Raw genomic sequence first — 144,179 nt, 5'->3', positions numbered from 1 at the left:
GTCAGGGCGGTTCTCCCACCCCACACCTAGGAAACCGACTCTTTTGCTCCTTATTAGGCACCACCGAGTCTCCTAGGCCGGGAGAGACCTGGCGAGGAGAGGGGAATGGGCTGTGGAACGGAGAGAAACAAAGGGTTCTCAGAGAGCACACAGACAGAGACCCGCATCCGGGAGGAAGCATTTCGGGCCCCTGGAGTTGTAGAGGACAACTCGACTGGCCCGAAATGAGGCCTCCACCCAGATGTGGGGTCCCGCGTTCCCCTGGTCGGGCCGCCCTGACAGTTGTCACAGTGGGCGGGTTCCCTCTTACATTGCAGGGGTGGGATGGGGAAGACGGTGCCCCATTGCAGGGGGCCGGGAGTGGGGGGAGCAGGTGGTCAGGTTTGTCTGGCTCTTGGATAGTTCAGTGCTTGGAAAGGATTTGTGCCTGGACAAAATCTGCTAAAAACAAACAAAGTCTCCTGAAAACCTATTCCCTCCCACCTCCCCCAGAACTCCAATCCTTTCTCAATAATGGAAAGGAAGCAAAGGTGATAATAACAAGACAGCTCCCTGGACTCTGGGTCCCCTTTATCCCAAAAGAAGGCCAGCTCAAACCGAGTCCTGCCTTTTATAGGAGAAACCCCAGGGGGGTCATTCTCTCCCCTGATGCAGGTCCAGAGACTAGGGATTTGGATGGAGGCACATGCAGAACATAGAGGATGTCCCCAGCCAGGTTGTGGATATGGGCAAGCCTGGCCAGACCCTTGGGTTTTGCCCCTTGGACCGATCAATCCTGGAGGTTAGTTTGAAGGAGGTAGCTGCCATGGAAGGGAAACTATCCTGGTAAAGCTACACTCCCTGTGAAATGGCTCAGGGAATTGTGCCTGGAGTATGGTGGCTCCAAGGGGATAGGGAATCTGGAAACTGAAGGCCAACTTCTCTGCCTCTGTATTTTCCTGGGAAGATGGATGGTGGCTATGTGAAGGGGCCATAACTGGCTGGGTGACCTTGGTGAGTCCTGCTCCTTTCCAGAAAGGATTTCAATGGCCAGAGAGGGACTGGGCTTTGTCTCTTAGGGTCTTCAGGATCAGTGGCTGCAGTGATATTCCTGACATTTCTGGCCTCAGACCCTGAGACCCTTCCCACATGCTTAGGCAGAGCAGTTCTCCTACCTCACATCCCTGAGGGTGGCTCCCCCAACTCCCTCTGTGAGTTAATCTGGAAATGAGGTAGAGAAGAGGCCTTGGCCACGAAATATCACACGTTGAATTTTTGGAAGGGAAGTCTCAGAAGGCAATGCCTGGCACCTTCCTAATGCTCAAATTGTGAGTGGCCTTTGAGCCAGAGAGAGGGGTTGAATCCTGATGCTCATTTACACATGAGGTGTCTGTGCTTTGGGTTTCTCAGCTACAAAATAAGGATGATTCATGATGTCTTCCTCAGATCCTGTTGTGAGGCTGGAGAGGTAATACATATGAAACACTTAGAGCAGTGACTGCTCTTATCATGTGAGAACCCCGGACTTCCAAGAAGGATTTCTCTTTACTGTCCTGGAAAAGCATATGTATGGTGGGGGTAAGGGATGGGGGTGGCAGGGTGAAGACTAGTCCAGCTGTGTGGGCCCTGAGCCTTCCAGCCATACAGATGCTTCTGAGGGCAGGGGGACACTCTCTGAGAGGCCCATGGACCCACCTAACCCCTAGCAAAGGCTGAGACTTTGTAGAGGGTTGTGTTATGGAGAGTTAAAGCATTACTGGGGGTTGCCAGGCACAGAAGCTCATGCCTGTAATCCCAGCATTTTGGGAGGTCGAGGCGGGCAGATCACGAGGTCGAGATTGAGACCAGCCTGGCCAACATGATAAAACCCCATCTCTACTAAAATAAGAAAAATTAGCCAGGTATGGTGGTGGACACCTGTAGTCCCAGCTACTCAGGATGCTAAGGCAGGAGAATCGCTTTAACCTGGGAGGTGGAGGTTGCAGTGAGCTGAGACCGTATCACTGCACTCCAGCCTGGTGACAAAGGAAGACTCCATCTCAAAAATAAAAAAATTAAAATAAAGAAAAGAAAAAGCATTACTGGGTGTTGGGGCATCCCTGCAGGCCAGGGAGGGACATGGCTTTGGAAGGAAGACTGAGCCTGGCTTGACACTCAGCCATGACCTGGCAATCTAAGTCAAGACCACTGGTCATCCTACAACTGTGGGAGAAAAGGCACTGTGGACTCTTGAGGCCTTTTAAAGGACTGTTAAATTAAATGAGAGTGTTAGATTAAATGAGAAGTGGGTATCAATGTGCTTTGTAATAAAAGCAAACTTCAGGACAATAATGATGAAAAAAGAACCCATAGCATCTCTGCTAGGGTAGGGGAGGGAGATGTCTGGGCCTTTGGGTCCTTGGGTGTTGGAGAATTGCTTTTGGACACAAACAAACTGCATTGGGCCCTTCCAGTCAGTGGCTGAGGTGGGACAAGCCTTGAGCTTGGGGAGGTCCTCAGCCTGCCAGTCCCACCCTGGGTCCTCCAACCCCAGGATGGGCCAGTGGTGGGCATGGGGATATGGGCCAGACATCCTTAGCACAGGGACAGGAAGCCACTAGGCTGGCCTTAAGGAGCCCAGGCAGACAGGTGTGCAGGCAGGAGTGCAGCAGGGCCAGCTGCTCCCAGGACCTGAGAAACATCCAGCTTCCTGTTCCAGGAGGGTGGAGAAGAGGGGGCATTCTTCGAAATCAGAGTTCCAGAAGCCGCGGGTTCCCCTTGTCTGAAGGAGAAACTGTTCCATGGTGCCCGCCACAGTTGCCCGGCTGCCACGGACTTTCTCAGCAGATTCCACTGTAGTGCAAGGAGGTGAGGGGAGTGACCAACCCTGATCTACCTGCAGGTGTGTGAGAGCCACTGGACCTTGTTCCCTAGGGGTGGACCCAGCAGTGGCACAGGGTTCCCAGAGGGCATCAGCAGCTGCCGCGGCAGAAGGGGGAACCAGTTCCCAGAACCACCCACCTCCGGCGGTCCCCACCGCGAGGACCCAGCAGTCCGAGAACTTCGACGGCTGGCTCCCCCACCACGACCTGGAAGATGACGAGGGCCTAAGATTAATATTCACAACAGCCAGACCACGCTTATTATTTAGAAGGAAGCTTCCTTTGTTCTTACTTTTTAACCAAAGAGAAGCAAGAACATTTTTTTTTCTGCTCCTATTTTCACCGACATCTGAGCCTACAAGCCAGCTCCAGGACCCCGTTGCCGGACTCCTCGCCCTCTTCCTTCTCGGGGGCCCTGTCGCCGCTGGGAGGCCCGCTGCAGGCTGGGGAGGGTGATTGGGGCCCCTGGCCATCTCCCCCGACCAAGGCGGGCAGACAGCGGAGGCAGCCCCTACACGCGCCGCTTTCCCGAGCCGGGTTTTCTTGGGAAGAGAAGCCTTTCCAGCTGACCAGCGTGTCTGGGGGCCCAGGCCCGGCTTCCGATTCCTTTTAAAACGACCGGCGCATCTTATCTCCGTCGCCTCCCCGGGATTCCCACACACCCCCCACCGCCCCACCCCCCGGCCAGGCCGCCCCAGGCCAGGCCAGCCCAGCCTCGGCGGAAGCCAAGCTGGGAGCTTTTGAAGTCCCGAGAATTTCAATCCGAGAGGAGCGGGCTGGACCGGAGCCCGTCGCCCCAGCGGGGGAAGGGACGGGGATCTGCCGGGTGGTAGGTGGGGGATGGGTGTCTCCCGCCGAGGGAAATGTGAAGCCGCCGGGCCTGGAGCGGCCTCCACCTCAGCTGCTATCACCCCCTCTCCTCTGTTTTGGGATTGTCCAGGCTTAATGGGGTTGTGCAGGGCTTCATTTGCTCTCCGGATTTACCTTCCTTCTCGAGCCGTGACGCGAATAACCTTCACGATACAGGGATAATGACGTTATTAAACACTCCCCCCACATTCACCACCCAAAAAACCAAAACAGAGCTCTTATCCAGTCCCCTCTTCTTTTTGTCTTCTTTCCTTTAAAAACCCAACCACTCTTAATGTGACGTTGATGAAAGGATGTTTTTGGAAGAAGTGACATTTGGTTAAAAGGTTTTTCCCCTAATACACCTGGGGAAAGTGGCAGGGGGTGGGAGTGGTTTTTAGGCCCCTAAGACTGGAGAAACAGTCTGTTTTAAAGGGCGGGCAGAAGTCAGGAGAGGGCTGGGGAAGGCACTGGGCTGAGGGATGTGTCCCTAAAGCTTCAGCTCTGGAGCCCAAAGGAGGCAGCCTCCCTCTGAAAAGCCTCCTCAACTGCATCCAGCCCTCTCCACAGGATGTAAGGGGAAGCCCGGCTTTGTTCAGCGACCCAGGAAGGAGACTAAGTGCCACTCCTTGATCTCTCACTCCTACTCTGCTTTCATCTCACCCAGAGGAAAAGAGGATCAAACAGAGCATTCCCATTGAATGCAGAGCTGGGGGCAGGGTGGGAGTTGCAGCGTGCAGTTGCTCTGAGGACTCACCCCCAGGAGATGGGAGTCTCAGGCTATGAGAAGGGGGAAAAAAGGGTAAGCGCTGCCAAGGCCCAGTGCTGGAGGGCCCTGCAGAGAGTAGGCAACCTTGGCAGCTCTAAGACAGATGCTCAGGGGGCTCACCATTGACAGGAAAGAGAGCAAGCCAGGTTCTCCCTCAGGCTGTGGCTGCTGGTAGGGAGGACAGAGCATGATAGAGTCCCTGGACAGCTCACCAAGGCAGCAAAAGGTTCTGGGATTTGACTCCCCCACTCTCAATCATTCCTTTTAACCCCTAAAACATTTCCCCCGGATTTTTGGGCTAGCAGTGCTCAGCACATAGTGGCTTCAGGAGTCCCTGGGAGTGGAGATATCTAGGTGGACTCTACCCTCCGGATCCTGCTACCTCTGCCCCCAGGCAAGGTTAATGAGCATCTTCTTAGACTGGGGGATAAGTGGAAAGCCAGAATGGGGAGGGAACTTTGGTCTTTCTTTGGACCTCTTACTTCCTCTACCCAGTCCATAACCCCATGGATAGGAAGATGCAGGAGAGAAGCAAAGAGGGAGGAGAAAGAGGAGGAGGGAAAAGTGGAAGATAACAGACTAAAAGGTCATGGAAGAAGACTTATCTATAAAAGCTGGGACTTTGCTAGGGGCATGGAAAGGAGGGAAGTACCAGGGCTGCCCTTTGCAGCTCGCTGCCTAGGGCTAGAAGCTCTTGGGGAGGAGGTGGAGAAAGCGGGGTTGAGCACAGAAGGTGCCCACCTCCTGCCCTCAGCAATGTGGGAATAGACCCAGCCCATCTACCTGGCCGCAGCACACTTGCTTGGAGCTCAAAAAGGGTCAGTTTGAAGGAGTTCTATTCCAGCTGCTTCCTGGAAGAGGAGCCAAGAGAGGCCTATGGCAGCCCAGAAATAGCAAGTTTCGCAGCCTCTGCCTCCCACCTCCAGCCCTTCATCAGCTCCCCTAGTTACTTGCTGTTTTAAGGCATTTTTCAGTGACTTCACTCTCTTCTACCTCAAACACCATCCACTTTTGGAGACAAGGACCACTGCCCCTGGGCAGGGATGTGGGAGAGGACCTTATGAATCAAACCTCTATGACCCCCAACCTTTCTGTGCTCCGGGAGGCTCAACCCCTACCCAAAATACCGAGGCGAAAGCTACCGCCATCTCCCAGCTAGGGGCCTTCAGCACTGCCACAGCAGGGGCTGCATTTCCTGGCGCCTCTTCATTTGAAAAACATCTTTCCAGGAGAATTCGTTGATTCTGAATGAAAAACTTAAAATATGGGCAAGAAAAAAAAAAAGACAACTCTTAGAACCTCTCCCCGCCCAACATACCTGGAGTGCAGGCGAGGCCCAGACAAACGGGAAAGCGACTTCTTCCATGAACAGCCATCTCCAGCTGAAGCCAGGCTGTGGAAAACATAAGGTCATCTAGATGGGAAGGAGGCATTTAATAAAACTCAGCACACGCTCTGACAGCAGCCCAGGCGGGTCTTTAAAGAAAAAAAAAATGTTATTTATTTCTTGCCCCTTGGGGAAGAAAAATAACAAAGTTTGTTCCCAGTAGTAAAGAGACCGAGGGGGTAGGGAGAGGGAGGAGAAGAGAGGAAAAGATGGCCCAGCCTCAGCTCTCCAGTCAACTTGGGGCAGGGGTATACGTTTTTCCGTAGCTTGTAAAAAGACTTTTCAGCCGGTTTGAGGTTAGCTGCCAGGGGCCGACAGTTGTAATAATGCCGACAGAATTGAGGCTTGTAAGCCGGGCTTCACACTTCTAAAATGCAGTTATGGATTCTTTCATCGGTGTTAGATCAAGGCACCAAGTTAAGAAAACAAAAGTCAAAACAACAATAAAAGAAAAAAATCAAAAGCGTATTTAATTACCAAGTCCCGCGGCCCCTGCGGAACTCGCCGCTCGCGTTAAGCTCTCTTTTCTTTCTGCGGAATTCCATTTGCATCCCTCTGCCTGGGTGTCTCCCTCTCTCAGTGTGTGTGTCTCTCTATCTGTTTTCACACTCTCCTCCCCATTCGAGAGAGGCCCACACCTGGCGCATCACTGCCGAGCCATTAGCTGCGGGTCTCCTTTCATCTTCGCTGTGGCAGACGTTTCTATTTATCCACTTGCGCTCGCCGAGTGGCGTCACCAGCGGTACTGTAATGACGATTGCAGCAGGAGGATGACAGCTTAGAAAGAAGAGGGCAATGGGGCTTCCTCCCAGAGGCGGTGCGGCGCAGAGGAGCGCTCGCATCACAAGGTGACCCTAGCTCCCCACCGCCACCGCCGCCGTCGCCGTCCACACTTCGCTCCAGCCGCTCCGCGCCCGCCCAGTAGCCCGGCCTCTCTCTCCCTCTTGCAGTTGAGATCCGTCCGGCCGCTGGAGACCCAGGGAGCCGGGGTTAAGAACTCACTTGGGGCTTTCCCCTCCCCCACCGGAGAGCCCCGGGATGGAGAGCCGAAAGGACATGGTTATGTTTCTGGATGGGGGTCAGCTTGGCACTCTGGTTGGCAAGAGGGTCTCCAATTTGTCCGAAGCCGTGGGCAGCCCGCTGCCGGAGCCGCCCGAGAAGATGGTGCCCCGTGGTTGCCTGAGCCCTCGGGCCGTCCCTCCGGCCAACCGGGAGCGCAGCGGGGGAGGCCCGGAGGAGGAGCCGATCGATGGACTAGCAGGCAGCGCGGCGGGGCCGGGCGCCGAGCCCCGGGTAGCCGGGGCGGCCATGCTCGGCCCAGGACCCCCGGCCCCCTCCGCCGACGGCCAGGGGCAACCCAGTAGCTCGGACACCGAGTCGGATTTCTATGAAGAAATCGAGGTGAGCTGCACCCCGGACTGCGCCACCGGGAACGCCGAGTACCAGCACAGCAAAGGTAGCCACCGCGCCCCTCCGCTTCCCCGGGCCTCCCACTGCGCCCACCCTTCACTTTGGCGCAGACCAGGAGGAAGACATTTCCTTCTCCTAGGGCAGGATGGCTGGGGGGACCCACTTGAGCAACTCTCCCTGCTATTTGCCTTCTGGGGGGTCTCCTACTGTGTTCTGGCATTGGCGGGACTGAGGGTGACAGCAGTGCCTTGAGTGCGGGGGGTGGAGGGACGAATGCAAGTCCTGGGCTTGGGGGATTCAAAGCTCACCCCAAACCTCCTGTGTTTCAACTGCTCGGGGAACGCTTCAACTGCTCGGGGAAGACACTTTTCCCAGGTGAGGGCAAGATCAAACGCCAGTCCCGGCAGTTTGTGGCTGTCGGGATGTAAGAGGTATGGAGGCGCGGAAGCCAGGAGTCCATAAAGAACCGTAAAATCGCGGCCCACTCGGGCAGCCCGGGTGCTGCAGTCCTCCGACCAGTTTGCACGTCGGTCAGAGGTCCAAATTACCTTGTCACTTCCCGGGCTTGGCGGCGCCAGGTCGGAAATGGTCCCAATGGTCTAATTGCCTTTGGTCTCCGGTTGCATTTGAAAAGGCAGAGATCGGGTCCTCCCCCCTTCCCCTTTCCTTCCTAGTCCCACTTCTCCACCCAAAGGAAAAGGAGCTGCAGGGGGCTGGAGCCCCACCCTTCTCAGAGGTAGGCCCAAAGGGAGGCTGGTTTAACTGGAGAATCCCTCCCTACCAAAGGCTAATGGGAAGGGGGTGGATAGCCCGGAAGGGAGTTCCCTCTGTGCCAACAATCACCTCCCCAGAAGGAGGTGGAAAACTGGGGTGTGGGGGGGAGCTCACCAGCGGCCACTCCTCCACAGAACTGCAGGGTGGGTGGAAAGAGCCTGGGAGGGAAGAAAGACCACCCCCTGGCCTTGGCAGCCAACACCTTGTTGAATTCCTGCACCTACCCCTTACCATCTTATCACCCGCTTCACTCAGCCTCCTTCCCATAACCTGCCCTCAGGACAACCTGCACTCCACTCACATATACTAAGGTAATGAATACAATACTCATCATGCGTTCTCACTCCACTTCTGCAGTACACGGAACCTAGTACACATTCCCGCACCTGTTCTGGCAGCCTGGCATACGTAAGAGCAAGGAAATTCTTTGAACGCCCAGCATCCTACAATGTACTCGAACCCAGAGTTTACAACGCTCTAGCACAAAGGTGCATCTCAACTCATATGCCTGTCAGAAGTGCACACCCTTATCCACCCTTGCCAACCGGAGTCAGAGAGCTCACCTATGCCCCAGGGCAGGTGGGAAGGATGGCTGCGAACCCCTGTACCCTGGATGTCTTAGAGGAAGGCCTCCCCAAAGACCTCCACCTACGGAATCAAGGACAGGCCCTTATCTCCCGTCCTGGGTTCCCAAGAGGCCGCAGAGCTCTAGCAGAAACATTTACTGAGGTGGCTGAGGGGGTGTCCCTTCCCAAATCCCCCTCCCACCGTAGGCTTACAGCCCCGCTTCAGTGGCGTTTGTGTGTCTGTGTCTGTACACGCCTGTGCTCTGGACTCGCTGTGCAGGGTCCGGCTCCGAGGCGCTGGTCGGCAGTCCGAACCAAGGGAGCGAGACCCCCAAGAGCAACAGCGGCGGTGGCGGTGGCGGCTCGCAAGGCACCCTGGCGTGCAGCGCCAGTGACCAGATGCGTCGTTACCGTACCGCCTTCACCCGTGAGCAGATTGCGCGACTGGAGAAGGAATTCTACCGGGAGAACTACGTATCCAGGCCGCGGAGATGCGAGCTGGCGGCCGCCCTAAACCTGCCGGAAACCACCATCAAGGTATGCGGGGGTCTGGGCTGGGGAGGCGTATGTGCGCCTATTTAGCGGGAAGTAAATACCAACTGCCCACTCGCTAAATCACACGCCTGGAATCTGGGCCTGGGGTCTCCCTACCCGGCGCGGGCGCGTGCAGATTTACCTTCGCGACAGCTCCTAGGCAGGTATTGCTGCCATGTGGTTGTCTCTGTCCCTTTCCTGGCTAGACAAGGGGTGGGAATGCGGGAAGGGAATAGAGTGCCTCTGCGGGTGACAAGGAAGTTTCTGGGGACACGCTGTCTGTCTGGGGACGCGCTGTCAGCGCAGGTCGATTGACTCCACGTCTTCTCACTGCCCCTCTACACCGGGCTGTGGCACCCAGAGGGGCCTAGTCACCTGGGCAGAGGGAAGGAGGGAGCGGGCTGGAGTCACTCCTCCAGCCTCTCTCGGAGGGATTCCAGCTTCAGGTGGTGGTGGTAGGGTCGATCTCTACCCAGCTGGTGTCCGCTTTGGCTCTTCCTGCCCTGCAAACATTGTCCCCGGAGCGGGACCGGACTTCTGGCCTCTGGGCACCGGGCCGAGTCCAGCTGCCGAACCTGCTCCGCTCCTCTCCCCAGGTGTGGTTCCAGAACCGGCGCATGAAGGACAAGAGGCAGCGTCTGGCCATGACGTGGCCGCACCCGGCGGACCCCGCCTTCTACACGTACATGATGAGCCATGCGGCGGCCGCGGGCGGCCTGCCCTACCCCTTCCCGTCGCACTTGCCCCTGCCCTACTACTCGCCGGTGGGCCTGAGCGCCGCGTCCGCCGCCTCGGCCGCGTCGCCCTTCAGCGGCCCGCTGCGGCCCCTCGACACGTTCCGCGTGCTGTCGCAGCCCTACCCGCGGCCCGAACTGCTGTGCGCCTTCCGCCACCCGCCGCTCTACCCCGGGCCCGCGCACGGACTGGGCGCCTCGGCCGGCGGCCCCTGCTCCTGCATTGCCTGTCACAGCGGCCCGGCCAACGGGCTGGCGCCCCGGGCCGCCGCCGCCTCGGACTTCACCTGTGCCTCCACCTCCCGCTCGGACTCCTTCCTCACCTTCGCGCCCTCGGTTCTCAGCAAGACCTCCTCCGTCGCGCTGGACCAGAGGGAGGAGGTGCCCCTCACCAGATAAGGGGCCGCCGGCTGGCTGCCTGCCGGCTCCAGGACTCCCGTGGGGTCACCCCCGCCCCCGGGACTCAGCCAGCCTCGTTCCTCGCCCCCAGGACGCCAACGGGGAAAGGATAAGGCGGAAAAGGACTAGCGGGATCCGGTCGCAAGAATCGGGAAGCCTAGGAAGTGGCGGTGGGTGGCACGTTTGGGGAGCAGGAGTGGGGATGGGGAAGCAGAGGTTGAGAGTCCTTCCTCTGGGGCGGCCTCCGGATCCACCGCCCCCACCAGAGTCGAGGCTGTAGCTCCAAAGCTAAACAAAACAGCAGCAACAACCAACGTCCAGCCCCTCGTCCCAGCTCACACGCCCTCTCACCTGGCCCCCTCTCCCCAGCCAAGGCCCAAGCACTGGAAAGGGAAATTGCTATCTCTCTGAACAAAATGCTGTGTATGCAGAGCAGGTAGAGATTAATCTTTGCCAGCTTTTCCAAGGCATGGCAAGGGGCTGGTGGATGGCAACATACCAGTCATTTGGAGGAGAGAGTGAGAGATGATTTACTACCAGGGAGGATCCAGCCCCTTGGCATGGAACCTGGAGCCTCAACTACACAGCATCTTCTGGGTCTGGCGTCTTCCAACACCTGATCTTCTTCATCATTCCCAGCTTTATGACACCTCTCAATGTGCAGCTCCATCTCTCCCTGCCCCCACTTTTTTGTTGGCAGGGAGGCTGCAGATGCCCCAGGAGCCCTTGGCAGCTTCTATGAGGCCAAGCCTCTTTTCCCTGGGCCCAGCACACACCCTGATTAGCAAGTGATGTGTGCAAGGAGGGTTTGTAAATGTTGAATGTATAATGATGATCATCACGGAGCTGGCCACTGAGCCCAGAGCTGAGCTGTTAACAAGGCGCCCAGGGAAGAGCTTAGAGAGTGGGAACTTCATCTCCCTCTCTGAGTATCTGGCGGCAAATTAGAGGCAATTTTCATCCTTTGCCTGTTCACCTTCACTTCACCAGGAGTTTTCTGGCCCTGCCCTTTGCACTGGGCATTTTACATCTTTCTCTCATTTTCTTCCCCAGCTACCACTGGTGCTTGACTTTCAGATACCAGTAGGAGCCTTCTGCCCCTTCTGGGGACCCTGTCTCTGCCCTCCACCAAGGTTTGTTTAGAGCCACTCCGAAATCCTCACTCCCATATGCATTCTTGCAGCCAGTTTTTGAGGAAGAGAACGTGTACCCCCCAGTGCAAGCTTCGCCCTGACTGAGAGGGAGTGGCTCTTCCTGTAGGGAATAAATTTGCTTTGCTTTGGGGTTTTCCTTTGAAGCCCAAAGAATTTGCTGTTATGATTTGTTAACCATATTGCAATAAAAGCTGGACATAATTCTCACTTTAGCATTTTAGTTTTTGTGGCAGCAAGTGGCATGATGACTCCTAAAATTGCTAGTTCAGCCACCTTGGGTTTGAGTAGGGAAGGAACGAAAAGATGGACCCACAGACAGTCTTCTAAGCCTCTGTTTGTCATTGGTAGGCTCCAAACAGCCATTGCATGGAGGTGGAGAAGGCAGACTCCAAGCTGCCCTGGGGTGCATGTTTCCTTAATTTTGGGTATGTTGCTGGGTAAAGTGGCAGCAGAGTTCTGCCAGGGACCCACCTCTGTGATGATTTCTTCCCCAGTTGTTCCAATTCTTTGAGCAACTGAAAGGGGACCCAGGTTGTGGTCTCTGAGCAACCTGTCTTCCAAAGGGAAGGTGAGAGAGGCAGTGGCAGTGGAGCCTGGGCACTGCAGACAGCTGAGTTTGCTGGTCAACCTGGGTCTGCACTTGAGGATGAGGGACAGCAGGGAGGAGGCCTCCTTAGTTGGGACCATCTTGGTCTGAATTGTCCACAGACTGGAATTCATCTTGAGGGTGGGATTCTGGGGGGTTAGGGCAAGGGGACACGCAGTGCTCGGCAGCCACCTTCCAAATCCTATACCCCCCACAGGAGAGCCAAATGTGGATGGGTCTGGAGTTCCGCTCAAGCAGGGGAGAGATGGGTGCCTTCTGGGAGTCCAAGATGCTCTGGATTGTATAGACAGGAGGGGTCCTCTGCCAGTGTCTCTACCAGCAGATACAGATTCCTTAAATGCCCTCCTTCCTCCTTGGGTTCCACAGCAAATCTTCCTGCACACATTACCCAGTGCCCTCCCAAGAAAAGTGTGCCCTGAGGTTTCCAGCAACCCCTCCCCTGAAGCCAGGAGCTCCTGAGTGCCAAATCCCGGTAAATTTTGTGGTTGCTCCGTGTCTGGCAGAGATTGCTTGCGACAGGTAAATGGGCTTCGGGTTGCCTTAATGCCAGGCGTATTTTCAGTTAATAGGGAGGGAAAATGAGGTGTCTGCAGCAATATTGGAAAGTACAAGATCGATGATCCGGCTTCGTGTCCAATCAGCAGCCTTTAATTGACTGTATTTTCTGGGTAATTGAGCCTCTCTTCCTCCAAATTGAAGTGGAAGATATAACAATACATCTTGCCAGGAGGAATTACTCATTACTTCATAATGAAATTTCCCTTTTGCCAAGGTTTGCGGTTTGGCATGAGGCACCACTTCTCACTCTCCCTCTCCCCCTAAACATTCTTAGTCCACTTGCACCAGGCAACCCCATCTGGCATGACCTGCCCTATTTGGGTGGTGGCAGGGAGGAAGTGAGTTGACTTTGAAGAAGGTACTGCCCCTTCACAATCACAACTTCCTTATCTGTAAAACAAGAAGGCTAGACCAGGGCCTGGCATGATATCGTTTTCATTTTTGAACTTTCTGAGACCTCTACTTAGCTTTGTCTCATCTTGCTTCCATTTTGCAGGTGGGAAAATGGAGGCTCCAGGTCTACACAGCTATTAGCGGCCAATGTAGCTTTGATCTCCTGGCTCCCACTTCCTCTTCTCTCACCCTGTTTTGGGGCACAGATTCTGAGGTAACCCCCAGTGAAGCCTGACACTGGGCTCCCAACTCACTCTTTCTGGGAGCGTGGTCCAGCGCCTAGCCCAGTTTCGCCCAGCTGGGCAAGGCTGGCCGCCCCGCAGCCCGAGTGTGCGCCAGCCCCCGGCCATCGCTGGCTTGTTAGTGTGTGATTGATTGCCTTATTAAAGCGTGTTCTTGTAAGTGTGACCAAACTGATTGCATTGCATATGTTTGGGATAATGCTCATTTTAAACAACAGGATAAAGAGGATGAGCTCGGTAGAGCCACGAAGACAAAATGATTCCGGCCGGCAGCTCCCTAACTCTGGCATTCAATTGCTCAGTTACATAGCAAATTGCTATTTGGTTTCTGCATCCTTGTTCCTTTTTTTTTTTTTTTTTTCTGTCCTATAGTTTGATCCTATCGCCCAATGTGGCATGCCCCAATAATGGTTTCTTTAGTGTTTATGTTGACTCCACCTTCCTAGTTTCAAACCCTGCACCCGCACTCTCCAGGCACGAAGTTTCTCTCCCTCAGTCCCGGCTTGAGGGAGAAAAGGTTCAGAATGCACCTCCTTGCCCTAGGCCTTCCAGGGCACACGGCCTTGGACAGCCATCCCCCAAATGGGACTCAGGTCCCAACAGTAAGTTGAGTGTCCCCCCACCATCCCTAACCTCAGCCCTTTCACTAAAGTTTAAAAGATTCTTTTGTTCTTCAGGCTTCTGCCGCTCGGCTGCTTCCATTATTCCCCAAATGAGGAAACACCAGCCGTCATATGTCCACCGGAGAGTGAGTGTGAGGGTCATGGTAGACAGTTGCCGCCAAAGATGTCCAGACGAATGGCATTCTCAAAGTAGGGATCTTAGCATGCTCTCCATACACCATCAACCCAGAACGGTAGAGGAAGGAGTAGGAGTGGGGCACAAGTAGGAGAGACAGGAGGCTGAGGTCACAAAACTGGCATTTCTCTAATTAGCAACCCCCTCCCCCTCACCCACCACTATTTGTTATGGTAAGGGTCTCTTTCTGTGCCCCTTCTCTAACAAAGAGATCCTCAGTCAGCCTCCACCTACTCCTTTTGATTTGCAGGAAGACAAACTGCTCGCAGATTGAACTTCCTAAGGGACACCTTTGGGATACGCTGGAATTCAGATTTGTTCAAGATGATGATGGTCATCAGGACAAATCAGAAATGATGCCACTCTTCAGGGTGTCATTTGTAAGTGCAGTCACACGGATTCGTTTGCAAAACCCAGCTAAACTGCGTCTGGATAAGTGACTAGATCCAAACGACAAATTTTTTCCATCACTCAGCTCCTCCCAAGCTCTGCGGGAGTGAGGAAGGCACAGAAGACTGCTTTCGGGTGAAACTAAGGCTCAGCTCACCATTTGTGCCAGCTTGAGGGACCCTGGAAATGTGACTCTGAGAAAAAGACAAAACAAAACAAAACCCAATCACAAAAGACATCCTACTGTCTACAAAGCAAACAGAAACACAAAGTCGTTTTCAAAATCACCTTCTCAGCAAACAAATATGTGATATTCTGAGCAGGAGCAGGAGAGAGAGAAAGATTGCCACTTAAAAATAACATGAAAGCATTAAGTAATTATTTAAAACAAGGCTGTTTAGAAAAATATTTGTATTTATTGCAGCTGCTCAATTGGCCTCGTTAAAGTCGGCAGGCATTTAAATTGTGTTACAATCTCATTTAAATCCCGCTCCGTTCCAGCAGGCTGAAGAGCTTGAATAGACCAATCACTTCATAATGATGATGAATGAGAAATTAATTCAGATACAAGCAAGACAATTTAGGCCTTCATCTGTTTAAATAGCCTTCCAATATTATTCGCCATCGCGGGTCACAGATTGAATCAATTGTCCAATCTTGTGAAAGTCATATCCTTGCATCTTCATCGAGATTATTTATAGCGCAGTGAGCGCTGCTGAAAGGTATACGCTGTTAACAGGGACAATTACTTAAAGGGAAGCGTTTATAAAATGGAAAACAAATGCTGGGGTTGGTAACAAATGGGATCAAAAGCAGTCATTCCAATCTGGCTTCCCGAGGGAAGGGAGCGGGCGCGGCCCTGTAGGATGAGGGGCACTTCTGGCCTCCCCAGGGCCCAGGTGAGGCCGAGTGTCCCCGGCTGTGGCTGTGATGGCGACCCGGGCCGGGCCGCTGTCTCGCCGGCTTCAGGTTCCCGCCCCCGCCCCGCGCAGGTGGCAGCCGCGAGTGGCCCGGGCTGGGCAAGCCAAGGAACAGTGACCCCCGGACGCTGACCGCAGGACGTCCCAGTCGGTGCCCAGGTCTCCGTCCCTCCCCGTACGGGACTCTGGCCCCTGGGCCTGGGTCTGACCCGCAGGGCGCTGGGGCCTTTGTAGCTGAAGTCGGGAGGCCTCGTTGCACAAGCGGGGCACAGGTTGCTGGTGGCTTGTGGACTCTGGAGGCTCCGGCTTCCTTCTAAAGCCGATGGCAGGGAAAGACCCCGTTCCACAGCTCCCCTCGACCCCTGCCCCTTGCCATTTGGAGCGGGAAGCGTGCCCGGGGTAGCTTCACGTCCTTCTGGGCCGGAGCCTCTTCCATGGCCGGCTCCTCTGGGGGCCCTTGGGCCTGTAAGCAGCGTCTAGTTCTCCCAGAGAAGAACCCTTCCCTTCTCCCACCGAAGTGTCCCCTTCCGTATCCTGAAATCACCCCTCCTGGGTGAGGCCCGTTCCCCTCGGTCGCCCTCCTCCCGCAGGCGTCCGGGAGCCTCGCAGTCGAGTCCAAGCGACAGGTGCTTCCGCAGGTGTCGGCTTGCCCTCCCTCAACCTGTTTAGGGAAAGACCAAAACGAAGCGCGCGGGGAGGTGGGTTTGTTTCTCCCGAAACTGGTGCTCTGGGGTACAAACGTGTGCCGCGTCTACGCGGGCTGTTAGTAAGCGTGTCTCAGAAGAGCGGGCCTTCTAGGCGGCGCTCTTTGGAAAAGTAAGTTAGGTGAACTCAGAACAGAAGAGGGAACGAACGTCTGCTGTGCTGAGCCGGAAAAAGAGAGGGTAGGGAGAGGCTCTCAGCGAGCGCGGAGACCGAGGAGCCCACGCGGCACAGCACGCGCCCTACTCCTGCCCGCGTCGAGGTGCGTGCGTGTTTTTTTTTCTTCCTATTTCTGTGTTTGAAACAAAAGCCCAACTAACGGATTCCTGGCGCTCTGAGGACCCACTCCTGGGAGCGACTTTGATGTATTGCTGTCCAATTAGTGCCTTTAATTGGCGTCCTCAGGGACGGGCAGGCCCGGAGCTGGGACAGAGCCTCCTCTCGCCTCTCCTACACACTGGAAAGGTAAAATTTATAATGCACTGTAGCTACCCCTTGGGAGAGCGAGTGAGAGTGGGAGGCAGGGAAGAAACGGAGAGATGCAGCTCTGTTTGGACAGCACGGAGCCTCCAGCCCCCGGAGGTGGTGAAGTAGGGCCCAGACCACCGGGTTCTACTCAGGTTTCTGTGCAGGAGGGTTCGGAGCGGCTGAGTCGCTGAGGATTATGAATTTGCTCGCAGAAAGGCCAAGGGAGCTCTCATTGTCTGTAAAAACCCACCCCATGTGGTCTACCATCTCGTTAATAATGGCTGTTTGTTAACAAGGATGCGGAGGTTAAATAATCCGGGTGGAAGATTAAACACGTCTCATCAAGGCGCTGGAAGCCGCGCAGTGCAGAGACCTGCGCTGGAGCCACCTGGCTCGCTGGAGCCTGGAGGAAGGTGGGAGCACAGCCTGCCAGGAGCCCTGGGGTAGAGGAGAAAGGAAGGTCTAGGCCCCCTCTTTAGGGCGTCCTGCTATGCCAGGTCAAGTCTAACTCCTCCACAAGTCAAACGGAAAATCCACAAAGGAACCAGCCCCAGTGAGGTGTGGAGGTCAAACCCTCGCAGTGGTCGGCTGGAGGGCAGACTTGGAGCATCTGGGGTCTGAACCAAAGGCCCCCTTTTGAGGAGGAGTGGCCACCCTCTGCCTCCCAGGCCTTACATGTCATGCATCTGGGAATCTGTCCCCACATGGGATCAGCATTGGATTGGAAGACAGAAGATGTGACTTCTAGCTTGGCTTCTGCCCCTAAATGGCTGTGAAATTTTTATTACATTATTCTCCTAGCTTTCTACTATGTGAGAGACAGGAGATGGTGCGGGATGTAGATGATGTAGAGCATTTCTTCTTTCTTTCCTCCAGCTTCCTGCCAGAGTTAGGGAACTGAACACCTTATTAGATGCTCTGTCTGCCCCAAACCTTGCAGCATTCAATCAAGGAGAATTTTATTTGGCAATTTTTTTTTTTTTTTTTTTTTTTTTTTTTTTTTTTTTTTGAGATGCAGTCTCACTCTGTTGCCCAGGCTGAAGTGCAGTGGTTCAGTCAGGGCTCACTGCAGCTTTGAACTCCCAGGCTCAAGTGATCCTCTCATCTTAGTCTCTTGAGTAGCTAGGGCCACAAGCACCCACACCATGCCTGGCTAATTTTTTTATGAGGGGAGGTAGAGATGGGGTCTTGCTGTGTTACCCAGGCTGGTCTCAAACTTCTGGGCTCAATGAATCCTTGCACCTTGGTTTCCCAAAGTGTTAAGATTACAGGAATGATCCACCATGCCTGGCCTAGGAATTTTACTCTTTAGCTAATTTCGAAACATTGCTTTCTGAATCCACCAATCAGGAAGCTCAACTGCTAGGCTCGGACTCTTCAATCTTCTGGGTGACGGGCATCTAGCCTCAAGGAAGGCAGTGCTGCTTAAATCAGTAAACAATGTCTCAGTTTCTGTGGGTCAGGAATCTGGTGAGCTTAGTTGCGTGTCTCTGGCTCCAAGCTGTTCCACCGTGGCTGTGGTCTTATCTAAAGACTCAACTAGGAAAGGATATGTTCCAGGCTCACTCACGTGGTTTTTGGCAGGATTCACTTCCTTGCTGGTGGGCTATTCGACTGAAGGGCTCGGTTCCTTGGTGGTGGTTGGCCAGAGGCTTCTCTCTGTTCCTTACATATGAGCCTCTCCATAGGGTAGCTTATAAAGTGGCAGCTGTCTTTCCTTAGACTAAGCAAGAGAGAGTGATGGGGGGAGAAAGTGCCCAAGACAGAAGCTACAGTCTTTTGGTTACGTAATCTTGGAAGTGACATTCCATCACTGTGCCATATTATATTTGTTAGAAGTGAGTCACTAGATCCAGCCCACACTCAACGAAAGGGGATTACAGAAGGCATCAAATCCAGGAGGCAGGGATCACTAGGGGCTGTCTTAGAGGCTGCTGCCCACAGACCTCTCTTTTATATAATTGCTCTGAGGCTTATATGGCTTTATATCTATGAAGAGCTTAGGAGAGCACCTGTTTGCTCTGATTATCAGTGTGATCCTTCTGATCCAATGGAGCACTCATTTCTTCATCTAGACCCTCCTATGTCAACAGTTCTCTTTTCTTTTCCTGCAAAGCTCTGTAAAAGAGTATGGGAAGGGCAGGACAGTAACCACTGCAAGGAAACCACTAAGGAAGCAGAATAGAAAGGGGAAAGGATGGGAGGTCCTGAAAAACTCTGGGGGTGGGGGTGGGTGCCTAGAGACAGAAGGGAAAGTAAGAGACCCTTGTCTCCTATCATGGGCTTTACGCTTTTTTTTTTTTTGAGACGACAACTTGCTCTGTCACTCAGCACCCTGGCAAGAGCGCAGTGGCGTGATCTCCAATCACTGCAACCTTCACTTTCAGAGCTTAAGCCTCCTAAGCCTCCTCCTGCCTCAGCCTCCTAAGTAGCTGGGACTACAGGCATGTGCCACCACACCTGACTAGTTTACATACATATATATAGATAGATAGATAGATAGAGAGAGAGAGAGAGAGAGAGAGAGACCAGGTTTTGCCTTTGCCCAGGCTGGTCTTGAACTCCTCAGCTCAAGTGATTCTCCCAAAGTGCTGGGACTATCGGTGTAAGCCACCATGCCCGGCCAACTTTACATTGTTTAGAGTATTTCCACATACATGATCATATTGATTCTCACCACAGCTATGTGAAATAAAAATTGTTATTTCTATTTTTGAGATGAAGGGAAAAGCCCACAAAGGTCACACAGCTAGTAAATGGGGAATCGAGGATTCCAGCCCAGGCCGTCTTATCCTATGCCCTTGATTCTTTCCGTCGCAGTCTGACTTAGCTGCCCAACTTCTTTCCCATGAAGTTATAGCTTCAGCTAGAGTCATGGAAAGCCATATGGCATGAATATAATGCTGTGGGGGTGATGTGTCAGATACTGGGTTAGGGCTTCCACCCTGTCTGACCTAGCAAGTGAAATCAGCTTGGCTGAAAGCTGACTCAAAAATGGGAAACCAGGGCCAGACATGATGGCTCATGCCTGTGATCCCAGCACTTTGTGAGGTCGAGGTGAGTGGATTCCTTAAGCTCAGGAGATCGATACTAGCCTGGGCAACATCATCAGACCTCATTTCTACTGAAAATAAAAATAAAAAAGTAAGTCAAGCATGGTAGCATGTGCCTGTAGTTAAAGCTACTCAGGAAGCTGAGGTGGGAGGATTGCTTGAACCTAGGATGTCAAGGCTGCATTCCAGTATGGGTAACAGAGTGATACCCTGTCTCAAAAAAAAAAAGGAAAAGAAAAGAAAAAAGCAACAGGGGGACCAGGAGGTCAGGAGGTCAAGGCATAGCATCTAAAGGGATTCAGTCCTGACTTCATAGCTTTAGGTACTGGGTTTCTCAATTAGAAAGGTGGAGCCGTGGAGCCCAGCAGCAAAAGGCAGAGAAGCTGATGGTACGTTAAGAAGGCTGAGGTGAAGGGAAAAGCTGTGGGACTGGCAGGAGAAGCTGGTGCAAGAGGAGTGAGTAAATCAGACTCCTGGACTGGCTAGGCTGATAGTGTCCAGGTTAGGGCTGCAGTCCTAGAGGGGAAGACTGGGGTGCCAGGCAGCAAACCATGGCTGAGACTTAACTGTTCCTGTCCTGTCACTGTTTTCTTTAGTAAAAGAGCCCCCTTTTTTGGCTGGGTAAATGGCTGCCTATAGTAAAGGCCTTGTTCCCCAGCTGGCTAACTGTGGCCATGTGGCTAAGTTATGGCCACCGGAATGTAAGTGAAACTGTTGAGTGTGTGTGGCTTACAGAAGCATCTTTTTTGTGGTTGTTTCTGTTTTGTTTGTTCTTGAGACTGAGTTTTACTCTGTGGCCCAGGCTGGAGTACAGTGGTGTGATCATAGCTCACTGCAGCCTCACTCTCTCAGGCTCAACCAATCCTCTTGTCTCAGCCTCCTGAGTAGTTGGGACTATAGGTGTGCATCACCAAACCTAGGTAATTTAAAAAATTTTTAGTAGAATCAAGGTCTCACTATGTTGCCCAGGCTGGTCTCCAGCTCCTGGCCTCAAGTGATCCTGCTGCTTTGGCCTCCCAAAGTGCTGGGATTATAGCATAAGCCACCACTGCCAGCCAGAATGGGTGGAACTGAAGAAGCTATCCTGGACCGTGAGGAGGAAGCCATGATTGAGCAAAGCAGAACGACAAAATGGAAGCAGCACAGGTCCCTGATGCCGTGGAATCCCCTGGACCCACCTACCCCTGGGCTTCCTCTACATGGGAAAGAACGATCTTAATTAAGCCACTCTCATTTTGTGTTTTCTGTCCCATGGAGTAGAACCTAATCCTAACTAACACAGTATTTAAGACTAAGTAGGCCAAATGTGAGCAGGAGACATTTTTGCATTCTGATTGCATAAAAAGACAGGACTTTGGGGGATGTGACCACTGGCACCCACATTCACATCCGGTTGATAAGATAGGAGGTGTGCTGATGGTACGGGAGCTTGAAGTTAGACCTGCAGGATGTGGAGGGTAGCATGAGTAGAACCTAGGTTTTGGGGTAAGAGACTGGTTTAAATTCTTGTTTTGTTGTTTACTGGCTGAGTGATCTGGTGAGTTGTTGAATCTCTTGAGCTTCTGCTTGCTTATCCTAGGGGTGGTAGCTATGATTAAGTGAGATAATAAGCACAAAGCATTTAAATTCCCTTCTGTCTTCTTTGTTCTTTTTCTTACGCTTTACACCTAGTCCTAACTTCCATTTACCCCTTGGACTGAGAGTATGACTTAATTCCAAGTCTCACCTTCTCTGGTATGAAGGGAAGTAGAGGCCACTTATGTAAATTCTGCCTGTTGGAATTTGCCACAAAACGTGGTGGTGGTGATGGACTTAGCCATGGAAGGCTCAACGTTGGCTGCACGTTAGAATCACTTGGGCTGATTCTTACAACAGACCCTACCCTAAATCAAATGAATTGAAATCTTGGCATGTGCAGTCTGGACGTCAGTTGTTTGCCAAGCTCCCCCAGGAGATCCTGATGCACAGTGAAAATTGAGAACCGCTGGAGAAGGGAAAGCAGACACATGCTCTAGCACCTGGTGGGTACTCAGTAATGCAATGAATTGTAATTGACCTGAGATTGAGATTCGTAGGGAAAGGATCTGGGTCTCCTTATTTTCTTTAAATACACACAGTCCACTCAGATTATTTATTGACTAACTCAAGTTTTAGTAGTTTAGAGATATTGCATAATTGGAGGCACTCTGACATCTTAGAGCCAGGAACAACATTTAAGATTATTTGGCCAATCTACTTCACTTTATTGGTCTTTCAGTTTTCTGTGGGTAAAATAGAACTTTTGTGGGTACTGTGGATTTAGAGAAGACGCAGGATGCTCCACAGGAAATATGCAACTTCTATTCATCTTATTTTGATAGTGAGGAGAGGCTGGGTGCCCTACATGCCTTTTGTATTGCACTTGGGCTGTGATAATGTGTCCAGATCCTAAAGCCAAAGCTGCCTTTTTTTTTTTTTTTTTTTTTTTTTTTGAGACTGGGTCTTGCCCTGTCCCCTGGGTTACAGTGCAGTGGCATGATCATGGCTCACTGCAGCATTGGCACCCTGGACTCAAGTTATCCTACCTCAGCCTCCCACCTCAGCCTCCCAAGTAGCTGGGACTACAGGTGCATGCCACCATGTCCAGTTAATTTTTTTGTTTGGTAGAGATGGGGTCTTGCTGTGCTCCCCAGGCTGGTTGGTCTTAAACTCCTGGGCTCAGGTGATCCTCCTGCCTCATCCTCCCTGTGTGCTGGCCCCAAAGCTGTATTTCTTAAAGGTCAGTCTAGGAACTTCAGTGGAAGTGGATATTTCAGTTGTACATCTCTGGGGTTAGCAATTCAAGTTAGTGAAATGCAAATATTGAGAAAAACAGGGCAATCAGGCATACTTTTACCTAGCTGTTACCCCTCTAAACTACCAGGAGGGAAATGGCAAAGGAGGTGGTGCAAGCTCAGGTTGCAGACTCCCGAAGATAAATTTGCATGTTGACTTAAGTGTGCCTTAGGGGAAAAAACATTTAGAGAGCCCCACCAGTTTTTGTTATCTAAATGGCCAGAACTGGCCAGGTGCCTTTGGGAGTTAGGATTAAGATCAGAGATAGTCTTTGGGGATAATGGTGACTGTGGAAGAAATATATATAAAAATAGTCCTGCACTTCCAAAGAGAATTTCTAAAATTCCAGGAAAGTGCTCCTAGCCCTGCCTGAATAGATCTGTTGCTATCATGATATCTCTGAAAAAGAGCCAAATAATTCTACTTCCTGCAGGGAAAAAAGGTCATTTTTTGAAGAAATAGATTTAGTTCAATGCATACATTGTAATTCCTGAACTAACAGAACCCTCTTGATAAGGATGTCTTCTCCCTGATGCCATAGCCAGAGGCTTGTATTATTTGAGAGGTCTGTATTAGATCAAAGGAGATAAAGAGGGAAGAGAAGAAAGAAACAAAGAAAGAAAGAAAGAAAGAAAGGGAGAATTGAGTTTAACAACAGATCTTGACAAATCACTCAAGTTGTAAAGCCAACAATTGGAAACAGGAAACATTGCTTGGGTCATGGAGACCCACACTTGGATTTGAGTTCATGCTGTTAGGTATACAAAGTCCAAATCATTTGGAGGTGACCTACAGGAAAGTCACTGATCATACTCCTACACTGGAGACTGTATCCCAGATCTGATACTCTTTTAATAAATAAGTTAGGCTAGGAGCGATGGCTCATCCTATAATCTCAGCACTTTGGGAGGCTGAGGTGGGTGGATCATCCGAGGTCAGGAGTTCAAGACCAGCCTGACCAACATGAAGAAACCCCATCTCTACTAAAAATACAAAATTAGCAAGAAGAGCAAATCTCCATCTCAAAAATAAATAAAAAGATAAGTTAAAAATAAACAAATACGTTAGTTAATTAGAATTATTATTTTGATCTGGCGAAAATTTTACTCATCATTTTACGTCACATTTTAGCAAGATGTGACAAGGGGTACTCAACTAATTTCACTGTACTTTCCCAATCAGGCTTGGATACAGGCATGTGGGTAAACACAAGGGGGAATGCAGAAGTGTAGACGACTTCACGTGACTGTCTGAGGGTGGACATTTAATGGAATACTCTGTGCCTGTATGTTACAAGATGGCCTGTCTTTGGTCGGAGGGGATGAAATGGGAGGTTTACACAGATCTGGCAAGCCACAGAGGGAAGTTCTGGTTTTGTCTGTGGCTTGGGCTGGTTTCCTGGACTATTTGTGAGCAAGCATGTGTCACCCACAACTCAGACTTTTAATTTCTACAACTTTACATTCCAAATAAACTTCCTACTGTTAACTGGGATTCAAGTTCCCTTTCCACAGCTTCTCTCTCCAAAATTCTGCTGAGGAACACTCTTCAAATTGGAGTCTCCACCTGATTAGAGGAGTTTCATAAAACATTTTTTTCTTTTTTTGACCAGCTCTGTCACCCAGGCTGGAGTGCAGTGGCGTGATCATACCTCACTGTAGCCTCAACCTCCTGGGCTCAAGTGATCTTCCTGCCTCAGCCTCCTGAGTGTGTGGGACTACAGGTGCTTGCCACCATGCCCAACATTATAAAACTTTTTAAAGTTTATTAGTAGCTTTTCCAGAGGCCGTTTCAGCTGATGGGTAGTTAAGACTTTGGTTAAGAAGTAATTGTTGTGAATTTAACTGAATGCTACTTTAACATAGAGTATTTTTGGATGTGTGGTATAGCTTTGTCTGGTGGTGGAATGGTACTTTTATACCAATGATGATTTTGAGATGAATTTCTGTTTTCTTTTTTTGGAGACCAGTTGTGTTCTGTCGCCCAGGCTGAAGTGCAGTGGCACGGTCTTGGCTCACTGCAACCTCGGCCTCCCAGGTTCAAGCAATTCTCTTGCCTCAGCCTCCCGAGTAGCTGGGATTACAGGTGCCCGAGCTAATTTTTGTATTTTTAGTAGAGATGGGGTTTCACCATGCTGGCCAGGCTGGTCTTGAACTCCTGACCTCATGATCTGACTGCCTTGGCTTCCCAAAGTTCTGGGATTACAGGCATGAGCCACTGCGACTGGCCGAATTTCTGTCTTTAATGATCATCTGTGGACCCCTTAATTTTTCTCCTTACCTGTAAAGTTAGGTCCCAATGACATAAAGAGTTAGTTTGGCTCTTTTCCCATAATGTAATTCTTAGACAAATTGTGCCCAAGAAATTACCTTGACATAGATAGTATTTGAATGCTTTGTGGAATGCCGCCTGTCGATGGACAATCACATTGGTTAAAGGAAGTTGCCTTGGAAATTGGCTAATGTACGTGGCTTAGAACAAGTTCTGTGCCTTACTCGTTTCTTCCTTCAAAGTCAATTATTCCGATTTCAAGACAAACCAATACATCCTTGGAAGAAGGGGTGTCTGAAATAGGTTCTCTGCCTTCAATTCTATTTCATTCTTCAGGCCATGTCTCCTTCCCATGACACTGAGTCATGAAATATGAGTCATAGTAAATGGCACAAAGGCCTGAAAATTCTGTAGAGATGGAGTGAGGATAATTGATTTCCAAAATTTTATCAGTTACTTAGCACAGTAGGTCAATGTATATATGTTGATTTTCTTTCTTTTTTTTTCTTTTTGAGACAGAGTCTCACTCTGTCACCCAGGCTGGAGTGCAATGTTGTGATCTTGGCTCACTGCAACCTCTACCTCCTGGGTTCAAGCGATTCTCCTGCCTCAGCCTCCTGAGTAGGTGGGATTAGAGGTGCCCAACACCGCATCTGGCTAATTTTTTATATTTTTAGTAGAGATGGGGTTTCACTATGTTGGCCAGGCTGATCTCAAACTCCTGACCTTGTGATCTGCCCACCTCAGTCTCCCAAAGTGCTGGGATGACAGGCATGAGCCACTGCGCCTGGCCTTGATTTCCTGAAAGATGAAAAGTTAAGCTTCTTCAGTCTTGCTTATCTCAGAGAAAAATGGGAAAATGTATATCTCAGAAGCCAAAAATAAGCCAAAATAAGATGATAGTCATATAAGAGTGCATAATGGCTTTCAAAGAGTTTGATCTTCAAAAGATATCTTCTCCTTTCCAGTTTTTTTTTTTTTTTTGAGACGGAGTTTTGCTCTTGTTGCCCAGGCTGGAGTGTAATGGTGCAATCTTGGCACAACCTCCGCCTCCCGGGTTCAAGTGATTCTCCTGCCTCAGCCTCCCGAGTAGCTGGGATTACAGGCATGCATCACCATGTCTAGCTAATTTTGTATTTTTAGCAGAGACAGGGTTTCTCCATGTTGGTCAGGCTGGTCTCGAACTCCTGACCTCAGGTGATTCGCCCACCTCGGCCTCCCAAAGTTCTGGGATTACAGGCCTGAGCCATTGTGCGTGGCTTTTTTTTTTTTTTTTTTTTTTTTTGAGACAGTATCTCACTCTTGTCTCCCAGGCTGTAGTGCAGTGGAATGATCTCGGCTCGCTGCAACCTCTGCCTTCCGGTTTCAAGCGATTCTCCTGCCTCTGCCTCCCGAGTAGCTGGGATTACAGGCATGCACCACCACGCCTGGCTAATTTTTGTATTTTTACTAAAGATGGGGGTTTCACTACGTTGGCCAGACTGGTCTTGAACTTCTGACCGTGTAATCCTCCTGTCTCGGCCTCCCAAAGCACTGGGATTACAGGCGTGAGCCACCGCGCCCGGCCTCCACTATGTTGTAAGCACTCATAAAAATACAAAGGTTGATATAACTTGACTTAATTTTTTGCAGTTGGTGTGGCCATGAAAAGCTTTATTAAAAGGAATTGTGTTTTAATCATACTCTATTAATGGTTTTGGTTATATTTTCTTTCTTCTTTTTTTTTTTAGATGGAGTCTTGTTCTTGTTGCCCAGGCTGGAGTGCAGTGGTGCCATCTCAGTTCACTGCAACTTCTGCCTCTCAGGTTCAAGCGATTCTCCTGCCTCAGCCGCCTGATTAGCTGGGATTACAAGTGCGTGCTACCATGCCTGGCTAATTTTTGTACTTTTAGTAGAGACAGGGTTTCACTATGTTGGCCAGGTTGGTATCAAACTCCTGACCTCAGGTGATCTGCCTGCCTTGGCCTCCCAAAGTGCTGGGATTACAGGTGTGAGCCACCATGCCTGGCCTGGAAATATTTTCTTATGTAAACTATTTTGATCTAACACATATTGGAAATCTAGCGTTAAATTCCAGTATTCATGTCAAGCAATATTCTCGATGCTTGGTCTCTGTGCAATCATTTCTCCTACTGTCTCTTCAAAGAAGCTGATCAAATGAACAGTCATCCATATGATTTTCAATTCCCATTGAATACAACACTCACTGATGAACCCAGTTCATTGAGAGTTCCATAGCTTGTGAAACACTGGCTTATGCTATTACTCTAGAGAATAATTTGAATTCCTCAGCTAGGAGAACAGTAGGAACATTTTTCTAAAAACAGCTCAAAATGAAGTAGATCCAGCTTCATAGGAAATGGGGTTGCTCACTCTGTAATAAAAGAGGCAACCTGATATAGGGGAACAGGTTTAGACTTTGAAACCAGGGAAACCAGAGTTCAAATCCCCTTTCACCATTTATTGGCTGTGTGTGGAAAATTAACCTCCTAAACCTCAAAGTCTTCCTTGAGAAAGAATACTTACCAAGCTCCTGAATAATAACGAATGTAAAGCTGATAGCAATGCCACAAACTTCCTGCCTTCCCCAGAGACTGAGTAATTACTAACACACAGCCTTCTAACAATTCCCTTACCTGGAGATAAGGCAGGAAGCTTTGAAGTGCAGACTTTATCAGCAGGGATTACCTCCCCTGCAGGCGATGTATACATAAAATCTATTTGGAGTGAGAATTGCAAATTGTGTCACTAAAATCCTGTTTGAAACATTTTGAATCTTGGAAATACCAAGGCTATGCAAAGCACAGTGGCTGGCGCCAAGACGGTGAGGTGAGTTGTTCAGTAAAAAACAAAACAAGGGCCGGGCGCGGTGGCTCAAGCCTGTAATCCCAGCACTTTGGGAGGCCGAGGCGGGTGGATCACGAGGTCAAGAGATCGAGACCATCCCGGTCAACACGGTGAAACCCCGTCTCTACTAATACAAAAAAAATCAGCTGGGAATGGTGGCGCGTGCCTGTAATCCCAGCTACTCAGGAGGCTGAGGCAGGATAATTGCCTGAACCCAGGAGGCGGAGGTTGCGGTGAGCCGAGATTGCGCCATTGCACTCCAGCCTGGGTAACAAGAGCAAAACTCTGTCTCAAAAACAAAACAAAACAAATCACACAGAAAAGCCAAGCTACTGGATAGGCCAGTGCCCAGGGTGCTCAGGGAACAGGCTAGGGCTGTTTTCTGGGAATGAGAGCCCTTCTTCTCCTACCTTTTAAAAAGATTCTCAGATCATTTGCAGAGGGTCAGGTTGGGGATTCGGGCCAAGGGATCACTTCTAATTCAGACCTGTTTCTCACCATCACCCAGGGCTATTTCTGGCCTGGAAAGACACTTCTTACCCTGCTTCCTCCACATCCACCTAGACGGGGCTTTACAAACTCGTGAATATTTCTCACAAGAAAAACATTTTACATGACAACCACCTCCCAGACAAAACTTGCTTAAACAATATTTACACTTATACACTCTGATGGTTTCTTCTCCATTCCATTTAATTTCATTTCATTACAAAGCATGCTGGTTGTAACCAGCTGAATTTCGTACTTTTTAGAGGGTGCTGACCCATTGTTTGCAAACCGGTAGCCTTAAACAAGTTCTCCTCAGTTATACTAGAGCTGTAGAAGACTCCGAAAATAGCGAGCAGCCCTGGATTCACTCTCCCTGCTCATGCTGTCCCCATCCTGCCCCATACCATGTGTACAGACTGTACCTGGACCATAAACTGGCCTGAATTTGGCAGACACTTGAGAGCTTTCTGCAGTTTTGGGAGTCCCAGAGTGTTCCAGACTGAACTTCCAGCTCCCTTCTGAGAGTATAGCTGATTTGGATCATAAATCTGTGGAGATGGAACTGGAATGGACCTTCTTGAGGCTCACATTATTATAGAGGAGGAAACTGAGGCCACGGGTTTCTCGCACTCAGCGTAACGAATTTGAGATTTATCCAAGTCGTGTGCATCAATAATTGATTTCTTTTGATTGCTGAGTAGTATTTCACTGACGAATGTACCATAGTTTGTTTCTCCATTCACCTATTGAAGCACATTTGGGTTTCTGATGATTATGAAAAGACCTGCTACAAACATGTAGAGATTTTTTTTTTTTTTTTTTGGAGGTGGAGTCTCACTCTGTCGCCCAGGCTGGAGTGCGGTGGTGCAATCTTGGGTCACTGTAACCTCCGCCACCTGGGTTCAAGTGACTCTCCTGCCTCAGCCTCCCAAGTAGCTGGGATTACAGGCACCTGTAATCCCAGCTAATTTTTGTAGTTTTTAGTAGAGATGGGGGTTTCACCATGTTGGCCAGGCTGATCTTGAACTCCTGACCTGTGATCCACCCACCTTGCCCTCCCAAAGTGCTGGGATTACAAGTGTGAGCCACTGCATCCAGCCATATGTACAAATTTTTATGTGAACTTAAGTTTTCGTCTCTAGTAAATACTTAGGTGTTAGATTGCAGGGCCTATGGTTAGCGTATATTTAACTTTGTTAGAAACTGCCAAACTCTTTTCAGAATGGCTATATAATTTTAAATTCCTCCCAGCAATGTATGAAAGTTCCAGTTAGATCCACATCCTCACCAGCACTTGATATTTTCAGTTAAAAATAATTTTAAAAATATTTTAGCCGTTCTAGGGGGTGTATAGTGGTAATCTCATTATGGTTTTAATTTACATATCACTAATGGCTAATGATGTTAAAAATCTTTTCCTGTCTTTATTTGCTATCAGTATATCCTTTTTGGTGATGTGTCTGTTCAAGTCCTTTAAAAAATACTTTTTAATTTTTATTATTTAAAAAAAAATTTTAGAGACAGGGTTTTTCACTCTGTCATCCAGTCTGGAGTGCAGTGGTACAGTTATGGCTCACTGTAGCCTTAAACTCCTGGGCTCAAGTGATTATCCCAACTCAGCCTCCCAAGTAGCTGGGACTACAGATGTGTGTCACCATGCCTGCAGCTTTTTAAAAAAAAATTTTGTAGAGATGGGAGTCTTGTTTTGTTGACCAAGCTGGTCTTGAACTCCTGGCCTCAAGTGATCTTACAACCTTGGCTTCCCAAAGTGGTGAGATTATAAGCATGAGCCACCATGCTTGGGCCACAGTTCTTCATATATTCTGACACAAATTCATTGTTGGATATTTGTGATTTGCAAATATTTTCTCCCCTAGCCTGAAGGTAGTCTTTTCATTTTATTCTATTTATTTTATTTTATTTTATTTTTTGAAATGGAGTCTTACTCTGTCGCTAGGCTGGAGTGCAGTGGTGTGATCTCGGCTCACTGCAACCTCCACATCCTGGGTTCAAGCAATTCTCCTGCCTCAGCCTCCTGAGTAGCTGGGACCACAGGCGTGCGCCACCATACCCGGATAATTTTTGTATTTTTAGTAGAGACAGGGTTTCACCATGTTGACCAGGATGGTCTCGATCTCTTGACCTCATGATCTGCCCTCGGCCTCCCAAAGTTCTGGGATTACAGGCGTCAGCCACCAAGCCCAGCCTTCTATTTATTTTTTTAATCTATTGACCAACATCTGTCCAATCCATCTCATTTTCTTAATAGTGTATTTTTTAGAGCAAATGCTTTAAAATTTGGTGTCCAAATTTTTTATTTTACATCAATTTTTAATTTTATGAATATACTTTTGGTGTCATGTTAAGAATTCTTTGCCCTAAACCCAGGTCACAATGGTTTTCTTCTACATTTTCTTCTAAAAGTTTTGTACTTTCATGTTTTATGTTATATGTATTTTGAGGTAAGTTTTAAAATAAGATGTGAGGTTTAGTTTGCAGTTTTTTGTTTTTGGCATAGGGATGTCCAATTTTTCTGACACCAGTTGTTGAAAGGATGATCCTTTCTTCATCTTCACGTTTGTTGAAAGTCAGATGGCCATATTTGGGCGGTACTATTCTGAGACTGTCTATTCTATTTCATTGATACATTGTCTATTTCTAATACCACACTGTCTCAATTACTGTAGCTTATAGTAAGTCTTAAATTGGATAATGTGTTTCCTCCAATTTTTTTTCATAATTTCTTTGGTTCTTCTAGTTCCTTTCCTTTTCAATTTAATTCTAGAATCAGCTTGTCTATTATTTTAAAAACTACTTCTGGAATTTTTATTGGAAATGCATTAAATCTTTTAATTTATTTATTTATATTATTTTTGAGAAAGAATCTCTCTCTGTTGTCCAGGCTGGAGTGCAGTGGTGCGGTCTTGGCTCACTGCAACCTCCACCTCCCGGGTTCAAGCAATTCTCCTGCCTCAGCCTCCCAAGTAGCTGGGATTACAGGCACATGCTACCATGCCCAGCTAATTTTTGTACTTTTAGTAGAAACAGAGTTCCACCATGTTGGCCAGGCTGGTCTCAAACTCCTGACTTCAGGTATCCACCTGCCTCAGCCTCCCAAAGTGCTGGGATTACAGGCGTGAGCCACTGCACCTGGCTGGAAATGCATTAAATCTATAACTCTCTTTGGAAAAAATCAACATCTTTATTATACTGAATCTTCTAATTGATTGGCATGGCATATGTCTTCATTTATCTAGATTTTCTTTGATTTCTGTCATCAATGTTATATTGCACATAGGATACAGATACTGTACATATTTTGTTAGATTTATGCCATTAAGTATCATTTATACCATATATACATGTATATAGATTTCATTTTAAAAACTATTCCAAATGTTATTTAAAAATTTCATTTCCAAATGTTTATTACTAGTATATAGAAATATGATTGATTTTTGTCTGTTAACTTTGTAAGATTGCCAGATTAAATTATGTCTTGAAATTTGTTTTTTAACACAAATTCCTTGAGATTTTCTACACAATCACATAATCTAAGAATAGGGACTCTTTTATATTTTTTTCCCCAATCTGTATGACTTTTATTCCTCTTCTTCATCATATTGCACTGGCTGGGACTTCAATGTGATTTTGAATAGGTGTGGTGAGAGTAGACATTATTGCTTTGTTTCTAGTCTTAGAGGAAGTCTTTCCCTATTAAGTGACCTGTCACTTGTATAGCCACATATAAGTAATATGTAATATGATATTACCTGTAGGTTTTTTGAATATGCCCTTTATCGTTTGAGAAAGTTCCCTTCTTTTCCAGTTTGCTGAGATTTTTTTTGTTTTTTATTTTTATTTTTTGAGATGGAATTTCACTCTTTCACTCAGGATCTTGGCTCACTGCAACCTCCACCTTCTGGTTTCAGGCGGGAGCCACTGTGCTTGGCCCTGCTGTGGGTTTTTACCATGAGTGGATGTTGAATTTTGTCAAATGCTTTTTCTGCATCAATTATTATGTTCCTATGTTTTTTCTTATTTAGAGTATTAATGTCGTGGATTACCTTTTTTAAACTGTAAACTATTAAGTCAACCTTGTATTACTGGGACAAACTGTTGGGTCATGATGTATTATTCTTTTTATATAGTCCTGGTTTTGATTTGCTAACAGTTTATTGAGGATTTTTGCATCTATGTTAAAATATTGGTCTATAATTCTCTCATACTGTCTTTGTATGGTTTTGTTAGCAAAATGATAAAGTAGGTTGAGAAATATTCCTCCTCTTCTAGTTTCTGACAAAAATTATATAGAATTTGTATTTTTAGAAACTTTATTTTCTTTATTTACACTTATTTGTTTATTTATTTATTTGAGATGGAGTCTTGCTCTGTTGCCCAGGCTGGAGTGCAGTGGTGTGATCTCGGCTCACTGCAACCTCTGTCTCCCGGGTTCAAGTGATTCTCCTGCCTCAGCCTCCCAAGTAGCTAGGACTACAGGTACGTGCCATCATGCCTGGCTAATTTTTTATATTTTTAGTAGAGACAGGGTTTCACCATGTTGGTTAGGCTGGTCTTGGACTCCTGACCTCATGATCCACCTGCCTTGGCCTCCCAAAGTGCTGGGATTACAGACATGAGCCACTGTGTCCAGCCTCTAGGGGAGCGCTCATGAGGGAAAACTGGTAAAACAAGAAATTGCTGCCTGAGGCCAAGTGTTAGGCATGTCCAAGATTGCTCAATAAATACTTCTGCAATTGGAAAGTGAAGAAAAGTCTTGGGCATAGATCAGCAATTCCCTTAAAAGTAAAATATCTCTGTGGTCTTGTATTCTTTCCTGTTCTTGTGTCAGATTCATTTCTTCCTCCATGCCAGCCTTGGATAGTACTGTGTCTCTGAGGCACATGTTTTCCTTCAGCATTTCTAGAATTTCCTTGTTGAAATGGGCATCCTGAATGAAAACAAATACTCATGTTGTGTTTGTTCCATGTATAGGCTGATTTAGAATATTGGAATCAAAATGAACATATTGGAAAAGTATCAGGCACAGACTCTTTTTCCTAAAAAAACTCACAGATATCACTTAAAAATATTTTTACGGCCAACATGGTGAAACCCTGTCTCTACTAAAAATACAAAAATTAGCTGGGCGTGGTGGAGCACGCCTGTAATCCCAACTACTCAGGAGGCTGAGGCAGGAGAATTGCTTGAACCCGGGAGGCGGAGGTTGCAGTGAGCTGAGATCATGCCACTGCACTCCAGCCTGGCGCCTGGTGACGAAGCGAGACTCTGTCTCAAAAAAAAAAAAAAAAAAATTTTTTTTTGCAACGGGGTCTATTTACTGAGGTAGATTTTCGTGGTCCTAGAATCATTCCACATGTTCGCTCTCCTTCTCCAGGAAATATAATGGAATCTTTCCATACTATTTTATTTTATCAACACAGAGTCTCACTCTCTTGCCCAGACTAGAGTACAGTGGTATGATCTTGATTCACTGGAACCTCTGCCTCCTGGGTTGAAGCAATTCTCCTGCCTCAGACTCCCGAGTAGCTGAGATTATAGGAACCCACCCCCATGCCCAGCTAATTATTATATTTTTAGTAGAGATGGGGCTTTGCCATGTTGGCCAGGTTGGTCACAAACTCCTGACCTTAGGTAATCCACCCGCCTACTCCTCCCAAAGTGCTGGGATTGCAAGAGTCGGCCAGTGTGCCTGGCCTCCATACTATTTTGAAGAGCCCTGATCCATAGGACAGTTTGTAAAATGCACCCTCATTTAGAACAAATAATAATGGTGACTTAGACCTTTTCCATGCCATGTGTAGATTATATATATACATTTTTTTGAGATGGAGTTTTGCTTTTGTTGCCCAGTTTGGAGTGCAATGGTATGATATCAGCTCACTGCAACCTCCGCCTCCTGGATTCAAGCAATTCTGCCTCAACCTCCCAAGTAGCTGGGATTACAGGCACAAGCCACCACGCCGGGCTAATTTGTATTTTTAGTAGAGACAAGGTTTCTCCATGTTGGTCAGGCTGGTCTCAAACTCCTGACCTCAGGTGATCCAACCATCTCAGCCTCCCAAAGTGCTGGGATTACAGGTGTGAGTCACTGTGCCCGGCCTTGTAGACTATATTATTAACATAAAATCCATTCTTTCAACAAACATTTTTTGAAATGTCAACCATGAACCAACAGGCACAGGGTTGTATAAGGGGATACTGAGAAAAAAAAAAAGGATAAAATAGGCTGGGCGCAGTGGTTCACTCCTGTAATTCCAGCAGTTTGGGAGGCCGAGGCAGGTGGATCACTTGAGGTCAGGAGTTGGAGACCAGCCTGGCCAACATGGTGAAATCCCATCTCTACTAAAAATACAAACAATTAGCTGAGTGTAGTGGCAGGCACCTGTAATCCCAGCTACTCAGGAGGCTGAGGCAGGAGAATTGCTTGAACCTGGGAGGTGGAGTTTGCTGTAAGCCGAGATGGCACCATTGCACTCCAGCCTGGGCAGCAGAGCGAGACTCTATCTCAAACAAAGCCAAACAAAAAACTCAGCTCTTTTACTAAGTAGGTGTGTGGCCCTCACTTGTAAAGTGGTTCCTCATTTGTAAAAATGGAGAAAATGTAATGCCTTACTCTTTAATTCTCAAGCAGAAATGTTCTAACATTCACTTTGTTAGAAAATTTAGGAACAATAATTTTGAGTGGGTAAACAGATATGCTACTGACTAGAATGTGAAATGTGCATGATTTTAGAGCAAACAGCTGGGTGCGGTGGCTCATGCCTGTAATCCCAGCACTTTGGGAGGCTGAGGAGGGTAGATCACTTGAGGTCAGGAGTTTGAGACCAGCCTGGCCAATATGGTGAAACCTTGTCTCTAGTAAAAATACTAAAATTAGCCTGGCATAGTGGCAGGTGCCTGTAGTCTCAGCTATTTGGAAGTCAGAGGCAGGAGAATCTCTTGAACACTGGCGGTGGAGGTTATAGTGAGCTGAGATCACACCACTGCACTCCAGCAAGACTCTGTGTTAAAAAAAAAAAAAAAAAACTATAAGCACACAGGAACTTCAAAGAAATTTCACGGCTTCAGTGTACTGTTTTGAGCTGCTTCCTCCAATCTTCATGGATCAAGTTCAGCCTCCACCAGTGGAAACATTTAATGAGGAAGGTTGAGAATAACCATGCATTCTATTAATATCTAGAAAGATTGTGGTTAGGACCAAATGACTAATAAGATACCCTAAGAATTATTAGCAGAAGGAACTTTGTTATAAAACTCTGGGCAAATGGTACCTACGTTCATTTCAGTTGTCATTTCATTCAAATTTTGTCTGTCTGTTCTCGACCCTAGCAGCTGATTTATAGACTGACATTTTACCTGGGCTAGTCCCCAGCTACATTGGCACTGTCACAAGGCAGTGAACTCCGTGAGTAAATGCATGTTCTGATTTGCTTTGCTCTCCAACGCCAACCTGACCTTCTCCTTGTCTTTCTGACTAGTTATGACCCATAGGCTAGCTGAACACCAGGCCCTTGGGATCCCAACCTGGGCAGGGTGCTGTGTTTTTAATTTGCTCATCCAGACTTTCCCAGTGCTGACTGGTTTAGAACTGGGGTCGGTAACAGGGTCTGTAACAGGATTGGTAACCAGGAGATCAGGCTCCATTGCTATGGTTACTCTCTCCATGGATACAAATTATCAGGGACCTTCCATCCTCATAGACCTGGCTCCCACCTCTTCCAGAAGTCTTTTACTGAGTAAAAACAAGTGGTGAACTCTTCACTCACTTCCTGGAAACTTCTCTTGAATTTCACCCTATTTGTATCAACAAAATCACCTACCTATCTTTAAATATCAAAGAGGAATTTTTATCTTTAAATATAATTGTTCAAATTTAGTTTATAAACTGAATTATTCTGTGCTGTGTGAATATTCATGTACTTGAACTTTTTATTTTTATTATTATTATTTTGAGATGGAGTCTTGCTTTGTTTCCTGGACTGGAGTGCTGTGGTGCGATCTCAGCTCACTGCAACTTCAGTCTTCTGGGTTCAAGCAATTCTCCTGTCTCAGCCTCCCAAGTAGCTGGCATTACAGGCGTGTGCCACCACGCCCAGCTAATTTTTTGTATTTTTAGTCGAGACAAGGTTTCACCATGTTGGCCGAGCTGATCTCAGACTCCTGACCTCAGGTGATCCACCCAAAGTGCTGGAATTACAGGTGTGAGCCATCACACCGGGCCTCATGTACTTGAATTTTTAACCATAAAAGTTATATAAACTCACCAAGGGAAACAGTGAAAATTGGCAAAAGGTATGTAAAACCCCAGAATTAATGTCTGGGCTGGATGCAGTGGCTCACACCTGTAATCCCAGCATTTTGGGAGGCCAAGGTTGGTGGATCACTTGAGCCCAGGAGTTTAAGACCAGCCTGGGCAATATGTCACAATCCTGTTTCTACTAAAAATACAAAAATTAGCCAAGTGTGGTGGTACGTGCCTTTAGTCCCAGCTACTTGGGAGGCTGAGATGGGGGGACTGCTTAAGCCAGGGAGGTGGAGATTGCAGTGAGCTGAGATTGTGCCACTGCCCTCTCTAGCCTGGGTAATAGAGCAAGATTGTCTCAAAAAAAATTTTTTTTTTTGGCATGCTTTTTCCTAGATTTAGACATTTTTTGTATCTATTGACCTTTAAAAAGTTTGTCTTTTGTCATGTGCACACTTATATTTTAAACTGAGGTTAATTATGAGTGGGTTTCAGGGAGCACCCAAACACCCTGAAATCGTATGTGAAATTGCATATATGGTCATATGTATTTTTTTCTGGGTAGAGGAGTATAATTACTATCAGATACTCAAAAGAATCTGTGGTTCCAAACATTTTTAAAAATCACAGTAACTTTGCATCATATTTTTTCTACTACTCTAGGGAAGCACTTTCCCAGGAGGTTTAGGGCATGCCAGTATATTACTGCAAGCATGCCTGGACTCAGCATTTTAGTTTTTCTGTCTGCAACCATTATAAAGGGTTAGGTCAGAGTGTCTCCTATAGCATGTAGGCAGTTGGGGCTTTTGGACAACCATGCAGTATTTTAATTTCCATGATTCTGTTAGATGTATGTGGTGGAGGAGCCAGAGGGGTCATTGGTCAAGGTGACTAAATGTGGTGCATGTAGACAATCAGCGGTTCCACATCCCACAGTGAAAGTTCTGATCTGTGCTGGGACTAGAGTTCATCCTCAATATCATACCTGCTGCATGTTTGGAAGTATCCTGTGTCATCTATCTCTCCATATAGTCTTGCTGTTGTAGAATCAATAAATAGTTATTGAATGCTTTTGATGGAAGATAGGCGTAATTATCACTTCTCTTTGGCAAACTAGGAAAGTGTTGCTTAGAAAAATCTCTGGTTTTCTATAGCTCCCAATAACAGAAAATAAGAAACTTGAAATTGGAACCCAGATTCTGTGACTCCAATCCTGCAAGCTTGTCCCTAAATCATAGCTTATCATAGTAGCCACCTTGGTTTTTATTTTGAGGAGCAGTTTCCATTTGGAAAGATTTTTGAATGGTCAGTTGATTTCTATAGGCACTTGGTGGTGTCCAGTGATAGCAAATAAATGAGATAGTGGATTTAGTTTGATCATTACCTCCTCACTTATGAGAGCAAGAAGCAGGTGCATAAGTGAAAAGAAAGAAGGACGTTTCTTTACTTGTCTGTATTTGTGATAATGTAAAAATATTCCTAGAGGCTGGGTACAGTGGCTCACACCTGTAATCCCAGCACTTTGAGAGGCCGAGGTGGGTGGATCACGAGGTCAAGTTCAAGATTAGCCTGGCCAACATGGTGAAACCCTGTCTCTACTAAAAATACAAAAATTAGCTGGGCATAGTGGCGGGCACCTGTAATCCCAGTTACTGGGGAGACCGAGGGAGGAGAATCTCTTGAACCTGGGAGGTGGAGGTTGCCATGAGCAGAGATTGTGCCACTGCATTCTAGCCTGGGTGACAGAGCAAGACTTCATTTTGAAAAAAAAAAAATACTCCTAGAAAACTAACTAGATGAGAGAACCTAATTTTCTAAAGATCTATCTCTATTCTGAATGTTATGCTTAATATGTCATTATAGGACACTTCCATTTCAGTGCTGAGAACATTTTCTTCTAGTATTAGTGAATTTACCTCATATCCCTGAAGATAAGTGTACCATTGGAGAGAGACATGAGCAAGATTTGTGGACTCTAATGAACTTGTAAAAGAGAAATGAGGCAAATATTTTATAATAGAAAAATACTAAGACATCAGATTCTTGAATATGCAGGTAACATTGCTGTATTAACAGATGTTCACCTTTTAAATAAAAATTTGTTTATAACAGACCCAGTGAGATTTAAAAACTAGCCTGATTATTCAAAGATTTGATTTACATCAATATAATTGATGAAACTATTCAGCCATAGATTTTCAAAATGCTCTACTTTACAAATAGCACATGAAATTGATTTTCCCATTTTTATATATTACAGATTAAATGTTTCTCAAATGCTTTGCAGGATATTGAAGATTTCAGAAGACAGGGATGGTACATGTACCCTGCAGTTAGGCTTCCTAACGGGGCCATACATTTTCTGGGAGAAATAGTGTGAGTCATTAGTTGCAGGAGGTGAAAAATGTATCCAAGAATACCAAGGCGAAATGCTTGAAGGTTTAAAATTAAATGCAAATTGTTTCATCAAGATGTCGTGTGCTAATAGAGTTTTGTAACCAGCATTTGATGTTTCATACGCTCTTATATTTTTAATGTATGAAGTGTAGTTGCACACACACACACACACACACATACATACACACATATTATTGTATTAAAAAATTAGCTGATATTTTAAATTAAAAAGGCTATGTTCATGGGAAAAAATTAAAACTATACAAAAGACAGAAGTAGATAAGAAGAAAAACAAAAGTTTACCTTCTTACTTCTCAATGTTCAATTCTACTACCTAGAGGTAAACAGGGTTAAAATTTCCTGCCAGGACTGTTCACCATCATATGTGTATATGTCCTTTAAAAAGCTCTACAAGTGTAATTGCAATACTGTTGAACAACTTGCTATTTTCAGTAAACGATGTCTTGAACTTCATCTTTCTACATCTGTACATATAGATCTCTTTCATTCTTTTTGGTGGTGGTATAATATAATATGCCATTGTAAGAATGTACCAATATCACTTAACTAATTCCTTACTAGTGGATATTTTGGTGGTGTCTACTTTTGTCTTATTTTCTTATTGTAAACCTATGTATAATGACACATATTACACCATTATTTTTCCAGACATGTGCAGGTATAGTGTTGGATGGTTGGGTAACTTCCTAGGAATGTAATCTCTGGGTAAAAGGACATGTGCATTTTTAATTATCTAATTTTTTACTTTTAAGAAAATATGTCTTATAGTAAAAAGATTATATCAAAAGTGAAAAGCAAAAGTTCCTTTCTCAGGCTCTGAGCTCCCCTCATGACCATGGTAAGAGTTTCTTAGTCTCCTGTTCTAACATGAATATAATACATATTTTATGTATGCATAAAAAATACAAGCAGGATGATTGAATGTGGAGTATGCTCACATTATATTTGATAAGTACTGCTCTTCAAACAAAATGCATCAATTATATTCCTATCAAAAATCTGTATACCTTCCTGCCTCCACCATCCTTGACAGTATCCTTGGATATGATCACAATTTTTCTTTTCTTCTTTTCTTTTATTTTTTTTGTGACAGAGTCTCACTTTGTCACCCAGGCTGGAGTGCAGTGGCACAATCCTGGTTCACTGTGACCTCTGCCTTCCGGGCTCAAGTGATTGTCCTGCCTCAGTCTCCTGAGTAGCTGTGATTACAGGCATGTACCACCAGCTAATTTTTGTATTTTTAGTAGAGAGGGTTTCACCATGTTGGCCAGGCTGGTCTTGAACTCCAGACCTCAAGTGATCCACTCGCCTTGCCCTCCCAAAGTGCTGGGATTACAGGCATGAGCCACTGCACCAGCCTGGCATTTCTTTTCTTTTCTTTTTTTTTTTGAGATAGAGTTTCACTCTTTGCCCAGGCTGGAGTGCAGTGGCACAATCTCAACTCACTGCATCCTCTGCCCGCCAGGTTCAAGCAATTCTCCTGCCTCAGCCTCCTGAGTAGCTGGGATTACAGGCGCCTGCCACCATGCCTGGCTAATTTTTCATATTTTTAGTAGAGACAGGGTTTCATCGTGTTGGCCAGGCTGGTCTCAAACTCCTGACCTCTGGTGATCCACCCGCCTCGGCCTCCCAAAGTGCTGGGATTACAAGCATGAGCCACCGTGCCCGACTGGGCATTTCTTTTTTTATGAGTGATGTAGAATCACACTGGATTGACTTTCTTACTGGCTTCTGTGCTTTCTTGGGATACTCACAATCAGACACAAGTATTTCTACAGTTAATGGAAACAAGATGCCTATTCTGGAGTCAGCTACAGTGGGTGCTGCCTGTAGTCCTAGTTACTTGGAGGGGAGAGGAGGCTGAAGTGGGAGGATCACTTGAGGCTGGGAGTTCAAGGCTGCAGTGAACTATGATCATGCCACTATGCTCCAGCCTGGGCAACGAAGCAAGACCTCATTTCTGTAAAAAAAAAAAAAAGAAAAAGAAAGAAAAGCTTACTCTATACCTTGATAAGATGTTATGTCCCCCTGACTTCAACTCCATAAATGAGACCTTTACTTTCCTATCCCTCTTTCTCTGTTTCCTTCCTCTTCTAGAGAGATTTTTGAAGTCTTTATTCTTCACTTCCCACTCATCCTCTGCTCTCATCTCCTAGGTGAGGCTGAGGTATGTAGTGATTTTTGTTCTAATCTAGACTATAATATTCTCAGATGAGGCCCATGGGTGATACGTTTTTTGAGTCCTTCCATAAATGGAAATATCATCCTTTCTCCTCTACAGGTGAATGACACCTTGGAAGATGATAGCCTTTTTCTTAGACAACCTGTGATGTTATTTCAGAGTCCTGTGTTGAGGAAAAGAAATTCAGTGTTAGCCTGCGTCTTTTGTGAGTTATTCATTCTGTTTAAAAGCTGGCAAGCTTTCCTTTTTATCTTTGAAGTCCAGGAATCTTACAGTGATATTCCCAGGGGTGTGCCTTCTATCAGTGAACTTGCCAGTAACTTGGTATGCCCTTTTAAACTGCAGACTAAGGAATATTTCTTCCATTTGTTTAATCATTACCTTTCTTTCATTGGGTTTTCTCCCTTTAGAATCCCTATTATTCACAAAATAGATATCCTTTATGTCTTTTATCTTTTTTCCTCATAATTTCTATCTCTTTGTATTTTTGTTCGAGACATTTCTTCCTTTTGGCCTCTAATTTATACCTCTACAGTGAGCAGCCATCCTCTCCCTCAATTCATCTACTAAATTTTTCAATGAGAGAAGTGTACTTTTATTTCCAAAATGTCATTTTATGCTATGATTAAAGACTGTGCTCCCATTAATTTTTAGATGGATGTAAGTAACAGGCCAACTAGGTAGACCCTTACTTTTACTGAGACCTAGTAGAGTTCTTTGGTCTTGTCACAGTTAACGATGTAGATGGAATCTTGGCCACCTAACCTCTGATCCACTTTTTCCTCCATCTACGGGGCTATTCACAAGAAACAATTTTGATGATGTGCAAATAAATCCTACTCTGTAGATCTGAAGGTAAGGCATTTATTTCTGTTGGCATTTCTAGAAGTATGTAGGATAATATTTTAGAGTTCGTGGATGTATAATGGAGATAGTCATGTGAATTTGTGCTAGGAGGATAACTCTGGAAGGACTGTCATCAGACATTTCTGGTTTCCCTCAAATACTCTTTCCTAAATTTCACCAAATTTCATTTTAATATGATTTATAGGCGGTGTCTCCGAATTGTCTCGGCCCCTCTTGTAATGACTTAAATCATACCACATGTCAATTAAATGAAAAGGATAAAACTTTATGAGCAATTACTCTCAAAGTCTCTCCACTCAAAACTTTTGTGGGTTTTCTGCCAACCTACCACTAATAATTACGTATGGAAGTTGTATTAGGCACAATAGATTTAGAGTGCAGTAAAGATCATGGAATGATATGGAGGGATTGGTTATTCCAGTGGAGAAGAATGAACATGCTTGTTGGGTTCTTTTCCAATTACACATCTGTCTCCTGGATTAGTATTGCAACATTCTATTTTTTAGCATCCTGGGTGCTTAAATTCTTTTATATCTGTTACTTGATGTTCAAGGTATTCCACCAAGGTAGGGAGGAAGATTTAAACAATTTCTCTTGCTGTTTCATAGTTGGAAAATTGAAGCATAAAAAAGGTACATGTGGTGTCTCTTGGACCCGAGAAGGAAAGCAAACCACTTACTTTCAGGGCTATTACATTCTCTCTTTAATTTCGAGGCTCCTTAAGTAAGAGATACAACACGAACTGCCTATATAACTTTACTATGCCTCTTTCTGTTTCCTTCCTCTTCCAGATGACATGGTCTTCGAAGTCTTTTCCTTCCCTTCCCACTCATCCTCTGCTCTCATCTCAGATTAGGCTGAGGTATTTAGTGATTTTTGTTCTAATCTAGACTCTGATATCCTCAGATGAGGTTTTTATGACTCACCACTGGTCCCCCTGACCAAATCCACTGATATTTTAAACTCTTTCTTCTTTTTGATATTTTTATGGCATATGATATTGGTGAATGTTACCCTTACCTCCTAAAGCCATATCTTCCCCTGGCCTAGGAGATACACTCCTTTGAGCATATCTTATTATCCCTCTGATTACTCTTTTTCTGCTTTTTTCATTAGTTCTTTTCCCTCCTCTCATCCTTCGTCCTCTCAGACCAGTTCTTCTTCTTCTTCTTCTTCTTTTTTTTTTTTTGACAGAGTCTTGCTCTGTTGCCCAGGCTGAAGTGCAGTGGAGTGATTAGGGCTCACTGCAGCTTCAGCCTCCTGGGCTCAAGTAATCCTCCTGTCTCAGCCTCCTGAGCAGCTGGGACTACAGGTATGTGTCACCATGCCTGGCTATTTTTTCAACTTTTTGTTGAGATGAGGTCTCACTATGTTGCTCAGGCTGATTTTGAACTCCTGAACTTAAGTGATCCTCCCGCCCAGCCTCCCAAAGTGCTGAGATTACAGGAATGAGCCACTGTGCTCAGCCCCAGTTCTTGATAATATGTTCATTCATTCAGCTAATATTTACTGAACACTTACGATGTATCAAGTACTGTTCTAAAAAGTGGTCATAAAACGGTGAACAAGAAGGTGATATTTGTTTTCCTATAGCTCACATCCTAGCGGGAAGGCAGACAATAAGAATACAAACATAAAATAATGACTAGTTGTAATAATTGAAATTAAGCATCATGATAAGTGCAACTAAGGAAATAAACAAGATTTAGTGAAAGAGAATAATGGGATTTGAGCTCACAAACCCTACTTTGAATAGTGTAGACTGTAGGTGAAACAGGCTGTATCAGAAGGAGCTGCTGGGTGAAATATGGGAAGGGAAATTATCTCCCAAAAGGAAACAGGTGCAGAGACCTTGAAGAGGGACTGATAGAAGGTCATCATGGGCATGAAATGGTGAGTGAGGACATGGGCATGAGAAGTACAGTCAGGAGAACAGGATGGAGCTCAGATGATAGTGCAGGGCATGGTAGGGTAAGGAAGGATTTCAGACTTAATCTAAGTAACTGGAGAACCTTTGAATCGTGTTAAGTAAGGGAACAATAAGGTCAGAGTATATTATTATTATTATTATTATTATTGAGATGGAGTCTCACTCTGTCACCAGTCTGGAGTACAGTGGTGCAATCTTGGCTCATTGCAACCTCTGCCTCCAGGGTTCAAGTGATTCTCCTGCCTCAGCCTCCCGAGTAGCTGGGACTACAGGTGCACGCCACCATGCCCAGCTAATTTTTTGTATTTTTAGTGGAGATGGGGTTTCACCATATTGGCCAGGATGATCTCGATCTCTTGACCTCATGATCCACCTGCCTTGGCCTCCCAAAGTGCTGGGATTACGGAGTACCTTTTTGAAAGAATGCTTCGACTGCTGTGTAGAGAATGGGCTTTGGGGAGCAAGTGTGGAAGCAAGGAACTAGTTAGAAAGCTCTAGAACAAGCTTGATCAACCTGTAGCCCATGGGCCACATGTGGGCCAGGACAGCTTTGAATACGGACCAACACAAATTTGTAAACTTTCTTAAAACATTATGAGATTTTTTTTTTTTTGAGAGATAGAGTCTCACTCTATTGCCCAGGCTGGAGTGCAGTGGTGTGATCTCAGCTCACTGCAACCTCTGCCCCAGGTTCAAGTGATTCTCCTGTCTCATCCTCCTGAGTAGCTGGGATTACAGGTGTCTGCCACCACACCCGGCTAATTTTTGTTTTTGTTTCTTTTTTTGAGACGGAGTCTTGCTCTGTCACCAGGCTGGAGTGGCACAATCTCGACTCACTGCAAGCTTCGCCTCTTGGGTTCAAGCGATTCTTCCGCCTCAGCCTCTTGAGTAGCTGGGACCACAGGTGCATGCCACCATGCCCGGCTAATTTTTGTATTTTTAATAGAGGCGGGGTTTCAGCATGTTGGCCAGGCTGGTCTAGAACTCCTGACCTCAAGTGATCCACCCACCTCAGCCTCCCAAAGTCTTGGGATTACTGACATGAACCACCGTGCCAGGCTCAATTATGAGATTTTTTTTTTTTTGCAATTTTTTTCTTTATAGCTCATCAGCTATCATTAGTGTTAGTGCATTTTATGTGTGGCCCAAGACAATTCTTCTTCCAGTGTGGCCCAGGGAAGCCAAAAGACTGGACACCCCTGCTCCGGAAGATGCTGTTGATTGGCTACCTAAATGTAATCCCCAGTCTCTTTGCTCCTCTCACCATACTGTCTGGAGGCCTAGTTTTTTTTTTGTTGTTGTTTGTTTGTTTTGTTGAGTCAGAGTCTCACTCTATTATCCAGGCTGGAGTGCAGTGGTGGCAGTCTTGTCTCACTGTAACCTCTGTCTCCTGGGTTCAAGCAATTCTCCTGTCTCAGCCTCCCGAGTTGCTAGGACTATAGGCATGCACCACCATGCCTGGCTAGTTTTTTTTTTTTTTTTTTTTTTGTATTTTTAGTTGAGACAGGGTTTTGCCATGTTGGTCAGGCTGCTCTCGAACTCCTGATCTCAGATGATCCACCTGCCTCAGCCTCCCAAAGTGCTGGGATTACAGGTGTGAGCCACCACACCCAGCACTGGAAGCCTAGTTTTTATTTTTCCAACCTCCCCTGCAGCTAGATCTGACCTCTGAACCATAAAACAAGTCTGCTGGGAGCCTTCTGGAAGAGTCTATGTTTCTTGATGAAAGGAATAGATATGATATGAGAGCTGGTCCTTCTCGCCATTGCCATGTGCCCTTGCTTTCTGCCTTTGAACTAATGATACCTGGCAGCCATTTTGTGGTCACAAGGAAAAGGTCAAGAAAGTTACAGAGACACAAGCACAAAACCACTGAACGAACACTGGAGCCATCTTGTTCAGATTTCTTGATCTAAAACAACTAAATAGTTTTATTATTTAAGCCACTAATAATCAGCTAAATTGTTACCTGTACCTGAAAGCATTTCTAACTAACCTGGAGGCCCTCGTGGGGTCAAGGTAGGAGTTGGTGGCTTGAGATCTGGAAGCAACCTAAGTGTCCATCAACAATGAATGGATAAAGAAAATATGGTACGTATATACGATGGAGTATTATTCAACCATAAAAAGAATGAGATCCTGTCATTTGCAACAGTATGGACGGAACTGGATGCCATTATGCTAAGCGAATAAGCCAGGCACAGAAAGACAGACTTTGCATGTTCTTGCTTACTTATGGGAGCTAAAAATTAAAACAATTGAACTCATGGTGATAGGGAGTAGAATGGTGATTACCACAAGCTGGGAAGGCTATTGGGTTGGGGGTTGAAGGGGGTAGGGATGGTTAATGGGTACAAAAAATAGAAAGAATGAATAAAGCCAGGCGTGGTGGCTCACCCCTGTAAGCCCAGCACTTTGGGAGGCAGAGGCAGGTGGATCACTTGAGGTCAGGAGTTCAAAACCAGCCTGGCCAACATGGTGAAATCCTGTCTCTACTAAAAATACAAAAATTAGCTGGGCACAGTGACTTGTGCCTGTAATTGCAGCTACTCAGGAGGCTGAGGCAGGAGAATTGCTTGAACCGGGGAGGCGGAGGTTGCAGTGAGCAGAGATTGTGCCACTGCACTCCAGCCTGGGCAACAGAGCAAGACTCCGCCTAAAAAAAAAAAAAAGAATGAATAAGACCTAGTATTTGATAGCACAACAGGCAACAGAGTGAGTATAGCCTATAGTAATTTAATTGTACATTTGAAAATAACTGAAAGAGTATAATTGACTTGTTTGTAACATAAATGATAACTGCTTGAGGTGGTGGATACCCATTTGCTCCGATGTTATTATTATGCATTGCATGCCTGTATCAGAATATCTTGTGTACTCCATAAATATATATATGCACTAAAATTAAAAAACAAAAAGAGTTGGTGGCTTGGACTAGGGCGATAGTGCTGAGTAGTAACTTTACACAGATTACTACTATACTTAATCTTCAACTGTGATTGCTTCTCTCTCTCTCTCTCGAGTGATAACTCTATTTGCTTGTAGTTGCAGCTCCTCATGTCTAAGCACTCAAAGAGCCTTGCAGTCTCCAGTCTCTAGCTGATCCTTTCTCCATCCAGTCTTCCCTTAACTGTCAGGACAATATCATGGCTACCTTCCCTCATCCCTATGCAAGAACTGGCGGTGGATTCTGAACAAACCCAAGTGATTCTGCCTTGTATTCAAAGAATTCTATTGGATGAGCCAACTCTAGTTGTACAACCATATGGCCTTATTAGTCTTCAAACACCACCTATTTCAGCTTCTGGCTACAGCTTTGTTATTCATCTAAAAAGCATCCATTATGCCTTCTATGTCAAACACGTCATTAAAAATGATGCTTTCTTTCATGTTCACTAAGTTAATCTTTACAACCAACCCATGAGATTGGTTTTATTATCTTCTTTTCTCTAATGTGAAAACTAAGAGTTAGAGTGATTTCCTTGTTCAAGATAAAAAAAAAACTAGTGAGAGCAGAGCTGGGATTTGAATCCAAGTTCTCTGATTCCATGCCCAGTGTCCTTTCTTGAGCTTTTCTCTTGCAAACTCTCAATTGTCTCCGTCTGTGATACTTTCTCTTTGGCTTTCTATGTACATCTACCTCTACCCTCCGACCCTTTCAAGAACTTTCTTGAAATTTGTCTCATATGAAAGTCTTTGTCATATCTCAGTGCTTTGAATACAGTTGAATTACACACTGTTTTTGTTTTTTGTTGTTTGTTTGTTTTGAGACAGAGTCTTGCTCTGTCACCCAGGCTGGAGTGCAGTGGTGCCATCTCAGCTCACTGCAACCTCCACCTCCCGGGTTCAAGTGATTCTCGTGCCTCAGCCTCCTGAGTAGCTGGGATTACAGGTACCTGCCACTATGCCCAGCTCATTTTTTTGTATTTTTAGTAGAGATGAGGTTTCACCATGTGGCTGAGGCTGGTCTTGAACTCCTGACCTCATGATCTGCCCACCTCGGCCTCCCAAAGTGCTAGGATTACAGGCGTGAGCCACCATGCCTGGCCTACAGACTGTTTTGTGTGATGACAATATCAATTGCAGTTGGTTCACTGGTCTTCAGTAATTCTATTTCTCTACAACCTGTCTCTTCAACCAGATCTCAGGATTCCCAGGGGCAGAAGCAAGCAATATATTCTTCCTTGTTTTTTTGGTTGTAGCTTTTAGTACTTAGAAAAACACAGTTTTATTTACCCATAATTGATGCTTGTCTAATAAATGTGTAAATAAAACAAGAACCTTGCATTGAATCTATGTATCTGGGTGCAGATAATTCTCCACATCCTTTGATTTTATTCTTACATTCACAGAATCTAAGTCCTAATAAGAACCATTTCCTTTTTTTTTTGCAATAAAAATCTCAACATGTTCCCTATTGTGATATCTTATTTGATAACCTTTCTAATTAGCGTTACATTTTAAATGCTTTTAAAATGCCCCATTACATATTTGTCCAATAGTCCATGACAGTTCAGATATGTAATTGCTATTATGGATTACCTGGTGACCATCATTAAGTAATTAGACTTAAACATGTGTAGTGCTAATTAGGAAAGTTATCAACTATGGGCAGTTAAGATAATAGGGAACATGATGATGATTTTTTTTTTTTTGGAACTGCAATAAAAACATGGCTACAGGGAAATGGATGAATCTTTTGTGAATTTAGTGCCTGAGGAAGTAAGGAGCCATTTTAACAATGGAGAATTTGGCACAGCAGAAAGTGACTTTGTGAATTGTGCCCTCTTTTTGTCACTCCATTAATAACTGACTGTGACTGCCAAAACACTTCTCCTGGACTGTACTAGGGGAGCAAAAGGGGTCAAGCCTGGAGAAAGATATACCCATAGAAGGCCTCTTAACTGCTCCCTTAGATCAGTCCCCCAAATCAATATCACTATATTTTCAGCCTCACTTTCACAGCCCTGTGATCTATCAGGCCTTTACTCAACATATTCTAGTAAGTGGTATGGGTTCTTCCCCCGATAAAAAAATAATGACTCCTTTATTAAGAATCATCCAAGATTGCCCAAAGTTTTTATAAAGGCCACTTGACCCTGACCATTGTTTCAAGTAGTTCTTGAAACTTTGGAGAATTGTTACAGCATAAAAGCAAAGAATGTGACATGTTCTCTGAGAGAATGCGATATGCTTTTGGAAGGTTTCATTTTCCTTTTTTTAAAGAAAAAGTATTTCACTATTCCTAAATGTAAGAAGCAGGTTTGGTGGGACTGTGAAGGAGAAAACTAGTTGTTTAAATGCTATTTCAGAAACATATATAAAATGGTATGTGATATTTTATATGTATATGCACATTTTCCTTAGGGGAAGGGTTATATTTTCATCAGATTCTGCCCTTGAGCCTTTGGTAAGCTGGGACATAGATGCACATTATATGCCAGGCACCAAGGAATGGTACCATGTAAGCAACTTAGGATGCTCTATTGTTAGTGTTACTAAAAAATAATCATAGCTGAAATTCAACTGGTGAGACAAACATTCTATGGGGCCAGCACGCTTCTGCTGCGCGACTCTACTATCTGAGACAAACCTTCTTCTAATCTCCCAGAGCCACCTTTCCTAATTATATGGCAAAGAGCTATGGAAACTTCAGGGCCATCTCAAGATCATTATTGTCCATCAGAGGCCTGTTGGCTGCCTGGAGACCTCTCTGGGGTCTTGGGAGAAAAAGAGAAGTGGGTGGATTTTGACTTCGCAACCAGAGAATGTTCCAGAGTTCCTTTGTCACCTTACGACTCAGGAAGTCATGACTTCTTTTATAGAGTCAAAGTTTAGGTAGGTTTAAGGCACATCTTGCTGGAACAGAGGTAGCTGTCCTCTGAAATGATTCAGAGGGCTGTTGGTTCATATGGACCTGTATATATGCTTTCATCCCTGTTTCCCTCCCCATCTAGTCATATTTGGCAACCCAAACTGTCTGTTCGGCCACTTGAGCTTGCCACTTCATTTTATTCAATCTTGTACATGACATCTTGTCCACGAACACACTAATTTTAGAGCCTGGGAAATTTCTGACTGCTTCATACATGACTTTAGAATGAGATTAGAGAAGTAAAGATGAATATTTTGGCAGGTATTTTCTTTTTCAGGTGAGATAAAGACTTTATCTTCATATATTCCTTCTCTTCCCCCAAATGAGCACCTGTTTCAGTGTGACTGGGCAGCTTTGCCCTCCTCTCTTCAATGTGGAGCTATTTCCTGGTTAATTCTTCCCTCTCTTAACTTGGCAAACATCTGTGGCATGCTGCTGTGTGCATGGTGCAGACTGCCATGAACGATGTAAGCAGGGCCGGTGCACTGCCCTGCCCTGGGCTGTTGGAGAAGTAGCTCATTTCATGGGAAGTTTATGAATGTAAGTGCTGAACAATTCAAGGCAGCATTAGGGAAGTGTAACCAGGCTGTTAAGATTGCGATGTTCTCCTGAAGGAGGTGGGGCTTGACCTGAGTCTTGAAGGATGGCAAAGAGTGGGCAGGAGGACATGTCAAGTGGGGGAATTGGTATAAGCAAAGGAATGCGGTTAATTCAGTTTGTGTGTGTCTGTGTAAAGCAGAGGAAGGTGGTGATAAGACTAGACAGAAAGGTAGACTCGGAATAGATTATGGGAGATCTGGAATTTTATGTGTACTTAAATCTTGATCCAATAGATCATAGACATTATTAGAGAGCTTATTAATGGTTTGAGGGAAGAAATCTGACACCTAGAAAGCACCCATGATGTGTCAAGCTCTGTGCTTGGTCTTTTACTTACATAAATAATTTCATCTCAAAATTACCTCTCCAGGAAGCATCTTCATTTCTCAGCTGGGAAAACTAACTTTAAGAAATATTTTTATTATAGACTATTATGTGCCTCCTGATAAAAGTACAAAAATAAAATATTCTTGCCAAAAATAGAGCTTCTATGGCATCAAGTCTCTAAACACTACCAATAGTTTACAGGCCAGCAGAGAACAGAGGAGCATGTTAAATGATACATGAAATACAATCAAGAATCCCAGAAAGCACAGGATGAAAACAATAGAAAAGATTAAGAAAATTGGAAAATTACATATACAAAATAAGAGAAAATAGTGTAATGAACTTTCTATGTATCCATCACTTAGCTTCAGCAATTGTCAACTTATGACCAGTCTTATTTCATCGATGCCCCTCTTGTCATCCCTCCAGTAATTACCTTGAAGGAAATCCCAGTTGTCACATCTCTTCAACCACAAATATTTCAATGTATGTCTTTAAAAGATAAAGACTCTTTTTTTTTTTTTTTTTATGAGACAGAGTTTTGCTCTTGTTGCCCAGGTTGGAGTGCAATGGTGTGATGTCGGCTCACTAAAACCTCCACCTCCTGGGTTCAAGCAATTCTCCTGCCTCAGCCTCCTGAGTAGCTGGGATTATAGGTATCTACCACCATGTCCAGCTAATGTTGTATTTTTAGTAGAGATGTTGGTCACGCTGGTCTTGAATTCCTGACCTCAGGTGATCTGCCCACCTTGGCATCCCAAAGTGCTGGGATTGCAGGCATTAGCCACTGTGCCCGGCCAAAAGATAAAGTCTCTTAAAAAATAACCACTGTAATTTCATCATTCCTGAATTAATAATAACTCTTAATGTCAATATCCTCAAGTGTCCAGTCATTGTTCACATTCTCTTGTCACATATATTAAAAACAATTTATTTTGTTTCAATCACAATCCAAATAAAGCCTCTATGTTGAAAGTGGTTGCTATGTCTAATTCTCTTTTAATTGAAAAACTCCACCTCCCTTTCCTTTTTTCCCTTGGGTATTATTTGTCGAAGAAACCAGGATCCATCCTGAGTGTGTACATATTCTGAAGTTTGCCGATGCATGCCCTTCTTCGATGGAACATGTTTCTCTCCCCTTTGATTTCCTGTAAACTGGTAGTGATAGCTGTTTACAGTGGCTTGATCAGATTCCAAGTGCATCTTTTGGTGAAGATACTTACAGGTGATGTGCATTTTCATGAGGAATGTCTGGTTGTCTCTCATTTTATGGTGTATCTAATTTAAGCAACTCTGTAGCCCGGAAGTGGAGTGCTGAGAAGTTGACACTGAGGTCTCTGGTTCCGTCTCCTCCCATCACCCTCTGAGATTAATCTGGCCGGGAGGGATGGAAAGGATCCATGGGGATGGAGGCTGGGAGCAGGAGACGAATCCATCTCCACATTGAGGTGCTGGAAACTCCACTAGGCAGCAGGACAGCAAGGCAGCTGTTGCTGTGATCCAGGAAGGCAGGGACAGGGTGACCGCAGGGACTCACATCTCTTTGAGGAGGAAGGCACAAACCACAGGTCATATTTTGGTTCCTGTAATTATGTTCAAAGGAGTCCCAGGAACCTGGTTATACAGAAAGCTCTAGGTTTTGGTGATTTTTGAATGCTCACGTGAACTCTTGGGAATAACAGAGGAATCAGAATTATCCAGAACTGTTAACGGAGAATTTTGGTGACTTTAAAAATGCTTTATTTCTTTTTACTGTACCTTTTTCCAAAAACAAGTTTTGGAAAATTTTGGAAAAGATGGAAAATTTTTTCTTCTTAAATTGCATATGCTTACTGTTTTTTCAGATAACAGCATCACATGTTTATTAAGACACACACACACACACACACACAAACACACACACCCTTCATCTCAGAAATGCTTACCACAGATATCCTACCTGACAGATAAAGTGTGAAAGAAAATCTACTAAACTGTTACCTCTAGTTATCTCTGTTAGTTGTGTGGGGAGGGGATCACAGGAGCTGACAGTTAGTGCTAACCCGTGCGTTAGAACTTGCTTCTTGTTTGAGCAGGTATTCTGTTTGTCACTGGGAACCCCCACCAACCCTGCCCAAAACCCGACCAATTTGTATGTGACGAAATGTAATAATAACAAAATGGCACCATATTAGACATGGTTTAACCGATCGCTCTTTAATTTAACAATATACCTAGGGATGTGGAATCATTATTATATCGGCAGTTATAGTAGTTCTTATAACTATAGTTACTATGTAGGCATTGCTCAGAAATTGCAATCATGGAGGTAAAAAATTTGAAGTCATGCTTCTTATTAATTGATCAGTGGTAGGCTTCTGTAATTTATTAGTACAAATAATTGATATGCTGCTTCGTTCTGGGAGTCCAGAAGATCCAAGTCTTAATCCTGCTTTAAATTTGTCCTCCCTCCAGATGCTGCCTGGATTTAGCCCAACAGGCGGCGTGTAGTCCAGGAAGCCCTGAGACCAGTGGACTTTCTCAGGAAACCTCATTCTATCATGGGCAAAGTGCTTGCCAGTGGTTCTCTTTCTTCTTTTCATCTTTTGCTCCCATAGACTAGGAGATAGAAACTTCTTTCCAAATAACTTTTAAAGAAACGCCCCCATAGGATGCCAAGGTGAGACATCATGACAAACCTATTTGTCTTATTAATCATGTGCCAGGTGCTCAGGGCCAGAAGCAAACACTGTGGTTCAAGCAAAAGTAAAAAGCAGAGTCCCTATCCTGAAGTTCCTAAATATGTATTTTCCTAAATAACCCAGTGCTGAGCAGAAGCTTTCTTAACTTTGGTGGTACTTCTGGGGACTGAGTTCAGCTCCCCTCTGAAGGGCCAGGTTGTGGGATGAGTTCGGAAGTGAGGCTGCCGCCAGGGATTGAGCATTGGGTTTCTGCATGCATCTGCACATTTCCTCAAATGCAGTCCACAGGCCACAGTGCAATTAAACACCCAAACTGCCAAGTTCAGTTTCTGAATCCACTACATCTCCCTAGGCCTGACTTGCATATTAAATAGACGTCCACTAACACGTAATATCAATGTATAATCTATTTACCTGTCATATATACCCCTCCCAAGTATATTTAATTTTTAAATGGTTATATCTTAGAGACCAGAAACAAGAGATATGGAGCTTAGAGTATAATTATCAAAAACATTACTAATAATTAGCCAAACAAAAGCCACCCTCGAAACTGAGTTCATGCAAGCATATTTCTGCCAGCTTGGATTTTAGATGAACACATTATCTGCAATCGTTTTCTCAAATGGAGTGACATTTACAGATATATGCCAAGCCTCATCAAAACAGACAAGCCCCTAGAATCAGAGTTAGCATATAAAGTGCGGGTGGACAGGGCAACAATCTTTTCCCTAGGGCTGTCTTTTATCAGCAGCCCTGACCAAAGAATAGAACCCAGTGTTTTATGTTTCAAGTGTACCATATGGCATGATATGAGTGCACTTTAATGACTTATTAGCATATTCTTCCAACTAAGCTTTCCTAGTTAAACCAGCTTGACAAAAGCTGAATTTTAAAATATTTGCATGAAACCTCCTGGAATAAACATGGCTTGGTCATTGGTTTGCTTTTGCTTATAGATAAAAGAGAAGCCATCGATCCTTCACGACAAGACTCGTGAAAAACATCGGGTTGGCCACCTCTTCTCTACTCCTCAGGAGTTGAAGGTTTTCGGAATGTCTGCAGCATAATTCAGACGTGTTCTCTTCCCATGGCATGACAATTCCCTGTTCTGCCTAGATTTTTGTGCTTTACATAATGCTTATTCTGCCTTCTGTGACCTTGATCCTTCCTTTGTGGGAATGAGATTTTCTGGCTGAGATCTAGTCACCTGCCTGCCTCATTAAAAAGTCTTTTAGCCTTTGGAGGAGGACCAGACACCAGATCAGGGCTTGGGACTTCTCACTATGGTTTGGCTAGGAGTGATATGAACCTGGGGGTGAGTCATGTTTCCCTTGAGACTGCCTGAATTTTCTCTGTAAAAGTAGGGTCTGCTAGTAGGAGGGTGGACAGAATGGAGACATCCTTGTTCCCTAAACAGCGGAAGACAGCCTCTCTACTATTGCACGTGCTGTAGTGTTTCGTTTTGTTTTTTCTTTTCAGATTTGTCTGAATGTAAACGTCCCCTTTTCTCTCTTTCCTACGTCAGCTCTTGATACTTTTTGAGGTCAGATTGCTCTTGGTGGAGGTTACTAGTGACCACATATGATAAAGGTGACCATCCTTGGTGACCCCACAATAAGGCCTCCTTGTCATTCTAGTACAACCACAACAATATGAACATGTGAATACTGATTTTTTTTTAAGAAAAGCTATTTTATGGCAAACACTGACAGAAACCCCTTGTCAATAGTTATTTTCCAGTTAGAGTAGCCATATGACACTGTTATGACCATAACATAAGTGGAAGATTGGTGGACATAGTTTCTGGAAAAACTTTTGTTTTTCTAGTAAAAAAAGACAAATCCAGCTGACCTGTGCCTTGCCTTTGTTTCTATCTTCTTGTGTGGAAAGTAGATGAAATGGCTTGAGGTGCTGCAGCCATCTCGTAACCATGAAACAATAAACAATTGAATAGAAGCCAACACACCAAATGTATAAACCAAATAAACTTCATGTGTCAAGGGGCTATTCTTCAGGTTTTGTGCAATCCCACTTTGTGGATTAGGAAACTGAAGTGAGAGTGGCTGAGTGACTTGCTCAAGATCAAATAAGTCCTCTGACTTTAAGTGATGTGCTTTTTCTATGAATTTTGTTAACAAGTCAGACTCAATACTTTTTACTTTTACTGTGCTCTTACTAAACACCATTGTCTATGCTAATCTTTCTACATGCATTATTTTATTTAACCTTTACAAAAACTCTGTGAAGTAGTGCTATGGACTGAAATCTGTTGCCCCAAGATTCATAGGTTGAAGCCGTAACCCCCAATGTGACTGTATTTGGAGAAAGGGCCTTAGGAGGTGACTAAGGTTAAATGACATCATAAGGGTGGGACCCTAATTCAATAGAATTAGTGTCCTTATAAGAAGAGACACCAGAGAACACCTTCTCCAATTCCTACCATATGACTTGGTCATCTATAAGCCAGGAAGAGGTTCCTCTCCAGAACCTGAATTGGCCAGCACCTTGATCTTGCATTTTGCAGTATCCAAAACTGTGACGCATCGATTTCTGTTGTTTAAGCCACCCAGTCTGTGGTATTTTGTTACAGCAGCCCCAGCAGACGAAGGCAAGTAGATACTATTATTATGTCCCTTTTGCAGACGAGGAAAACGAAGCTCAGAAAAGTGAAGTATTTTCAAGACCACAGAGCTAGTAAGTGGCACTTCTCCTTTCTTCAGGAGATAATATCCTCATGGCCAATATGTGATCAGTCCTGTTAATACGTGTATACCAAATTATTTCAATTTTTTTTTTTTTTTTTTTGAGACGGAGTTTCGCTCTTGTTACCCAGGCTGGAGTGCAATGGTGCAATCTTGGCTCACTGTAACCTCCGCCTCCTGGGTTCAGGCAATTCTCCTGCCTCAGCCTCCTGAGTAGCTGGGATTACAGGTATGCGCCACCATGCCCAGCTAATTTTTTGTATTTTTAGTAGAGATGGGGTTTCACCATGTTGACCAGGATGGTCTCGATCTCTTGACCTCGTGATCCACCCGCCTCGGCCTCCCAAAGTGCTGGGATTATAGGCGTGAGCCACTGCGCCTGGCCCTCAATTTTTAAAAGTAGTAAGATAATACTTCAGAACAGGTGTTAGTACATTTTTTTCTGAAAATAACTAGCTAGAAAACAGTTCAGGTTGGCTGCTTGCAGTGGCTCATGCCCGTAATCCCAGTACTTTGGGAGGCCGAGGCGGGTGGATCACCTGAGGTCAGGAGTTTGAGGCCAGCCTGGCCAACATGGTGAAACCTCATCTCTACTAAAAATACAAATATTAGCTGGGTGTGGTGGCATACTCCTGTTATCCCAGCTACTCAGGAGGCTGAGGCTGGAGAATCGCCTGAACCCAGGAGGCAGAGATTGCAGTGAGCTGAGATCACGCCATTGCACTCCAGCCTGGGTAACAAGAGCAAAACTCTCTCTCAAGAAAAAGGAAAATAGTTCAGGTTTTGTGGACTGTATGGTCTCTGTTGGAACTACTCAGCTCTGCACTGTGAAGGTAGCCATGAACAATTCAAGAGTGAATGGGCATGGCCATACTCAGATAAAGCTGTATCTGCAAAATCAGGTGGTGAGTTGGATTTTGCTCATGCCCAGGTCATGGTTTGCTGATTATTGCTTTAAATTAGTATTAAAATGACACTGCTTTTTAAATGAGATGTGCTGGGTTTGAATTCTGCTGTGTGACTTTGGGTAGATCCTATAATCTGGGCCTCATTTTCCAAATTAGAATGATAAGACCTCCTCTGCCAGCCAGCAGGGTCATGGTTGGGATCATGAAAGCTACTAGATGTGGAGGAGCTCTGAAGAAGAGCAAGTGCTTATGCAGACACAATTTGATATGGGTATAATTTGATATACTTCAGAGTGTTCCTGGAAGCCCTAACCCAGGCAGAACATCCTTAGTTTAAAGCCTGGACTCAGATGAGGCCAATATGGGTCACTCCAGGGAAGGAAACTCCTCATATGGGGGTCTTTCAGTGCCCATCAGGCTATAACCTCCAGTGAGATCTGGAGTGGAGCCAGCCCTTGGGTGGATTCCAGGTCCCCTGTCATGGAGAGCAATCTTTGGCTTTCAGCCTGCGTCTTCAGTGCCAGAGCTGTTTATCTGAGCTAGGGAGGACACCATGGGGAGTGATACTCCTGGTAAGGAAGAAACAGGGCAGCCTGCATCTCTGCTGAACACAAGCCTAAACATGAAAAGGATTCTGCCTGCTTGTCCATGCCACAAGAAACCAGGCTGAGGGCGTAACGGAGAAGCCAGATAACCCTTCCTTTCCTTCTTTTTGATTTGCTCTCTAAAAGTATCTTTTTTTTTCTTTTCTTTTTTTTTTTTCCTTGAGACAGAGTCTCGCTCTATTGCCCAGGCTGGAATTTAGTGGCACGATCTCAGCTTAGTGCAACCTCTGCCTCCTGAGTTCAAGTGATTCTCCCTCTGCCTCCCAAGTAGCTGGGATTATAGGCACTTGCCACCATGCCTGGCTAATTTTTGTATTTTTTTTCTGAGACGGAGTTTTGCTCTGTCACCCAGATCTGGAGTACGATGGTGCGATCTCAGCTCACTGCAACCTCTGCCTCCCCAGTTCAAGCAATTCTCCTGCCTCCCTCCTGAGTAGCTGGGATTACAGACGCATGCCACCATGCTTGGCTAATTTTTGTATTTTTAGTAGAGATGGGGTTTCACCATGTTGGCCAGGGTGGTATCGAACTCCTGACCTCAAATGATCCACCCACCTCGGCCTCCCAAAGTGCTGGGATTACAGGTGTGAGCCACTTACAGGGTTTCACCATATTGGCCAGGCTGGTCTTGAACCCCTGACCTCAAGTCATCCATCTGCCTTGGCCTCCCAAAGTGCTGGGATTATAGGCATGAGCCACTTTGCCTGGCCTTATTTATTTCTTTAAAGTGAGATTATCTGTGCAGTTGCTGGCCTCTGAGAAATGTTTTGGTCTCTGAGAATTTTAGAAAGCCAACTTCTTGAAAAAATGGAGAAGAAAGAAAGGAAGAAAACCCTTAAAAATGTGTCTTACTTATGACATGGACATATTTTAGAAGACATTATGCTGAGTAACATATGCCAGGCACAGAAAGACAAATACTATGTCATCGTCTTTACTATATAATCTCACTTACATGTGGAGTCTAAAAAAGTCAAACTCAGAAGTAGAGAGGAGGATGGTGGTTACCGGAGGCTGAGCATCGGGAGGATGGGGAAAGGGGAGAGGTTAGTCAAAAGGTTCAAAGTGCCAGTTAGACAAGGCGAATTAGTTCTAGTGATCTATAGCACAACATGGTGACTACAGTTGATAATAATGTATTGTGGCTGGACACAGTGGCTCTCACCTATAATCCCAGCACTTCGGGAGGCTGAGGCAAGAAGATCACTTGAGCCTAGGAGATCAAGAGCAGCCTGGACAATATAGGAAGACCCTGTCTCTACATAAAATAAAAGTAAAAAATCAACTGGCTGTGGTGGCATGTGTCTGTAGTCCCAGCTACTTGCGTGGTTGAGGTGGAAGGATCACCCTGAGCCCAGGAGTTTGAGAGCAGCCTGGGCGACATAGTGAGATCCTCTCTCTACAAAAATATTTAAAAATTAGCTGGGCATGAGCCAGTGGTCCCAGCTACTTAGGAGGCCAAGGCTGGAGGATTGCTTGAGCTTGAGAGGTTGAAACTGTAGTGAGTTGTAATTGTGCCACTGCACTCCAGCTTGGGTAACAGAGTGAGACCCTGTCACAAAAGCAAACCAACAAAATAAAAATAATATTATATTGTGTATTTCAAAATTGGTAAAGAGTAGATTTTCAATGCTCTCACTACAAAGAAAGGGTAAGTGTGTGAGCTGATGAGTATGTTAATTAGCCTGATTTAATCATTCTACAATGTATGCATGTATCGTAATATCATATTGTACCTCATATAAATTATCAGTTTAAAAATAAATTTGAGGCTGGGTATGGTGATTCACACCTATAATTCCAGCACTTTGTGAGGCTGAGGCTGGAAGATTGCTTGAGCCCAGAGTTCAAGACTGGCCTGGGCAACACAGTGAGATCCCATCTCAAAAAAAAAGAAAAGAAAAGAAATTTTAAAAACTGTAAACAAAACCCAGAAAAAGCCATAGGGAGCCAGAAAGGGCTTCTTTAAATTTGTTCTTCTTTTGAGTTGCAGAAACTTGTTAGCATGGCGTTCACAGGCTGCTCTGTGAAGCTTTCTCTCCCACCGCGTTCCCAGTCTGCCCCATGTCCCATTGTCCTGGGTTTCTTGGTCCTGACTGTATCACGTGGTTTTGGTGTGTGCCTTTGCTCTCAGTTCCACTTCCTGGAATGTTCTCCCATTTTCACCTTCCCTTCTTGGATACATACACTTCCCTCCTGCCCACTTTGTTTGGGCAACTCTTCCATCGCCTCTGAAGAAGGGCTCCAAAGCAAAGTCTTCTCAGGCCTCTGCCCCCAACGCAGCAGAACCATTCCCTCCTCTACTCTTTCCTCTCCATGCTTGATGTTCATCTTTTGTTTAACCCCCAGGTTGAATTGTCTTATTCATCTCTGTTTTCTTCCAGTCTTCTTACGTACAGTAGGTACTTAAATACCCAGTGAATAGGGAATAAAAGCAGCCAGGAGTAATTGACATCCACAATCGTGGAGTGAGGAGACTGACTCTCATCTCTCTGTTGAACATGAAACAGGTACTTTTTGTGTGAAGAAAGGCTTTGTAAACTGTCATCTGCCACTCATCTTCAAGGCCATTCTCTTTTAGGATGAGTTGTGTTGATGGCCTTTATCCTGCTCGCCTTTCTTCCTGCTTGTTTGTTTCCTAAAGAGATGGATCTCATGAGATGAAGTAGCGATTTGAGAACAAATCAGCGCCAGCTCTGCTCTTTTATCTCCAGAGAGAATGGACTCTTCTCTGAGATCCAGGGGATTTTATTTCTGGCTCTATCCTCGTGTATCTCTATTTTCATGTTCTAGCCTACGACCATGGCCCATTTAGCAGCATGTCAGAGTGAAGAGGGTCTGATCTCTGAAACCTGATCCTCACCGGCCACAGCTCTAGCTGCAGAACATCTATACTGCATTTTCTTGAACCCTCCTCCCAACCGTTACCCTGTCAGAACCCCAGTCAGCTGCATGTCATCATCTTCATAGCCTTCTTTTCTATGGTCACAAAGTCAAGGGACAGCAATGCCAGCAAAGCCTGAAGCTTAATGTGGCTAATTAGCTCACATATGCCACAGACAGGAGCCTGCACTATTTACGGCACCAAGAAGTGAGAAAATGTCCCCTGCCATGGGTATCAGGTAACTAACACAGTTCTGCCAAAGTTTGGTTGTGAAACACGAAGCCTCTGAAACCTGTTGGTGTTAAGTGCGCACCAAATATTCAATCCAGACATGTCGTGCTTGAACTATTCTGGGGCTCATAAACCTTTCATCAGAATCAGAGGTGAAATATTTGGCCTTATTTGTAAGTCCCATATTTCTAAAGACCTTGGGGGCTCATTTAGTATTCCCAGCAGAAGGTCACAAGGTTGGTTTTCAGGGATCCTGGTTTAGTGGAACTGATGATTTTAAGCAGGAGATACTTTCATGGTTTTCCAGAAACCAGTACCTCACTCCTCCTGCACATTGCCTGCTCTGTCTCCTTCCCTCTCCCTAACTGCACCCCGCAAAAGCCCCTAAACACAAGCACTGTTGTATATCTGGCTGTACAGAGCCCTTATGTTTTCTGACCAAAACACTCAAACTTTTATTTAATAATAATATTAGGGAAGGAGCCTGTTCTTTTCAAGGCAAACTGTATTACAAAAGGCTTTTTTCCCATCCAAAATTAGTGGAAGTGGGTGACAATTTCACAGCAACATGAAATCTAAGTGTTAGAGGGTCCTTTGAAATCATCTAGTCCGCCCTTCCTTTTATAGAGAATGCCACTGAGATCCAGGGAGGTGGCCAGCCCAGGAGCACACAGTTGGGTCTTGGCTCTACTAGGTCTCAGGCAAGTTACCTAATGATTCATTGCCTCAGTTTCCTCACAGAGATTCAAAGGATTGAATGAGATAATCCATCCAAAAATAATTAGCACAGTGCCTGGCGCAGAATGAATGTTAGCCACTGATTTGCTGACATTACTATTGTTTCCCAGATCATTTGTTGCTAATTTTTATTCTTCACTGCACCTGGCTCTGTCCTTATGTCACCAACAGTATGCTCAAATCTGGGCCTCAGAAACTGCCTTATAATGGGAGGGTATGATGTATTTTGAGAGGATGTGATGATCTTATTTCTCCATATATTCAAAGCCTCCAGAGGTTCAGAAACCTTATGAACAAATTATCCCAACAGGTTGCTCCTAGGTTCCTATGATCACATAAGTTAAAAGACGAATTTTTAAAACAGAGTTGAAAATGTTTCCCTCATAAACCAGCTGCATACTTAAGATCACAGAGATGCTGTTTTGATGCTCTGTTTCTGATGATTCTTTGGAGATATTTGGACAACCTGGGGCCATTATCTGCAAGTGTTATCTTCTCATTTATTGACTTCACTGCCTGGAACGTCCTTTCCTGAGACAGTCTTCCTTGAAGGTGGTGGCGCTCAATCAGGCCTCTGGGGCGTCTGTGCTTTCTCTCAGGGAAGGTCACTGTCCAATACACCAGCCCTCTTTGGGCTTCTCTTAAGAAATCTGCTCTTGCTGCCTCCTCCAGGAAGGAGGTGGGCAGGAGGAAGCTCCTGGCTTGGCTCATGGCTGACTAACAAGAATAGCTAATGTTTCTGGAGCATGTATTATGTGCCAGGCTTTGCTTTAAGTACTTTACATTTATTTTCTCTTTGAATCTTCATAGCAATTTCATGATTTAGGTATTATTAGTAGTTTTGTTTTGCAGATGGGGAAATTGAGGCACCCAGAAGTTAAATACCTACTAAAGAGACAGGGTGCCCTCTCAAGTGTTCAAGCCGGGTTCCAACTCCCAGAGCTATGCCCTGCAGTGTACAACACTGTTTCATCCACAAATTGTGTCTCTGCTCCTGGGCAAAACAACCAGGTGTTCATTTAAACAGGGCTCAAACTGGGCCCAATCTCACAGATGCTGGTTGACATATTACAGACATAGCCCTCATCCCCACCTCTCCACAATTTATTCCCTCCTGCCCTCCTCACTTTAGGTAGCTGCTGCCATGGGGGGACTAGGGTGTATTTTTCCCGTGAATGTTTCCATGTTTTAACTACAAATGCATGTATCTGCGTATAATACATAGAATTATTTGGGGGTGTTTATGTGTTATATGGTACATAAATGGTACTGTATTCAACGGGTTGTTTTACACCTTAAAAAAATTCAACATTATAGTTTTGAATTTTATTCACATTGATAAATGCACATCTAGTTCATTCATTTTGACTGCTGTGTAGTATTACAATACATAATTACACTACAGATTATTTTTGTCACTTCTCCTATTGATAAATAATACTGCTGTGAACATTTAACATGTTCTTAAATACATTATACATGTGAGAATTTCTTTTTTTCTTTTTTGAGACAGAGTCTCGCTCTGTTACCCAGGCTGGAGTGCAGTGATGCAATCTCGGCTCATTACAACCTTTGCCTTCCAGGTTCAAGTGATCCTCCTGCCTCAGCCTCCTGAGTAGCTGGGATTACAGGCACCCACCATCATGCCTGGCTAATTTTTGTATTTTCAGTAGAGACAGTGTTTTGCCATGTTGGCCAGGCTAGTCTTGAACTCCTGGCCTCAAGCAATCTGCCTCCCTTGGCCTCCCAAAGTGCTGGGATTACAGGTGTGAACCATTATGCCCAACCGATTATTATTTTTTCTTTTTTTCTTTTTGACAGGGTCTTGCTCTGTTGCCCAGACTGGAGTGTGGTGGCATAATTTCAGTTTATTGCAAACTCTGTTTCCCAGGCTCAAGCGATCTTCCCACCTCAGCCTCCTGAATAGCTGGGACTACAGGCATGCCCCACCACACCCAGCTAGTTTTTGTATTTTTTGTAGAGATGAGTTTTGTCATGTTTCCCAGGCTGGTCTAAACTCCTGAGCTCAAGGGATACACCCACTTTGGCTTCTCAAAGTTCTGGGATGACAGGAGTGAGCCACCGCACCAGGTCATGTGAGAATTCCTTTAGGTATATGTCTAAGAGTGAAACTGTAAGGCATGCAGTTATTAACCTTACTATGATGATATTGTTTAATTGCTCTTTAAAATGAGTGCCAGTTTATACTCCCAGGAGAAAAGGGTAAGAGTTTGTATTTCTCCCAATTCTTGTCAACACCTGATATTCTTAGACCTTAGCATTTTATGTTTCAACTAGTATAGGTAGAGCTTTTTTGTTCATGCATTTTACATGCCATTTTTTGTTTATAATTTTAAAAATTATTTTTGATGAAAGTAAAAGAGTACATGATAAAAAAAAATTCAGAGTAGAAAAGCACATACAATGAAAAGTGAGTTCCACTCCCCATTTCTGACCCTATCCCTCAGTTTTCCTTCGGGGCAGGAAACTATTTTTTATGTATCCCTTCAAAGATATTCCATGCATCTACAAACACACATTTATGTGTGTATACACACCTACATGGCTCCATACCTTGTTTTTCTTTTTTCTTTTTTCTTTTTTTTGAGACAGAGTCTGGCTCTGTTGCCAGGTGCCAGGCTGGAGTGCAGTGGTGCAATCTTGGCTCACCGCAACCTCCGCCTCCTGGGTTCAAGCAATTCTCCTGCCTCAGCCTCCCGAATAGCTGGGACTACAGGCGCACGCCACCATGCCCAGCTAATTTTTGTATTTTTAGTAGAGATGGGGTTTCACCATGTTGGCCAGGATGGTTTCAATCTCTTGACCTCGTGATCCACCTACGTTGGCCTCCAAAGTGCTGGGATTACAGGTGTGAGCCACCGCGCCCGGCCCCCCATACCTTATTTTTCTGATTTAACACAAGATCTTGGAGCTTTTTTTCAATTATTATTAATGTTTACTTCATTTTAAAATGGCTCATTAAAAATATACTCCCCCTTTATTTATGTCTCTGTACAAAGATAGAACACTTCCATTTTCCAGCATTATGGAAATCAGCATCCTCATCTGCATGCTGGCTTTTATTAATCCTACCTGAGACAGCCCACAGGGAGCTGCCTCCTAACCTCTCTGAGTAGATCATTCTAGCCAAAGCCACACAGTTATCCAGATAATTCAGACAGAAAGTCCTTACTCAGGTAATTGTTGTAAAAGCAAATATTGGTAATGACAATGGTAATGACAAAAATTATAAGAAATAACTGAGAAGTTTATTATCTTGGCATACAAAGAATGCAAAATAATTACTTCAGTGTTAATAATACAGGCCTTCTGGAGCGCTTCCTATTGCTAGGCCTTGTATTTTACTTACATTATATTTTTAATCCTCTCAATATTTCTGTGAGGGATATTGTTGAGGTGATATGTAGTCATCACCCCCATATTATAGTTGTTGAAACTGGGGCTCAAGCACTTCAGTAATTGGTCTACGGTCTCAAAGCTGGTAAAAATTAGTATGGGACAGGATTGAAACCGGGTTGACGTGACACTAATGCTTGTGCTCTTAATGACTGCCATATGGCTCCACACGCACATCTAATTTAGTCCACTTATGATTACAAGGGGATGTATTTTTAAGTGTCCAAAAATATGTCAATTTATATATTCATTTTTATAATCATAGTGGTTATTAAGTATTTTAATATCACCTCAGCAACCAATTTTATTGTTCATTACTTTCTCAAACCTGAGTGATATTCCAGTTAAACCAAACCAGTCACTGTTACTCAGATATACCTTATGTTTTCCTGCCTACCAGTAGACAGTCTGGTTGAAGAAATGCTGAGACAAGTCCTCATGTCATTCAGCTCTGTTTTGCAGGGGTTCTGTTGAACAATTACAGAGCAATTATTAGGTAGCCACTAACGGGAAAACAGTAACAAGGAGACCAAAAAGGACAGGAAACTGCTGGATGCGTCTAGAGTCTCTGATCACTGACTGGGTCAACAGAGGTGGAAGACTTGAAGTCTCCATTCTGCTTCTCACCTCTGCAGACACACCAATCTCTCTTTTTCCTTGAAAAGGAAAGAAAACCACCTCCCTCTTCATTATTTTGATTTGCCTCCATCTTTCCCATTTCTCTTTGACCCTACCCCCACAACCCAAGGTATAGCTATTGACAAGGCGGTATTCTGGTTTTGAATTTTTCTCCATTCTTAACTAAGAACCCAATGGAGCCCCAAGCAATGGTAGTTTCTGCAGTTGTTGTGAAGCTATGCTTTGTAATGGGGCTAGAGATGGTGGAGGGGAGGAATGAAAGGAAGGACAAATACTGCTGTGCAGGATAAAAGGAAGTATGAACACTGTTGAAATAGCCTTGTGAACTGTCAATCTAAATGACAAACAGAGGGCATTGCAGTTCCCCTCTTGCAATGTCCTACTCCTGAATAAATATCTTTGCAATAGGGTGTTACAAAAAACATATTTACTTGGCAATAGGGCATTGCAATGGGAATATGTGCCGTAGTAAACTATGTGCGTATTCGAGGAGGTAAAATAAGATAAAAGGTTTTAAAGGAAAAATGAAGAGGATTACATCATGGTTTTGAAATGATTATTTTTGGCTACAAGGATCAATAACGAGGGTGATGTCAGTCCGAGACTGGACAGGCAGTTACTGGGTAGATGTCCTCACAGTAGCTCTTACTGATATTTTGGACTGTATAGTTCTTTGTTGTGGGGCTGTCCTGTGGATTGTGGGATGTTTAGCAGCATCCCCTGCAGTCATGACAAGCAAACATGTTTTCAGTCATCTCTGGATGTCCCTGAGGGGGCAAAATTGTCCTCAGTTGAGTCCCACTGCCAAAGCTGTTCCCTCTGCCTGGCACACGCTTCCCCTAAAGATTCATATTTCCGCTCCTGTCACCTCCCACAAGTCAGTGCAGACCTAACCCTGATGAGCCTCCTCAACCACCTTTTTAAATTACTGCAAACTGTTCCTCTCCTAACTCCCTGAGCCCCCTTACCCTTCTCTACTTTTTTTTTTTTATGATCATCTAATGTGCTTATTTTTTGTGTTTATATTTGTTGTCTCTCACTCAATGTAAGCTCCTTAAGGTATCGCTTTTTTTTCCTGATGCTTCCTATAGCACCTAGAGCATTTCCTCAACATGGTTAAAAAATAATAAAAACACATATGCAAAAGGCACAGATGAAAAGGCCAGCTCTCACTCCTGTTCTCTGTCCTCCTATTCTCTACCCCCAAACCAAGTAACTGCTTTTATCAGTTACTAGTGTATCCTTTCAGAATTTCTTTATGCAAAATCAAGCAAGTAGGAACATATATTTCTAATCCTAATTTTTTGTAACCCAAAAGTTGGTACACTTAGATACCATTTAGCACCTTCCTTTTTTCATTTAAGCTTATATTCATTATGAGAATAGTTTTTTTGTGTAGAAAGATTTTTGCTTTTTTGTTTGAACTTTTCCTGTGGTTGAAACTTGGAGATCCACAGCCTAGTAAATACTGGCCTGACTTCCCTGTCCTTTCACCAAGAGAGAAGTTGGTTTTCCCGTTAAACTTGAATTCAGATTTCAGACAGACCCCAGCCAGTCAGTAGGTGTGCCTGCCTTGTATCCTGTATGAGAGCTATTCATTGACTCAAGTCCATATGTCATTTGATTATTTTGGATTATGTGACAAGCTTTTAAAATTTTCTTTTTGATATAAATTAAATTGGTTGCCTCTAGGACAGGGCTGAGCATTGGTAGTTCTTGGAAATCAGCCAGCCTGTGAGTGTAGGGGGGATCCCTGGGGATTCAGACAGTGTTGACCTGACCCTTTGAACAAGAATTCCCCAGGGCGTTCTAGACAGCCTTTCCAGCAGGAGCTGCAGGAGGGGACCCAGGCAGGGGCAGCTTCTCAAACAGCCTTGACTACCCTGGAGGTGATCTAGACGATCATTGAGAAATGACTTCTCTGTATTTCTGTGCAGAAGGAGAAAGGCTTTTTCTGCCTCGTTTTTATATACAGTGGTCCTCCTGGTACCTTGAAAGGCAGAAACTGGGAGGCCCAGGGAGACAGCTAGTGGCTTGAGGATTCCAAATCTACAAAAGATCCAAGATGAAAAATCTGGCCTGGTGCCAGTGGTGCGACTCCATGATAGGCATTTTATCCTGCAGACGCAAATGAATGGTGTATGTTTTAAAATTAAGTACTTAGTGATTATTACTTGAGAGGTTTAAAACATTTAGCTCTCAACTTATCAGGCCTCCATGTATGACATTTTACATTAGCCAAAACGGATGGAATTTTTAAAGACCTAAAAGATAAAACACGTAACAACCTTTGAAATTATAAACAGAGAATTAGAATGACAGATCACTACTGGTTAAAAAAAGCTATTATCTTGGGTATACATACAAAAGACCCTCTTCTCATTTGGGAGGGACATGTTCAGGTCACTATAATTAAACATTATTTTCCTCTCTTTAGTTCCAGAAAGGTTAGCAAGCAGTTGCGGCAGACAAAAAGAACAGCTGGATCATGCATCTTTCAAATGGGAAAAACTGTACCCTTAATCACAGATGAACCCGTGAAGAAATACTTTTGAAAAGATTGAACTCATCCTTTCATAGAATATGCAATCTAATCAGCACTCTGAGAAAAGCAGAGAGGAAGGATTAGAAATAATAGTCTGTGTTTATTTTTGTCTGGGATCTATGGAAATGTGGGTTTATGACTTGACGAGCTCTTATAGTTAGAATATAGATACATAGAGCAGTGCTTGCTGCCAGGTCTGGCCCAGCCTCATTCAATTTCACAAGGTAAGCGGCAGGCCGTGTGTCCAATGGAGTTAGCTATGGTTTGCTGGGAAGAGAGATATCTATTAGTTTAGGTCTTCTTCGCTTTTTTATTTTAAAATATGCATTAAATACATTTCAAGATACGTTAAAACGTATACATGAAGTAAACTACTAATGTTTATTTCAAGGTCAGAAACAATATTCTGTTTCTTTCTTTTTTTTTTTTTTTTTGAGACAGTCCCACTCTGTTGCCCAGGCTGGAGTGCTGTGGTGTGATCTTGGCTCACTGCAACCTCTGTCTCCTGGGTTCAAGCAATTCTCCTACCTCAGCCTTCCGAGTAACTGGGACTACACGCACGTGCCATCATGCCCTGCTAATTTTTTGTATTTGTAGTAGAGACAGGGTTTCACTATGTTGGCCAGGCTGGTCTCAAACTCCTGACCTCATGATTTGCCCGCCTCAGCCTCCCAAAGTGATGGGAATACAAGCTTGAGCCACCAAACCTGGCCTCTATTTCTTTTTTGCAATTTAATCTGAGATCTTTTGGTAGTGTGTTTTGGGCAGGGGAATATCTAGGTTGTTTTCTTTTTTCTTTTTTAGAGCCAGGGTCTCAGGGTCTCACTCTATTGTCTAGGCAATACAGTGCAGTGGTACAATCATAGCTCACTGCAGACTTGAGCTCCAGGGTTCAAGAAATCCTTCCTGCCTCAGCCTCCCAAGTAGTTGGGACTACAGCTGCATATCACCATGCCCAGCTAATTAAAAAAAATTATAGAGACAGGGTTGCCCAGGCTGGTCTAAACCCCTGCCTCAAGTAATCCTCCCCTCTCAGCCTCCCTAGTGGCTGAGATTACAGGCTTGAGCCACCATTCCAGGCTAGGTAGTTTTTTTAAAATAACTCTTTGAGATATGATTCATGTATAGTTCACCCATTAAAAGTGAACAGTTCAATGTTTTTTAATATTTTCAGAGTTATGCAGCCATCACCAAAATCTAATTTTAGAACATGTTCAATATCCCAAAAGGAAATTTTTTTTTTTTTTTTTTCAGATGGAGTCTCACTTTGTTCCCCAGGCTGGAGTGCAGTGGCACAATCTCGGCTTATTGGAACCTCTGCCTCCCAGATTCAAGGAATTCTCCTGCTTTAGCCTCCCCAGTGGCTGGGATTACAGGTGCGCGCCAACACGCCTGGCTAATTTTTGTATTTTTAGGAGATATGGGGTTTCACCATGTTGGCCAGGCTGGTCTCAAACACCTGACCTTGTGACCTGCCTGTCTCAGCCTCCCAAAGTGTGGGGATTACAGGCGTGAGCCACCATGCCAGGCCCCAAAAAAGAAATTTCATGCCTATTTAGCAATTACTCCCCATTTCGCCTACTCCCTCAATCCTTGGTAGCTACAAATTTAATTTCTAATTCTGTGATTTGCCTGTTCTAGACATTTCAGATAGATGGAGTCGTGCAATACATGGTGTTTTGTGTCTGGCTTCTTCCACTTAGCATGTTTTCAAGGTTCATTATGTTGTAGTATGTGTCAGTACTTCATTCCATTTGATGGTTGTTTAACGTTCCATTGTGTGAATAGCTGCACTTTGTTTATCCATTCATCATATGATGAACATTTGGGGCATTTACACTTTTTGCCTGTTGGGAAAAATGCTGCTAGGAACATTCACGTACGAGTTTTTGTGTGGATATTTGTTTTCATGGTGTTTGGGTATAAGAGTGGAAATGCTGTCTCATATGGTAACTGCAGGTTTAGCATTTTGAGAAGCTGCTAAACCATTCTCTGCTTTTTAAAACGTTTTATTTTTTTGGAGATGGCGTCTTGCTCTGTCACCCAGGCTCGACTGCAGTGGTGGGATCGTGGCTCACTGTAGCCTCAACCTCCCAAGGTCAAGTGATCCTCCTACCTCAGTCTTCCAAGTAAGTGGGACCATAGGCATGCACCACCACACCTGGCTAATGTTTTTTATTATTTGTGTAGAGACAGGATCTGTTTATGTTACCCAGGCTGGTCTTGAACTCATGCGCTCAAGTTATCCTCCTGCCTCAGCCTCCCAAAGTGCTGGGATTCCAGGTGTGAGCCGCTGTGCCTGGCCTGTTCTCTGCTCTTTAAGAGTGACAACTATGGCATTTTAGCCAGGGGTCTGTCAGGATTTGAGTATAGAGCACCTATGTGACTCAGTTAGTTCACAGTTGTATTTTATCCTTCCCATTCCCATTCCCAATTGTTTAATTTGCTCAATGTTTATTGAGCCAGGTTGCCAGTACTGGAGGATTACAATAAGAAGAGAGCAAGATAAACAGTTATGAGGGCTCCCTGGGACATAGAAACTCAAACTGGGCCATGTTAGCCTATGCTTTACTCTGTATTCTCTTGGCGGTAAAACTTAAATTTCAAACGTCATTCTAACAAAGTCTAAGGACAATCAATATTTTTACCCATCTCCTAAATAATACAAGAAAGTAGCCATGCTTAAACTTCCTTCTAAATCCTCCTCTTCAATTTTCTACATTTTAATCAAGTGTTTTATTTCTACCTTGTTATTGTAAGCCAATATTTATTTAGCATTAGTAACACTTACAACTGATAATCTTTGCTCACTATTGCTACTGCTTCCCTTACCTTTATTCTGGATTCATTTCCCTTTTTCTTAGATATATTTATTAGTAATTTTTTTTAGAATGAATCAGGTCACATTTTACCTTAATTTTATTTATTTATTTATTTATTTTTTGAGACAGTCCTGCTCTGTCATCCAGGCTGGAGTGCAGTGGTATGATCTTGGTTCACCGCAACCTCTGCCTCCCAGGTTCAGATGATTCTCGTGCCTCAGCCTCTCAAGTAGCTAGGATTACAGGTACATGACATCACGCCTGGCTATTACCTTCATTCTTGAATAATTATTTGTCTGGCATATTAAGATCAATAGGCCAGGTGTGATGGCTCACACCTGTAATCCCAGCAATTTGGGAGGCCCAGGCAGTAAAATGGCTCGAAGCCATGAATTTGAGACAAGACTGGGCAACATAGCAAGACCCTATCTCTAAATTTAAAAAATTAGCCAGGCTATTGGTGTGCATCTGCAGTCCCAGCTATTCAGGAGGCTGAGGTGGAAGGATCACTTGAACCTAGGAACTTGAGGTTATAGTGAGCCATGATTGTGCCACTGCATTCCAGGGTGGGCAACAGAGCGAGATCCAGTCTCAAAAAAAATAAAATAAAAAGATCAATAGCACTGTCTAGCTGCTGTCTCAATGTTCAAATCAGTCTTCACAATGGTCAGCCATGCCCAGTTCCTGCCTTTTCTTCTCTATCACCTTCATTGTTAAATCTCTGTGACTTAACATAATTAAAATGAAATTCTCATTCATGTCTTAGTCTAATATGTGTCAGGTGGCTCTCTTGAGTCTCTTCCCTCCAACCAGTGCCTCAGAGGTCCTTGTTCTTTTCATTTTATGATTCTGCCCCACGGAGTTACTTCCAGGAAGTCTATTGGCTATTTAGCATGTTTGTGCGTATGTGTATGTGTGTATGTTTTTTCAGACAAATCTAGAAGTGGTGCACATTATTTCCACTACATCATGTTGGCCAGAAATCCAATTGCATAGTCTCAAAGGAAGTTGAGAAATGTAGCCATCCTGTTTGCCCAGAAGGAATGTTTAGTGAATTCATGGCATTACCTCTGCCACATTATGACATAGAATTCCTGGTTGGCAGTTATTTTTTCTTAGCACTTTAAAGATTTTATTTTGTTTTCTTTTGGAATCTATTGTTTATGAGAAATTCATAATCAGTCTGATTGTTAGTTTTTCTGTTGATAATCTGTCTTTTCTCTCTGGTATCATTTAAGATTCTTCCATTTGTCCTTGATGATCTACTGTTTTGCTCTCATGGGTCTCTTTGCAGATTTGTTTTTATGTATCCTGATGAGAATTTGATGTGTCTTTTCAATCTGAGAAAATTTTTATAACAATCTGAAAAATTCCCAGTTAGGATATCTTTGAATATTGATTTTCTGCCATCCTCTGTACTTTCCTTCAGGAGCTTTTTGATCTATTTTCCATGTCTCTTAACTTTTCGTTCATATTTTCCATGTTTACTCTATTGTTTATCTGTTGAGTTTTTTTTATTTTAGTGAGAATATTTGTTATTGTCTGGGATATATAGTTGTTTTTTTATTTCCCCCAAGTCATCCTGTACTTTTGTTCTACTTTGTGAACTATATTTCTTCATCTCTGAACATTTTGAAGTTCCCTCAGATTAATTTTCAAATTAAAATTTCTTTACTATCTGTAGTTTGTTGGGTGTGAATTATACTATTTCTTAGGTCTGTGGGCTAGGTTCCTTGAATCTCTTTTTCCATGAGAGTCACATGTGTGCATTAGAGTTGTTTCATAGCTTTCTCTGCTCAAGCCCTATAGAGTTCACCAGTTCTTTTTTTTTTTTTTTAATGTTGCTCAGGCTGGACTTGGAACTCTTGGGCTCAAGTAATACTTCTGCTTCAGCCTCCTGAGTAGCTAGAACTACAGGCATGTGCCACCACGACTGGCTTGATGCAATTTTTGTCTTACTTTTTGGCTTGGGGTTTCTTAATGGCAAAGATAGTATACAGTTTGGAGCCCACACCCAGAAGGCTTGGAGTTCTGGTTTCTTCAGAATAACTTATCTATACTTTCTAATTAGAGAGAATTTTGCTAGAGCAAATAGAATTAGAGGAATTTAGCTAGAAAACATAAAGCATGACATTTAATAATGGATTATTGAGTCAGATTGACTTAAGTTCAAGTTCTGGCTTTATTAGTAGCTATGTGACTTCATTGAAGTTATCTAACTTTTCTAAGCCTACATTTCCTTGTTGTAAAGTGGAGTAACGTCCACTTCTTAGCTCATGGATGTTAATCACTATTAGTTATGATTTCTAGCTGCAGATCAAGGACAAAGGAAAATTTCTTTGTGACAACTACCCTAGCCCAAGCAGGAAGACCTATTGAAGGAGCAGGTCAAGGGAAATATCTGTAAAAGTTGGAGAAATGCCCTCCAGTTGTCAGCATGAGGAAAATGTCAAGGGTGAAAGGAAGGAATACTTAAGACATGGTGTGCTCTCCTGCTGTGCAGTCATTATTCCTTATTGTCTTCCCCTGGCCTCTCAGTCAGCAGGAACCATATTGGTCAATGGTAGCAGCATCTAAGGTATCAATCTTCACCATGACCACTGCAATCTACCTAAGGGCAGAAGACTTTTAAAAAGTGCTAAATGGGCTGGGCGTAGTGGCTCATGCCTGTAATTCCAGCACTTCGGGAGGCTGAGGTGGGCAGATCACCTGAGGTGGGGAGTTCCAGACTAGCCTGACCAACATGGAGAAACTGCATCTCTACTAAAAATACAAAATTAGCCAGGCGTGGTGGCACGTGCCTGTAATCATAGCTACTTGGGAGGCTGAGCCAGGAAAATTGCTTGAACCCAGGAGGCGGAGGTTGGGGTGAGCCAATATTGCACCATTATACTCCAGCCTGGCGACAGAGTGAGACTCCTTCTCAAAAAAAAAAAAAAAGTGCTAAATGGGCCAGGCATAGTGGCTCATGCCTGTAATCCCAGCACTTTGGGAGGCCGAGGCAGGCAGATTACAAGGTCAGGAGATTAAGACCATCCTGGCTAACATGGTAAAACCCGTCTCTACTAAAAATACAAAAAATTATCTGGACATGATGGCACATGCCTGTAGTCCCAGCTACTTGGGTGGCTGAGGTAGGAGAATCACTTGAACCCAAGAGGCGGAGGTTGCAGTGAGCCAAGATTGTGCCACTGCACTCCAGCCTGGCAACAGAACGAGACTCTATCTCAGAAAAAAAAAAAGTGCTAAATTAATATTATAATCATTTCAGGATAATTATTGCATTGAAAAATATGAGGTAAAAACAAAGTTCATCATTTTTATTATTTGAACCTTAACATTTTTTAAATTTACTTTAGTTTTATCTCATTGTTAATGTGACTCTTAAAGTGACTTCATTGTTTGGAAATCTAAAATTAGCTTTACTGTTTTCTATTTTCCTTTTTTCTTGCGTTCTCACCTCTATTTCAATGCAACTTTTCCCTAAGCATCACTGTACCATGTTTGTCAGTATAAAGGAGGGTTAGACAAAAAGAAAGAAAGAAAGAAAAAAAGGAAGGAAGGAAAACACACTGGTTTTACATAAGCATTAATACATATTTCACATACTGATAAAGTACAGTACACAATAATCTAGTTGAGTCTTTCTTAGTCATCTGCCACCTGGTCTGTATCCTGAGTTGTCCTTGAATCCCAGTTTATAATGGCTGACCCATTTAACCTCCCTCTAAGGTTAAAACCCAGATATAAGAGGCCTCACTGCTATTCAGCTTGTCAAAGAAGGTTGAGTTTGACCAGGACCCTGTCTTTCTAAGATGGAATCTGGGAAATATCCAAGCACTTCCCTGTGATACTGCAAGCAAGAGACGCCTTAGCTATTGACCCAACAGTCCTCACTACCTCCTGGCATGAGAAAAGCAAAAGTCTGACAAATTAGGTCTCAGCTTCGAAGTTTTTGGAAAGGTCTATGGAAATAATTTTCTTTCCTATTTTTCATGCTTCATAACTCTGATTAAATCATAAATAATGCTTACTTCATGTCTAATGGGGCCAACATCATGTATGATGGTACTTTATCTGAGAAGGCATAAAACTAGAGCAAGAAATCATTACCAAGAATGCAAAGCAAATTTGAAAAATCAGCAAAGTTTAAAATGAAATGTTCCTAGTTGATTTCACATGCTACTTGCCTAATGACACTGTAAGAGATGATTTTAACTACATCTAGAGCTGCTGGTGCAGCAGGGAGAGTCACTTTTTCAACTTCTCTTGTAGTAGCACAAGGATCAGGATGATGCTTTTGCATACACCTGGGCACATCTGCAGCTCAAATGTGTGAAACTTCCCACAATGTCAAGGACACCTGCTGTTTTTTTCTGCCCAGCATTCATTCCCCTCTCTTCTGGTGACAGAACCAGATTCTCTTTGGGGGAATTCCTTCTCCCATATGGGTGGGCCCTTTTGGTGAGATTGCCCTGCCATCCTCTAGGTAAGTGATGGTCACATGATCCAAGCCTGGCCAATCAGGTGTTCTCTCTTGGGTGGAGTCTGTAAAACCAAGAGATAGTGGTTATTGATTTCCCCAGACGGAGGCCTCCTGAAGAGATTGCCCTTAGAGCCTGGAGCTACTCCAGTCCTAATTCTTCAGTGTTTCTAATTGTCTTCCATTAAATTATCTTATCCCCTTGTTAACTTTGTTAATTCACTTCTGTTGCTTGCAACAAAAACTCGGATTGACACACCAATGCAGAATTCCTGGTGTGGCAGGCTGGCGCTCTCCCACCAAACCCTCCTTCAGAAGTAAAGGGTGCTTTTACACCTTCTTAGAGTAGAACATCTGAAGGGCAAGCTCTGACTTGGAACAACCAGTCATAGAACAGACAGAGTCGCTGCTCTGACATCACATTTGTTTGTAAATAAATGGCAGAGGAGTGCTGCAGTTGTGGTGCATTTTCTTGCATAGAAGGAGGCACTGAGTGCTGGGGAAGATAGTCCATGCTCTGGAATCAAACTGCCTGTGCTCAAATCCCGGCTTTGTAACTTAACTAAACCTCCATTTCTTTATCTGTGAAAAGAGAATAATTGCATCTACTTTTAGGGTAGTTAAAGATTAAATAAGATAATTCACATAAAGTGTTTGACACAGGGCTTGATACATATAGATCCTCAACAACATGGGTTCATTGTGACAATATGCTCAAAATACACTTCTCTAGGTTTCCTTTAATTTGGTCTGTATGGCAGCTCTTTGGAATGACAGGATCAAGTAAATGTGATGTCCCTCAGACACAAAGAGAGAACGTGACCCACCATCGATTGGATGTGCCTTTATTTAGCAAGTAGTGATTGTAAGAGCCTTGAGCCAGAAACTGTTGAAATGAGTCTTGGGATAGAGCTCTCTCTATTTAATTACTATTACAGTCAGTCCTCCCCATCCATGGGTTCTTGCAGCCAAGGATTCAACCAACCACAGAAAAAAAAATTTGGAAAAAAACCCAATAAAAAATAATACAAATAAAAAACCAATACAGTATAATAAGTATTTATACAGCATTTACATTGTGTTAGGCATTATAAGTAATTAGAGATGATTTGAAGTATAAGAGAAGATGTGTGTAGGTTAAAGGCAAATACTGTGCCATCTTATACCAGGGACTTGAGCATTCATGGATTTTGGTATGTGGGGGAGTTGGGTCTTGGAACTAATACCATGTGGATACCCAGGGACAACTGTACATTCGCTCTTTATTTTTTACATTATCCCCTTTCGTTCCTCTTTCTTCCTCACCTCTTCGTGGTCACATCTCATAGCTGAATAGCAACTGTGATTCAAGAAATAGTTACTGAGAGTCAGGCCCTGTCCATACAGATGAATTAGGAGGCCTCTTGTGCTCAAGGCCTCAGGCTGGTTCTCACCTTCATTTCCAATGCTTTCACCGACATTCAGCCTCTCAGAAACTCTTTTCTGAATGGTTGAAAGGACTTCCTAACTGACCTTTCACCTCTCTTCCTCCTTCTTTCTTTCACCTTTCAAATCTCTCTGCTAGATGAATCTCCCTGAAATTCAGCTCTCGCCACATATTTCTGTAAACCCCCACCTGCCACACCGTGCCCTATTACCTACCAAATAAAGCCAACAGTTTTCTTTCTAGTGTGTGGGGTCCTCCACAATACGGTGTCACCTTTCCTTCTCTCCTTCCTCCTTTTCCCCATGGCCCTGACCATCATCTGTCCTTCTCCAACAGGCTCTGCATTCCCCATCTAGCTTTTGATCCATTTGCAATCCCCTCCTCACATGGGCCAAAACCCTACCCATTCTTTAAGGCCAGGAACAAATGCCACTTTTTTGTTTGTCCTGGTTTTCCAAAGCCTATAAAGACTCTTCCTCCCCTCAGCCCCTACTGCACATTGTAACTCTGTTTCAGCTTTATAGGACTCTGCCTTGTTTCATTGATACTTAGGTAAGGAAGGAAGAACTTTCTACCTGTAAAAAGGAGACACTGAAATGTACTTCCAAGGAAGGAGGGGAGAATTTAGCTTTCTCTGCAAATTTTGAAGAAAGAAATACATCTCTGAGAGAAATTTTATACGAGGTCTTGTCTGAAGGTCAGTCAATGAACTGATGGCCGCCAAAAGGTCTGGGTAGTTAAAATTCTAGTAAATTGCTTGAGACAGTTTTAATTCCTTGAGACAGCACATGCATGTAGATGCATAGGGAGAACACTAGAACAGGTTCTATTGAGAAGACTAGGAACTGTCATGGAACTGTTTTCACTTTGCCCAAGGAAAGAGTAGCCAGGCCTCCTGGAGACCGGGTTGTTTTGAGATTCTCCATACCTTGTTGGGACTAGGTAATTTATTTTTCCTTCTTCTACAGTGATTTAGATCCTGGGATCCCCATCCAATTTATTTCCTGGTTCTTTGCAGAAACCTTGAGTATGTGGGTCCCTATCAGGGAGCAGTATGAAAGAGGGGAGATATTGGATTGCCAGCATTCTTCACATATGTTGTGTGTTTAACTTTCATATCAACACATAAGGCAGAAATCATTTTCTCCATTTTTTTAAATGTCAAAATATTAAAAGTTTAGTGACTGGTCCAGGATTACTGAGTAAGTGTTGAAATGGGTATTCAAACTGAGGTCATACTCTTTCTCATTCCATTCAAATCTTCCCACCACCCCTTTCTTGTTATCAGTTCTCCTTTTGGACGTTCTGTCTAATATGGCCCTAGAACTAACCTGTTGGCCCACCTTCCACGAACCCTTCTCACTGCCGTATCAATCTGAGGCCTGTCCTTCACCTTCTCCCAGAATTAAAGGAGATTTGTGTGTATGTGTCCCGTTCTTCCAGGGCTACGTTATTGGCCAACCCAGAGATGATTATGAGCCAAACTACCAGTGATCTATCATGACTCAAAGATTATTACCCACCCATGATTGTGGCTTTCTTCATTTCTCCTTTAGGTCTCTTAATTTTGCTTTATATATTTTATTTTGAAGTTTATGTGAGTAGGCATATACAAATTTAGGATTGTAAGATCTTTCTGATGAACTAACTCTATTATCATTATAAAATGTTTCTCTTTATCTCTGATAATATTTCTTGTCTTGAAGTCTATTTTGTCTGATAATAAAGCCATACCAGCTTTCTTATTATTAGAATTTGCATAACTGTCTTTTTCCATACTTTTCCTTTCAATATCTCTAAGCCCTTATGTTTAAAGTGTGTCTCCTGAAAACAGCATACAGTTGTCATTGAATTGTTTTTGTTTAAAAATCAAATCTAGGCCAGGAGCAGTGGCTCAGGTCTTTAATCCCAGCATTATGGGAGGCCAAGGCAGGTGGATCAACTGAGGTCAGAAGTTTGAGACCAGCCTGACCAACATGGTGAAACCCTAACTCTAATAAAAATACAAAAATTAGCTGAGTGTGGTGGTGTACACCTATAATCCCAGCTACTGGGGAGGCTGAGGCAGGAGAATTGCTTGAACGGGGAGAAGGAGGTTGCAGTGAGCCTAGATCACACCCTTATACTCCAGTCTGGGCAACACGAGTGAAACTCCATCTCAAAAAAAAAAAAAAATCAATTCTGATAACATCTTTAAAATGGAGTGTTTAGTTCATTAACCTTTTTATTGTATACAATTTAAGATATACAACATGATGCTTTGATATATATATCCATTTATTAACATTTAATGTAATTACTGATAAAGCCAGATTTATGTTTCCCATCTTGCTCTTTTAGGGTTTTGGGTTTTTCTTTTTAAAGAATTGCATTTGAGTAGGAAACTCCTGGATACCATGCATCTGACCCTGTTTCGTAATATTTTAGACAATCATAACAGATGAAGTAAGAGGGTCCTTCTGACATCTGCTACGTGTTGCCAAGTGAACATTTGAATTTTTTGCTTATAAGTAAAGGAACGCCCTAATTATTTGACACTTAAGTCATTTTCAGTTTTTACTTCCAGAAGTGGTACTTTAATCTTCACACATAGCCTTTTCCTCCTGTTTTGGTCTGATATAATAGGATAGATTTCCAGAAGGAGGATCATTGGGTCAAAAATATGTAACATTTATAAAGTTACTGTATTGTTTTCCAAATGGGTGGTACCAATTTACCATGCAACCAGCAATGCATGAGAGTACATATGTTGCCACATCTTTACCAGTATTGAATGCTGTCAGTTAATTAAAATTTATTGTATTTATAAATCCAATTATACTATAATTTCTGGGATTATATTTAGTATATCTTAAAATTTTGCTGTGCTATGAGAACCTCCAGAGCAGTAGGGAAAAATACAAAAATATCCTATTTATTATGCTGAGAATTCTAAGAAGGTTTTTATCTAGGCAGAATGAAAAATTGTGGAGAAGATCTAGGGAGACTGAAAAATTCCCTGGTTGGTTCCTGAAGAATACCATCACTACTTAAAAGACCTCTCTATCCTCTCTCCATCAAAATCTCATGCCAAATCTATATTCTACTTCATACTAAGGTATTGTCTCAAAAGGAATTTGCATGATGCAAATTTTCATGTACCTAAGGGACAGCTATGTGCTTAGAATAGTGACTGGCCCCCCATGACATCAGCGGAAAATGAAAATCTTTGCTAATTAGGTGCCTTTGTAGTAAGGAAACATAATGATTTCTATTAAGCAATTGATTATACGCATTTCTTTCATTATAAACTGCAATTCTTCTTTGTTATGTGAGAGCAAGAACTTATTTTCAGATCAATAGTTGGTGTGCCAAGTTAATAGATATGCAATGTTAATATAGTATAAAAGAGCAAATTAGGCTGCTTGGGTTTGGGAGCATCTTTCTTTCTTCCTTCTTTCTTTCTTTCTTTCTTTCTTCCTTCCTTCCTTCCTTCCTTCCTTCTTTCTTTTCTTTCCTTTTCTTTCTTTTCTTTCTTTCTTTTTAGATAGAGTCTTGCTCTGTCGTCCAGGCTGGAGTGCATTGGCGTCATCTCAGCTCACTGCAACCTCTGCATCCCGGGTTCAAGTCCTTCTCTGCCTCCCAAGTAGCTGGGATTACAGACACATGCAACCATGCCAGGCTAATTCTGTATTTTAGTAGAGACAGGGTTTTGCCATTTTGGCCAGGCGGCTCTCGACCTCCTGACCTCAGGTGATCCATCCACCTCGGCCTCCCAGAGTGCTGGGATTACTGGCATGAGCCACCGCACCTGGCCTAGGAGCATCTTTTTAATCAGACCACATGACTATGGCTAGGTTGCATGAATCACTGCTGCTCTGGAGTTTTCTGGATTGCAGAGCTCTTCCTGATTGAAGCAGGCTTCCTGAAAAATCACAATGGGACTTTGAATAAATACTTCTATCTCTTAGGCCTGTCTCATAAAACTGGTGGGGTTCTGAAATATGTTTTCTCAAGGATTGAAATGCATATTTGCTTTTTGTTGGGTAGGCTGAGCCAATAGTGATTGCAATCAATAAGAAAGTCTTTCATCAGTAGAGTTTTATGATAGCAGCTTTAAAGGTCTCCAGATATGAGATGAACTCAGTTAAGTTTTATTGGTAATTTACCAGATACACTTCATGAAATTTACTCAAAGAACTTCAGAATTCATTTTCACCTGCAACTGTTGAAAGCCTCCAAAGATTTGGGAGGCCCAAATTCATTTCTACCCTGGCCAATATCTGCAGATCTAGCTCACACAGCTGGCTTCCAACTGCCTGTACCTCAGCTCTCACAAAGATATTGTTTTGTTTTGTTTGTTTTTGAGACGGAGTCTCGTTCTCTTGCCTAGGTTAGAGTGTAGTGGTATGATCTCAGCTCACTGCAACCTCTGCCTCCTGGGTTCAAGTGGTTCTCTTGTCTCTGCCTCCCAAGTAGCTGGCATTACAGACATGCACCACCATGCCTGGCTAATTTTTGTATTTTTAGTAGAAACAGCGTTTCACCATTTGGCCAGGCTGGTCTCAAATTCCCAACCTCAAGCAATCTGCCTGTCTTGGTCTCCCAAAGTGCTGGGATTACAGGCCGTGAGCCACTGTGCCCAGCTGATCAATACTTTTTTTATTTTGTACTCCAAAGCAATGTATACTCATTGTTGAACACTTAGGGCCAGGCATGGTGGCTCACGCCTATAATCCCAGCACTTTGGGAGGCTGAGGTGGGAGGATCGTCTGAGGTCAGGAGTTCAAGACCAGCCTGACCAACATGGAGAAACCCTGTCTCTACTAAAAATACAAAATTGGCTGGGCAGGGTGGCACATGCCTGTAATCGCAGCTACTCAGGAGGCTGAGGCGGGAGAATAGCTTGAATCTGGGAGGCAGAGGTTGCAGTGAGCCGAGATCACACCATGGTACTCCAGTCTGGGCAACAAGACTGAAACTCTGTCTCAAAGAAAAAAAGAAAATTTATAGTTTAAAAATAAGCAAAAGAAAGAAAATAAAAATCATTCAATAAATGCTTTTCTATTTGCTTATCTATATTTTTAATTTTTTAACATTGTCAATAGATATTATTTTTATAATAAGAAAAAAGTGGCTTGGTGAGGTAGCTCATGCCTGTAATCCCAGCACTTTGGGAGACCTAGGTAGGTGGATCATGAGATCAGGAGTTTGAGACCATCCTGACTAACATGGTGAAACCCTGTCTCTATACTAAAAATACAAAAATTAGCCGGGCGTGGTGGTACGCACCTGTAATCCCAGCTACTCAGGAGGCTGAGGCAGGAGAATCCTTTCAACCTGGCAGGTGGAGGTTGCAGTGAGCTGAGATTGCACCACTGCACTCTATCCTGGGTGACAGAGTGAGGCTCTGTCTCAAAAAAAAAAAAGTTATTTTTAATTTTTAAAAATTTCAGAAAGATATACTTCAAAATGTTCATAGTCTTTTTTCTGGATGCTAGGATTATGGGATAATTTTAATTTTCTTCTTTTAGCTTCTTTTCCTCTTAATTTTTGTGTAATGATAACTATATTACTTTTGTAATTGAGAAAAATAATTTCACAATAAATATTACTAAAAATTATTTCTACTACTCATAAGTATTGCTAATATTTTAGTGTGTATCTTTCAAGTCTTCTTTCCTATGTCTAGCTAGAGTTTTATTTATTTAAAAAACACATTGATTCAGTGTTATGATCAGACTGTTACATTTAGCAATCCACAGTATGGGTGCACTAATATCTTTTGTTAGAATGCTTTATACTTTCCACAGAACAGAACAGAAACTAAAATAACCTGTCACAAATACAGTTCTTGAGCTTTTTGCACATACACGTGAGCATTGTCTAAAACATATCTTCTTTGTAGCAGCTGGGCACTGCCCCCACTGTGCTTGGCTGAATTCACAAATCTGTTGTAACTGGTAGCCTCCCTGTCACTTCTTCGGTTCTCCTCTCCTGCTACGCTTTGATCCTGGCAGTAATTAAAATCTTCTGCCATTGCCATAGTGACTGCTGCTACTGAAACCACCATGCCCACCTTGGTTTCATGATTTGGCAAAGTACTGGCCTCCACCACCATGGGCGCCAGAGCTTCTGCCTCCAAAGTTTCTTCCCTTCACGGGTCCAAATTTTGGAGATCGATTATTGCAATTGCCAAAATCATTGTAGCTGCCACCACCTCCAGAATTGCTCCTATCATTACCAAGTCCCTTATAGCCATCCCCACTGCCGCCATATCCACCACCAGCACAGCTGCTACCAAAGCCACCGTAACCACTAACGTTTCCTCCATGACCAAAGTTGTCATTCCCACCAAAACCATCTCCGTGACCACCACAAAATTTCCAGAATGACTTCATCCTCTTCGGCTGGATAAAGCACCAGCCATCTCTTTTTCTGACAGGGCTTTCCTACCTTCACAGTGTGGCCACTCACAGGATGATAATTCAGAATGACAGTCTTATCCACAGAGTCATGATCGTCAAAGGTTACAAAAGCAAAGCCCCTTTTCTTTCCACTGCCTTGGTCAGCCATGATTTCAATATTTTGATTTTTTCATACTGTTCAACGTACTCTCTTAGGTGATGTTCTTCAGTGTCTTCTTTAATGCCACCAACAAAGATCTTTTTCACAGTTAAGTGGGCACCTGGTCTTTGAGAACCGTGTCTTGAAACAGCTGTCTTTGGTTCCACAACTCTTCCATCCACCTTTGCGTTCATGCTGCATCCACCTCCTCCACAGCAGCATATGAGACAACCCACAGCCCCTGAGCGCTTGGTGTTTGGGTCTCTCATTAGCACACAGACTCTGAGTGTTCTCCGTTTCTCAGAATGGCTCCTCACACTCTCATCAGTTGTTCCAAAGCTCTGCCCCTCCATGAAGAGCTTCTGTGGCTGTTTAGGCTCTTAAGACACACTGACTTAGACAGGACAGCAGTGGGAAGAGACTTTAGCCACACTTCCTCAGCTCTTCTGTCACTTAGGAGAGCCCTTGGTTCTCAATTTTTTGTCCACGTTCTGAATTTGCATTTCACATAAATCCCAAATACTATTCATTCATTTGAGAAGTTGGTGCTGTTAAGAATGCAGTAGAGGGGATTTATATCCTGGATGGAAGTTTGCGCAAAATAGTTTTTTAAAACTCAAACTATGTAGGTTTCCTACAAGCCTTTTTTTCATTTGGCATGGGGACCAGATGGAATCAGAAGCAGTAAATATAACTGATCTTAGAATACATTAAATATAGAAAAAAAGATCCAACTACCTGGTGTGCAATCCAACCATCTCAAATACTAAAACTTTATGTTGAGTCATAATATTTTCCTCTTGGAATGAAAACATCTGAGTGTAATAGTAAAGCAACAGGGACTCACCAGAGTGAAGTTATCACTTGCCTGCAGAAGAGGAGACATTTAAAAGCACTCTATTCCCTGTGGCCCTCTCTATTATAAAAGTTTCATGAAAAATCCATCCCCAGCTAATGCCTGGGGTGATTTAAATATATAGCGGCAGAGTCTCCAGTGGTCAATTGAGGGATAATGAGTTCTGGAACTGCCAAAGTGCACAGAAATCCTCCTGGTTCAAGCTTTTTGTTTTTTTCTTTTTGAAGTGATACACGCATCAGCAGTAAAAAAGAGGAATGTATGAAAAGAAAGAGAGGCTGAGAGGCTGAGGGAAAGACAGAGGCTAGGCTTTTGTGATTATGTTATTCAAATGTATACCAAGTGTCATGCTGAAAAGTCTTTCTCAACAGGCCGTGCACTCCCACGCTGAACATCCAAATGGAACATTTCTAATATCGTCACAGTGTTGTTCATAAACACAGAAGTATATTTGGTATAAGCAAATCCTTGGATACATTTTTAGAAGTGAATGATGGAAAATTTAACTCTAAAGTCTGCCTGTTTCACCACACACACACACACTCACACATACACTTCACTCACACTGTGATGACTTTCCGTCTCTTCACACTTGTACTTTTAAAAATATCAAAAGCCTTGAGTTTGGAAATCTTCCTTCCCTTCAGTTTCAGATGTCCCTTCTCCTTCCCTCTTTGAATACAATCACCAATTACAATCAGTTTCAGAACTCCTTTCCCTTCAAAACAGGTTTATAATGATTAAAAAATTATTTTTCACTTGTGAAAATTTTAAAGTTGTTAGCAACTTTAAACATGCTATATTTAGGAGTGCTTAGCAATAGGTATCCTTAAGAAAAATAAAATGTAAGTCTAAAAGCTACATACTGAGTAGTTTTACTAATTACTAGACTATAACTTTCTTCAAGGCAAAGAGGGCATTTGATTTAAGTGCACTTGAAAAAGTTATTTGACTAGCATATGTCCTTGGAGTTCAAAGAACCAAGGGTCCAAGGCAAAAACATATGTAGCATCTCTTAGACCTCATATTCCAAAGGAAAGAAAGAAAAGAGAAAAAGACTAGAAAGGAAAGGAAAAGAAAAATATTTTGAGCACTGGACCATAGTAGGTTCTTAATAAGTATCCTGTATATTTACCCATATTTTCTGAATGAGTTTAACATTGTTTCTCTTTATTTAGTCTTACTTTATCACTGGCTTTATGCAATTTGATTGGGCTATGCCTTGGTGTAGTTTTTTTCATGTTTCTTGTGCTTGGGGTTCATTGAGCTTCTCGGATCTGTGGGTAATGAAATTTGAAAAAAAAAATTCTATCATGTCTTCAAATATTTTTTCAGCCCTCCCTTCTTTTTTCAGAAACTCCAGTTACATGTATGTTAGGCTCTTGAAGATGTCATACAATTCACTGATGCTCTTTTCTTTCAGGATTTTAAATCTTGGGTATTTTATTTTATTTATTTATTTATTTTTGAGATGGAGTTTCACTCTCGTTGCCCAGGCTGGAGTGCACTGGCACAATCTCAGCTCACTGCAGCCTCTGCCTCCCAGGTTCAAGCAATTCTCCTGCCTCAGCCTCCTAAGTAGCTGGGATTACAGGCACCTGCCACCACGCCTGGCTAATTTTTGTACTTTTAGTACAGACAGGGTTTCACCATGTTGGCCAGGCTGGTCTTGAACTCCTGACCTCAGGTGATCTGCCCATTTCCTCCTCCCAAAGTGCTGAAGTCATTGGCATGAGCCACCTCTCCTGGCTCAAATCTTGGTATTTTATCTTAAACAGTTCCTTTCGCTATTTCTTTAAGTTCATGAATTCTTTCTTCAACAATTACTGTTAATCCCATTCAGTATATTTGTCATCTCAGACATTGCAGTTTTTATTTCTAGAAATTGGATTAGGTATTTTTTTCTTGGTACATGATGCTTTGTTCTGTTACTTTAAAAAAATTATTTTGAAATAGTGTTCCCAAAGATAGTACAGAGTGTTTCTAGTTCCCACTCGGCACCCAGTTTACTTAAAAGTTAACATCTTACATTATCATGATGCATTTATCAAAACTGAGAAATTAGCATTGGTACAGTACTATTAAGTACTGACTTTATTCAGACACCCTGGTTTGTAGCTTAAAAAAATCTTTTAAATATATTAGTCTTTCATGTTCAGTCTTGTAGTTTCTTAAACATATGTAACTCAATTATAATAACTTTTTAACTTCTTGTTTACCAATTCTATCAACTGTGTCATTTCTGGGTCATTTTCAATTGGTTGATCTTTCTCTTCATTACAGGTCATATTTCCTGGCTTGTGTGTCTAGTAATTTTTATTTGGATGCCAGGCATTATGAATTTTATCTTATTGGGTGCTAGATATTTTTTTATTCCTATGCATGTTTTTCAGCTTTGTTCTGGGAGGGAGTTAAGTCACTTGGAACAGTCTGATTCTTTGAGGTCTTGTTTTTAATATCTTTTTAGACAAGACCAGAGCTTTTGCCTCACCACTGACCTTGCCCCACTACTGAGGAAAACTTCTTTGGAGAACTCTACCAAATGCCCTTGGAATTATGAGGTTCTCCACTCTGGCTGGTGGAACAGAAATGATTCCTGGCCCCAAATGGTTTTTGGAGACCGTTTCCTTGAATCCTCTCAGGTGCTTCTTTTCCTGGCCTCAGGTGATTTCCTCACTGACTTTCACGAATTATTACTTTGCTGAAAACTTGAGGGCAGCTCTTCCTTGAATCTGTGAAGTCCTCTGTGCAGTTTTCTCTTTGCTGGCACTCTGTCTTGCCTTCTTTGGCCACCTTGGCCTCCCTATTTTCCAGGCTTTCTCCAACCCGGAGAGATTTTTGTTTGTTTCCTGGGTTTCCCCTCCCTATGCCACATCCTGGAAACTCTCTCCAGGTAGTAGAATAAGGTAATTATAAGGTTCATCTTGTATGTTTCCCATCTTTCAGGGATCACTGTTCACTGACTTATATCCCATGTGTTAAAGACTATTGTTTCATATGTATCTTCATATATTTCTTCATATATTTCATACATTTTCATACATTTGTTGGTTGTTTTGCCTTTTTTTTTTTTTTGTATGTTTCAGGCAGAGAGTAACTTCAGTTCCTATTACTCCATCATGGCTAGATCATAGTCTCAGGAAGTTTAGTAGATACTTGTTGAATGAATGAACCCTATTTCTGATTATATTGGAAATCATTGCTTTATAGCAGTGCTTTAAAACCATTGCAATGCTTTTAAAACCAAAGCAATGTTTTTTTTTTTTTTTTTTTTTTTTTGAGAGGCAGTCTCACTCTTCTCACCCAGGCTGGAGTGCAGTGGCATAATCTCAGCTCACTGCAACCTCCACCTCCCGGGTTCAAGTGATTCTCCTGCTTCAGCCTCCTGAGTAGCTGGGATTACAGGTGCCTACCACCATGCCCAGCTAATTTTTGTATTTTTAGTAGAGACAGGGTTTTGCCATGTTGGCCAGGCTGGTCTCGAACTCCTGACCTCAGGTGATCCGACCACCTCGGCCTCCCAAAATGCTGGGATTACAGGCGTGAGCCACTGTGCCCGGCCAGCAATGCTTTTTAAACAATTGCTTTCATTGTACACAAACATTTCTGATGATATGACCCTTAAATGATTGCTATTTCCTCCTATTCTCAGGAGAATTGATTTATATATATATATACACACACACACATCAACACACACACACACACACATATTCTGTTACACACACTTGGCTCTATTATGAACTTGTAAAAAAATGCTCTCACAACTAACAAATTTTAGCACCAGAGTGGCTACAAGACAGGGCAAGCCTAGAGGCCCTTGGTCTGGGAAACCGGTCAGGTTGGCGGGTCAGGCAGAGAGCATGATGTGAGAGACAAGAGGTTATGAGTGGGAAAGTTCAGAGAGGATACTTGGAAAGGAGAGTGTGTGTGTGTGTTTGTGTGTGTGTGTGTGTGCACGCGCGTGCACGTGTGTTGGACTTCAGAGGGCATGATTAAAATCTAGCCCTGGGTGTCTCTGATACTAAGATAGGCAGACTAGTGAAACACATGTAGGCAGAAACAGACTAAGAATACAGGTAAATTTAAACTGAACTTAAGGGAATAAGCAGAGGACTTACCAAGATGAGGAACCCCATACAACACAGTGTCCAGTACACATGGGAGACACATAACACTGTAACTGCTTATGAATTTTGAGGTTGGCTCATTTGCCCCCCAGTGGCTGGTGATTTGAGAACTGACCTTCTTTCTGTGAGTTCCTTAGAGTTCTGGCTTCCTTTATTTCCAAGTAGCTTTGTTGATTATCAATCTTGTTCCTGTGGTGGGACGCCTGGATGTCGTGGTGCTCTTTGTGAAATCTCATGAAATGCTGATATGACAAAAGATGTAATTTTGTGCTAGGTCAGATGTCATCTTATTCTTATACAGACATTCAGTAGTATGTGTCAAAGATTTAGGAAGAATTTATGAGATAAAACTTGTAAGGAAAGCTTATCATTCTCTTAGCTCTTTGTTCTGTGAAAGTGGAAGAAAAAAGTCATCATCTCTCCATTTTTCATTAGTGGAATGCTTTGATTTAATGTGTGTAACCCTGGGGTTCTGCACAAGCAGATGTTGAGAACACCTGGAGTGGATGGTGCATTCTGTTTTCCTAAAAGTAGTCTTTTTAGTGAAATGTGACATAGTATCATGTATTTATATATTATGTTACTAATATTTATATATATCCACAATTCAGTCTCTTGCACTATATGGTGCCCAAATCCCTTTTAAGAAAGAACTCATTGCCCAGCTACAAGGAGTAAGGGTACTTGAGAGCCTATCACAGTTAACTACCTTGGGTCCACTTCAGCTTTTGAGCTGAGGACACTTCTTGTCAAGGCGGCCCCAGCCAATGACTGAGCAAGACTTTGTTCCAAGGCCAGGTCATCTCCACCTACCACAGAATTCCTCCTACGAGCTGGCTTCATTGTGGAGCTGGCGATGGGCTGTCAGAGACTGTGCCCACTCTGCCTGAAGGTCTGACAGCTCCTCCTGCCCAGGCTTGCTTCCCACTTCTTCTTTTTCACGGGTGTTACTCTCCAGCGAAACTTTTGCACTTCTAACTCCATCTCAATCTGCCTCTAACCCAACTGACCGAAATGTGCCCATATCATGAAGGTACAACTTGATGATTTTTTTTTTTTTTTTTTTTTTGAGACAGACTCTCGCTCTGTCATTCAGACTGGAGTGCAGTGGCGCGATCTCGACTCACTGCAATCTCTGCCTCCCGGGTTCAAGCAATTCTCCTGCCTCAGCCTTCCAAGTAGCTGGGACTACAGGCAGGCGCCACACACCCAGCTAATTTTTGTATTTTTAGTAGAGATGGGGTTTCACCATATTGGTCAGGCTGGTCTTGAACTCCTGACCTCATGATCTGCCCACCTCAGCCTCCCAAAGTGCTGGGATTACAGGCGTGAGCCACCACACCCAGCTGATGAATTTTTATAAACTGAATGCATTCATGAAAGCAGCACGTTAAGATGATGATTATCAACAGCACCTAAAAGCCCCTTGTGCTGCCTTCCTTGCAGTCAACAACCACTTCCCAAGGCTAACCACTGTCCTAGCTGGGATTACAGGCATGCACCACAACACTTGCCTAATTTTGTATTTTTAGTAGGGATGGGGTTTCTCCATGTTGGTCAGGCTAGTCTTGAACTCCTGACCTCAGGTAATTTGCCTGCCCTGGCCTCCCAAAATGCTGGGATTACCACGCCCAGCCTCACTGTCCTAACTCTTAACATCATGGGTTACTTTGTCCTGTTGTTTTAAATCATATAAATGAAATTTTAGGATATCTTCCGTGTTTGATTGCTTTAGCTCAATATTATGCACTTTTCAATTCCTATAAATTTGTGGTGTGTTTTTAAGTAAATGCTTGTACTTTTTTATCTTTCCACTTCAGAACTCTCTCTCTCATACACACATACGCACATGCACACACATATGCACACACAGTGCAAACATAATGAATCTTTTTCAGTTTGATTTTCAATCTGATGTACAGTGTATATGTAATAATTGTAAAAATCGCATAGGATGCTCGATATGCTAAATTAGTTGGAATTGTCCGTGCTTCTATTTGTCTCATGCTTACCAAGTTTTCCTAGTTTAACTTTCACTAGATCTGAGTTATCAGGGGTAGGTCATCTTTTAATATTATTATGGAGGACACTGACTGGTTTCAAACAACTACTGATGAATCATCAATAGCTGCATCTATATTAAGCAGATCTTTCCTGAGTTTTGATTTAGTCAATTTCCCAGCTCTGCCCTAGAGAAACGAGGATCTTGCTACACAATCTTCTTTTTCTCTACTCCAAAGACATTTCTTCACTCATTAACTACCTTGTGGTTCCATAGTATCTAGAAAATCTCCTAGCTCTCAAGCTGCTTGATAAATGTAAATATCCTATTTCTTTTGCTGCTGAGAGTGGAAACTGACTTGATAGAACTCTGCATACTGGCTCCCTTCCCCTCCTGGCCTCACTCCCTCACTCTTTTCTTGGTGTTTTCCAGGATCACCTCCTAAGTCAACTATCTGCACTTTAATCCTTGACTCAGGCCCTATTTCTAGGGAAACCCACACCAAGACCCTCCCTTTCTTGTGGGTAGCAGGGGCACAGGGCGAGAGGAGGGGAGGTGAGCACATCTTTTAACATCTAACAGGCCCTGAGAAATATTGACCTAGTGTACACAGGAGCCAGGAGAAATTACCTTTATCTCAAACTAGTTAAATTTCCCGAGACTTGTTGATGAAAAAGTGGAGAGCACACGCGTTCCTGATTCAAGGTGTTCTTCATTGATAGCATTCCCACACATACAAGGACATGTGGATCTCAGATGTATAACCACTCCATTTTTGTTTTACTTCTTTGTTACTCTCTCCCTGAAATATGGTTTGCGTCACATCCTTTTATATTACTGTATTTCATAAGGAAAACATAGTAGAACATTTTTCTCAGCATGACTGTGAGTCCTAATTCTGTTTCTGAGCCTGGCTCATCTTAGGTGTCATTATGGGGACTCCATGAGTTACCACAACATCTTAGTGATGTTAACAGATGATACAGCTTGATGTGTCAGTATAAGAATTTTCTCCATCATAAGATTTAGAATCATAAGGGTTTTCTAATACTATATATATTATCCAAAGCTTTCAACTAATAGGTTTCTAACCATTTCATTATGCTGATCTCTAGATTTATAATCATGTATTGTTATTACATATGAGATGATTTTATATAGAGTCAGGTGCTTTTTATTTGTGAAAGTAAGTACATTTTTAGGAAAGTTGGAACACCTAATAGATATAATAGTATCCTACAGTTGTTAGACAATTTAAGATATTTTCAGCTCATTGTAGCGTAACTTCAAACGTCCTTAAATTGAGAAAAGTATCCAACTCGTTCGCCTGGACAAATTTTCTGCTGGATGCTTGGCTTAAGTAGACAAATTTTCTGTTAGATGCTTGACTGTAAATAACCAATTCAACTATTTTAAACAATAAGGGAATTTTCTTTTCTTCTATAACAAGAAGTCCTGGGGCGTGGTGGCTCTAGGGTTGATGAATCCATCAGCTGTTCATCAAGGACCTGGCTTCCCACTATCTCTGTCATTCTCAGTGGATTGGCTTCTTCCCAAGGCTAGCTCTTCTCATGTTCATGAGATGATGCAACCCATTAAAAGAAGAGGGAGTGTCAGCTGGGCACAGTGGCTCACACCTGTAATCCCAGCACTTTGGGAGGCTGAGGCAGGCGGATCACTTAAGGTCAGGAGTTCGAGAGACCAGGCTGGTCAACATGGTAAAACTCCATCTCTACTAAAAATACAAAAATTAGTCAGGCACGGTGGTACTCACCTGTAATCCCAGCTACTCGGGAGGCTGAGGCAGGAGAATCACTTGAGCCTGGGAAGCTGAGGTTGCAGTGAGCCAAGATTGTGCCACTACACTCTGGCCAGGGCAACAGAGCAAGACTCCATCTCAAAAAAAGAAGAGGGAGTGGTTTCCTTAATGTGCTTCTCTTTAAAACTAAGGAAACTTTCCCGAGAAGGACTTTGGTAGACTTCACCTTCAGTTTCACTGGCCAGAACTGTGTCTCATGCTCCTTCCTAAACCAGTCACCGACAGAAGACAGCATTACCTTGTTGGCTTGGTCTCTTCAGGCTTCACTATGGAGTACATAGAGAAAGGGAGTTCTCCAGACAAAGTCAGGGCTCTCTCAGGAAAGAAAGGCAGAGGGGATAACTATTGTGCAGCTCCCATCGCCCACACTGTTGTCTTGGGATGACCAGAGCAAACAAGCAGCTGCTCTTAAAACACTTTCCTCTGTAATGTCTAAAGAAACCCAACCCATAAAAGGTTTAGCAGTGACAAACTACTGTGTCATGACTTCAAAATGGCTACTGAGTATCACGCAGTGTTCAACATTCCTAGCGTGAGATTTGGTGTGGTAAGAAGAGAAGCAGGTTTCTAGAGAGAAGACCTAAATGTGTTCCTGGGCTTCAACAATGACCTGTTTGACCTTAGGTAATGAATCGGCTTTTCTAAATCTTAGTTTTATCATCTATAAAACAGAGATTTGTCTACCTCAGAATTTGCTGTGAGGATTCAATACAATTTGATGCAAAGGAAAGTGTTTTGTAAATTACCAAGTGGTTCATACATAAGGGTGATTTAATTAAATTAATTAATTCTAATTGGTAATTAAAAGTTATATGTATTTATGGTGTGCAACATGACATTCAATATAAGTATACATTGTGGAATAGGTAAATCAAGCCAATTAACATATCCATGGCCTCATCTACTTATTTTTTTTTGTGGTGGGAACACTTTATTCTCTTTCCAATTTTCAAGTGTATAGTACATTGTCATTAACTAGAGTCACCCTATGGTATAGAGACATTTTGAAAGAGGAGCAATAATGTGCCATTTATCCAAGCAAAAATCTCCACACTAGTCTTGGCAGTAGACCTGCAGAGGCTCTAAGGGAAAACAGCTGGAAGGATTACAGCTAATGAGCAGGCTTTTCAATGAAAGAAAGCTGATTTAGTAACAACCCAAACAAAGTTAGTTTCTTCAGGCTTTTTTTGTTTTTAAGTTAGTAAGTTCAGGAGGGAGTTTAGATATACAAATGTGGTTACCTGGGCTTAAAGGTGACCAGGTGAACAGGAGTATATTGGTTCTAATTAAGGAGCACTTAACTTGTATTTTAACATAGCTAAAGCTGAAATCCAAAGCGCTTCATTTCTACAGCAGGCTTGCCTCTTCATTTTAGCAAAATCTTCCCTCAGTTCTGTTACCTCATTAGAAAGCTTAGTCATCTATACAACATTCTCACTCACTCACACCTGCACATTTCCTATACCTCCAAATGACCTACCAGGAAAATATCTTTTTTCCTAATTAATAAGTTACTGTGATCTCAGTTTCTCTTCCCACACCCTCAGCATTTCAGAGCTTGAATTATTCATTTCCAGCCTCAGTGCTGGGCTCCAGCTGCTCATATTGAAGAAGACTCTGTTGACCTTCAGCTTGACAATTTGTATGTGTTATAATATAGATGTCATTAAAATATAACATTTACCTGCTGAGAACAACATTATACTATTTATGAAACCATATAATTTCAATAACTAAACTCAGCAAGATTTTATTGCTCTTTCCACCTGGAATCACAGAAGTGCTGACTCATCACTTGAGAACCACAGCTCACCAATGCGCAGCTTCACTAAAAATCTGCAATGAGTCTTATTTTTTCATCATCTCTGTGTAACCTTTTTTTTTTTTTTTTGATGGCAGTTATACAGCCCCCTTCTAAAAGGTTGCAATTAATTAAAGGCTCAAATTAACACCAGGAAAACTTTCATGTCACAAAATCTTCAGTGCCTCCGTGGTTAGAAAGAGCTATATTTTTAATACCATGATGATAAATTAAAATTCATGAATGTCTTTAAAATTTTTTATAGATATTTTAACAGTCAATTTCACCTTCTCTGAAGATAGACTAAAAGGAGGCTTCTTTGATGTACTGAAATGATTTCTTCTGTATTTCCTTATCCCCTACTCCGGCTTATTTATTTTACTTTATTTTATATGCAGATACACACAATACACAATTTTCTTCGAGATATCAGTCCTTTTTGATCAGAATGCTTAAGGAATTTTGTGATCCTCTTAAAGGGCTTTAGATGTAGTCAAATGACCATTTATACTGCATTTCATCTTGATCCCCTCCTCCCAAAAAGTGAGGGGAAATAAAAGCTTGCCTCATGGAAATGGACAAATAATTCACCCAATTCCATTTTCACTTTGAACCACAGTTGATTTCAATGTAGTTAAAAATGAGATGAAGGTATGAGAAGAGCAGAAAATGTTAATTGTATGTACACAGTATACTGCTCTGTTTATGTGTCACCGACTTCGTGAAAAGCATGGCAACGGCCTGTGAAGTGTCCTCCTGACTCCAACTGCAGTGCTGAGTGTGTGCACAGAAAAGTGAGCGTTCTTAGAGTTCACAATCGCTAACGCCATTCTTATCTGTAGAAGTATTACATCATTTACAAATTTTTACTAAGCTATTAGCCTCAATCATGCCCCGAAGCAGTTATTTCCACAGGTTAATGATGTGTTATACAAAGAACGATTTCCTTTTTATTCTTGGCAAATTTGCCTTTTAATTTCATTTAGTAACCATTTTGTCTTACATGATGGAATGGTGTGGGCTTAAATTAACTCTCCAAAGATTGATAAAAATCGATGTCTATTAGCTGCGCTTTGAACTATACTTCAACCTTATAAATGGAATTTGCTGTTTTCTTTTAAAGGGGAAGATTATAAAGAATATTTGATTATTTGGGTAAAGACCGGCTTCCCTTAGTAAAAGAGATGGTATGTTATGAATAATGTTTATAACCTAATGTTATTTAGATAAGGTGGAAAAAAAAAGCCACCCAAACCCAGCAGGACCTCAGTGATAGAAGCCAATCTGGAAAATAAGGAAATCTGATAAAACATAAGCCCACCATTTTCACCTTGTGGTGTGGGTCTTGTCTTTACCTGCTGGAGAACCCTGGCAAGTCTGTTCAGTGAGAGGCAGCTGAAGAAGGCTGGCAAATGGATTTATTAATTATTTCAGGAAAAATGAAGAATGCCTTCAAAGACAACACTCTCTTCTTGGCTTCACAGAATCTTTTTAGGTTTTACTGTTAATAAGATTAAATAGGAGATGAGTAGTAAAGATACTGTAGCAGAGTTTATTATAAGAAAAAGTACACATTAAGAATTGGGCTCCCCCACCACTTAGCTCAACACTGTGTCCACATTCTTCCATTCCATTTTTTTTTATTGCTGTTTGCTTAGGGGAAAAAAGTCCCTGTTGAAAGAATGCGGACCGGAGTACATTAGTCACCTTTCCAGTGCTCTTTCTGTTTGACGGGGCCACATATCCCTCCCAACTCTAGTTCTCTGCTAGTCCGGGCTGGAGACTGCTGCTGGCTGAAACCCAATCTTCTCTTTGCAAATAAAGGAGCCATCTGACAACACTGTATTTGTTGGGGCCTCTTCTAAGCCAATCAGAAACTGCCCTTGACCGAGGGGAGGAGGAGAAGTTTATAATAGGATCAGTTTTGTTTGCAATTTGTTTCTAATAGATGCCAATAAGCCAGTTAACTAGGCTCTGGTTAATGGACATTTTATTGTCTTCCCCCACTCCCACCATGGTGCACATGACCTTTCCTTAGAAGCATTTGTGATGCCTGAAAACATGTATCTGCCGCCTGGTAGCCGGAGGGCTCGCTCTGCTCTAGAAAACTTGTTCCCTAGCCTGGAGCTGCAGACCAGACCCAAATACTTTGATCCTTCTGTCAGTGGGAAATTTACAGCAACATTCGGGCTTTTGTTCCATGTGTATTTCTCCAAATATAATATCTCCCTCAAGAAATCAATGATAAGCTGTTAAACTAAAGAGCATGGTAACATCCACAGAGCAGTAAATTAATGGTCTTTTGTGGATAGATGGTTACAGATTTCATCATAAAAAATGGATAAAAGATTACATATCACACAGAGCGAAACTTTTAATAACTCAACATGACTTTTCTTAATGGGTTTTATTCATTTTAATCATTACTGTGTCAATGATGATTATAGCCTTATTAGATTGTAGTGATTGAAGGGCCTGTTTATGAGATATTGAAAATCTCAGCCTGCTCAGAATAGCCTGGCGGCCTGTGTGGTTTGATGTGTAACTTTATCTGAAGGAGCAGGGCTTGTCAGGAGAGTTTCAATTAATACTTTTACTAAATTGCTCCTGTCGTTAGTGACCTAGGTCACAGATGACTTAGGGATTCCACAACATCAGCTTTCCAAAACAGTTGGGCTACAGCAGTGTAAATCAAAGGAGGTTGTGAGTGTGTGTGTTTAAATTAAGGTAGGAAGAGGAAAGGCCTTGGCAAAGTGGCTTGAGTCCTTCGGTCTCACTTCGCAGCCAGGAGAGTCCTCTTTCTGCCTTATGGTGCCTCCCCAGAAAGGAGTTCGTTTTCCCTCCACGTCTGGGCACATGATTAAAATAAAAGTCAAGACTCCATTCATGATTAATAAGGTGCTATTTCAGAGAAATGCCCCAAGACACAGTCATCCTAAAAAAGTTATAATAATAAAGGTGTCACTGTTCCTAAATTTAAACTAATAATAATAAAATCTACACGTGAATACCTTCAGTGGGACCAAGATTATAACACCATCCATTTAATATCCTGATTTAGTACTGATTCTTCAGAATGTCTATTTTCATTACAAATAAGTGTCACCTAAAAGTTATTTCAAATGTTGCACTATAACGGATGTCGTCTGTAATAGGCCTTTGAGAAGCAGTGTGGTGTGTCATGGTGTCACAGGAGACCTGAGTTTAAATCTGTGCTACCAGCAGTATGTTTTGGGACAGGTGGCTTGAATTGTCATAGCCTCCATTTCTTCGTCAGTAGAAATGGGAATAATGACAATGCCTGTTTTACCTGTCTCCTTTGTAGGATGACTAACAGAATCCAAGGAGTTCACATTTGTGCTGAACAAACTCTGGGTTTTCAAGTGAATCTTTAGAATGTCGCTAAGATCAAGGGGCCAGGTGGGGTTCATTATTAGATAGAAAATGTCAAGTGATTTGATGAAAATCTGGAAAAGTCAAATTCAATTGGAGTCCAAGTGATTCAGTCCCAAATATTTGAGAAGAGAATAATAAAAGTAAAAAGGAATCTAGAAGAGCTCCTCTTTACTTTTTTAGTGGGGAGAAGTGGATATTTGAATTTAAAATGATAGTGCAAGCCTGTAGCAATGGCTTAGGAAATGCCATACTGTATGGATAAGTGGTCTGTCTCCATCTGTCAAATGGGCAGAACGGAGAATCAGACTCAATCCAGACCTTATCACAGGAGAAGGGAGATGAGCAGGGGTGGGGGAAGCCCAGGAATTTAGAATGGAAGAGAAAAGGAGAGAAATTGGGGCAGGAGGGCGGGGAAGGACGGTAGCTTACGCCTGAGCTGGAGAAAACTCACAAAATTAAAGGGAACCAAGGGCTGGAGAGGCAGGCAGCTGATCTGTGGGAACTGAACGCAGTCTTGGAGTATGTCTATGACAAGGAAGCACATAGCAGGGAGGAGGTGTGCTGGGGAAAGCACATGACCATGACCTTGGGATCCCTCAGCCCTGGTCCAGTCTTTCTACCACCTTTACAATGCCCCCCAGCTGCCAGCCCTACTCAATATCCACTCACTAGCAAGGACATGCCCTGTGGAGTCAGTCACATTTACATCTGCTTGTGGTAGATACAGTCTATGGAGTGGTTGCAGATACTCAAATAAACTCAAAATTTAATTTCCTCGGTCTACAGACTTCTTTTCTTGATCGACACACTCTCCCTGGGAGAGTCAAGCCTAAGCTTCCCTACACAGCAGTGACTCGCAGCTTTCAGTCTCCTGACTTTCTCCCTGGGTCCAGACATAACTTTCTAACTGCCTTGCTGGTCGTCTTTGCTTAGACATGTCCTGAACCTACCTTGTTCTCATCAAACCTGTTCTTCCTCCTGAGTTTCATACCTTGGTTAGTTACACTTCCACTGGCCCAGGTCACCAATTTTGGGTCATCTTCCACTCTGTGTCCTCTGCTCCCCACATCTAATCAATCAATAAACCTGTCAATTCTAATTCCTTACTGTGCTGGTTTTAAAATGTATCCACAAATTCTTTGACGCTTCTCTTATTGATAGGTGGGTCTGTATTTCTTCCCTTGGAAACTAGACTTCTAGGAGTGTTTTGACTAACAGAATTTGGTGAAAGTGAAACCATGTAACTTCTGAGACTAACCCAAAAAAGGCCATTTAGCTTCCACCTTGTTACCTTAGAACACTTGTGGCTTGGAGCCACGAGGCTTCCATGTTGTAGAGAAGCCCAAACTAGCACACGTGGTGGAACCACACAGAGAGGCCCTGGGACTACAGGAAGAGAGAGACACTTGGCCAGCTCCCAGCTGCTCCGTCCTCTGCTGACTACCTGGCTCCAAGCATCATTTGACTGCTACTGTGATTGACCCTGCCTAGAAAGACCTCCTAGCTGAGCAGTCCCCAAATTCCTGACTACAGAAATAATGAGATATGATAAAATGATGGTTATTATTTTAAGCCACTAAGTTCTGGGGCAAAAGTAACTGGAACATTTATCATCCATTCCTTTCTCCCTACCACCTCAGGTCGGCCCTCATCACCTTGTCCAGCCTGTGGCTGGCACACAGGAGGCCCAATCAGTGCTCTGGCTGAATGAAAGTCAACTCTATGACAGTAGGCTTTGTGGGGAGATTAGGACCTTAAATCTAGTTGGGCTAGAATTTTGTGGCAATAGATTTTTCCCTGCTGTTCTAAAACTGCCGATGTGACCCAGATGAATTCGAGAACTAGCGTGAGATGCATGCCTCCCTCAGAAATGCAACATGAAAGGGAAGAGAAAAGATTTAAAAATAAGCATTATCAAGTGCTGCAAATGGTCGGTTTAGAGTTGGTGCAGATCTTTTTTGTTTTTCACCCAAATTTATTCTGTCTTGTTAGTTGAAATCAGTTCAGTTTTTGAGTGTTTTTCCCAAAAGGGCAAAACAAAAATTGTCTTATGTTTTTCTTTTCATGACAGTGGATGTCGCCCAGTTTTAGTTGGACACATTGTGGCTTTTAACTTCTCTTAATCCTTGGACAACACAAAAGGATCCATAGAGCCTCTGATTTACACTTTCAGTGAGAAACAGCCTTCCAATTCTTATAGCCTTTTACACGTTCCATTTTTCAATTTTATCTATTGGAATGTAAAATTTCAGCCTTTTTATAAATTGCCTATTAATATTTAATTTCTTACATCATTGTATTGTTACCAGATAACCACAATTGCTACATGGAACAATAACAGAAGATGCATTAACTATCAATTGAGGAGGACACAAATAGATAGGGAAGGTAATATATGTGAAAAATAGTCTGTCAAGCAACGTCAGCCTCAATGAGCATGAATTTACAGTCGTGTACAGTAGCCACAAAGGTTCTCATTGTTGATTCATCCTCTGATTACTCTGTTTGCACTGCAGACAAAATAGTCTAAATGAACACCAAGATAATAAGTGAACTCTCTATCATCTCTTTTATTTTTATCCCAAGCTAGGAGAATTGGCAGAAAGAGAACAGTAAATGGAGATTCCTGCTGGTTCTGTGTCATAGGACCCTTTTAAAACACTGAAGGCACTGTGAATTATTTAAGACAGAGAATAGAAAGCAGGACTTTGCAAATTTACTGAAGCTTTATGTCACATTCTTACCTGCACTCTGACCACAGTAATCTCAGACTACAGGGTTTTTGTTCAAAAATGATCAGTACAAGTACATTTTATTTCAGTAAAACAGAATGGCAAAGTCAGAATTAGAGAAACGGTCAAGAAACAGACATTGCAGATGCAGGTTGAGAACTTAGAGGGAGAGTTTCAATTAACCAGAGAATCCTACACAGACCCCTTCAAGCGATTTTGCCTGTTTGACATCTCTGTTGGAAGTCCTACGGGTATCTTCAACTCACCATATTTAAGATAAGACTGGCTATTATATTCTTCTCTACCATTCTACAGCAAGACTAAATCTGTTCCTTTCATCTTGATCTTCTTTCTTGCCTAATGGTGCCATAATATCCCCCCTTACTGGGGTTCAAAACCTGACTTCCTGTTTCTCTGTCCACTTACCACAGCCAATCATTGCCAAGAGACAGAATTACCAAGAAGCAGATGAAGCTTAAACTGTGGAGCCCCTCATATGCATTGGGCTTTTCTGGGGTTCTGGCAGTAGGGTGGGGTGGGCAGGTCAGGCAGGGGAGGCCGTGGGTATGTTCACAAGGCCATAGGTTTTGTACAATTTGGAAACTATATTTTAGCTGATGTCCCTTCTGACTCCAACTTTTCCTTTGCCACACTTCCCTTCTTGTCAAATGCCAGTTTGGAGACTGGGCTAAGTTTGAACTGAATTTGAGGATGCATTTATTTGGGTTTAATGGGCCATATTTATGTGTTTTGAAGGCACTTCTGTTTATATTTGATTAATGTTAGTTGTTTCAGTGTAGGGGATGGCTTCCAGTACACTCCTACCACCCATGTGCTCACTTACGTGGCATCATGCCACAAAGAAACAAGGCTAGAAGTGTATCATGCTGTGCAGGTGTGAAGGGGGAGTGAGACGTGCATGTGTGGAGCAGTCAGTGGAAAGTTTTCCTGTTTTCAGGCGTGTAAAATTGGAAGCAGAGGATTCACCTCTCATTGATACCTGGTCAACATACCAGGTCTATCCTATCAGAAACATACCCTAAAATGTAATTTACACAATCATGAATGTACTATACTTTTTCAAAAGAGAATAATTCAAAATAGAATTTATCATCCTGTGTTTGCAGGGCACAAACCTGTAGGAGGACTGTAATTAGTGAGCACATCTACAAGAAGTTCCATAGAAAAGAAACTTAATAGTAAGAATTCTTCAGTTTGAAAACAATCCTAGGCTCATGTGGTGGATCATGCCTGTAATCCCAGCACTTTGGGAGGCCATGGCAGGAGGATCATTTGAGGCCAGGAATTGGGAACCCGTCTGGGTAACATAGTGAGACCTTGTCTCTAGTAAAAAAAAAACTTTTAAAAATTAGCCAAGTGTGGTGGTGTGCATCTGTAGTCCCAAGCTACCCAAGAGGCTGAGGTGGAAGGATGGCTTGAGCCTGAGAGGCAGAGTTTGCAGTGAGCTATGATCATACCACAGCACTCCAGCCTGGATGACAGACAGAGATCCTGTCTCAAAAACAAAACAAAAAAAAAAAACTCTCTTTCTTTGAAGAGGGTCCCCAAGCTGGGTGCAGTGGCTGACATCTGTAATGCTAGCACTCTGGGAAGCCAAGGTGGGCAGATCGTGAGGTCAGGAGTTCGAGACCAGCCTGGCCCATATAGTGAAACCCTGTCTCTACTAAAAATACAAAAATTAGCCAGGCATGATGGTGTGTGCCTATAGTTCCAGCTACTTGGGAGGTTGAGGCAGGAGAATCGCTTGCACTTGGGAGGTGGAGGTTGTGGAGAGCCTAGGCTGTGCCACTGCACTCCAGCCTGGGCAACAGGAGCGAGACTCCGTCTCAAAAAATAAAAAGAGAGAGAGAGCACCCTAACTATATAAGCCTCATACCTCAGCAAACTGGGGTCCACCCTGTCCTGGCCCTGTGGATTCTTCCTCCACAGTGATTCTTGAGTCTGTGTTGTTTCCATTTGCCGGCCTCCCCTTTCTTCAGACTTGGTTTCTCTATGTGTGGTCAAGCAGAGTTAAGTGCCTGCAGTGATTCTCATGGCACCACCTTCTTCTCCTTGTCCTATCTGCCCTACTTCCCAACATCAGATTACTCTTAATAATAACACCAAAAAGTACAGCTTACGTGGTATCTGTTAGGTGCCGGGTACTTTATATACACTACCTTTAATTCTCACAGTCACCTAGGAAGTAGGTATTACCACCATTGTACAGATGAGGAAACCAGGACTCAGTGCTTAAGTGACTTGTTGAAGGTCAAAAAGTTACCACGTGACTGCCGCAGGATTCAAGCTTAGCTCCTCCTATTCTCATTCGGCTTGGAGCATGTGGCCTTTCTGTACTCTAAAACAGCTTCTCTCATTGCTTCCAGAAAAAACTATTAAAACTTTGCCCTCAACAGTAAGAAGCTGGCCTCTCCCTGTCACCTTTCCTGTGTGTATACCCTACAATCCAGCCAAATCCAACCCTTGTCGGTCCTTGAATATGGCACATCTTCCCTTGGTATGGAACCTTTCCCCACATGCTAGCCCCTTCTCTACTTTCTGGAACCCTCAAATGCCTGTTTCACGCACCATCCCCACAGTCTCCCAGATGGATGTAATAGCTCCTTCTAAGGCCCCAAAGCACTTCAGTTTTGCTATAAGAGATCATAGCACTTCCTGGACTTCCTTGTATTAAGGAACAAGGGCGCTCATCTTTAAATGGTTGCAATTGTCTCATTGTACATGTAGTTTGCTTATCCCATTCACTGCTATAGACTTTTTCTATACTTCTGCACAGTCAGTAATTTCCATATTGAACAGTTACATGACATTTTATTTTATTGACATAGCTGATTTAAGTATTTCTCTACAGTTAGAGTTTTGGTTTCAGGTTTTGTCTGTGTTTTTGTTGCTGTTTGCTACTGTGAAAGTCAGCATTGGAGAGAACACCTTTGGAATACAGAATTATTTCTTCTGTGGAATTATTTCCTCTAGACAAGACTCTAGAAGTGGCATTACTAAATCAAAGTGCATGGACATTGCTCACATAACTCTGTTGCTTTCCAAAGGTTTGCATAATTTACATTGCAACTAATAGTACGTGACTGTACTAATTTCATCTTGCAGGCTTGGATGATGTTATTTAATTTTTCAGTTTTTGCCATCCCTTTGATTTTTTTTTTTGAGATTGAGAATCTTTTGATTAGGGCCAGGGGAAAAGAGAAAAACCAGATGAATTATGTGAATAAGATTGCTTTAAAACTTGTAATTTTAAGATGAATTATGAAGAAAGGATACTTGAAGAGAAAAATCTATGACTAATTTGGTGCAAATTGTTAAAATAATTTGATGCATAAATGTATCAGTCTTCAAACCCATGTAACTATTACCTGACAACAAGGTTCAGTTGGATGATTGGCTGAAGATTTGCAGATGCAAATATTACCACTAAGCCAGATGTGTAATTGGATAGTCACTGCTAATTAAACGAGACAGGAAATTAAAAGGGTCCAGGAGATAATTGATTCTCCAAATTAGTAACTCAATTGGTCAAAATTACAATACCTGTTGAAGTTACTTTAAATTATACTCTACTAGTAATTAAAGGCTTTGTCTCACGTTCTATGAAATATTTCCGTTTGCTGATGAAGTACTAAGGGACTGGTAATTTAGGCAAATAAATGATGATTGCCTGATCAAAGTCATTAAATTAATATAAAATGTAATGGTAGTAAATTCTCTGATAAAAGAAAATGGTTTAAAATATCTATAGGGAGGTAGCCAAAAATATATTCTGCAAATATTTGGATACATTTTCATAAGGTCCAGCAACCCATTCCATTTTGCAGATTGGCTTGATAGGTTCATAGACTCATCTTTTTTCTTTTACTATGGCAATAAGTAATTGTGTCTATTCCATGCCTTTGTCATACCTAATTGCCACTTTATTGTTCCCAAAGGGCAATTGGAAGAAGACTTTTAAAAAGCTGAAATTAAAATGACTAATAAGGATTAAAAGAAGAAACCCAGAGGTTGCAGAGCCTGTTGAAGCCTGATGCTATTTCTTAGAGTGATCTTTTAAGATAGTTAACAATTGATCTCATAGTCACATGTTGTTGAGAGCGTAATTGTGCTGTCTTGAGAGCTAAACTTTAAGAACCATATATTCACCCTCATTATGACATAAGGAGTATGTTCTGAGTCTCAGATACCTTTCGCCAAACTTTCAAATCCAACACGGTCATTCATTAGAAAGGAAAAATTGTCCTGATGTAGAGCAGGGTCCACAAAGAAAAATGATTCTGAAATAGAAACAGTTGCTTTACACACTGGGAATTCCAGTTGATATGCAGCACTTAGAATGTGATAAGATTGCTGGCATCTTTGTAATGGTGGCTCCTGGCTGCTTTATAGAAAAGAAGATTATGTCCCAGTCTATGTACCTGTGAACAGACGTATCTGGGGAGCACTCATTTTTTCACTAAAAAGCGATATTTTAAGTACATACTAATTGCAAGACAAGTTCTGCATTGATGATGCTGTGGGATAGATGAATAATTTGGCTGCCTTGAACAAAAGATATAGTTATATTTTGTTTGTTTGTTTCTAGCCCTCTGGAACATGCAAACATTTCCTAAAGTATAACACTCTATTGCTGCAAAAGCAATGTAAAAATTAAACACAATTTTTGGAATTTTTTTAACGAAGCAAATTTCTCCTGGATGCTGGGTAGAAGCATCTAGGAAGGAGGTTGTGAATTGCTGGGTGTAGAACTTACGTAGATTTAGTGAATCTGAACCATAATCATTGCAATTCCAGTTGGTGTGCCCCAAGTAAAACACAAAATTGTATTTTAAAGGGGTGAGTAGATGCTTTAAAAATGTTTTCAAAATAAATGTCCTGAATGTCAGTTTGGTTTCTGAGTTAAATTGCCTCTAAATGACCTAGTTCTAAAGTCACATTTCAAAGCTTCGGGAAACCCTGTCTGGGGCCTGTCTAGACCTCAGAATTGGCCTGATTTGTTTTAAGGTTTCACCGAGGGCTGGCCTGCTGGGTTTGCCTATTTCCAGGGCAGAGGCATGTGTGAGACGTGATGCAGATTTCTAAGGTACTGTTTTGTTTTGTTTCTTCATTATACCCTATATGAAAAAATAATTTTATAAAGGAATATCATGGTTTATTTCATTTATATAACATGGAAATTGCATCCTTCTTTGGCTTTGGAGCTTCTTAAGTGAAAAGGGTCAAAGTGGTAGATCCCAACCAATGATCCAGTGGCATGGATCCAGTGGCATCAGAGAGCTGGATACTACTCTGACACCATAACTAACCCACTGTGGAACTCTGGAAACTCAACCTCTCTGGACTTCACTTCTAAAATGAGGCATTTGGAAAACAAACTCTCTATAGTCTCTTTGGTTCTTTGTTTCTATGATATTACAAACAGTGCTGGCAGGTTTTCTAAATTTTATTGTATGCTATGTATTTTTCTAGAAAACAAACCAAAAATTCAGCACTAATTATATCCTAGACAAAGCTAAAACTTAGAATGAAATTAGCAGCTGGGCAGTCATGAGTTAGTAATAAGCGTTTGTGGAGACTCAGAATCTCATGCAATTGGGTCACTGAGTCAGGCAGGGTTGTTCAGCTGTTACAATTGGTGTGATGAAAGATTCAAACTAAATATACACTTTTAAAACATAGACATGCTTTGGGTTTTTTTAAAATAGAATTTTGGAAAATACTAGAAACACTGATGAAACCAATTAGCTCATACCCTAGCAGTTCTGTGTTGCATGCATTTGACAGGGTGGAACATTCCTAAATAGGTATATTTAAGCCCATGTCAAGGCTGGATTGTGTAATGGTCTGGCATGTGTGACTTCTACATTTCTTTAATTACTGCTTCATGCAGCACCTGCATTAAAAGTGGAACACTGTGGGTCTAGTGAGCCTACCTCACACTGAAGGGATGGAGGGGATCACTCAAGTCTGGTGCATGATCCTTTTGAGTTGGACAAAGCAAATGGGTCAGTCATTGGGGGGGTTGGAGCAGTGAGCATCCCATACTGGACCCTGTCATTCCAGCCAATAGAGGTGTCCCCTGAACAGCAAAAGCCATTCACACAGCAGTGGTGACCAAGGAGGTTCACCGCATGCCATGATGCTACTAATTCTGAGATCTCCATCCTAATGTATGTGGCTCTCACTGTGTGAGAATATAGCCTCATCTAAAGAGAGACAGACTGGCAGTCTTTACTTAGGGAAGATGAGAAGAACTTTATTCAGGTAATTAAGAAAGGCCACTCTTTCACCTTGAATATTACACAGACTCATAGACTCATTGGCTAATTGTTAACTCTCTTCTTATGGACTAATTTGGTGGTATGAATTTTCTCTCAAAATGTATCCTTGAAATTCTGTCTCATCAAAGAATTGACTATAAAATTAAGGGTGAATGAAAGCTGTGAAAGTGGTGTTTTATTTTTTGTAAAAAATTGAAGTGAAAGTCACATAACTATTTTAAAGGGTACAATTCAGTGGCATTCAGTGCATTCACAATGTAGTGCAGTGACCACCTCTATCTAGTTTCAAAACTCTTATCACCGCAAAAGAACACCCCATAACCCATTGAGTAGTTACCCCCATTTGCCCCTTTCCCCATTTCCTGGCAACCATGAATTTACTTTCTGTCTCTGTGGATTTGTCTATTCTGGACATGTGTTATATTTTGAGGAGCTGCTTTTACTCCCAGGTATTCAACTCCCACAGGATGTGAAGGAAGAGAGCAGGCACCTGCGGCCCAGTGATTATCAAATCACTACCTGTTGGGACCTCCTGTATCCTTCCCCCTGAGGTACAACCACCTTCAGACCACAACAGGCTGTGGACCAGCTCCAGGAAGGCTGCCTGGCAGCTCAGCACAGGAGGAAGAATGATGTCCATTTAGAGTTCCAGGAAAGGTATAAGTAGGCCTGAAGAAAATGATTTTAGTTGGAATTTGGCCACATTCAAGGGCTAATTAATGGGGATTATGAACAAAGTGAGGAATGTGCTCTTGGCTGCCACTGAGTTATCAATGTAGTAAAGCATGGCCTGCGAGTTTCCTAACCTCTGTAGAAGGACGCCCTTGTGCTCCATCCAACATATTGAACTTGTTAAGTGCTGAAGAAAGCTGGACTCTTGGAAAAGGATGTGGAGTCTTTTATTCACTCACTGGATGGTTGGTGCTTAAATCTACGGGAGCCTGGACCCGTGATGCTTAATCTTAAATCTTGGAGGGTAGTGGTGTGGTTGGCGCGCTCTGTTAGGATGCTATTCTGAGGCTTCAAAAAGCAACAGAGGAGATCATCCACCCATTCCCTCTCCTGATTTGGAGAGTTCCCAATCTTACAGTCGAAGTGAAAATATTCATATTTCTAGACACATGCAAAATGAGAAAAAAAATTGTGGACTGAGCAGCTCTGAAGGCTTGTTTCTTTCTTTCTCTCTCTCTCTCTTTTTTTTTTAGGAAACTGAGATCTGAGAGGCTTGTTTCTTCATTAAGTATTTTCCACACCTGGGAACTCTAGGCATGCCAGCTGGGAAGAGAAAGAGAAAATGGGGAAAATAACAAAAAATGGAAAAATCCTTTTCCTCACAGGCATCATTTTTCAGTGAGTGAAAAAATTTCCAAATATCTGTCTGTTTCAGGATCCATTTAAGCAATCCTAATCATCTCACCTCCGTTCCCTTATTCTAGAGTCTAGTCATTTTTTCCCCTCTAAAGTTAAGTAGCAAGTTGCATTGCATATAAAAATGCATGAGTTTTATTCAAAACCTGTGACTTATTTTAGGCAGGCCCTTTCTTTATTCATATAAAGAAGCATTATGCATACACATTTAAAAATTGCCAACCCATGATTTTTTAAAAAGTAACTTACCTCCCCTACTAAAGTTAGGTCCAGATAATACAATAAATAAAAACTCTATTCTTTGTCATCTAGCTTTTAAAATTGGGCAAGAGAGAGTGTTTACTGAAATTTGTTCTATTGCATGGAGCATAAATACTGTTTTAAGAGAAAAAGGGGAAGGCCCAAGCAAATGGGAATGTAGTCTGTTTTCCTGCTCTTGAATTGGAGGAGTTATTTTGCATTTCCTTAAAATCTAGAAGTAACTGGCGCATGTTAGGATGGCTATGTGTTGGGCAAGAGGGTGAGGAGAGGGAGAGGAGGGAGAGGAGAAGAAGAGGAAGAAATAGAAGAAATGAAAAGAGAAGAGGAGGGAAATAGCTATCTATAGGGATTTCCCTAAGCAAGGCCAAGACAGTGCAGATAATAAGTATCTGGGCTGGGCGTGGTGGCTCAACACCTGTAATCCCAGCACTTTGGGAGGCCGAGGCAGCTGGATCACCTGAGGTCAGGAGTTCGACACCAGCCTGGCTAATATGGTGAAACCCCGTTTCTACTAAAAATACAAAAATTAGCCAGGCATGGTGGCAGGTGCCTGTAATCCCAGCTATTCAGGATGCTGATGCAGGAGAATCACTTGAACTTGGGAGGCAGATGTTGCAGAGAGCTGAGAGCGAGACTTCATCTCAAAAAAAAAAAAAGGTATCTGAATACAGAAAAGCTTATTGGGGCTTTGTGACCACCTCCCTCACTGGGCATCCCTCCAGGTAGGGGTTTGGTGGAAGGCAGAGCTTCATGGGTGTGCGACCTGTGCAGTGGCACAGAACCTGTGCTCAGAAGGCCCACACTCGGTTTAGGACTCAGCTGCCACCTCTTGAAATTCTTAATAATCTTATTTTTGAACTTGTGTTCTGTACATAAAGTCTGATGGGACCCAGAGCACATGCATGGGCAGAGGAGACACGTGCAATATTCATGTTTGCTGTTCCTTACCACCTCATTTGCATAAAGAACCCCTGATGCTTCATGAGCACAACATTTCAGTGGTTCCACAATGCATGAGAATTTAACAAGACTCAAAAAGAGCAGGTGTGAAAAAAGGGAAGTGTGTGATGCCTACAACTGAGTAAGCCGGGCAGCAGAAAGCCCTAAGAGGCCATGAGAAAACTTGCTTTCCAGAATTTGCTTCAAATGCAGGAAGAAGTAGTGGAATTCTGAGAAACACAAATGACCAAGGAACCCTATGATATCCTTTCTTATTCGTGTTGTTTCCCTGTAATAGTCACCACTTATGCTGAGAATGATGACATGAAAGGGAAAGATAGGGCAAATCATAGTTTGCTTTCCTTTCAGACCCCCTTACTCACCAGTAAGCCAAAGATAGAGGGTTGGTAGAATATGCACTTATGAAGCAGTGAAAGAAGACTAGCTGAGATGGTTTTGTGCAGAATTTTCACTGTTCTGTAGAGAACACAATACATATGCATATATGAGGTACGAAATGTGAATGGTGCAATTTTGGTGATTCTGCATACAAGTTAAATGTTCCTATATTTGCATTTATAACTGATGTTGCACAATATAAAAATGAATAGTAAAATTCATGCTAATAATTTTAATTTAAAATTTTTCTTTCTTTCTTTCTTTCTTTTTTTTTTTTTTGAGATGAAGTTTTGCTCTTGTCACCCAGGCTGGAGTGCAATGGTGCGATCTCAGCTCACTGCAACCTCCTCTTCCCAGATTAAAGTGATTCTCCTGCTTCAGCTTCCCGAGTAGCTGGGATTACAGGCGCCCGTCACCACGCCTGGCTAATTATTTGTATTTTTAGTAGAGACGCAGTTTCACCATGTTGGCCAGGCTGGTCTAGAACTCCTGACCTCAGGTGATCCACCCACCTCGGCCTCCCAGAGTGCTGGGATTACAGACATGAGCCACTGTGCCCAGCCCTAAAATTTTTCTTTAACACAACATCACATAGCCAAACAAGAATACACTAGGATAACTCAAGAGACTGGGGAAGAAAGAAAAAACCTTTATTATTTAGTATCTTTAATGGTATTTCCCCCTGCTTTTTAAACAAGGGGCCCCACATTTTTACTTTGCACTGGGCCCCACAAATTCTATAGCTGGTCTAGGGGAAGGTGTGCAGGTGTGGTGCTGGAGTCAGGCGGGAGGTTGGGGGCTGGAATTGTAAAGCTGATCTGGTTATATTTAAAAAAAAAAAAACTCTGAGTACCTTCATAAGGTGTCCTTTCTTTTCTTTCTTTCTTTTTTTTTTTTTTTGAGAGGGAGTCTCACTCTGTTACCTAGGCTGGAATGCCGTGGTGCCATCTCGGCTCACTGCAGCCTGCAATCCCCCAGGTTCAAGCAATTCTCCTGCTTCAGCCTCCTGAGTAGCTGGGATTACAGGCACCACCACACCCGACTAACTTTTTTATTTGTAGTAGAGATGGGATTTCACTGTGTTGGCCAGGCTGGTCTCAAACGCCTGACCTTGTGATCCGCCTACCTCGGCCTCCCAAAGTGCTGGAATTACAGGCGTGAGTCACCGTGCCCAGCCCTTCTTTCTTAATAATTTCTCTTAAAATCAAATGATATAGTTTGGCTGTGTTCTCACCCAAATCTCATCTTGTATTCCCACGTGTTGTGTATTCAATTACCAGTTGGAGGTAATTGAATCATGGAGGCAAGTCTTTCCTGTGCTATTCTCGTGATAGTGAGTAAGTCTCACGAGATCTGACGATTTTAAAAAGAGGAGTTCCCCTGCGCAGGTTCTTACTTTGCTGCCACCTATGCCTTTTGCTACGATTATGAGGATTCCCCAGCCACATAGAACTGTAAGTCCGGTTAAACCTCTTTTCTTTTGTAAATTGCCAAGTCTCAGGTATATCTTTATCAGCAGCCTGGAAACGGACTAATACACCAAACACCATGCTTTTCCAGAGCACTCCCGCCCCTGGTATATTTCCGGGAGATAAGCCCGTTTTTCATATGAGAACAGTGAGTCCCAAGGAGTGGCCTGTCCTTGGCTTCTGTTCCCAGGGCGAGTGTGAGGGCTGAGCTCTTCCCTTCCCTCTGTTCCTTCCATGGAGCTCGGCTGGTTCCCATGAACAGCAGGTTAAGTTTGTTATTTTATAGTCCATTAAACAATCTTTTACAAAAATCTAAAAAAAGTAATAATGTAAATGTAAACAAAGAGCTAATGTAAAAAGGTTAAAAAATATTTTGGTGACTTTTTTTTTTTTCAAGGTCTAAGAACCACAATCAGATATTATTATAATTTTGGGTGTCATTGATCATATCTTGTGCTCGCTTTGGCAGCACATATACTAAAATTGGATCATATGTTACATTTGCTTTTGTATTTATAACTCTGTGGGATTTACCAATCTTAGGGCCATAATACTGTTTATAACATAAGTGGAAGCTGTTTCCCAGGTTTGATTTGTTAGTCTTCTCTTCTACTGTTAATTTATTGGTTTGTTCTAGGTATTTTGCAAAATCCAAACCTTGAGAAACAAGGCTTGACAATTTAGCTCCATATACACTTTAAAACTTAAGAAATGGTGAGATGTGTTTCATTTATATTCTTTATTATTCATTTGACTTACAAAGTATATAGGCATGGAAATTGCCTGTCAGTTTTACTACTGAAAGCCTCAGCTACTCTTACTTAAGATTAAAATCATTCTTTTTATAATCACTCACTTTCTTCCAAGAAAATTCTCTGTGGGGGGGGGAAATCTTCGATGGAGAAGTATTTTGTGTGGACTTCCAACCCTTTATCCTAGGTCATAGTATGATGTTAAGTCAGGAAATGACATATCGGGGCAGGAATCAGTTATGCTTCCTACCAGGTCTATTTTAAAGCACTTTCCATTTTAAATATAGTAATAAAATATCAGCCTCGAAGTGTCTGATAAGGATAAAAGCAATAGATCCAAATCCAATCTAAATCTGACACTGCTAGGAACAAGAATTCACATTGGTAAGTCAGGGCTCATTTATGGGGCCATAAATGGGTGGGCCGGCTATAATTTGGGTATTAAACTTGTAAAATATATTGATGGTATGGAGGAACTAAATAAATAATTTACTACAAAAAAATTGGAAATCTTTACATGGTACTTAATTGACCAGTTGGTCTCCCAGATTCTCAATGCTCCTTGCTTTGCGTTTATGTGTTTTTCACAGGCTAGATTTTCCTTTTCCTCACTTGAGTTTAATTTCCCTCTGCAATGAATGATCACAAGTTAGTGCATTTCTGAAAACACACACAGTTTCCATTTAAAATTTTGCCAATCCATTACATGCCTTTGACAATTTCATTTACCTTTTAGGAAGATAAATGTACCCCCTCGTTCTGTCTGTTGCAGGATTAGACAGTCTTTCTGGCCCCAAAAAGCCTTTTCAGTACCACATCTCAGATACCTGTGCCAAGAATGGGAGGGGCTTCAAGGAGATGCTTTAAGAAAATTTACTGAATTTTTTTGCTTGGTATTTTGGGAATCTGCTGAATAGAGAGAAAAATGATTTTAGAAAGCTCTGTCATGGCCTCCCACACATCTATGAGGTGCTAAGTGTGATTGGGGAAGGGAAAGGAGAATGAAAATATGGAAACTCAAAGTAAGGCAGTGTTATTTATGTACTTATCCAGGAAAACCAGTAGATTTCTTGGACAATTTTAAATTTATTTACTCTAACAGTATCTCATATGTGCATAATGATTACATGTTTCAAAAGCCTTTCATATCTTTTATTTTTTCACCTCTTGTGATATTCCCCCAAAGTAAATAAGAGTGGTATTACAATGGCCAGTTTTACTAGATGAGAAAACTGAGGTTGGGGAAATTGGGTCTTATACAAAGTAATTTATATAGCAAATAGTTAAGCTGGTGCCTAGAGCCCAATTCTTCAGGATCCCAGGGTGACTCTACTGTGAAGGATCATTTTGCGCTTTCACTGGCGGGTAATAGAAAGGCCAACTCAAGCAAGCTTAAATAATAAAGAGCTGCATTGGCTTGCATCCCAAAGGGGAGGGGCTTCAGGCTTGGTTCCGTCTAGGCTTTGACTCTTTCTCTGCAGTTCTTTCTGTTCCGTGCTCTTTTGGGAGCCGACTTCGGCTTCTGGCTGGTGGTTGGTAGCAATCGAGACAGTATGCCTCCTAGCTCACCCCTACAAGGTTGACAGAGTCTGATTTCTCCACTGTTAGCTCTTAAAAGCAAGGAAGGACTTTTCTGGAAACTTCCAGCAAGGTTTTTCTTTCTCCAAAATTGGAGCATGTGACATCCTTAATCAGTGACTAACACGGACCATGAATTACTTCCATAAGATTAGTCTAATCAAAGTCAATTCTGAGTGACAGGTTATTCTGAAGAGGGACCCTACCTGAACAAAAGCAGGGTCCTTGTAGGAAGGAAGAGGTGAGAATGGGCGATGGATAGACAATCAACAGAGTCCTCTACTGTTACTCTATATGATTTCAGTAGGCCACACATTTGAGGAAATCCACGTGTTTGTTATGGAACAAGGCAGCCAAAGAGACCTTTTCGGTTTGGCTAGAGGGACTGATGAACCAAGGAAATCTTGGTTGGTTCACCGTCTCTTATGCACTTTCTTATTTTGTTTCCCCAGCAGCATCTGCTCTCGCACATGGCTTCTGCCTGGTCTTCTGCTAGACCCTGGGCTTCTCACAGGCACAATGACTGCATCACCCTCAGGAAACCCAGGGTTTTGCCAGAAGCACTCACTCCCCAAATCCCTGACTTCATCCTCTGCTGGACCCCACTTCTAAAGTGAAAGTACACAGCGGAGTTAGTCGTATAGAATCTTGTGCAATTTTAAGAGAGGAAGTGGGTGAGAGTTCATTGTTTTCCCTGAAGCAAGTCTTGGCAGTCCAAAATACTCCCCAGCTGAAGTTAGTTTACCAGCAATGTGTTTTTCTTATACTAAACGCCGTCCAAGCCACAACCTTGTTGAAAAGCGTAGGGCCATACAGCTCACACAACTCTCTATCCACCCTGACGATTACCTTATAGAACAGTACACACTAGGAAACTTTACATTTTTTATCTGGAGAATCCTTGGTGTTCTATATATGCAAAGCCTCCATTGCATCAGGCACCTCTTACCCTGAAGACAAGCCACACTCTGGCTGTTAATTCAGGCCCAGTCAAACACACCAGGGCCTGACGGGCCAGATCCCACAGTAACAGGGGTTATATGCTCAGAGAGCACTGCTTAAAATTGAGGCCATTGGCGATGCTGAGGAGGAGGAGGTGCCCAGCTTCCTTTAATACCATCACGTGTTTTCAAGTGGAAGATTCATTTAAGCAAGGGAAAATACCTTCTCCCTAGGCTTCAGGCCCAGGTAGGTAATAAAAAGCAAAGAACACAACTCCAAACCCCAAACACTATGTCTTTTTAAATGAGGTTCGAGGCTTAGTTACTCACGTGTGACTAGCAGGACTGGTGTCATAATTTGCAGGGCCCTGTGCAAAATGAAAATGTGAACTCCTTGTTCAAAAATTATTAAGAATTATACGACAGCGACAGCAAAGCATTAAATCAAGCACGGAGCCCTTTTAAGCATGGGCCCTATGCAACTGCACAGGCCTCACACCTCCAAAGCCAGACTTGGTGACTGTGCTCTTTAAAGTGACAGAGCACATTTTCTCTCACTACGTCCTGTAACTGTTTCTTAGCTCTAAACAGGCATTTCCTTCTAAAGAGCTCAGAACGTGGAAGACTAAATAGTTGGGATATTAAGAATTGCTTTAATTGAAGGAGGAGAGCCTAGAGGCAGATAAAATTGTGAGTTAATTTTTGTTCCAGAGTCAGCCTTGATTTGCTAGAGTCAAACCTAGTTTGATTGCGCATTAATCTCTGAAAGGCCTTCGGTGAATCGCTAAAGTCTCAAAGTCATCCTCTCGTTTACTGTGAAGCAGGGGTGATTCTAGTGCCTACCTTATTGGACTTATAGCTATAAGAATTAAATGCAATATAGAATGTAAAGTACTTAGAATGCCTGGCTCATGTTATTGCTCAACAAATATTAGCAATTGCCATAATAATTATTAACTGAGAAAGGGGTGGTTTTTGAGGACTGAGACTCCTCCAAGGATATCTTAGGGTTAGGGGGTTTAAGTTGTGTTGTGTTTGCCTGAGCCTAGTTACCACTAGAAATTTTAAAAAATGTTTGCTGATAATATGTTCTTTATTTGTAGAAAATGTTAGAAAAAAAATTTAAGTCACATTTACACATGGATTAATCATTCAAAGATAACACCTGTTAGTATTTTAATGTATTTCCCTCATTTTTCTTTTTTGCATATATGTGTATGAGATTTGTACCCTAGCGTAGCTTTGGTTTTATATTCTGCTTCCTCCCCTTCCTGGAAATATCACCTCATGGCATTAAATTGCTTTCAAAAATTTTCATGACAGCTTAATTCTATATTGTGCAGATGTTCCATAATTTATTTGTTTCCCTATCTCATGGACTTTTAAGCCGTTTTCAATTTTTCAGTATTGTAAATTATGCTATGAATGGCCATGTGAATATATCCCTGATCACCTCTGACTATTCCTGTCTTAGAGAAGAGTCCTCTCTCTCTCTCTTTTTTTTTTTTTTTTTTTTTTGAGGTGGAGTTTTACTCCTGTCGCTCAGGCTGGAGTGCAATACTTGATTTTGGCTTATTGCAACCTCCACCTCCCAGATTCAAGTGATTCTCCTGCCTCAGCCTCCTGAGTAGTTGGAATTACAGGCACCCACCACCATGCCTGGCTAATTTTTGTATTTTTAGTAGAGACAGGGTTTTGCCATGTTGGTGAGGCTGGTCTTGAACTCCTGACCTCAGATGATCTGCCTGCCTCAGCCTCCCAAAATGCTGGGATTACAGGCGTGAGCCACCAGACCCGGCTGAAGAGTCCTCTCTTAAAGGGATCTAGAAATGCATGGGTTAAGCCTCATGCCATGTATAATATTTGCATAATGATTGCACCAGTTTTTCTCCCATCAGGTAGGGATAGGGAAATCCTATCTTCCAAGACCTCCTCCAACATCGAGTTATTTGTAAACCTTTGACCATTTGATAGGCACAAAAATTGTCATATCTATAATACTGTATGTTGCTTTGATCAGCAGAGAGATTGGGCATACTTTCACATTTATTGAGTATATTTACTATTTACTAAATATATGTTTCTTTTGAATCATAAGTTCATGGCTTTTTGCCAGTTTTTTTTAATTGGGCAATTTGATTAGTGCTCAATTATATTATTTTTAATAAGGTACCCCAAATTCTTACATCTTCTCCTAATAATAATACGTGTCGAACACATCAGGTAGTTTTCTGTAATAATGTAGTGTTACTTCTAAAAACATTTCGAACCAGAGCAGGGTATGAAGTGGTGAGATGGTAAAGTATCTGACAAATATGGCCACTGCCAGCTTCTTTCGCCGTTTCAGTCATGTCAGATGGAACTTGTCTTTTAAGGAAAATTATTACAATACTAATAGAGAGCAATTCTTCCATATTTTACAGGGTTATCGTCAACTGTTAGTAGTAATTCTTTTTTCTGTGATGGGACTGTGTGATTTTTATTTTATTTCCTTTTATTCCTTGTACTTTTCAAAATTTATGTCCTGAAAACATATTGCCTTTTATTATCTGCTTTACAGTTAAACAATAAAACAAACAAATTCAAAGACCTAGTGATGATTAGAATAAGCCTGTAATATTTTTGTTGCATATAATTTAGGAAAGCTGAAGTTAAAAGTAAAATTATTTGACAAATCACAAATGAGCTATTTAGTCCTGTTACCTTTTCAGTCTTTATACCATCTGGTCTCGTGGTTGCCTGCACTCCCCTAAAGGGGATGTAATGCAGCGGGTGCCACAGTAGGATTTTGGGTCAACTAGATCTGAGGTCACATCTACATAGCCTTATGTTGGTTGTGTGACCCTGGACATTAACGTTTTTATGCCATAATTTTGTTTCTTTAAAATGGGGACAATAATATCTTCCTAATAAGGTTATTGTGAGAAATAAATGAGTTAGAGTATTTAACACAGCCATAGGCACATAGTAAGTGCTCAACAAATAGACTTCATTTTTATTAAGTAGAGTTGATGTTAAGCCTATTTGAATGAATGCATTGGATTCAATGACAGCACTGAAAGTCAAGTCTACAGAGGCCTTATTTTATGCTTGTTCAGGCTTCACCCTGAGCAAGTGATGTCAAGAGACAGGTCCACTGTGATCACACCTGCCTGCCAAATAGGGTCTCACGGAGGGCCGGCACGGGGCAGACCACGGTGCTCACAGGAAAGGCCCCATGTGGCTGTGTGGGCCTTTCCCCGTGTGGCTGTCTCCCTCTCTGTCCTCGAGTCTCTCCCTGGCTCGCCCTCTCTGTTTCTCACACACCACACACTCGCAGACTCACACATTAGACACTTAAACACCACACACACACTCACACTACACATTCTCACACCATACATTAATACACTCACACACCACACACACACCACATACACCACATACACACTGCACATTCACAAACCACATATTACACACCACACATGGACTCACACCACACACACACTTACCACACGCTCACAGACTCAGACATGTCACACACACCACATGCTCACACACCACACATTCAGACTCACACCACACATTCAGACTCACACATACCACACACATCACACAGACTCACACTACACACATACACACCACACACCACATGCTCACACACACAAACCACACACTCACATACCACATGCTCACACACCACACATTCACAGACACATACCACACACACACACTGACATACCACAGACACAGACACACATTCACACCATACATTCATACATCACACATTAACACATCACACACTACACTCACCACACATACCATGCACTCACCATACACCCCACACACACCACACACACCACACTCTCTCTGATCTGAGCAAGTGGTGTGCAGGAGAAGAAAAATATGTTTTCCTTGTACTCAAGTTTATTGTCTGGGGCCCTGGTAATAAAAGAGAAGAGCACATACATTTATGTGATCCAAGTATTGTGTCACACGGGACCCTTCATTAGGAGATACAGAGCCGAAGGAGCAGTTAAACCCGGCTGTTTCTTTGCTAGGTTTGAGCAAGAGTGGAGAGTGGTGGAGAATATGATAGGGCAAAGGAGGTCTGAACGAAATGTTATGGCCAGAGGACCTTAATAAGCCTGCTCGCCCATATGCCTCCCAGCCTCCCTGCGTCTTCAAAGGCAAGACTGCTTCTTCTCTCTGGGTCTAGGGGTTACCTCTCCCACGAGGGGCTTACGACCTGCTTCAGGGGATGGTCAGAAGCTCCATCTTACACATGCTGTTTCTCAAATTCCTTCAGCTTAAGATATTCAATATCCCCCATGCCATATTTCGGGATAGCATGTCTTGAATCCCGTTAAGTGGTGATGGAGGATTACTTTCCACTGATTTTCATTGTACACAAGGTTGTAACCACAAATATGGTGGCAGTCAGTAAGAAGTTTAAATGAAGAAGGCGTTCCCTTTAAATGCAATCATAATACTTTAAAGCACACTCTATGACTAGAATTAAACCTTAGAAAGCAGATGCTTTGACAGGACTGCTTGACTCAACAGACAGACCAACTGTGATTAAGGCAGAGACCCGTGGGTGTACACAGGAGGCTGACGTCCTTTCTCCCAAGTAGATGGGCAGGCCCTATAAATCTTAAACTCAACGTTTTCAATCAATTTGGCAAAGAATTACAACAACTCTAACGCTGGTAAAGGGAAACAGGCATTCCCATCTCCTACCAGGGTGGTATAACTGGAGACTTGTCTGGAGGGCAATTTGGCAATGCAAAGTTTGATCATTAAACCCACTGTGTATCATTGGTGAGGATACTTTCAGATGCAAAGCATAGAAAACCTAGACAAAAACAACTTGGCCAAAGAAGGAATACATCGTCTCACCTAACAAGAATTCTAGAGGTAAGGGAAATCCAGAGCTGGTTGACTGAGTAGCTCTGTGGTCATCAGGGTCCAGTATCTTTTCTGCCTTTCTGCTCCGCCACTCCCAACATGTGGGGTTGTCCTCATGGTTAATTCATAATGGCCATAGTATGGCTGCAGCAGCACCAGCCATCACAGACTCATTTGGCAAATGTCCAAAGGCGAGAAGAATGTCCCTCTCCTGTGTTCCTATTTAAGAGGAAGAAAACTTTCCAGAAGCCCCTCTATCTGCCCTCACACGGCTAACTGACTAGAATTTTCTCTAAAATTTTCCTCTAAATTTTTTCGTCACATGGCTAATTGACTAGGTTAATATCACATATCTACTCTAAATCCTATCACTGGCAAAGAAGAGTAAAATTGTACAACTGGCTTGGGGCTGAAGAGAAACTTGGCTTTCTCTTAAGCACAGATCTTCCCAATATCTGAATCAGGTGTGAGTTCAATTAACAAGGAAAAAGTTGGTGGATGCTTGCTGTCTAGTCCATCAGTAGAGTCTGCCATCCTCTTTAAAGCAGGGGTTTAGAGAGTTTTCCACAACACAGCACACACAGAAAATTCTAGTGCAGGCCAGGTGCGGTGGCTCACACCTGGAATCCCAGCACTTTGGGAGGCTGCGGCAGGAGGATCACCTGAAGCTGGGAGTTCGAGACCATGGTGAAACCCTGTCTCTACTAAAAACACAAAATTAGCTGGGCATGGTGGCGCATGCCTGTAATCCCAGCCACTTGGAGGCTGAGGCAAGAGAATGACTTGAACCCAGGAGGCAGAGGTTACAGTGAGCCAAGATCATACCACTGGACTCCAGCCTGGGGGCAACAAGAATGAAACTTCATCTCAAAAAAAAAAAAAAAGTTCTAATACAATACTTGCATGACATTCCGAAGTAAATTGGGGAGCTTCAATATGGGGTTTGGTGAAAATAATTACTATCTTTTCTTTATGTTATATAATTAAAAGTAAAAATACAAAATACTAAGAAAGATATTAAAAACTGAATTTGTATAAAACTTCCAAATAAAACCTTTTCAAGTTTTAACACAAGAAACTTGAGCTTGCTTCTAGAGATGCATATTTTTCTGTTTCAGGTTTTATGTTGAAATAGCTACGCTGAACTCTTGATCGAGACTTTTCTTTGAATGATGACTTTCAAATTCTTTATAGTCACCAGAGGAGAACTTTATTCTGAAAGTAGGTGATAAAAATAATTTAACTGGCCAGGCATGGTGGCTCACATCTGTACTCCCAGCACTCTGGGAGGCCGAGGCAGGCGGATCATGAGGTCAGGAGTTCAAGATCAGCCTGAGCAACATGGTAAAACCTTGTCTCTACTGAAAAAGCAAAAAAAAATTAGCTGGGTATGGTGGCTTGTGCCTGTAATCCCAGCTACTCCAGAGGCAGCAGGGGAATTGCTTGAACCAGGGAGGTGGAGGTTGCAGTGAGCCGAGATTATGCCACTGCACTCCCGCCTGAGTGCCATAGTGAGACTCTGTCTCAAAAAAAAAAAAAAAAAAAATATATATATATATATATATTTAAACCACTTTTACAACCATTTGAACATTTCCTATAGTTGCAAATCTATTTTCAAAATTAACAGGTCTTTTTCTTTCACTGACAAATGTAACAGTGAAATTTTTATTCATGAAAGTGGATTTCAAGCTCATTGGAACTTTTTCATAGCAGGTCTTTCAAAATCATGACACTGTTCTAATGTACATATGAAATGGTAGAGTGGGTATTACTACCTAGCCAAGATGCCACCACAAAGGCACCTCAGGTAATGGACAGAGGTGTATGGTATAGATGAAAAGTTGCCTCCCCGGTGAGCCCTTCCAGAGCCCTGTATTCAGTCTTCATTTTGCCCCTCTGCTCAATAATTGTACTTGGGACATAAACTACCCCAGCAGCTCCACAGGTCCTTGTCTACCAAGGGCATCATGTGATCTGTAGCCACCTGCCTGGGAAGCACCCTTTCCCCATGCTTACTGGGTTACTTTAGAACAGTGGTTCTCCGAATGCAGTCCCCAGACCAGAAGCAAGAGGCATCATCTGGGAACTGGTGAGAAATGCAGGTTCTAGAGCCTTACCCTAGACCTATTGAATCAGAAACACTGGGGGTGGGCCCAGCCTCTGTGTTGCACGAGCCCTCCAGGTGATTCTAATGCTCCTTCAAGTTTGAGGACCATAATTGCAAGCACTGAAGACTGATGTTGCTCATCATGCCCAACTGTGGGTGCTCTGTTAGTCCTCACTGCAACTGTGGACTGAGAGGATTGCTGTCTTGTGGTTAACCTGTGTCTTAGTCCATTTGTGTTGCTATAAAAGAATACTCGAGGCTGGGGACTTTATTAAGAAACTTTGGCTCACAGTTCTGCAGGCTGTACTTTAATGGTATCAGCACCTGCTTCTGGTGAGGGCCTGAGGAATGTTCCACTCATGGTGGAAGGCAAAAGGGAGTAGCATCCCATGGTGAGGGAGGAAGGAAGATTGAGGGGACAGGGCCAGGCTGTTTTAATAATCGGTTCTCACAGGAACTGATAGAGTGAGAACTCACTCACTACCACAAAGACAGCACCAAGGCATTCATCAGGGATCCGCCCCCATGATCCAAACACCTCCCACTCGGCCCTGCCTCCAACATTGGGGATCAGATTTCAACTCGAGGCTTGGAGGGGACAGGGACAGACATCCAAACTATATCAAACTGTGACTTATCCGAGGCGCATAGAGTCTCTGCTCCAAAGCAGGGTGTGTCTCCAGCTCTCTTGCCTCTGGCAGTTATGAATTAAATAACTGGAGGCGGAAAGCAGGACAGAACAACAGCCAGGGGAGAGAGGCCCGAAGCAACCACCCATGGGATAGTCAGGGCCCACTTTGTGTTTCCTTGCCTGTGGAAGTCATATTTTCCTTAACATTGTTTAAATTTGTCCAGGATTGACAATTGTGATAAGCCTGCCTCTGTCCCCATCACAACTCCAGAGAGCAGGAGTAGCCGATCTTAGCCATTGGTCCCACCCACACAGGGAATAAGAGCACTTCCTTTTATACACACACACACACACACACACACACACACACACACTCTCTCTCTCTCTCTCTCTCTCTCTCTCTTCATTAGCAGTTATGGTTGGGCACTGTCTCACAAGATCTCACCTCCTATGGGGCTTGTCCCTTTGCTCATGAGGAAAGACGGGACCAGTATGCTGTGGGATGCAAAATCTCTTCATTAGATCACAGGGTGCCTGGAAAGTGATGTTGGATTTTTGACTTTAGAGAGAGGGTCTAGCAAGTCACTTGACCACTTCCCCAATATCCCTGAATCTTCTGCTCAAAGTTGAGGCAGGCTTTCCTTCTAGGGCAACACTTCCTGGTAGTCAATAAAGTGTGCATGACAGCAGATGGTGGCACTGGCCCTAAGGAATAATTTACCTTGGGCTTTGTCTCTCTCCTCTGGTGTGTTTTTTTCTGACCCTTTGGAGGGTGATTTAGGATGGAGAGCTGAGAGGGTACCCAAGAGCCAAGGGGCTTCATTCTCCGTTCCATTCCTCACCAGTTGAAGGAAACTGACTACCCTATAGCATTTGATACTTAAAAAGCATTTTCACATACTGGCTCTTTGGAGTCTCCCTAGGACAGTAGTATGAAGGGGAATTTGAACCTTAGCCTAAGTGACTTGCCCAAGGGAATATGTTTGATTTGTGCAAGTGGAGATCTGAACACAGAGTATCTGGATCTAAGCGCTGTCCTCTTTTGCCCCAACACAAGACCTCCTTGCCGCCTCACCTTGCTCATCCTCAGCAGCTCCGGGTCAGTTTCTTTCCTGCAGACTTTCATGACGAGACTTTCTGAGACTTGCTTTGTCTAAGAATACCACCTCGTGTTGTTAAACATCCTCACGCTTGGGAAATTCTTTCTTATATGGGGCTAACATCCTTGCTTTAAAAATGGTAAGTGAGCCCATTTTTAAATGGGTAAGTAAGCCTGTTTTTTCTCTTTCTTTTCTGGTAAAAAGTGGGGCATAATAACTAAATTTATTGAGCATCACTATGTTCTAGGCATGCTTCCTCAACTTCATGAGGAAAGTACTGTTATAACCCCATTTTATAGATAAGGAAAACCCCATTTTATTTATAGATAGGGAAGAATGAGACACAAGGTGTTAAGAACAGGTACAACTGGCCCAAGATGGAAGAAACAGAGGCATAGGGTATTAAATAACTGGCCAGAGTTAAAATGGCTAATGAGTGGTTACGTAGAGATTTGAGCCCAGGTAGTTTGACTTCTAAATCTATGTACCTGATTCCAGGACATATTGACTTTAAGTCAAAAAAGAGATCCCTGATAACTTACTTTCTTTGTGTATCTCAGTGTAATTCCTTCATTCTCTCAAAATAAATCCAACTGCTTTTGTAGCTTTCCGCAGGTCTTACCATTCAGTTAGTCTCTTTTGTTCCCCTATTAGCTGCACTTCAGCTGTAAACACTTTTGGGAGGCTGTTCTAACATTCTTTTAGTCCTGGGTTATTACTTCCACTGTGGCAAAGCCAAATTCTCCCTTAGGAAGTTTTTCCAGGTCCTACTTCTACATGACCAGCAGGAATCTCCACTCCTGTTTCCTCTGGGCCGCACGCTTCTACTTCACAGTTCACATTAGACAGACTCAGCCAACCATTGTTCTTCAGGCTGCTGTAAAATTTCCCAATGTAATCAGCACAAAAGATTTTCCATTTTGCATAATTTTTAGGTTAATTTACATGAAGTAATTAAAGACAAACTAAAGTGAAAACTGTCCGTTGAACTTGTTTTGTTGTTGTCGTTGTTTTGATTTGTTTCTTGAGAAAGTGTCTTGCTGTATATCCCAGGCTGCAGGCTGGAGAGCACTGGTGCAGTCATGGCTCACTGCAGCCTCCACCTCCCAGGCTGAAGCAATCCTCACACCTAAACTTCCTGCAAAGCTGGGACCACAGGGGCGTGCCACCATGCCTGGATTATTTATTTATTTATTAGATTTTGTAGAGATGAGGGTCTTCCTATGTTGCCCAGGTTGGTCTTGAACCCCTGAGCTCAAGCAATCCTCCTGCCTCAGCCTCCCAAAGTGCTGGAATTATAGTTATGAGACACTGTACCTAGCCTGAACCTTGGATTTAAAAGCTTGGATTTCAGAAACACTGAAAGGAGTGTGTATTTAAAGAACTACCTGAGCCTTGGTAATTTATAAAGAAAAGAGGTTTAATTGACTCACACTTCTGCAGGCTGTACAGGAAGCATAGCTGGAGAGGCCTCAGGAAACTTACAATCATGGTGGAAGGCCAAGGGGAAGCAGGCACCTCTTACGTGGCTGGAGGAGGAGGAAGAGAGAGAGGGGGAGAACTACACACTTTTAACCAGATCTTGTGAGAGCTCACTTTCAGGAGAACTGCCAGGTGGAAATCCATCTCCATGATTCAATGACCTCCCACTAGGCCCCTCTTCCAACATTGGGGATTACAATTTGACATGAGATTTGGGTAGAGACAAATCCAAACTGTAGCAGAATGGAATTAACCCCAGACTATAAAGCTAAGAAAAACCACTTTCATTATTACTTCTAAAAAATCGGGGGATATTTCTGGCCATGAGATTGGGGAACGGAGACAGGGATTGCCCCGTCAAACAGTACACCCGCTGTTCCCTTGTTCTGAAACGACTTCCTTCTTTGTTCCAAACTGTCCTTGACTATCACTGCAGTCAGATGTCCACTTAACCATCTCTTCCTCTCTGGGGAGTTCTTCCCTGATTCCAAATTCAGTTAGGTGTCCCCCTCCAGAGCCCTCCCAGTGCCTTGTCCTTGCTCATTCTGCTAAACGGCTTGGTTTCCATACTGCCCCATGTTGCAGGTTATCACCCGTAGGCAACACCTTGCCTCACCCTTCATTGGCTCCTAGTCCTACCCTGTAAAGGGACTGGTTCACAGATTCTCAATAAATATCTAGTGAATGAATGAATGAGACCCTATTAGTGCAGAAACTTTTTTGTTTACTTTTTCATCTCTATAAAAGGCGACCTTACTTTTCTGTCAGTGAACATAATGAGAGCCTTTTTTCCTGACTTCTCTTCTTTAATTAGGTGGATCATGAAAATTCACAAACTGCTTTAAAAAAATGAACTGGTTCAGAACATCCCTCCCAATTATTAGCAACTCCCAAGGATTCTACAAGGCGCTTTTCATGATACCCCCTTTCCCTCGCTGATGTTTCCAGAGCCTGCTGGAGTGGAAAGAATGTCTGCGAAGGAAAAAGAGGTGCGCTACGGGAGACTACTTTTTCAACCCAGGTTCCCAGCCAGGAGTTTTTCTTCTAGTTTCCCGGAGATCAAGCCAGCGGCTGCTTCCTGCCCCCTGCTGAGCTGTACCTGGAGGCTGATGGTTTTACTGTTCTTGGGTAAGCATGCAGATTCAGAGCTGCATGCTCAGTAGCTCGAGGCCTCCCTTAACTGGACGAGGTTGGAGCCCATTCCATGAGTTGTTGGAAACTCTCAGCCTTTGGTTCCTTATTATGAGAGTGTTACTGTGGCTCTGGGCTAGACAATGAATCTAGCAATAGTTTTGATGTCTTTTGTTTCATGCAGCCCATAAAAAAGCAGCCGGGCCCTGCTGTCTGTACTTGGTTTGGGCAGATAGACCCTCTACTATGACAGCCTTTAACTTTCACTCTAACCTGCCCTCATTAACTTACCTACAAAGGGAAATCTTGCATATCACATTTCGTTTTATAGCGGCCTGTAGCGCCCTCACAGTGCCCATCCCACCTACTCGCTTTGAGACCCTGACTGGGGCAGCTTAAGTGCATTGTCCCCATTTGGTGATTCTTAAGAACCGTACTTAGGTCACTTTAGTTCACTGGGCTGCTCCTATCTTCCCTCCATTAAGTAGCTGCAACTGAATTTCGTGATAGCCTTTTCTTTTCTGCCTCTGAGGTGATTTTAGGGAATATGTGGAAATCTAAATCTCCTGCCGGTCGACAGGCAAGAGCTGGGTACCAGAGGCTGAGCTGCTGATGGGGTATTTGATTCTTTTTCATTCTGATTAAGCCTCTGGGGACCCATAGTCCAAACATGAAGGACAAATGGATTTTAAATTAGTTCCTAGGATCCAAAAACTCTGGCTGCAAGTACAAAGAGGTTAATGGTCTTATAGGCATTTTTACTTGCTTCTCAGTTTTACAGCTTTGAATCCTTATGTGAGCCAATAGGAACTTCTTCTTGGCCGGAGATGTTAGAAAACTAAACCCAGGAAGAATAGAAATAGTGCCAGGAAAGACAGATAACCTGCAGAAAGGCGATAAAGCTGCTTTGGCTTCTCCCAACCTGTGCAAGCCTGCCATCAGGAGGGTAGGTGTAGATGGTGACAGCCCCCATCTTTAACTACAAAAGGACCTGGAGGTGACATAAAGAACCATCGGGGTTGGTGTCAAACTCCTTTGCTCCCTGTTAGATGTGCCACCCAGAAGGCATGGTCCTGCTGCGTTTCTGTTTAATTTTCTGAACAGTGGACGTGTATTAAATGAGGAACAAGGCCTCTTGCACATCTTTGTACAGTATGCAAGTATTCATTCAGTATCTAAAATGGTAGAAAGTCAGATGTAAGCCAACATTAATAACAGCTAAGCCTACGGGAAGTGCGATTTCCTCAGCCATTACCAAGGAAGTGGCAAAGTACCAGATATATGTTTTTATTTTTTTACTTTTTAATTTTTGTGTATACAGAGTAGGTGTGTATGTTTATGGAGTACATGAGATATTTTGATACAGACATGCAATGGGTGATAATCACATTATGGAAAATGGGGGATCCATCCCCTCAAGCATTTATCCTTTAAATACCAGGTATTCGATTAAGAAAAATCGCCTGCCGCAGAAGTTGTAATGGTCTTCAACTCTATATTGTCACCAGTCTTCTGACTCAAATGAGGGTTTGAATACATTGCCACCAGAAGTTATTTTCTGATTCAGAAATTAAAAGCAAGGTTTCAAGTGTCAGGACGAAATCCACTGCAATAATATAAAATGTAATCGCCCCATTTATTATTACAGAGATTATCAAAGGTCCGATGCTGTTTTTAATGGCAGTGTGTTTTATTTCTCTGGTGGAAAAAAGGGCTATGCTCCAGCGATCCAAAATAGCCCCGCTGAGCAAATTTCACACCTCCACACAAGGCACTTGAGGATTTGTATGGGAAGAGTCCGTTTGCTTGGGTTGAAAAAGATGTGATTTGGAAAGGGAAAAGGTTGCTGAGGGCAGGAAGTACCTTCCATTCAGCTAAGGTCATAGGTAGCTGTTATCTTTCTGGTGCCTTCCTCTTGCCCACGGGGGCAGCAGTAGACAGGAGGGCGTTATTCAGTTGATGGAGGTAGGGAAAAAATAAAGCATATGAAGTCGAGGATTGAGCACTATGTGGGAAAGTCTTACTGCTAAACAGGGAACCTGTGTCTAGGCTCTGGGGGATGAGATGTCTAGACATGAGAGGGGATGTGGGGAGAACTAGGGAAGGTCCTTCAAAGCCAAGACACTGCAGACTCTATCTGTGCTCTTAGGATAGCAAAGTCTCTGATGGTTGCTGTTGGGCTGGTGGTGTGTGAGCTGTCCCTGGGAGGGGCTCCTGCTTGGGATGTAGTGATATAAGAAGTGGTGCCCAGCCGCCCCTGCTATGCACAGGGCATGTGGGTCAGGATTGGGTGACTCAGTCCACCAGTATCAGCAGGCACATGGCCAGGCCAGGGTTTATCAGTGGCCACAGTCGTGGGAGGTGAAGACAGTGTCCTTCTCATATATTCCTTTTATTTATTTTACTCCCCTGGCCATTTCTACCATCATTCAGATGGCACTTGAGAACATGCAGTTTGATCCTGGACACTACCCTCAGCCTGCTCACCTCTCAGGAAGGGGGATAAATGCCCAGCACAGAGCAAGCTTAATGTCAGACATCCTGAACCACTGACTGTGGACCACCCTGACCCTGCAGCCTCACAGGGGGCTTTTTTTCTTCTTGTATCTCTTCCCAAATACCATGAAGTCCTCCAGACACTGCATTTCTTATTAAGCTGGACATATATGTCTAACTGAAAAGGTGATCAACTAAAAAGTCAAGGTATAGATCAGGGAACCAGGCCCCCTAGCAGCTCCCAAACTTGTTGGTATCTTCACACTGGAAAACAAGCCATTTGATCCCTTTCAGCTAACGAAAAAAATGCATTAAACTTTGTAACCAAGAACATTTATGATCCATCTGACCCCAAATTTCAAAACCCATTGAAAATGGCATTTAAATTTCGCAATGCCCTGAGATCCTGCCAACACCAGTGGGGAATATAGCTAAGAGATTGTGTTACATCTTTGACCTGAGCTTTCTTTTTCTTTTAAATATGGCCTTGATAAATGATTTCCCATTTACCTTTTTCCTTTCTCTATTGTCTGTAACCTTGAAACTTGATTTGCTATCCACCAAGCAGCACCGATTTGCAATTTCACTAGATGGGATTGGGGAGGGAGACTTACAGCCTCAGAACAACCCTGGTTTCCCCATCACGGGCCACAGTGAGTAGAGCTGCTTCTGAATGCTTGCTCTGAATCCAGCCTTGCTGAGTGCTACTCAAGGTAAAGGTGCTGTGGGTGGTGTCCTCAGTTCCTAATCTGGTGCATTATCCCAGTGTACTTTGGGCAGCAAATTTCTGATGTAAAAAGGTAGTGTTGAACTGCAGAGCTGTGGTCTTAATATTTACACAAAGTCACAAAGTTTGATCTCAAAGTTGCCAAACCTCTCTGTGCCTCAGTTTCCCCATACATGCAAAGGTATAATAACCCTCACTATCAGTAGGATGTTTCAGCAGCAAATAACAGAAAATTCAAATCAAATTGGCCTCAACAATAACAACATTTACTGACTCCCAGAACCAGAACTGCAGTGGTAGGGTATGGCTTCCTCTCCTATCATCTCCTGCCCGCATCCTGTTTAGTTCTCACGACAACTAAATCCTTAGGATGATAGGGAAGAGGAAGCAGCAATCTGCAAACTGACATGGTTGCTAGGGTTTTAAGGATTTTATTTAAGGTAACATCCTAACAGATTTTTGAACTACCAAGGTTCTAGCCCTTAATGATGAGATTTAGTGCCCTGAAAGTCACCGGCATATACTTGGGATGCCAGGTATTTCATAGCTAGCATAAGACCATAGGGCCACCCTTGCTTCCCTTGACATTCTAGAATGTGTCCACACCAGGCACAGGAGCCGGAATGGCTGTGCCTTCTGTGAGGTCACCAATATCATCAGATGATGCTCCTTTTAGGGTATGCAGGTAGTCAGTGAATAGCCAGAGCTGAAGAGGCACCATGAGGCTGAAATGTCACCATGGGCTCCCTTAAAGGGAAGGATACAGAGTCCAGCCAATGCTCACTCCTGTTGGGGGTCTTCTTCCAGAAGCCTAAAGCAGTGGTTCTCAAACTTAAGCACTGGCTTTGTTTGAGAGCTTCTCAAGATACAGATTGCAGGGCCACACCTCAGGAGTCTCTGATCCAGCAGTTCTGGAGAAGGCCCTGATCATTTCCATTGCTGACAAGTTTCCAGATGATGCTGATGCTCCTGGTCCAGGGACCAGAGTTTGAGAAGCACTGACCGAGGGGATGAATGATGGAGAACGCTTTGCAGCAGATACCAACGGCTGCGACCTGGGCTCAGTTGGCTTTCCTCTTACTCTGGCTTAGTTTATTTATTCTCAACGTGCTCCCCCTCATCATTGAAGTATCCTGGATCATTCATTTATGGAGGGAACCACATTTTTACCTTATAGGCTGGAGCTGTCTGTGGGAGAGTAATGGGGTTTTATAATTTATCAACTATGAGGAGCTCAAGATTTCATCCTCATGGCTGTTTAGAATGCTTGAGAGAACACAGAAGCTCCCAGAGGTGTGGCCCTTTTTGCACTGGTCCCCAACACTGGAAGCAAAAGGAAGTCCCAAGTGGAAACCCTATGCAGTGCTGAGTCTACTGTGGCTCTGAGAACTTTTAACTAATGGGCACTTGTAAATGTAACAGCATTTCCTACTGGTGTGAATGCCTTGGGTAAAATGCTCATTAAACTGTCAGCCAGCAGAAAGGTGTTGCTCCTGGAAAGCGGGTCACAGCATCCAGGAGTGGAAAGTAGGCCTCCCCCCAGTCACCTACCACCAACCCCAGACTCAAATCCTCCTTTCAAAGCCCTTCAGAGGATGTTACAACTCTCCTTCACCTCCACCAGGAAATTATTCTTTTTCTCCAATCAAAAAATATATATTTATTTTTTAATCTATTTCCTTTTGTTGGAGAAGATGTTGTCTGTGAAAATTGAGAATGGCTGGCCACTGTCCATGGTAGGACAGTCTTTCATGTACTTAGAACCCCTTATAAAATAATTTCTGAGTCTTTATCTTTCTTATTTTTGTTTCATCATTTTAAAAATTACCCTTTAGTATTACTCACATAACATTTACACAGTAAAAAGAAATTACATATCATAAAATAGTATATAACAATTCTTTCCTAGAATTAACCTCCAATTTAGTTGCATATGTACCTTTCAAAGATTTTCCAAACATTTATTTGTACACACATACACACACACATACACACTTTTTTTAACTTGATGACGTATCTTGGAGTTTCTTCAAATTAGCACATATACTTCTTTATAAGGATATACTATAAATTATTTAATCACTTCTCTGTTTATGGTTTTTTGACTACTTCCAGTTTTGTACGTTGGACAGTGTTGTAGATATATCTTTCATTATTTTGGCAACTACAAGATTTCCCAGAAGTAAAGTTGCCAGGCCAAAGTTTGTGTATATATTATTTTCTTTTGAGACAAAGTCTCGCTCTGCCACCCAGGCTGGAATGCAGTGGCATAATCTCAGCTTGCTGCAACCTCTGCCTCCTGGGTTCGAGTGATTCTCCTGCCTCAGCCTCCCAAGTAGCTGGGATTACAAGTGTGTGCCACCATACCCAGCTAATTTTTTAATATTTTTGGTAGAGATGGGGTTTCACTGTGTTAGCCAGGATGGTCTCGAACTCCTGACCTCAGGTGATGCCTGCTTCAGCCTCCCAAAGTGCTGGGATTAAAGATGTGAGCCATCGTGCCGGGCCCAGGTTTGCTTATTTTTAATTTTGACAGATTGCATTCTGGAGGTTGTACCAATTCTCAGTCCTGTCAAAAATGTTCAAGAGTACCAGTGACTCCCTATATATGCTCACCTGTATAGTATGTTGACAAGCTTTCAAATTTTTGCCTCATTGGCAAAAATAATGTTACTTCACACATAATTCCTAGCTTATCTTCTTATGAGTGTCATTGAGCACCTTTTCATATGTGTAAGTCGCATTTGTGTTTCTTTGAAGTTTGTTTATATCCTTTGACCCATTTTTCTATTGGTTTTTGAACTTTTTTGTAGGTTATTTTTACATATCAGAAATTAGCCTTTGTCTATCACACATGTATATTCTGTTGTAAGAATTTTAAATATTTTTCCCCGTTTTATTGTTTCTCTTAATTCCATTTAAAGTGTTTTATGCCATGGAGCTGTTTTTTATTTTTATATAGTTAAATATAATCATGCTTTTTCTTAGGGACTTGTGAGTTTTATGTCAAAGCACTTCCCCAATCGAAGATTATTACAAATGAAAAAGAATAGTCCTCACTTTCTTCTAGTACTTTTGTGGTTTATAGTCTTGTTGCTTTCTAACGTTTAGTTTGTGTAAGGAGAGAGGTACTGATACAGCTTTATTTTGCTTCCCAATGGCCGTCGCTTGTCTCCACACTGCTTACTGATGGCCATTTACTCTTTCCTGATATACAGTGTCATTGTTGTAAACGAAATTCTCATTTGAAGTTGAGTGTACTATTTGTGGAATCTGTGCTCATTCCATTGATTAGTCTATTCATTTGCCAAAATCTCATTCTAAGAAATAGAGCAAACTTATCATGCATTTTAGCATTTGGTAGGACAAGTATCCATTACTCTTCTTTCTCAGAGTTTTCTAGACACACTAGCATGTTTACTTCTGTATAGAAAATTGAAAATCTGTCTGGAATTGAAAGTTGGTATTTCTATTGAGACTGCGTTAAATAGATCTATTTAGATTGGTTTAAGAAGAATTGACTTTTTATGATTATTAAGTCTTTCTATCCAATAACAAGGTTAGCATTTCCATTTGTTCAGGGTTTTCCTGGTGCCCCTTAGTGGCATCTGAAAGTTTCTTCATGCAGAACTTCTACATTTCTTGTTAAGTTCATTCCTGGATATTTTTCAGTTTCTTATTATAAATGAGTATTTTTTTCACTTTGTTTTCTAACTTGTATATATTTTGCATCTTATTTTTATACCCATCAGTTTTCTGAATTCTTTTACCTGCTATAGTAATTTTTCAATTGATTATCTTTTTGTACTCTCTGCAAATAGTAATTTCGCCCACCCTCTTCCCATGCTTCCACTTATTTCTTTCACCTGTTCTATTGTAATGGCTACTACATCTAGAATACTGTCAAATAATAGCAGGAAGAGTGGACATCTGGGTCTTGCTCCTGACATGAATTAGGAAGGCTTCTAGGGCTTCCCCATTCTGTATGATTCAGGCTTTGGTGAATGATCTTGTTTTATTGAGTTAATATGTTATGAAAGCATCCTCATAATATTTATTAAAGTTGGATAAAAATTGTGCAATGAATGTTAGATAATTAAATGACTTTTCAGCATCCAGAGAAGTTATTATCATTTTTCTCTTTTGATCTATTAGTATGGTAAACTATAGTTATAGCTTTTTCCAATATTGGAAATAGCTAGTATTTATTCTGTGTTTACTTCATGCCAGGCCTGATTCTAAGCACTTTACATGTGTTAATTCACGGAATCCTCTCCATATACTATAATTAACCCCACCAGAAAAATTAGAAAACTAAAAACTAAAGCACAGAGAAGTTAAATAATTATGTGTACAGGGTCCTGTATCTGGTGAGTACCAGTCTGGGATCTAAATACAGGCCATTTGGCTCCTGAATCTACACTCTCACCAGCTACTCTCAGCAGCAGTCTTTGAAATTCTGATAAGAGGTAGCATTCTCTTAAAGTGTACTGGATTCTGTCTGCTAACAGTTTTTTTTTGCCTTGATATTAATAGATAACTTTGGACTGTAGTTTTTCTATGTGTATATTATCATCGTCAAGTTTTGGAATTATTATCTCCTTAGCTTCAAAAACTAATTTGAAAGTTTTTCTTCTTTTACTGTGGCCTGGAACAATTTAAGTAGTCCTGGAAAGATCTTTTCTTTAAGACATTCTTGGCACCTATGAAAGTGTCTTATTCTGGTGCTTTTGAGAGAATTCGATTTTTGATAATATATGCTATTTTTTTCTCTAATCATTGCTTATTTAGATTTTTCTGTAAATTCTATGATTGGTTTTTGTAGTTTGTTTTTCTAGAAAACCAACCATCCAGGTTTTCAGCTTTATTTTAGTAGAGCTGAGTATCTCAAAATTATTTTGTTTTGTATACATACAAAACAGTTCCCTATGTACTATTTTGATTTTGTATTAGCCTACATTCATATTTTTTTCTTAATTATTTTAGCCAGCAGTCTTTCTGTTCTGTTTTCGGAGAAGTAGCTCACGGATTTGTTTGTGAGTTTTCTGTTTTATTTTCACATTTTGCTTTTTGTTGTTACTTCCCCTACCCATTTCTAATTTTGTGTGTGTTGTTTCATCTTCTTACTTGACTAGGTTGGCAATGTTTCGTTCTCTATTTTATTGTTTTCTTTATTTATCCCAAGTACCATCTTTTGGATCTATTTTTAGTTCCATCTAAAAAAATGAATCCCTTTGCCATATTTAGTTATATTTATTATTATTTTTGTAACTTGCCAGATTGACTGCTTATATTAATTATTTTCCTTCTTTTCTGTTGTGCAGCACTAGTTGGTATAACAATGAGGTGAGAGGCAGTATCCCAAAGATTGTGATACGTGATTCTTGCATTATCAATATTTTCTAGAGATTGCATTTTAAATTTTGTTTTAATTTCTTCTATAGACCAAGAGTTAAAGCGAGAATTTCTCAGTTTCCAGGTGGCTAAGATTTTTTTTTTTTGTTTCTTATAAATCTGGTTATTTTGATCAGTATTTCAAGGAAAATTAGATAATAGGCATATTCTTTATATCCAGGGTTTAGAGGTATAGATATGTACAGATAGATATACACACGTGTGTGTGTACACACTCCACCCTATTAACGGTGGGATTTAAATTGTCATTAGCTTTCTTTTTTGTCTACCTGATCTGTTATGGCCTGAAAAAGTGACTTAAATTTTCTCACCACAATTGCCTTTTTGTCTGTTTCTCTTTGTCTTTATTGCAGTTTTTCTATTATGCATTTTGAAGTAATGCTATTTGCTGCATGAAAATTCACCAAATTGTATGTTGACCGTTATAAATTGTCCATCTTTGTTTTGTATAGTATGTTTTTGAATTTAATATCATGATCCTTGTGATTTTTTTGCTTGCACCTAATTTCCATGTCTTTGCTTTACCTTTTACTAGCAACCTTTCCAAGTAATTTTATTATAGATGTATTTCTTGAATGTGTAATGTGGCTGATTTATATTTGAAAATCAATCTGAAAGTATTTTCTATTAAAAAGGAGAGTTTCCCATTTACACGTACTGCTTAACTATTTTTTTAACTTAAGTTCTATCATCTTACAACTTATTTTACTCTTCCTTTTTTTTTTTTTTTATCATTTGCTCTATTGCTTAGGTTTTATTGCTTGAAGCTCTGACTAAATGTATCTATTTTCTACTAGTTTTTAAGACTGACATTTTGGTTTTTATTCTAATGATACCCCAGTAACTTTTTTTTTTTGAGACAGAGTCTCACTTTGTCACCCAGGCTGGAGTGCAGTGGTGCCATCTCAGCTCACTGCAACCTCCACCTCCCGGGTTCAAGCAATTCTCCTGCCTCAGCCCCCCAAGTAGTTGAGATTACAGGCGCCTGCCACCATGTGTGGCTAATTTTTGTATTTTTAGTAGAGATGGGGTTTTACTATGTTGGCCAGGATGGTCTCAAACTCCTGACCACAAGTGATCTGCTTGCCTTGGCCTCCCAGAATGCTAGGATTACGCATGTAACCCACTGCGCCTGGCCCCCAGTAATTTTTAATATGTTGAAAACTTCCTTTGTCAACTTCAAGCAATGTTTTTCGACACTCTGCTATGAAAAATGAGGTAAATTAGCAAGACTCCCTGTTGCCCTCCGCACCTTCCTGCCTTATTATCCCTCTCAGCTCTGTTTGTACTCCGTTATTACCATTAGTCCAGTTCTTCATGGCACTTATCACACTGTTTCCTGATGCTACTCATTCATTTGTTTACTTGTTTATTAACTCCCCTTCTGGACTATAAAATACTTGAGGCCAAGGGCTTTATATACTTTTGTGTGATCAGAAAGAAGTGACACAATTACAGGATAAGAGAAAGGTTATAAGGGACCTTTAAGATGATCTCACCCAAACTCTCACTTCAAGTGACGAAATTGACCCCTGGTGGGCAGAGACACTGGCCCTTCATCACAGAGCTAGTGAATGACATCACACAGCTAATGAATTTCAATCACTTCACCCAAGCTTGTTCCAGAACTCCAGGCTCCCTCGAACACATCTTAACCACAAGGGAGGCTTCACATTTATGTAGAATTAATGTGGATAATATTTTTTAGCAATTTCATAGCAATTTCAACTGCTGTCACTCAGCATCTTTTAAATGACATATTTGAAAATAGCTCCATTATAATGTACAATTTAAAAAATCATTGTTTCATATATTCATAATAATCTTGTAACTCTTTTTTTCTGAGACAGAGTCTTGTTCTGTCACCCAGGCTGGAGTGCAGTGGTGTGATCTCGGCTCACTGCAACCTCTACCTCCCGAGTTCAAGCAATATGCCTGCCTCAGCCTCCCAAGTAGCTGAGACTACAGGCACGCACCACTACACCCAGCTAATTTTTGTATTTTTAGTATAAAGGCGGTTTCACCATATTAGTCAGGCTGGTCTTGAACTCCTGACCTCGTGATCCGCCTGCCTTGGCCTCCCAAAGTGCTAGGATTACAGGCATGAGCCACCTTGCCCAGCCATAATCTTGTAACTCTTTATAGATATATTCTGAATATAATCTTTGGAGATTTCTTGGTGGAGGAAGCCTGAGAGGAAGAATACCCATTGTAAGTGGGGAACCAAGATTCCAATAAGTGACATACTCAGAGTCACTTAGAATGGCAAAAATTGATTCCAGAAAAGACTCTCTGTTTCCTGGCAACCAGCTCAGTACTCCCTGAAGGGCACTTGGAAGGAAAGTTCAATCAATGGAAGGGTCAAATGTTTTCTTTTTCAAACGGCCATTTTGCATGTAATGGCTGCTTCATGCAGACATGTGGGCTGTTCTCTTGTTTCTAAGATCTGGGGTGCTTCTGTGCAAATGCATGTGCTGTGGGTAAGAAATTACTTCAACTGAGTTTATTGGCATTTCTTAGCACATATGAGTTCAAAGAAAATTATTACAGGTAAGAGCGCTGTCCATTAAAACACCACTGTATAGATTAAATAGTGATATATTTGGTCAGAGAGACATCCAAGAAAAGCTCAGGACAGATCTTGCCAATTCCAAAGACTAGGCTTTCCAAAGGGTCTGTAAATCTTTCTCCCAACCCGAAAGCCACCTGCTTGGCCCTGATTATTTTTTCAATCTGACTGAATTCCTGCTAGTGGGAATGTATGGAGTATAGAAAGGTTGCTGGAGTCAGACTGAACCCTTGGTTAGAACCTGAGCTTCTGCATGCTTTTGAGAAAGGCTTTATCATGGCAAAGCCTTCATTCCTTTAGCTGTGGACAGAGTATAATGACATTATTTTAGAAGGTTGTTGTGCCGTTTCAATAGGATTATGTGCTGGTATCTGCTGCTTGGTATATTTAAGTCTTCACCTGATCACAACACATTACTATCTGTCAATGATTGACAGGGACCAAATTGAAAACAGTACTGACCAATGCTGTATCATCATTTGTGCTTAATCAGAGACTTACGTCAGTTTCTCTGCCAGCTTTCAAAATTCTATATTAAGTGTAATAACTCCTTAGGACTTAGAAACATGGACTTCCAGTTAACAGAAGAAAATGTGGAGTCATCAAAAAATAAGGTAATGAACCTAAAGTTACATGAGTCACTGGCCAGCTCTGTGGATGAGCAGCTCTCACAAAGCGGCACTGTGGCACCCTGGGGGGCCACCTATGTGTGATGGGGGACGGGTGCCACAGATCCCTGAAACTGTGGTCTCTGGAGGGCTCTCTCTGTTTCTGACTGATAGGAGACACTTTCTTAAATTTCAGTTGTCACACTGCAGACATTTCTTCCCTGTTAGTAATCATTAGTGTTTTGTGTGCTAGAAATCATGAGTCAGAGGGAACAGGACAGTCTTTTGTAAGATAGGCCATTGAGGAGTAACCCCAAATAGAAACAGTGAGTTGCAATTTCTCCTTTAACAAAAATGTTACTGAGCACTTGCTGGGCTAGGCGAGTGAGCGCTGGCTGATGGCAGGGACACCATCAGCGAATCAGACCCAACCTGCTCAGTGGGAGAGCTGCGAATAACTAGAAAAGACTGTGTGGTGTTCACCTTGGCCAAGTTAACCTGGACCTCGTTTCCTAAAGTCTAAAAAAAGGGGACCTGGACCAGGTGATTCCCCAAGGTCCATTTGGTCCATTTTACTTCTTTGATTCATGTTTATATGAAACTTCACCCTCAGTTTCTAAAAAAAGAAAGGATAGAGAAATATAATAAGTAACATTTTAAATGATTTTACAACATCTTAATTTCCTCTGTAAAAAGATTTAAACTGAACTGGTAATGATGACTTCATCTAAGCAGCCAATTTTAGCTCAACATTTAGGAATCGCCATGGAATCGTCCCAAGAGCCTCGGCTGTTCTTTTTTTTCCCCCTTCTGCTCTTTCTGGCCTGCTGCTGCTCAAAGTTTTCCATGTTGATTCTTTTCCCCTGTCTCCCTACCTGCTGGTTCCTCCACATCGTTTACTGCTTGTGTTAATTCACTTTTATTTGACCCTTAGCGTCATGCATCAAATTCTCACATGTCCACTAGCATATCATTGTTTCAGTAGGGGCTCTGCAGCTTCAATCCACCTCTGGCCAAAATTCCTCTCACTGTTGCTGCTGTTTCTTCCTCCTTCCTCATCTGGCTACCTAGAAATGGGTGATATTAGCATTGAAAGGTCTATTCCTGTCCACTCCTATTTTTCTCCCCTAAAATTTCCGCTTTTGAAACTGAACAAAGTGATACTGCAATAAACACGCCTGCGCTAAGAAAACTGGGACTTTCCTTTAAAACAAAATGGAGTTTCAAATCATAATGAATTTGAATTTTTCTTTTGAAAACATATTGCATCCAATTAAGCTGTATTGCAAGCTAGGCTCACAGTCTATGATTTATGTTGTTATAATTAGCAGATGAAATAAAGATTATAAAACACACTGAACAGGGAAATGCAACTTGGGAATATGTTAGAAGTGTTAATTCTGAACATTGCCGTGTTTGTTTCCATCAGCCTGTTTCTAATTAGAAGCACAAGCACAAACTACAGCTAAAGGATAGGATAAAAAATGGAGGCTATTTTAGGCCAGGTGGAGTGGCTCATGCCTGTAATACCAGCATTTTGGGAGACCAAGGCAGAAGGATCACTTGAGGCCAGCAGTTTAAGACCAGCTTGAATAATACAATGAGACCCCACCTCTACAAAAATAAAAAATTAGAAAAAAAGCTGGGTGTGGTAGCTTGTGCCCATAATCCCAGCTACTTGGGAAGCTGAGGCAGGAAGATTGTTTGAGCCCAGGAAGTCAAGGTTGCAGTGAACCATGATCACACCTCTGTACTCCAGCCTAGATGACAGCAAGACCCTGTGTCTAAAAAGACCCAATTTAAGGTAAATACCGATCTTCTCAGGTTTGCCTAAGTCACTCAGTATATTTCAGTCATTATTTTGTTTATTGTCCATCCTTCCCTCCCTCTAGAATGTAAGCTCCATAAGGGTAAGGAATTGTGTTGTTTTTGTTTAGTGCTGTATCTTTAGGGTATAGAATAATGCCTAGCATATAGCAGGTGCTCTCTCTATATTTGAGTAAATGAAAGAATAGAGGAATAGTCATATTTGCAGGGTGAAATTCTAGTATTATAAAAGGAAATTGCTATACTGCAGGCTAAGTATGGTAAATGGAACACATGTGTTTATCTGTTTCCTCCAGAAATGCCTCTAAAATAATATAAAACACATAAACTCACTAAGACTAAAATAACAAGAGAGAAGACAGCAGCAGACAAGAGATTTCAACAAAGTTTTGATGGCTGCAACCTAGGCCCAGCAGGGAGAAGCTAATTAGAAACGAGCTATTTGTGCCAGGGTTCCCTAGAAAGGCTCAGGATTCGGAGGCATCTTGGGCCCCTCATGCACCCTTCTCAGGAAGCTGCTGGAGGATGTACTTCACCAAAACTGGGAATAAGTCAAGAAAGAAAAAGACCTAGGATTGGGGAAACAGGGATCCAACACAGGAGAGAGCTAAAGGACATTTCCAGGATGAGAGTAAAGGGAAGTCAGCCTGACAGGGTAACAGGCCTAGGGAGCAACCAGTCCAGATGGTAGCAGGGAACAAAAGACTCCAAGGTTGATGTCTCAAAGAAAGGAAAATATGATCTTTCAGGAAGTATTTCTCTAGTTGCTAAAGAAGTAGAAGCAGCAGCAGCTGATAGACAACCTAGTGTACTTGAACATACTCAGAGGAGATTTTACAGTTCTGTCAGGATTGAAGGTCCCATTATACAAATGAGGAAACAAAGCAATTATAATCTCCAGGGAAAGCAAACAGCTATACAACAAAAGGAAATGGAATTACATTCTACCACGAAGGCTTAACTGTGATTAATAGTTACTTACTCGACATAACACTATATATACTGGGTTTTCAAGGGGAGGGCAAGTGTTTGCTGTGTGGGGGGAGGAGACAGTATAAGAAAAAAAAACCAGTATCTTCCATAACTGAGAATCAATAGATGCTATCAAAAACTGAAAAATCCCTGTAATCCCAGCACTTTGGGAGGCCAAGGTGGGCAGATCACCTGCGGTCAGGAGTTCAAGACTAGCCTGGCCAACATGGTGAAACTCTTGTCTCTACTAAAAATACAAAAATTAGCTGGGTGTGGTGGCACATGTCTGTAATCCCAGCTACGCAGGAGGCTGAGGCAACAGAATCACTTGAACCCAGGAGGTGGAAGTTGCAGTGAGCTGAGATCACGCCACTGCACTCCAGCCTGTGTGACAGAGCAAGACTCAATCTCAAAAACATAGAATAAAACTGAAAAATAAAAAAAAATAGCAGTAGAAACGTAGTAGTCAAAACTATAAAGGTAAAAACTCAAAGAAATGGCTAAAATTTGAAAGTGCTGGCCTTTGGAAAGCTTTCAAAGCTATGTGTACATGTGTTATATTTTTATATAAGTAAGAATAAAATTACAAGAGGACATTATGCTTTCATTATTTACTTCAAGAGAAGGATCTTGAAGTCAGATGTGTTCATCTTTTAATCTCCATAACATAGAAGATAGTTGATAAATTATGAATGAATGAGTGAATGGAGAGCTGTCATGAACTTATTGAGAGTTCATGATGTTTCGCTGGCAGCTGGTGGAATGGTAAGAAGTTCTGCATCAGAAAATGATTTAAGGAAGCTCAGAAAAGATCTGCAATTGTGTACCCCACTACAATGGAGCCCTGTGGTTTCTGCTCAGTTTAACCTATTACACAGTGTAAGGCTGGCAAAAATTGCTCATTTCCATAAAGCTGACTTTGCAGATTTAAAAAGTCCTGAATGGGAAATAAATATGCTGCTCTTAATAAATGTCTAGTTAAGGTATAGTTAATATAGTTAAATGTGAAAATGTATAAATGATATATTTTAATAGCACCCAGAGCACATTTCAGGACTGAGATAAATGCAAACTTAAAAAAATTTTTAACATCCTCTAAACACATTGCCTTATCATAGTAAATGATAAATTACTAAAGAAAAATGTTATTCTGCAATGTTTTGAAGATTAAGTAGCGTATGAGTGAAATTAACATTGTGTGTAAGTGAAGCTGTGACTATATCATGTCAGGTTGGTAATAAAATTGCAAAGGAGCGAGAATTAGAGTTTTATGCCACAGAAATGGAAGTAGTTTTCATTTTAATTGTTTTTCTTTAAATGGATTGTTTCTGTAATATACTATATTCTTTCCAGTTCACAGATGTTCAGGAGGGATAAAAGAGTTATAAAATATTCTAATGTGAGCTTTTAAAATAGCTTTTTTGGAAGAGGAAAAGAGCAGTCTAAAGAATTCAGAATTTTTAGAGTTCAATAAAGTATTCATATTGCAAATTTAGTAATTTGCATTTTGTGATATGGAAAAACAAATGGCCTTTTAACATTGACACCACTGCTGGCCTGTTAGTCACATAAATTCATTTTGTTCATGATTTTATTAAAGTCAGAGATCTCTACAGTTCACTTTCTTTCTTCCTCGCCACCTCTCTTGCTAGCAGCAGTTCTTTATCCTCGGCCTTAGGAAAGTCCACCTTTTCTCTAGCATCTAAATGTGGCTCTGGACTTTGCCTGAGCTGACCTGGATGAATGAATTTGTTGTGCTAATATCAGAGGCTCCCAGCTATTCCTCTACCACTGGCCAGAATCCTTCCCCCTCTGCCCTTCCAGCAGGCCCACCCAGGGGCTCCTCAGCGGCCCCATGATGGCCCAGAGCCAGGGTGCCGTGCTCCTTACACTTGCTGCACTTACTATTTCTTGTCTCCTTCTCCCTGTCTTCATATTTTTCCATGATTCTAAAGCTACGTTTTTCTTTTGTGCTGTATGTAAAGGCTCCTGTGTATCTCGGGGCTCTGATCTTCTGGTACCATCATAGCTGCTTTTCCTTGCTGGGCACTTGCTCAGAGCCTAAGATACATCCTGAGAAATGGGCACTACCGTGGAAACCAACATTGGGATCAAAATGCCACTTTATTTACTTGTTTATTCAACAACAATGGCAACCGCTGTTTACCGAGTGCCCATTATGCATGAGGTGCTGGGCTGGTTTTATAATGCCGAGCAGGAGATACATGCACTCTGCTCTTAGGCAGCTTACAATCTGGTGAGCAAAATGGACACTGAAATGAATTCGCCAATGAATCCATGAATTTCCAATATCATAAGCGCCGGGAGTCAGAAGTACAGGGTGGTATGTGACATGGAGCAAGGGTATCCCACCTAATTTGGGGGGTTAGGGAAAGTTTTCTTCAGGATGTGACACTTCAACTAGAGTCAGCTGGAAAAGAGCAGAGCTTTCTCCACAGAAGCTCAGGAGTGAAGGCCTTGAGGCAGGGGAGAGAGCAGAGGATTTGAGAAACTTAGAGAAGGATTCTTGCTCTTCATTGACAAAGAGGCTTTGAAGGATGAAGCTGAGTGGGCAGGAGGAGATGTTATGGAGGGCTGGCGTGTGAGGGGCAACGGAGGCTTGAATGGGCGCAGGATGGCATCAGGCCTGTACTCCAACAGAATGGATTGGAGGGCGTAGGTGTGGATGGGGGACAACCGCTCAAATTCTCCCTCATATCCGAGGTACGCTGGTACCCTGAGGCTCCCTGGGTCTTCTCGTCACTTCCTGTGGTCCTACTACAGGGTCACACACAATCAGGTGTGAGAGGAGTGGGAAGCACAGATGTGAGAGACGCATGGCTGCCTTGATTAGAAGACTTTCTGGATTTTTCTTTGGGCATTTCTCTCGTTTCTCAATGTCCAGTCAGTGCTTGTTTCAACCTTGCTTCTGCCTGATCCTCTGATACCTCTTGGAGGTAGAAGAGGAAACATGAAATAACGTCGCAAAGGCAAAGAGGAGTGCTCTGTTGTTTCGTATAAGCGTTGTATCATCAACCAAAAAAATGAAGCTACACTTGAGACGGCGGAAAGTGTGTCATTTCAAATGGAAAATCCAGTCATTAACTACATGGTAAAAATTATTAACAAGAAAAGGACCAATGATAGAATGAGACATTAATGAAAAACACAGATATGAGTTTCCGTTTCCCGCACTGCAAAGTTGAATTCCATCAGTCAAGCCAGAAGGTTAGGATGACCCTGCTCTCCTAGCCTCCTCTCTACAACCCAATGCAAACATATTCTTTGCCAAAAGCAGCACCCACCGTTTGGGGAGATTTTCTGTTATGCCAGCTATTTAGAGAACAAGTTACTCTCCTCATCCCTCCTGGTGTAGTTTTCCACCACAGGGTGTTTTCCAGTTTTTTCTTTGTGGTGCAACACTTGGTGTCATGGGCAAAAATGCTTTCTGAGTATAAGAACAAATTCCTTCCTCCCTTCTTCTCTCCATCCTCCTGTCCTTTCCACCCTTTCTTCCTTCTTTTTTCCTTCCCTTTCTTTCCATCAGTAAGTATTGTTTAGGACATTCAAAGCACTAACTTGTAAATCAAATGTGTGCGAAGCAGCAGTTTTGATCATCATCCCCGCATTGTCCTGAAGTGACTCCCCATTTATTGATGATCTAATTCTGCCTGATCAAGTCAGAGGAAGTGTTAGCCACATGGACTTTGCAGCCACAAATTCTAGCACATTTATTTTGATTCAGCTGGGTCTTTCCTATTTGGGCGCCTTCTTTGGAGATGTTTGAGGAAAGATGGAATGTTGGAGGGGGGGTTGTCTTCTCCTTTTTGGAGTTCCTTACCCCTCTACCTTCCCTCTTCTCCGAGAGAGAGAAGGTGACAATCCCACTGTACACAGTAGAAAAGGAAAACTCAGGCCCCTGAGTGAGAGTCAACAAGCACTCCAGAGACTGAAGCCTGTGCCCACAGGTGAATGACAGCAGCGCCCCTCCGTAGGAGCAGGGCCACTGCTATGGAGTCCAGCAGGGAGAGAAGGTGGGAGGCAGGAGGAGCCTGGGGAGATTCGCTTACCTGACCCTCACCTTCTCCCTTTGGCACCATTCCTTTGCATGCCTGGCCACCCATCATGCGCTCAGCAAGCATTTGTTGAGCACCTTGTATGGACATGACATTGAGATGCTCACACATTATCTCACTCCTCAAGGAGCATATGATCTAGTGGGAGGGAAATAAATAGACCACAGAACACAATGTGTGGCAAAGCAAATAAAGAAGGAACACTAACAGAGGGACGTTTGCAGGCACACAGGGAGAAGGGGAGAATTTATTATGTCTGGGTTTAAGGTTCATATATGAGAATGTGATACTTAAAATGACAAGGTCATGCAACGTGCATGTGAGGTGCCTGATA

General features: G+C 42.8%; 1 protein-coding gene and 1 pseudogene across 3 annotated transcripts; one reads left to right on the top strand and one right to left on the bottom strand.

The window, feature by feature from the left end:
- Positions 1 to 6,655: 6,655 nt before the first annotated feature.
- Positions 6,656 to 11,628, top strand: EVX1 (even-skipped homeobox 1). 3 transcript variants are annotated; one of them, XM_012447745.2, is made up of 4 exons: positions 6,656 to 7,246; positions 8,285 to 8,340; positions 8,876 to 9,132; positions 9,726 to 11,628. In XM_012447745.2, the coding sequence occupies exons 3-4, from the start codon at positions 8,995 to 8,997 to the stop codon at positions 10,260 to 10,262; spliced, it is 675 nt and encodes a 224-aa protein (XP_012303168.1). In that variant the 5' UTR covers positions 6,656 to 7,246; positions 8,285 to 8,340; positions 8,876 to 8,994; the 3' UTR covers positions 10,263 to 11,628. The 3 variants fall into 3 exon arrangements, with proteins under 3 accessions (XP_012303168.1, XP_012303169.1, XP_012303167.1); XM_012447746.2 differs by lacking the exon at positions 8,285 to 8,340; XM_012447744.2 differs by lacking the exon at positions 8,285 to 8,340 and having other exon boundaries at positions 6,656 to 7,301.
- Positions 11,629 to 82,893: 71,265 nt separating this feature from the next.
- On the bottom strand, positions 82,894 to 141,714 carry LOC105713899 (heterogeneous nuclear ribonucleoprotein A1-like; annotated as a pseudogene).
- Positions 141,715 to 144,179: the final 2,465 nt, after the last annotated feature.

This window comes from Aotus nancymaae, unplaced genomic scaffold (assembly GCF_030222135.1).
Source record: "Aotus nancymaae isolate 86718 unplaced genomic scaffold, 86718_ANA_hifiasm-v0.15.2.pri h1tg000025l, whole genome shotgun sequence".
In the NCBI taxonomy this organism is placed as follows: Eukaryota; Metazoa; Chordata; class Mammalia; order Primates; family Aotidae; genus Aotus; species Aotus nancymaae.
The sequence above is the reverse complement of the archived record's forward strand: the minus strand, read 5'-3'. Positions and strand labels throughout refer to the sequence as shown.

Bases quoted from the DNA above. Each gene is read 5' to 3' on its own strand.
- EVX1 (XM_012447744.2), top strand. From the start codon at position 6,884: ATGGAGAGCCGAAAGGACATGGTTATGTTTCTGGATGGGGGTCAGCTT. The intron at 7,302-8,875 runs GTAGCCACCGCG...CTCGCTGTGCAG, and splicing joins CGAGTACCAGCACAGCAAAG to GGTCCGGCTCCGAGGCGCTG. The intron at 9,133-9,725 runs GTATGCGGGGGT...TCCTCTCCCCAG, and splicing joins TGCCGGAAACCACCATCAAG to GTGTGGTTCCAGAACCGGCG.